At 42.2% G+C, this 144179-nt stretch overlaps 1 protein-coding gene across 1 annotated transcript; it reads right to left on the bottom strand.

Annotated features, from left to right (window-relative positions):
• Positions 1-45784: 45784 nt before the first annotated feature.
• EVA1A (eva-1 homolog A, regulator of programmed cell death) lies at positions 45785-108382 on the bottom strand. Its single transcript, XM_064269068.1, has 5 exons — positions 108172-108382; positions 107778-108056; positions 70940-71059; positions 66436-66585; positions 45785-47852 (listed from the first exon to the last, which is right to left on the bottom strand). Exons 1-5 carry the CDS (start codon positions 108380-108382, stop codon positions 47476-47478), a joined length of 1137 nt encoding a protein of 378 aa, XP_064125138.1. The 3' UTR covers positions 45785-47475.
• Positions 108383-144179: the final 35797 nt, after the last annotated feature.

A 144179-nucleotide genomic window follows, 5' to 3' on the forward strand; every position in this document is an offset into this window, starting at 1 on the left:
GCCAGAAGAACACACAAATCTGTCTTGAAAGCAATACATTCAGAGTGTCCCTTAGAAGCTAGGATGGGGAAACTTCATCTCACATACTTTGGACACGTTATCAGGAGGGGCCAGTCCCTGAAGAAGGACATCATGCTTCGTAAAGTAGAGAAAAAGAGGAAGACCCCAACCAGGTGGATTGACACAGCGACTGCAACAATGTACTCAAACATAACAACGATTGTGAGAATGGCGCAGGACCAGGCAGCGTTTCATTCTGTTGTACGTAGGGTCACTATGAGGTGGAACTGACTTGATGGCAGCTAGCAACAACAGCAAGTCCAAATCTGTAGGTCAGATGACAGGCTGGAGATTATTAAAGTCTTGTGTCCCAAAATCCGTAGGTTAGATGACAGGAAGAGTAAAGAGTAAGGGAGCTCTGGGAAAATGTCTGGAGGCAGAATATCCCGTAGGGAAAACTTCCTTTTTGCTCTTAAGACCTTCAACTTATTAGTTGAGACCCATTCACAATATCGAGGGTAAACTGCTTTACTTAAGGACAACTGATTTAATCATAACACAGTCTAGATTAGTGTTTGACCAAACGATCAGACACCGTAGCCTAGTCAAGTTGACACACAGAATTAACCATCACAACGGACCTGGCCAAGGAGGCTAAGAGTTTACAGGTGCAAGAGGCATTGCTGACAATCTTTTTTTTTTTTGATGTTTAACTGTGTTTTCCTTTTTTCAGATTCCTTTTTTTTTTTCTTGTGTGCTTTAGGTGAAAGTTGATTTCTCATACAAGTTAATTTCTCATACAAAAATTTATACACATATTGTTATGTGACATTAGTTGCAGTCCCCATAATGTGACAGCACACTCTCCTCTTCCACCCCAGGTTTCCCATGTCCATCCAACCAGCTCCTGTCGCTTTCTGCCTTCTCATCCTGCCAAGAAGCACACTCTTCACAAGTATTATTTTAAGTTTTATAGTCCAGTCTAATCTTTCTCTGAAGAGCGGGCTTTGGGAATGACTCTAGTTCTGGGCTAAAAGACTGTCTAGGGGCCATGGCTTCGAGGGTTCCTCCGGTCTCAGTCAGACCATTAATTCTGATCTTTTTACGTAAATTTGAGTTCTACACCACACTTTTCTCCTGCTCCATCAGGGACCCTCTGTTGTGTTCCCTGTCAGGATGGTCATTGGTGGTAGCTGAGTTTTTTGGGGTACCATCTAGTTCTTCTGGTCCCAGACAGATGGAGTCTCTGGTTTATGTGGCCCCATTGCTGATAGTCTTAAAGTAGTGGTCATTCATCTCATGGTTTATTGCCATCACAAACTTGATGACATTCGTAGAATGGGCAGAGATGATAACCCTGTTGGGTCTCCCCTTCAAATGAGCCTCAGCTTTTCATAAAGGAATAAAGGCACCAGTGGACTCCACAGCATGTTCAGCACCAGCATTGCCCCATTTGGTGTTGCAAGATGAAGATGCACTTCCCATTGGTCACAGGCTTCCTGTTCTCACCTTGGACAGTGCCTGAACTTGCCATGGGAGAAATATGTGGATGAGGCCAATAAAGGGGCCAATGGTGGTGACAATATTACTTTGCTAGTGTTGAAAGCAGCCCTGGTGAACAGGCACTCAGTACAGCCAAACCTGTTTACTCTGGCTTTCATCATCATGACTTAGGGATGCAGCTGTCACTGCACAAAAAGGCGCCACTGACTATTGAGTGGATAGGAGCTTTCTCTTAGGGAGGCAAGATAGCAGCATGATTCTATCTACCCAATCTCTTCTCTCTCAAATTTTCAATAAAATGTCCAAAGAGAAAGTCATCTGTATTAACATTGGAAACCAGGGGTGGGTGTCAACAGATCACAGACACCTGGAGGAATTTCTTAGCCATGTTGTGCAGAATGGATCGAAGTGAAAAATCCACTGGGAACTGACTTGAGACTCACAGATCGAAATAAGGGAGAGGGTGAGGACATGGCTAAAGAGGTTCCCAGGGCCAGAACATGTAGCCCCTTGTGGCTCACAGGAAGGCTGTTTTATTTACCCATTGAAGATATTGAAAGGTTTTAAAAAGTGGACTGATGTACTGGATTTCTATTTTTCACAGATTAAATCTGGTTGATGTAAGGAGAACCAAGGCAAGGATACAAAAGTGGGATGAAGAGATCAATCAAGGGGCTTGAACAAGGCTGGTGGCAATGGAAATGGAAGAAAACGAAACAAGCTAGTTGTCATGAAGTCAACTCTGATTCATATGTATCAGAGTATAACTGTTCTACATACAATTTTTGATGACTGATTCTTCAGAAGTAGGTCACCAGGCCTTTCTTCCAAGGTGCCTCTGGGTGGACTCAAACCTCAACCTTTCGGCTATCCGCCAAGCACATTAATCATTTATACCACCCAGGGACTCTGGAAACGGAAGAAAAGGGGTGCATGTGCTGTATATTTTGAAGGTATAATGATTGAATCAGATATCAGGGGTACCTGTCTCTGGGCGGTAGAATTGGGGGATGGATTTTTAGTCATCTCTTTTTTTCTGTTTTATAATTTTTCTACAAAGAACATTAATTGCTTCAATACATTTTTTAAAACTTAAAAACAAAACAAACCAAAAAGTTCTTCATGAATACACCAAAAAAGGGGACAACTTTTTCTGAACCAACTTCCAAATAAGAAAAAAATTTCAAAAGAAAGACAAAACAGGGGTACAACTAGCTGCTGGCATGTGTAAGTGGGCACGAATCTCTGCATCTCTGTATTTGGCTAGGGCACTAGTTCTCAGATTTTTTTTTTTTCCCCAGCACTGGAATTCCTTCTTCAAACAAATCTTTCCAGAGGCCCTACATATGACAGAGATCACAGGGCCACTGCTCTGAATGAATGCATAGGGGATCCTGAGTTCCACTTGCTGTACTTATGGGCCCCAATTCTTCCCCAGGAACAAAGACCAAGGCACCTCTAGGAGTGAGATCAACAATGGTTTTACTTTTTCTTTTCTGTTTTCTTGGCTTTAGGGATTTAAGCCAAGGCAGCGTGGTTTGATGCATGTGATATGTGGGTGACAGACACAGCTGAGTGGAAGCCTGGCTTCAATCCTTAGTCAATCACAGCCATCATTGTGTGCTGGCAGAATAAATGTATTTTGAAGGCAGTAGAGCACTGATTAGAAGATACCATGCTTTACTTAGATGCGAAAATGAGAAAAGGAAGCCTTTTGTCTTTCAAGAAAAGAAAAAACAAGCAAGAAACGAGAACATGATTTGCAATCAAAATGCCTGCCCCAGCTTGGGCTTAAACCAAATATTTCTTTGATTTTCCGCTTGAATCTGGGCAGTTGTTGAGGAAATTTGAGCAAGTCCCAAAGCTGAGGTAGCAGGGCCAGTCTAGCTAAGAAGACTGGGCAATCATTACCCTTGTCTGTTACCACCCAGACGATGGAGTAATGCGATTGCTCCTACCAAGATGAGTTTGCCGCACAGCTCTACCAGTTTATGAATTAAGGTGGGGGACCATACCTTTCAGAGTGCTTTATGTGGGAAGAGGTTCATGGGAGAATAGGTTAAGAGAGCATTGTTTTCCCCCACTGTGGGCCTCCCACCCCATCCTAACGGTTCCCTGGTAGCTGCCTGCCCTGTTCTCACACGACTCTGCACTCCTGGCCACTGATGATATGCCAAGGCTGGCCATGGACCAGGCTGGACCAATCCCCACACCTCCTCCCCACAATTCTAGCTGACTTTCTCAGAGATGGCGATCTAATGCATGTTGGCCCAGTGACTGCCTTACCAAGCTTTTTAGATATGAAACCAAGAACATCAGGTAAACTTTTTCTGGCAAATAAAGAGGTAAGCATTGATATTTTATTTCATGCTTCAGTAGGTGAATGGATAAGCAAATCATGGTACGCCCACGCATTGGAATCCTGTTGTTGTTAGGTGCCTTGGAATCGATTTTGACTCATGGCAACACAATGTGACAGGGTAGAACTACAGAACAGTAAAAAGGAAGGAACTATTAATACACACATCAACTGGGGTTAACCTCAAAGTTACTACACTAAATGAGAGAAGCCAGTCTCTAAAGGCTGTATACTATACGATTCCATTTTATGACATTCTCAAAAAGACAAATCTATATGATGGGGAACATATCAGTGGTTGCCAAGAGATATGGTGGGAATAGGGTGTGACTGTAAAGAGATTTTGTGAGAGTTTTGGGGGCTATTAAACTGTTCTGTATCCTGATTGTGGTGATAGTTATTCAAGTCTATACATGTATTACAATTCATAATTTTTTTAAGATGAAAAAGTTAATTTTTTTGTATGATACTTTTTAAAATAAAAATTCAGAACTATTTAAAAAAAATCTTTCTCACCTACATGGGGTGGTCAAAAGGAAGCAAATATGGCTGATTTATGAAAGACAGAGAATAGAGAAGACTAGAACTGTTGAGAGGTGAGGAAATATGAGATGAACCAGAACCTTGTTGGGTCCAGTTATTCCAGGAGCAGTTGCAGTCTCATTCTTGGCTTCCACGAGGCAAGCTTACAATCTTATAATAAATTTTCTTTTGTGTATAAACTAGTTCAGTCAGGCCATTTCATTAACAAGCCAGAATCCTAACTAATTTAGTAAGGAATTGCTGGTTCAATTTTGCATTAGTTGTTCTAGTGCTGGAGGGTAGCTTTTTCTTCACAAAAGTAATAATGAAAGGATAGCTATTTTGCAGATAATATCATCTCAGTATTTACGGGTTTTACCACATGGATCATAAAACTCACATTCCCAATTCCTGAACCACTAAGTCCTAAACTTTGCTAAGAAGTCTTGCTCCCCAAGGTTCCCTAATAATGCTGTGAGTGCTCATTAAATATAAGAAATGTTTAAGTGACATTTATTATTATATACAGTTTAGCTAGCCTTATGGGGTAGTTTCTACAAAGCATGCCAGGAAAAGTCCCATGTTTCTACCCTGCTAGTAAAGCTTCCTTCTAGAGTGGGGATGGGGGTGAGGGAAGTCCCGTATAGAGACCAGCTATTCTTCGTTTCTGACCCCAAAAGTGACAAACACCTGGGGTATCCAGCAGGCTTATTTTATTGGTCTTCACAGAGATCTGTCTCTTCTCGCATTCCCCTAGGGCCAGATCCTGTGAACATATCCTCTATTCAGGACTGAAATTTTTCTCACTAGTACAAGGGGTGTCTTAGGCTGGGTTCTCTAGAGAAGCAAAACCAGTAAAGCATATAATATATATATATATATGACAAACCTATTGCCGCCAAGTCAATGCTGACTCATAGCAACCCTACAGGACAGAGTAGAACTGCCCCACAGGGTTTCCAGGGAGCACCTCGTAGATTCGAACTACCGACCTTTTGGTTAGCAGCCATAGCACTTAACCACTACACCTTCAGGGTTTCCATAAATATATAGAGAGAGATTTATTTCAAGGAAATAGCTCACATAGTTGTAGAGGCTCTAACGTCCCAAGTCCATGGGTCAGTATAGAGGCTTCTCCTGATTCACGCAGCCACAGGGGCTGGCAAACCCAAGATTGTCAGGTTAGAGAGCAGGGTTGTTGCTCACAGGCTGTGAAGATGGACAAATTTCAAGATTGGCAGCCAAGACCACAGGTAAGCTGCTAGCTCAAGTTGCAAGAACTGGAGGCTAGAAGAACAGGAGCCAGCTCCAGGATCCAAAATGAGCAAAAGCCCCCAGCCTGCCAGAACTCAATGCAGGTCACACGTCCTTCAACCAATTGGCTACTCACAGTAGATCCCATCAAAGGGGTAACCGCACTTCAAATCCCAACAGGGAAGTGACCATAACATCACACGAATGCCAAAACACGGAGAATCATGGCCCAGCCAAGTTGACGCACAATCTTAACTATCACAAGGGGTAAAAGAAGGAACTGCACATTCATTCATATGTTTATTCATTTATACACCAACCATTAATAAATCTCTAGTTTCCTTCAGTGTGGCAGGTAGTTTGCTAGGATACAAACATGAGCGAGACAGTGTTCATGGTCAAGGAGCTCATAGTTTTATAGGAGAAACAGACTTTCCAATAAATCTGTCTATACAGTAGAGGCAGATCAATATTCAGAAATGGCACCAAGGAAGGAGGGAAGAACAAAGGTGGTACAGGGTGGCTGCTTGGAGAAAGCGGCACATGGGTTGTAAAGGATGAGAAGGAGTTTGCCATGCTTCCAAGTGGAGAAAGGGGCACTCAGAATGCAAGAGGATATTAAACTGTGCAATGAATTTGGGAGACTCAAAGGGGTCTGGTGCAGTGCAGAGGGGGCTAAAGAGGTAAGCAAAAGCAAGACAAAATCTTGGATTTTGTCTTGATGGGGTTGAGCAACTGGGCTGGTGTTTTAAACAGACAAGTAACATGCACAAATTTGCATTAAAAAATATCACTTTGGTGGCAATGTGAACAGCTAATTACAGATAGGCCAAATTTAGAGGCAGGGAGATAAATCAGGAACACAAGGTTTTAATCCAGGTGAGAGAATTAAGTGGCAGTGAGGGCAAAAGTGAGAGGATAAATTGAGAAGGGAGAACTGATAATGCTCGGTGACTAACTGGGTGTAGGGCTGAAAGATGAAAGAGACAAGGATGCTGCTCACATTGATAATTCATGATCACAGATAGACAGTGGGATGATGGTGTCAAGGAAGAAGAGGGCAAACAGAAGAAAGAACAAGGTGGGAGTTGAGTCAGGCGGATATGATAAATATTAAATTCAAGAGGGAAGCTGTTCTTTCCACTATAAAGAAGACAAAACAAATCAGCATGGAGCCCTGTCACTGGAACAGGACTTTAATTATGTCAATATAGGAATGCTCTGCATATCTTGTTTTATCTCTTTCTAGTACATTTAGAAGAAACAATGAATGAGGAGCTTGAAGAGGCAGGATGAGGAACCTCGGGAATTTTTAGCAGACTGGGAAGGAATTGGTTGCTAATCACAAAGGTCAGCATTTTGAATCCACCAGCTGCTACTTTGAAGCCCTATAGGGCAGTTCTACTGTGTCCTATAGAGTTGCTATAGTTGGAACCAACTTGTCAGCAAGGGTTTCTGGTTTATCAGGATTGGAGGAAGACTCATTAACAACCTGAGTTATGCTGACAACACAACCTTGCTTGCTGAAAGCAAAGAGAACTTGAAGTACTTACTGATGAAGATCAAAGAATACAGCCTTTAGTATGGATTGCACCTCAGCATAAAAAAAGACAACAAAAATTCTCACACTGGACCAATAAGCAACATCACGATAAACAGAGAAAATATTGAAGTTGCCAAGGGTTTCATTTTAACTGGATCCATAATCAATGCCCACGGAAGCAGCACGCAAGAAATCAAAGGACATATTGCATTGGACAAATCTGCTGCAGAAGACCTCTTTAAAGTGTTAAAAACTGAAGATGTCACTTTGAGGACTAAGGCGGTGAGGCTGACCCAAGACATGGTATTTTCAATTTTCATATGCATGTGAAAGCTGGACAATGAATAAAGAAGACTGAAGGAGAATTGGTGCCTTTGAATTATGGTGTTGGCAAAGAATATTGAATGTATCATTGATTACCAAAAGAATGAACAAATCTGTCTTGGGAGAAGTATAGCCAGTCTGCTTCTTAGAAGTGAGGATGGTGAGACTTGTGTCATGTACTTTGGATATGTTATCAGGAAGGACCATCATGCTCGGTAAAGTAGGGGTTCAGTGAAAAAGAGGAAGATCTTCAATGAGTTGGATTGACACAGTGGCTGCAACAGTGGTCTCAAACATAGCAACGATTGTGGGGATGGCACAGGACTGGGTAGTATTTTGTTTTGTTATACATAGGGTCGCTTTGAGTTGGAACCAACTTGATGGCACCTAACAACAACAGCAATAACAACATCTGAAACACTCATGGCCAGGCAGTGAGTGATAAAGAGGTGAAGCCACTTTGATGATGAGTAGCCCACAACGTTGAACGCAAAGTGATGAAAGATGGTAATGATGCCAAGCTCAACGAAATAATTTAAACTATCAATCTAATCACCATCTGTGCATAAGGTTAGATTTAGGGAAAGCTCAAAACATTTTAGAAACAGTGAGAAAGGCATAGGTCCTTTTAACTATGAAAGTTGCTCTTGGTCACCAAGACTTGGTATAAAATTAAGATCACCATTTTAATATGGAATTCTATTTTTTATTTGAAAACTGAGAAAGATGTGCCCATGCATGTCTTATTACTGCAATAAACAAAAAGACAGCAACGGCAACCCTGTTTCTCTGAGAGATCATGTGTTTGATTTTAAAGGTTGATTTTACAAAACAGAATTGATGATTTCAAAGCAATTATCACTACGTTTATATTCACAAAATTTACAGTATAGTAGAATTTCTCTTAAACAGTCTCAACTAATCAGCAGACGAACGATTATTCCCCGTTCTCCCCTGGCCCATACTCAGGTTGGTTACTGTTAAGAATGCCAGCTCTTGGTATCCACCAGATGAGTTGCGTACTTACCAAGAGTGAGCTGTGTTTGTTCCTCATCTAACTCTATTTGTTATTTTATATACACTGGTGGTGTAGTGGTTAAGAGCTATGGCTGCTAACCAAAAGGTTAGCAGTTCAAATCCACCAGGTGCTCCCTGGAAACTCTATGGGACGGTTCTACTCTGTCCCATAGAGTTGCTATGAGTCAGAATTGACTTGACAGCAACAGGTTTTTTTTTTAATGTGGTGTACTTAAATATCCCATTATCTGATAAAATGCAATTGCAAAAAGAGAGATGAAAGCTTCTGAAAAATTTAACAAAGACAAATTGCTTAAAAAAAAAAAATGCTGTTGAATTCTGTTGGGTGAAACAGCTGTGAATGACCAAAAGTGAAAGTCAATATCCAGAGGAAATATTCAGATTTTTTGGCAAGTGTCTTTTGGTGCTCACTCCAGTTTACAGAACCTGAAGCTGAGTAATAGATTTAGAATCACAAATTAAGTGTGAGCTATGCAAGAAAGACCACATAGAACTCCCACTGCTGTTTCTTCTATTTCAAAGCCATAATATTATATCAAAGATTATCATGGGAATATATTTGCTTTGAGTTAACACCAATTTTTTTTTTATCATTTTACAGGCACACACACAAAAAATGTCATTTTTCCCTCTCACTTTAACCCAAATTTTGATTACCCGTCTGCCTGCAGGTCTCCACAACAGCTAATAAGCGAGCATCTGCTGTACTTTGCCCATCAACTAACAGAACTTCAGTTATCAGCGAAATACTGATGCCTCCCAAATCTCTACAATTTATCACTCTGCTAATTTAAGAACAATTTGTTGTTGTTGTTAGCTGCCCAACTCATGGCAACCCCTTGCACAATAGAAGGTAATGCTGCTCAGTCCCGTACCTTCCCCACGATCAGTTGTGGATCGCCATGCAGACCACTGTGATCCATAGGATTTTCATTGGCTGATTTTTGGAGGTAGATTGCCGACTTCCTTAAGGTTTGTCCCATTCTGGGAGCTCCTCTGACACCTGTTAAGCATCATAGCAACGCACAAGCCTCCACAGACAGATGGATGGTGGTGGCACATGAGGTAAATTGGCAGGAATCAGGCCTGGGTCTCCTGCGTTGAAGGTGAGAATTCTACCACTGAACCACCACTGCCCCAAGGTCCGTTAATCAACTGAGAGTAGGACCCTAGTGGTCACGGTCCCCAGACCTTCTGTTAGCCCAAGACAGGAACCATTCCCAAAGCCGACTCTTCAGACAGGGATTAGACTGGACAGTGGGATAGAAAATGATACCGGTGAAGAATGAGCTTCTTGGATCAAGTAGACACATGAGACTATGTTGACATCTCCTGTCTGGAGGGGAGGTGAGAGGGCAGAGGAGGTCAGAAACTGGCCAGATGGACATGAAAAGAGAGAGTGAAGGGAAGGAGTGTGCTGTCTCATTAGGGGTGAGCAATTAGGAGTATATAGCAAGCCGTGTATAAATTTTTGTATGAGAAACTAACTTGATTTGTAAACTTTCACTTAAAGCACACACACAAAAAAAGATCCGTTAATCAGATGGACAAAAAATATCTAAATTCAACATCTAAAACCATATCCGTCTCATCCTCCCCCCTCCACCGCCCCACCTGAAGCCTGCTGCTCCTCCTGTACTTCTTATCTCACTGGGCCCAAAGCAATCCAAATGCAGTCTTCACAGCTCATTTCTTCTTGGTCCACCACCCCTGCATCTAATAAGTTCCTAAGAGGTGTGTGTGTGAGACAGTGAGTGTGAACTCTTATCTCTTAGACCCCCACACATCTGTGCAGTTCTCTCCAACCACACTGCCACTTTTCTGCTCCAGGCCACCGTTATCCTACTCCTGAATCACTTCAACAAGCTTCTAACTGATCCCTCTGCTTCAAGCTTGTTCCAATTCAACTATTCTCCTTACCACAAAGTGACGTTTCTAAAATATAAGTGTGATCATGTGAGTCCCTTCATGAATTTCTTGATTAAAATTCTATGGTTTCTAGGACATTATGCTGAGTGAAATAAGTCAATCACAAAAGGACAAATGTTGTATGAGGCCACTGTTATAAAGAAATAAGAAAAGGTTTATACACAGAAAAAAAAAAAAAGCTCTTTGATGGTTACCAGGGATAAGAGCGGGAGAGAAGGAAAACTACCGAATAGATAGAACACACACGTTAATATTGGTAAAGGGAAAGGCAATAGACAACATGGGAGAAGTCAACAAAACATGACCAAGGCATGGGAGGATACTGAGAGGAATGTAAGAACAAAGGCCAATAATGGTAATTGCTATAGCATAAACAATCCTGAACAATAGTATTAACAAACACTAATTTACAAAGAGGTACATAGGTAGATAGCTATGCCAAGAGGTGTGGGAGGGTGTAAGGGAACACACCCACCTGCAGATATAGGTTTTGTGGTGTATATTTCTACACACATAACTGTAGGTGCTGCTTACATCTTTTTTTTTTTAATAACTTTTATTAAGCTTCAAGTGAACGTTTACAAATCCAATCAGTCTGTCACATATAAGTTTACATACATCTTACTCCGTACTCCCACTTGCTCTCCCCCTCTTGAGTCAGCCCTTTCAGTCTCTCCTTTCTTGACAATTTTGCCGGCTTCCCTCTCTCTCTATCCTCCCATCCCCCCTCCAGACAAGAGTTGCCAACACAATCTCAAGTGTCCACCTGATATAATTAGCTCACTCTTCATCAGCGTCTCTCTCCCACCCGCTGACCAGTCCCTTTCATGTCTGATGAGTTGTCTTCGGGGATGGTTCCTGTCCGGTGCCAGCAGGAGGTCTGGGGAGCATGGCCACCGGGATTCCTCTAGTCTCAGTCAGACCATTAAGTTTGGTCTTTTTATGAGAATTTGGGGTCTGTATCCCACTGATCTCCTGCTCCCTCAGGGGTCCTCTGCTGTGCTCCCTGTCAGGGCAGTCATCGATTGTGGCCGGGCACCAACTAGTTCTTCTGGTCTCAGGATGATGTAGGTCTCTGGTTCATGTGGCCCTTTCTGTCTCTTGGGCTCTTAGTTGTCGTGTGGCCTTGGTGTTCTTCATTTTCCTTTGCTCCAGGTGGGTTGAGACCAATTGATGCATCTTAGATGGCCGCTTGTTAGCATTTAAGACCCCAGACGCCACATTTCAAAGTGGGATGCAGAATGATTTCATAATAGAATTATTTTGCCAATTGACTTAGAAGTCCCCGCAAACCATCTTCCCCAGACCCCCGCGCTTGCTCCGCTGACCTTTGAAGCATTCATTTTATCCCGGAAACTTCTTTGCTTTTGGTCCAGTCCAATTGAGCTGACCTTCCATGTATTGAGTGTTTTCTTTCCCTTCACCTAAAGCAGTTCTTATCTACTGATTAATCAATAAAAAACCCTCTCCCACCCTCCCTCCCTCCCCCCCTCGTAACCACAAAAGTATGTGTTCTTCTCAGGTTTACTATTTCTCAAGATCTTATAATAGTGGTCTTATACAATATTTGTCCTTTTGCCTCTGACTAATTTCGCTCAGCATAATGCCTTCCAGGTTCCTAGGGTAATTATAGATGAATAAGTTTTTAGTGCTGTCATTTTGATGCCTTTTTATGTGTGTTGTTGACAATTTCATTTTTCCGCATACTTTTTTGTGCTGAGGCGTTTTTCTTAGTAAATTGTGAGATCCTCATTTTCATAGTGTTTGACTTTATGTTAGTTGAGTCGTTACGTTTTTCTTGGCTTTTATCTTGAGTTATAGAGTTGTTATACCTTTTTGTGGTTACCTTATTATTTACCCCTATTTTTATAAGTAAAAACCTAACTTGTATTGTTCTATATCGCCTTGTATCACTCTCCATATGGCAGTTCAAAGCCTCCTATATTTAGTCCCTCTTTTTGATTATTGTGATCTTTTACCTGTTGACTTCCATGATACCCTGTTATGTGTATTTTTTTTAATTAATCTTAATTTGTTTGTTTTTGTGATTTCCCTATTTGAGTTGATATCAGGACGTTCTGTTTTGTGACCTTGTGTTGTGCTGATATCTGATATTATTGGTCCTCTGACCAAACAATATCCGTTAGTATTTCTTGTAGCTTTGGTTTGGTTTTTGCAAATTTTCTAAACTTGTGTTTGTCTGTAAATATCTTAATTTCGCCTTCATATTTCAGAGAGAGTTTTGCTGGATATATGATCCTTGGCTGGCAGTTTTTCTCCTTCAGTGTTCTGTATATGTCGTCCCATTCCCTTCTTGCCTGCATGGTTTCTGCTGAGTAGTCTAAACTTATTCTTATTGATTCTCCCTTGAAGGAAACCTTTCTTTTCTCCCTGGCTGCTTTTAAAATTTTCTGTTTATCTTTGGTTTTGGTGAGTTTGATGCTAATATGTCTTGGTGTTTTTCTTTTTGGATCAATCTTAAATGGGGTTCGATGAGCATCTTGGATAGCTATCCTTTCGTCTTTCATGATGTCAGGGAAGTTTTCTGTCAGGAGTTCTTCAACTATTTTCTCTGTGTTTTCTGTCCCCCCTCCCTGTTCTGGGACTCCAATCACCCGCAGGTTATCCTTCTTGATAGAGTCCCACATAATTCTTAGGGTTTCTTCATTTTTTTAAATTCTTTTATCTGATTTTTTTTTCAGCTATGTTGGTGTTGATTCCCTGGTCCTCCAGATGTCCCAGTCTGCATTCTAATTGCTCGAGTCTGCTCCTCTGACTTCCTAGTGTGTTGTCTAATTCTGTAATTTTATTGTTAATCTTTTGGATTTCTACATGTTGTCTCTCTATGGATTCTTGCAACTTATTAATTTTTCCACTATGTTCTTGAATAATCTTTTTGAGTTCTTCAACAGTTTTATTGGTGTGTTCCTTGGCTTTTTCTGCAGTTATCCTAATTTCATTTGTGATATCTTTAAGCATTCTGTAAATTAGTTTTTTATATTCTGTATCTGATAATTCCAGGATTGTGTCTTCATTTGGGAAAGATTTTGATTCTTTTGTTTGGGGGGTTGGAGAAGCTGTCATGGTCTGCTTCTTTAAGTGGTTTGATATGGATTGTTGTCTCCGAGCCATCACTGGGAAACTAGTTTTTCCAGAAAATCCGCTAAAAAAAAAAATGCAGTCAGACCCCTATCAGAGTTCTCCCTCTGGCTCAGGCTATTCGGATGTTAATGAAGCCGCCTGGGGAGGGTGGGGGAGGGAACAGAGAGATAGGAGAGTAGCACCTCAGAATATAGCCAGAGTTGCTTGTCTTGCTTGGAACGACTACTATATCTGAGATTCCCGCGGACGCGTCGCCTATGTGTGCTGGCTGTGTGGAGACTGCCTGGGGGGTCTGGCCCGCTGGAGTCACGGTCAGATCCTCTGCTTCCAGCCCCACGCCCAGCGTCAAGGCTCCCCTACTGGGATGGTGCACTCTCGACTCCAAAATCAGTCGCTGCCTCCCGGGGACTTCTCGTCCCTCCAGCCGCGTGGCCGTGCCGCCCTCGCGAACCAGGTGGGCCCCCTCCCGGGGTTAGTTCAGATGGGTGGATCAGCTCCCCGTGCTTGTGCCGTGGCCGAGTGTCCCGGCTGGGATGCTGTTCTCCCCGCTCCAATACCAGTCGCTGCCTCCCGGGGACTTCTCCTATCGGCTGCGTCCCATGCCGCCCGCGTGACCCGGCTGGGCCCCTTCCCGGGGTTAGTTCAGGGGGGTGGAGCAGCTCTCCGTGTTTATGCCGTACCTGCGTCCAGTCCAAATCCCGGCGAGACGGTTCCCCGGCTGGGACACTGCTCTTCCTTCTCCAAGACTAGTCACTGCCTCCCGGGGACTTCTCCTACCGGCTGCGTCCCACGCCGCTCACGGAACCGGCTGGTCTCCCTCCCGGGGTTAGTTCAGGGGGGTGGAGCAGCTCTCTGTGCTTGTGCCGTACCTGACTGGTACGCTGGCTCCAGGCTCTGGAAACAATCGCTGCTTCCCCGTATTAGTTCGTTCTCCGTCTCTAAATCTGTGTTTGTTGTTCAGGGTTCGTAGATTGTTATGTATGTGATCGATTCACTTGTTTTTCCGTGTCTTTGTTGTAAGAGGGATCCGAGGTAGCGTCTGCCTAGTCCGCCATCTTGGCTCCGCCCTCTCAGGTGCTGCTTACATCTTAATACAGACGATAGAGCACACAAGGGCCACAGTCAGGGCAAGTTCTTAGACATAACCAAATACCTCGCAGGAGAAGCTCCTAGGCTCGAAGGCAAAGGACAATAGGCTCAGGGAACATTTATGCCAATTGGCACAACATAGTTCATAAAGACAAAGTTCTGCATCCTACTGCATCTGAGGCCTTAAAAGCTTGCGAGCAGAATCTAAAATACAACTATTGGTTTCTTTCCATCTGGAGCAAAGGAGGATGAAGAAAACCAAAGACTCGAGGGGGCAATTAGTCCAAAGGACTAATGGATCGTATGAACCAGAGCCTATGCAACCCCAAGACCATAAGAACTAGATAGTGCCTACATACCATTGCCAACTGCTCTGACTGGGATCACAAAACAGGGTCCCAGACAGAGTGAGAGAAAAATTGTTGTGAGAAAAATTGTAGAACAAAAAACCAAATTCATTAAAAAGGCCAGACTTACCAGTCTGACAGAGACTGGAGGAACCCCTGAGACTATGGCCTTAAGACACCCTTCTGAATTGGAACTGAAGCCATTCCTGGAGCCTTTTCTGGCCAAACCATAGACATGTCCATAAAATAAACAACAATACCAGAGAGGAATGTGCTTCTTAGATCAACCAATTATATGAAATCAGAAGGGCAACATTTGCCTAAAAGCAAAGATAAGAAGGCTGGAAGGGGTAGAAAATCAGGACGAAAGGAAATAGGGGACCTAGGACGGAAATCAGGAGAGTGCTGACATTGTGGGGAATGACACCAATGGCATGGAGCGCTTTATATTCAACTATTGATGGGAAAAGAATTTGCTCTGTAAGCTTCCACTGAATGCACAATGAAAAAAAGTCCACCTTTTTTATTTTTTTAGCCAGAGATAGGCCTATGAAACAAACAATAACACAGGTGAGGAACATGCTTCTTAGTTCAGTCTAAGAAGAGACCAAATGAGCAACACCTGCCCAAAAGCAAAGAAGAGAAGGCAGGAAGGGCCAGGAAAACTGAACAAATGGACACGGGGAACCCAGGCTGGAACGGTAAAGAGAGAGTACTGTCCCATTGCTGGGATGGCAACCAATGTCACAAAAAAAATTGTGTAAACATTTTTGAATGAGAAAATAATTTGCACTGTAAACTTTCACCTAAAGCACAATAAAAGTAAAAAAAAAAAAAATTCTATGTTTTCCCTTTGTTATTATAATAAAGTCCAAATTCCTTAAATTAACAGGGTTTACAAGGCCTTGCAGGAGCTATCCTCCTAATTATGGCTTCAGCCTCAGATATTACCACTCCCCTTTGACATGCTAAACACCAGCTGTAATAAACGTCTTTCCCTTCTGGCATATATTAAGGTCCTCTTGCCTCCCAGGCTTTGAGTGTTCTCTTTCCTCTTCTCGGTACACTCTTCTGCCCACCTCTCCCCACCACCTGCCAATAAAAAAAAAATCTCCTGATTGCTTCCCACTCATTTTATAATCCTTATCACAGGCATCGCTTCCACAAAACACCAACCAGGCTGGTTTAGATGTCTTCCTAAGAGTTTCCAAAGCACCCTGTGCCTTCTCTTCCATAGGCCTTGTCATTCTGTGTTGTCACTGTCTCCTTATAAAGTCCACAGTAGTGTCTTGTGCACGGTTACATGCTCAGAGCCTGATATAGAGGACTTTCTTAATAAAGGCCTGCCGAATGCACAATCCAATGAAAGTGTCCCCACGAAGAGCCCTGTTCTAACAGTGGAACCTCCTTTTCTGGGGGACAGTCTTCCTCGCTTTCAATGGATACTTTACCTTTTTTAGTGTTTACAAAAAACACGCCTTCTCATGATCTGCCTCCTTCTCCCACATACAAATAATAGGTTTCAGTCACTTCTCTTGACATATAATTGAGTCAGCCATGAGCTGGAAATGAGAAATTTTTATTTTATAGCCCCATAATAAAGCCGTCCGTCATCAGCATTGTAAGGCATATAATTTCATTTAATCTAAGGGATTGCATTTTCTGTGATAGGAAGTGAAACTTTCTTGCATTAATTTATTTACTTAGCATGTATTAAGCACTATTCTGTGCCTTGGTGGTGCAATGGTTAAGAGCTACGGCTGCTAACCGCAAGGTGGGCAGTTTGAATTCACCAGTCACTCCATGGAAATCCTATGGGGCAGCTCTACTCTGTTGTATAGGGTCACTATGAGTCAGAATCGACTCAAAGGCAACGGGCTGGTTGGTACTGTGTGCATAATCACCGGTCCACAATCAGGCAAAAAAGAAGTCCATCATAAACTCCAGACTGACTTCTCTGTGTTGTTGTTTGTTGTTCTTAGTTGCCATCAAGTTGGTTCCAAGTCATGGCGACCTATGCATAATAGAACAAAATGTTGCCTGGTCCTGCACCATCATGATCATTGGTAAGTTTGAGTTCATTATTGCCGCTATTGTGCCAATCCACCTCAGTGAGGGTTTCCCTCTGGGTTAGGCATGACACGCTGGGGAGAAACTGAAGTGTGTTCTGCCAGGCCAGGAACTCAGAGCAGCTCTCAATTCTTATCATTCTGAAAATTTGCCTGAAAGAGAACTAACCAGCTAGATGATGACCCCAGAGACAAAGCAGCAGAATAGGTTAGTTTTTATTGACTATAATCTACTCCAGGTCACTTGTTTGTTTATATAAATTACTAACTTGTATCATAAGGTAACCTAAACTAACCCATTGCCTTCGAGTCAATGCAGACTCATAGCGACCCTATAGGACAGAGCAGAACTGCCCCATAGGGTTTCCAAGGAGTGGCTGGTGGATTCTAACTGTTGACCTCTTTGGTTAACAGCCAGGCTCTTAAGCACTGCACCACCAGGGATCTATCCTAAACTGAGGCGGGATGGGGGGTGGGAGTATTTTAATTAATTTCTAATATTTAAAATACAGATTTACAGATTTATTTGAAAAAAAATTCTTTTGCACATTGGCTAGTTAAAATCGTTGCTGCCCCTTTTGAATGGGTCAAATTCTCTCCTGTGCCCACCCAGCTGCTTCACTCACTCCCAGGCCTGCCTGCCCCCTGCGGGCTTTTAAGACTGTGACCCTTTGACTCAGCATAAAGACTAAACTCTTAGGATAAAAGACCCATTCACAGTGCACCCAGCTCACCCCTCCAGCATCATTTCTTCCACGTCCCTGTATTCTATTTACTCTGAGCTAATGGAAAGAAGTCACTTACATAAGGAGCACTGATGATGCAGTGGTTAAAGCACTCAGATGCTAACTGAAGGATTGATGTTCCATATCCACCAGCCACTCCTCAGGAGAAAGATGTGGCAGTCTGCTTCTGTAAAGATTTACAACCTTGGAAACCCTATGGGGCAGTTCTACTCTGTTCTCTAGGGTCACTATGACTTGGAATCGGCTCAGCCACAGTGGGTTTTTGTTCTTATATCTCTATCCAGGAACAAACTGTTCCATTTCCCTGGCTAATGCCTGTTTAATAAGAACGAGAAAAAGAGTCAGGGGTAGGGTGGGGGGCACGTGGTAAGAACTAGTTCTAGAAAGGCTGTGGCATTCCTCCTCAGACAGGGCAGCCAAAGAAATTAGTGCCCTCCGGTGCTGAACGGGTACAGACCTGAGTCTAAGACCATCAAATTGGCTTTAGAATAAATTGTTTCCATTAGCAGACAAGTTAAGGGCACTGTGGCCCTGCCTGCCAGCTCTGCCTGTTTCGCACATCACAAGGCAAATGCTGACAACACCCTGGTGCTGTTTTTGTCATTACCAAGAGGGGTCACGGCAACACCTATCTGGCTGCTTTGGGCAAAAGGACAAAAGAACTCGGAGAAGAAGCAGGAACTTGGTGACAATTCATCTTATGGAAAGATTGTATTATAAAGCCATTTTTTTTACAGAAAAAAAGAAGATGTTTTCTTTTTCAATACATAATATAAAAACTAGGGTTTTTTTTTTTTTTTCAAGTGTGGGCAGCAGTTGTGTATATGCCCAGTAGAGGGAAGTCTCTCACCTGCTTACAAAGGTAATGTTCATTGCATAGTAACATTCAGATTTATAGGGGTAAATAAGAACAATAACTGGAAAATGGCTTGATATAAAAATCAAACTAATTAGGCTTAGTAGTGAGACAGAAAAGAGGAAGAGAGTATAAATAGGTACTAAGGTCCTAGGGGGGAAACCCTGGTGGCACAGTGCTTAAGAGCTACGGCTGCTAACCAAAAGGTCAGCAGTTTGAATGCACCAGGCGCTCTTTGGAAGCCCTATGGGGCAGTTCTACTCTGTCCTATAGGATCACTATGAATCGGAATCGACTTAGCTGCAATGGGTTTGGCTTTTGGTGCTTTAAGGTACTGGAGACATTACAAAGTTTTCTTTGGTCCAGACTTCCTGGGTCATAGAAAGATTTTAAGACCTAGCCTCTTCTGACTGTAGAGTGTATAGCAAAGAGCCCAGGGTCTCCATCCTAAGAAGTCCCAGCTAGTGAGATATAGATTTCCCCAGCTACAGTTGGGGAAATGGAGGCACAAAGTAGTTAAGTAATTTGCCCAAGGTCATTCTGCTGCTAAGTGTTGGAGCCAGGATTCGGACTTAAGGGTCTGGTTTCAAGTCCTTGACCCTTGGCCTCCAGGCTAGGATGTCTCTCTAAGCGATGCATCTTTAATTTCCATATCTATAAAATGTAACATTCTGTCAATAAGGAAACCGCACCCTACTGTTAAAGTAGGAGAGGCTAGATATGTAAGGCATTATAGTGGCTCTGACTTCAGGCTTTCAGAGCCCCAAGAGACTCACTAGAGAACTAGAGAAGAAAGTGGCAGAAAGAGTTATAAGACAGAGCTCATTGCTCAGACTCGGTTTCTGTGAAAGTACTGACTTAGGAGATAAAATCGGAGCCATTATCCCTCTGTTCTTGAGCATAAAAAATGTGACCCGGTTGGAGCTGGACTCACAAGGACACAACTGGGCCCTGAGGCATAAGGACAATAAACAAAATACCCATTGCTGTGGAGTCAATTCCAACTCATAGCAACCCTATAGGACAGAGCAGAGCTGCCCCATAGGGTTTCCAAGGAGCACCTGTTGGATTCACACTGCTGACCTTTCGGTTAGCAGCCGTAGCTCTTCACCACTACACCATCAGGGTTTCCATAAAGACAACAGCTAGGACAATCTTGGAAAACATCTTTTAGGGAACCTTTCACATAAACTAATCAAACAGAGCACAAAATACCTGCACACTTTGAACTCTTACCTTTTTCTATAGGCATTTAGTAAATAGTGAGATTTGCTGGACCCATGAAGACCCTCCTGACTGTTGCCAATGAAACCTGCACCAATGATTATTAAGAAAGACAAGTCCAAATGTAAAATCACAGTGATTTAGCAGTTTTTAGCCAATCTGCGAAAAGATGAAGCTTTCAGTGATTTTACCCATTTGTAATGTTAATATATATACTGATGATTCTCTAACGTTCCTGGGATTAGGACAGACATGGCTCTGGCAGCATGCTTGTCCGTTTCCGATTTTTGCCTCTTTGAACGTATGCCGAATAAAGCTTTTACTATAACTTTGTGGTGATTTTACCTTAGGACAGCACCATTCCATACACCATGGCCAATAACATTCCTGCTCACTGCTCTAGACAAGGCGTTGGCAAACCACTTCTGTAAAAGCCCAGATAGTGGATATTTTAGTCTTTGCAACCCATCTGTCTCTGTTGCTACTACTCAACTCAGTCATTGTAGCAAGACAGCAACTACAGTTAATATGTAAATTAGTGGGAGTAGCTGTGTTCCAATAAGAGTTATTTATGGACACTGCAATTTAAATTTTACATGCTTTCCACGTGCCACAAAATATTCTTCTTTTGATTTGCTTTGACCACTAAAAAATGTAACAAACATTTTCACCTTGCAGGTTATACAAAGACAGGCAGGCAGGATTTAGCCTTAGGGCCCTAGTGTACCTACCCATTCTTCTTGGAAATCAGCTAGAGTGGAGTGGTTGGTGGGGGAGGGGGAAGCCTGATTACCACCTACAAGCCAGCAAAATTCACATCTTCCCTAGAATAAAGAACCATTTTGGTAAGCTAGGAGTCCCTCTTAATGTGCACTGCTGCAAACCTGCTAACCAAAATGTTAGCTGTTTGAGTCCACCCAAAGATACCTCTAAGAAAGACCTGATAATCTAGTTGGGAAAAAATCAGCCATTGAAAGCCTTATGGAGCGCAGTTCTACTCTGACATACATGAGGTCACCATGAATTGGAATCAACTTCATGGCAACTGGTTGTTTTTGTTGCTTTGTTTAGTTTTAGATAAGCAAAACTCACTAGCAGAGTGGCTCCCAAACCTGGTAATACAACAGAATTATCCAGGGTATTTGTTAAACATACAAATAAAAGTTCAATCTTCTGCTCCATGAATTCTCATTCGCTGTTCTGGTGGGACCAGGAATCTATTATTTTAAGAGCAACCAATTGATCTAGGTCAGAGGTCTTCAAAATGGGGTTTTCACTCCCAGAGAATATAAAAGTATCTACTAAGGTGTGAGAAGGAAATAAGAGAACTACTTTCCATGAAGAAGACAATTAAGCTTTACAAATTTGTAACATATGCACTGATGTCAGCCCCCTCACTGGGTCTATATTTTACATTTAACGTGGTCCTCTAGCATGAGCAAAACAAGGAGCTTCCTGAGGGAAAAGTGGACATCCTCCAATATGAAGGAACCAACAGAGGTACCTTCACTCCTGTATCGACTCTCAGCGCGTTGCTTAAAGAGGAGCCCAGGACCAAGAACTACTGAGACAATCTCGAAGAAGAAAAAAAGTAAGGAGATTAATTTACCAAATCTCAAAACTCCTTATAAATCTGTGTTCATTAATTGTGGTAATGCTCCAGGGATGGACAGATATGTTACAGAGATGTCCTGCAGAACAGTGGGAGAGGGGATAGACTATTTAACAAACGACAATGGAGTAATTGGTTATCCCTATGGAAAAAATGAAATTAGATCCCTAACTTTCTTCATCAATAAAAATTAATTTTCAGGAGGGATAAATGCTTAAGTATGAAACAGAACATTTTTTTTTTTTAACTTTTAGAAGAAAATATAAGAGAATAACTTTTTGGTTTCAGAGTAGGGTAGGATTTCTTCCGTAAGACACACAAAAAAATATAAACCATAAATGTAAAGACTGATAAATCCAACTCCACTAAAATAAAAGCTTATGTCTAACAAGAGATGCCGCAAACAGACCAAGAGATTTACAAGGCATATAACCAGCAAAGAAACCCTGGGGGTGTAGTGGATAAGAGCTATGGTCGGCAGTTTGAACCCACCATGTGCTCCCTGGAAACTCTACGGGGCAGTTCTACTCTGTCCTATAGGGTCACTATGAGTTGGAATTGACTGGATCGCAGTTTTTTTTTAATAACCAACAAAGGGTTATATCCAGAGTTTGTAAAGAACCACCACAAATTAGTAAGAGCAAAACAACCCAGTAGTAAAAAGGGGCAAAGAATATGAATGTGTAATTCATAGAGGGGGAAACCCTGGATGCACAATAATATATGGAAAGGTGGTGTAGTAGTTAAGTGCTATGGCTGTTAACCAAGAGATTGGCAGTTTGAATCCGCGAGGTGTTCCTTGGAAGCCCTATGGGGCAGTTCTACTCTGTTCTATAGGGTCGCTATGTGTCGGAATCAACTCCATGGCAGTGGGTTTTTTTTCATACCTGTGGATGTAATCTCATTCAGGAATAGGGTTTTCTTTATTATGCTAATGAGGTCATATTAACATAAGGTGTGTCTTAAACCTAATGATTTTTGCAATACAAAAAGAGCAGATTGGACAGAAGGAAGCACAAATGGGCGAAGAGAGATGCCACGTGAGGATCTCCAATAAATTGAAGAACGCGGGGGCTACAGAGTTCAACAGATAAAGAAAACCTTTCGCTAGAGCCAGCACCATGAATTCAGAATTATAGCTCCTGAACCCTGGTGGCATAGTGGTTTAGTGCTACAGCTGCTAACCAAAAGGTTGGTAGTTCAAAGCCAGCAAGTGTTCCTTGGAAACTCTATGCGGCAGTTCTACTCTGTCCTGTAGAGTCACTAAGAGTTGAAATTAACTCGATGACAATGAGTTTAGTTTGGTTTTTGGTTGTATGTTTTTACACTTTACCACACGTGTATGAATCCCTAAGTAATGTTCAGCATTGTTTTGCCTGTTTTAAAACTGTATGTATTATTGTGCAATTTGCCTTTTCTCACTAATATTGTATATTTAGAATTTTATCCTTGCTAATAACACCACCACCCACTACTGTCAAATTCCAACTCATAGCGACCCTATAGGATGGAATAGAACTGCCCCATAGGGTTTCCAAGGCTATAAATCTTTATCGAAGCAGGCGGCCACATCTTTCTCCCTCGAAAGGCTGGCGGGTTTGAACCACTGACCTTTCAGTCAGCAGCTGAGCACTTAATTACTGTGCTACCGGTGCTCTTTTTATACTTGTTAATAGCAAAAAACCAAAACCAAACCCAGTGCTGTCGATTGGATTCCAACTCGTAGCGACCCTATAGGACAGAGTAGAACTGCCCCATAGAGTGTCCTAGGAGCACCTGGCAGATTCAAACTGCTGACCCTTTGGTTAGCAGCCAAAGAATTTAACCACTACACCACCAGGGTTTCCATACTTGTTAATACATGTAACTGATTCATTCACTTTGAACATTGCATAAAAGACCATTTAATAGACCACAATTTAGTTATCCAATTCTCCCATCCATGCACATTCATGTTTATCCGATGTTTTGCTACCATAAACAATGCAGCTATGACAGTTCTAGTACATACCTTCTCTTGGAACAGACGTGAGAGTTTCTCTAGGGCATATTCAAACTGCCAACCTTTTAGTTAGCAGCCAAGCTCTTTAACCACTATGCCGCTTGGCTCCAAAAACATGCAAAACGAAAAAACCAAACCCGTTGCTGTCAAGTCGATTTCGACTCATAGCAACCTTATAGAACAGAGTAAAACTGCCCCATAGAGTTTCCAAGGAGCTCCTCGTGGATTCGAACTGCTGACTTTTTGGTTAGCAGTCATAGGTCTTAACCACTACACCACCAGGGTTTCCAGAACCACGCAAAGGGTTGCTAAATTCAGGAATGATAATTCGGACGGAGATTCTTTCAGGGAAGACAGTGAGGCTGGGAAGGGGGAAGGGAATACAAAGAGTTCCAACTGTATCTGTAAGGTTTTCTTTCTTTAAAACAGTATGAAATAGTGCAAAACGTTGGGATCCGACAGGGTCTGGTGGTGTTGGTAGTGTAATTCTCTGCACTTTTCTGTATGAGTGAAATATGTCATAGTAAATATGATTTAAAAGAAGAATATAGTTAGACATCAGATCATAAACCAAAATGTACAAACTTCTGTAGTAGATGAGGGAGGAAGAAGTCACAGACAAATTTTGTCACTTATTAACAGTGTCTAAGAACGGGGCTGTTGTGGGGTGGTAAAAGCTTAGAGAGAAATAATAGAATCAACATACATCTCTATTTGCCCTAGACAGGCTTAGTTTATGCCTCTTGCCCTAAGGTGATTATTAAGAGTGCTCCCTTTCGTTTTGAAGGAATTCTGGTGGCTCAGTGGTTAAGTGCTTGGCTGCTAACTTAAAGGTTGGTGGTTCGAACCCACGAGCTGCTCCATGGGAAAAAGATGTGACAATCTTTATCTGTAGAAATGGGGCAGTTCTACTCTGTCCTATAGGGTCATTATGAGTCAGGATGGATTCTATGGCACTGGTTTTTTTTTTTGTCTTTCATTTTCAAAAGTTCCCTAGTTTGGAAGATCAATTATCTGGATACCCTGATTATAAAGCCTGTGTCCGATGATGCAGCCTATGGGAAATGGATACAGGGTTTGCCTGGTAAGACAAGAGGGGCTCATTAAGTGGATAAAGAGCTACAGACATGGGGCAATTTCAAAAGAACAGTAATAGTAGCCAGTATTCAATAGGTCTTTTATCTGAAGACCCCACAGTTCTCATCTTTTCTTTAGAATCATGTCAGTTTAGAACATAGATCTGTGGTCTTCTAATTGTCTCAAAGACATGGCTTTGGGAGTAAAAAGGCCTACAGATTAAGCTCACAGACCTGACCTTGCACAAAAATCACCTGAATGGTGGGGGGTCGGGGGGTGGAGGTTGAAAAATACACATATGTGGGTACCAATCTCACCTCAGATAATTGATTCAAAATCTATAGAGTTGTGGCCATAGAACCCATATTTTTTCTACTCTCCTAGTAACTCTGGTGCATGGTTACACAGAAATTTGTCATGAATACCAGGACTTTGATACCCATTGCCATCAAGTCGATTCTGACTCGTAGCAACGCTATAGGACGGAGCAGAACTGCCTCCATGGGGTTTCCAAGAAGCAACTGGTGGATTCAGACTGCAGGCTTTTGGATCAGCGGCCAAGCTCTTAACTACTACACCAGGGCTCCAGGACTCTAATAGCTGTGCTATTTTAAATAACAACTTATTGTCGATAGCTAAAGTTTTACATGTTAAATTTAGATTTTAGGTTATTTAGCGTACATAGTCTCACCTCTTACCTTAATCTATTGATTTTCTAGTTTCATTATATATAGGTTACAGTCAGGCCCTTCTCATGGATGGGTATCTGCTATTGAGATTAAGAGAAGGTCAGGGTCCGGGATCTGCCATATGCTTACCGTGGCCTGTCCTAGCACCCTTGCCAGTAAGGTGCCCATGTGTTCATGAAAGGCAAAGCCAAGTCAAGGAATACTTGATTAGTGCCCTTAACTCACACGGTCATATGAAGCTCTAACAGTGGTCACTGGCTAAAGCAGAAGCCAAAGGGCTCCTGCTGTGTTGACAAGCCAAGCTACATAGGACTTCCCTTCTCAAGGCCTCAAGCTGGTTCCTGTTGTGTATCTAAGGGGGTGGGCTGATAAAGTAGAGGGTCAGTAAAAATGAGGGAAACCCTCAATAAGGTAGATTGAGACAATAGCTGCAACAAACATACCAATGAGGGGGAGGAGCCAAGACGGCCGCTTAGTCAGACACACCACTCTGACCTAACAATCCGAGAACACTGAGCATCAAATGAAAGGGTAAAGAATTGGATGAAACACTGATTGCGAGAAGACGCTGAATGAAAACAGCAAACAGATGACAGCATCACCCACATACCAATCAAGATAAAGAATTCAAAAAATAAAATAAAGGTACAAGGCTGAAAAAATGAGCCAGAGACATCAATCTGTAAGTGACAACTTCAAAATAAAAAGAGGGAACTAGTAGTGTAGTTACAGAACTTCCATATGGAGTTGAAGTCAAGGTGATATCAAGCTATAACAAATTGTTTTAAACTTAGGAAGATAAAGGTAAATTTCAGGATAACCATAAAGAAAATTAATAAACCTACTCACCAAAATAAAAAAAGAAGAAAACTATAAAGATTCAGTAAACACAAATCAACAAAAATGAAGGAAATGAAAAAAAAAAACTACATAAACAAAGAGTATACAAAAGTAAGCACAACAAAGAAATTGTTAACACCACACACACACACAAAAAAACAAACAAAACACACAACTAAATGACAGCAGTTAATTCACACCTATTGATAATCACACGGAATGTAAATGGGTTAAATGCACCAGTCAAGAAACGGAGAGTAACAGAAAGATAAAAAAAAGAAGAAAAAAAATGTTGTCTAGAACATCAATATGTTGTCTACAAGAGACATATCTTAGAAACAAAGATAAAAATAAGCTAAAAATCAAAGGATGGAAAAAAATATATCAAGCAAACAGTACCCAAAAAAGGGCAGGAGTGGCAATATTAATCTCTAATAAAATAGACTTTAAGGCAAGGTTCACCACAAAAGAGAAGAAATGGCATTGTATAACAATTAAAGGCTCAACTCACCAAGAGGACATAACCATAATAAATATTTATGTACACAATGACAGAGTGCCCAGATAAAAACAAACTCTAACAGCATTACAAAGAGAAATAGGCAGTTCCACAATAATAGGAGGAGACTTTAACATGCTACTTTCAATGAAGGACAGAACAACTAGAAAGAAACTTCAGCAAAGATTCAAAAGATCAAAACATTACAATCACCAACCTGACTGCATAGAAATATACAGAGCACTCCACCCAACAGCAGCACGGTACGCATTCTTCTCCAATGCACATGGATCATTCTCCAGAATAGATAATATTTTAAGCCAGAAAGCCTCAATAAATCCAAAACTATCAAAATAGTACAAAGCATCTTCTCTGATCACAACACTTTAAAACAGAAATCAAAAGAAAGAAGAACAAGGAAAAAAATCCCATACATGAAAACTGAATAACAATTTTTTAAAAAACCACTGAGTAATAGATGAAATTAAAAATGAAATTTAAAAAATTCCTAGAATCAAACAAGAATGAAAGCACAAAGTATCAAAACCTTTGGGGCACAGCAAAAGGGGTACTCAGATGTCAATTTATAACAATAAATACACACATCAAAAAAGAAGAAAGGTCCAAAATCAATACCTTAACCCTACAACATGAAAAAAAGAACAGCAAAAGAAGCCCACGGCCACAGGAAGAAAGGAAATAATAAAGATTAGATCAGAAATAAATGACTCAAAAACAGTAAAAACATCAAAAGAATCAACAAGACTAGAAGTGGGTTCTTTGAAAAGATCAATAAAATCAACAAACCAATGGCTAAAACGACAAAAGAAGGAGAAGATGCAGATAGCCCAAATAAGAAATAAGATCCGTGATGTTGCAACAGAACCAACTGAAATAAAAAGGATCACAACAGAATATTATGAAAAATTATACTGTAATAAATTAGAAAACATAGAAGAAATGGGCAAATTTCTAGAAACACACCACTTACCCAAATTAACACAAACTGAGGTAGAGAATCTGAACAGACCCGTAACAAAAGAGATTGAAGAGGTCATTAAAAAAAAACTCCCAACCAAAAAAAAGCCCTGGCTCAGATGATTTCTCAAGAGAATTCTACCAAACATTCAGAGAAGAGTTGGCACCAATACTACTCAAAATATTCCAGAACATAGAAAAGGAAGGAATACTCCTGAATAAATTCTATGAAGACAGCATAACCATGAAAACAAAGCCAGGCAAAGACACCACTAATAAAACTATAGACAAATATCCCTCATGAATATAGCATAGAAATTCTCAACGAAATTATAGCCAATAGAATTCAACAGCATATCAAAAAATAGTACATCATGACCAACCAGGCTTCATACAAGGTATGCCAGGATAGTTTAACATTAGAAAATCGATCAACCTAATCCACCACATAAATAAAATAAGGAGTAAGAATCACATGATTATCCCAACGCAGAAAAGGCCTTAGATAAAGTCCAACATCCATTCCTGATAAAAACTCTCAGCAAAATAGGCATAGAAGGACAATTCCTCAATGTAGCTGAGGTCATATACACAAAGCTGACAGTCAACATTATTCTCAATGGAGAGAGACTGAATGCATCCTCCTTGAGAAGGGAACCAGACAAGGATACCCTTTATCATCCTTCTTATTCAGCGTTGTACTGGAAGCCCTAGCTAGAGCAATAAGTCAATAAAGAGGAAAAAAAGGCCATGCAAATTAGTAAGGAAGAAGTAAAACTAACCCTATTCATAGATGGCATGATCATATACATAGAAAATTCCAGAGATTCCACAAGAAAATTACTGGAACTAATAGATTCAGAAAAGTGGCAGGGTACAAGATAAACATGAAAAATCAGTTGGATTCCTCTACACCAACAAAGAGAACTCCAAAAAGGAAATCAGGAAAACAATACCTTTTTAAATAGCCCTCAAAAAGATAACATACTTAGGAATAAATCTAACTAGCGACATACAAGACTTATACAAGAAAAAAGGAAAAGTATAAAATGCTACTGCAAGAAACCAAGAGACCTACATATATGGAAAAATATACCATGCTCATGGATAGGAAGACTGTCATGGATTGAATTATGTCCCCCCAGAAATGTGTGTATCAACTTGGTTAGGCCATAATTCCCAGCACTGTGTGGTTGTCTTACATTTTGTGATTGTAATTTTATGGTGAGAGTATTAGGGTGGGATTGTAACACCACCCTTACTCAGGTCACCTCCCTGATCCAAGGTAAAGGGAGTTTCCCTGGGGTGTGGCCTGCATCACCTTTTATCTCTTAAGGGAAAGGGAAACCAGCAGAGTTGGGGACCTCATACCACCAAGAAAGCAGCACCAGTAGCAGAACACATCCTTTGGACCTGGGGTCCTGTGTCTGAGAAGCTCCTCAACCATGGGAAGATTGAGGACAAGGACCTTCCTCCAGAGCCGACAGAGAGAGAAAGCCTTCCCCTGGAGCTGATGCCTTAAATTTGAACTTTTAGCTGACTTTACAGTGAGGAAATAAATTTCTCTTTGTTAAAGCCATCCATCTGCGGTATTTCTGTTATGGCAGCCCTAGACGACTAAGACAAAGACTTAATATTGTGAGAATGTCAATACTACATAAAGTGATCTATAGATATTATGCAATCCCAATCCAAATTCTAACAACATTCTTTAAAGGGATGGAAAAACTAATAATCAACTTTGTATAGAAAGGAAAGAGGCCCTGGAAAAGGAAAGCATTATTGAAGAAGAACAAAGTAAGAGGCCTCACACTCTGGGATCTCAGAACCTACTATACAGCAACAATAGTCAAAACAGCCCGGTGCTGGTATGATGAAAGACACATAGACCAATGGAACAGAATTGAAAACCCAAAAGTAAATGTGTTCACATGTGGACAGCTGGTCTTTGACAAAGGCTTGAAGTCCATTAAATGGGGAAGAGAAAATTTCTTTAACAAAATGGTGCTGGCAAAACTGGATATTCATTTGCAGAAAAATGAAACAAGCTCCATACCACACATCATAAACAAAACCTAACTCAAAATGGATCAAAGACCTAAATGTAAAACCTAAAATTATAGAGATTATGGAAGAAAAAATAGGGACAACACTAAACCAAAAACCAAACCCATTGCCGTTGAGTCCATTGGACTCAAAGCAATCCTATAGGACAGAGTAGAACTAGAACTGTCCCGTAGTGTTTCCAAGGGGCAGCTGGTACATTCAAACTCCGAGTCCGTCTCAGTGGTGACCTCACCTCTTTGGCCCTGGCAGGCCCAGTTCTTCTGCCCCCTGGGTATGGCAGCCCTGCCCGCTCAGCTTTGGATGGTGACTCTATCCTCTTGGCCCATCTTAATGGCAGCCCCACACTTCAGAACCAAATAGGCAAAGATCCAACTCTTTGAAACCTAAGAGGCTGTGGCCCTACCCTTTGAAACCTAGAAGGCAACTCCGCTTCCTGTGTTCTTTTCAACAGTTCTGCTGATCTCCAAGCTGCTCCAGGGATAGTCTTTTTCTTTTCTTGGAGGACAACAGACTTAGCTCCTTTGGTCTGTTTCTTGCCTGTAGAATTCCAAGAGGCAGACAGCATTCTTTCCTTTCATTTTCACTCTGTCCCTTTCAGTCTACGCTGATAGGTTTACTGCTGTGGTAGATGGTTAGATTCATCAGTTATAGGCTTAATCTCTTTAGCAAAGACTGTGTAGTCACATCCTTGGTGAAAATTCTAGGACATGTGTCCTTAGTTTGTAAAACAGAATTTTCCAAATCTTTAAGTTTTGTTTTCATTTTCACACAGTTCGTTTTAAAGTCAATTTCTTTCCTTTCACATTTTACTATAAGTGGCAAGAAGAAACTTCATGGCTCCTTTAAGAACTTGCTTAGAAATCTCCTTAGCCAGATATCCAACTTTGACTCCCAGGTTGGGAGGAGAGAATATATTTCCCCTCTGTAACCAAAATATCATCACTCCCCACTTCTCTGTCAGTGTCCTCACCATTCCTCAGGCTCAAGTCTAGTGTCTCTGTGGATATATCAGAAAGGAATTTTATGTACAGTCATTTAAAATTGTTTTGAACGGATAGAAAACCTGGATCAGATGGGCATTTTCTGCTGATCTAGGATGAGAAGAGTTCTGTATTATAAAATTTACTCATATATTTAAAAAAAAAAAAAAGTCATTGAATTCATTCCAGCTCATAAAAAAAAAAAAAAAACAGCTCATGGCAACCCCATATTTATCAGAGTAGAACTGAGCTCCATAGAGTTTTTAATGGCTGACTTTTCAGAATTAGGTCACCAGGCCCTTCTTCCAAGGCACCTCTGCGTGGACTTGAACCTCCAACTTTTAGGTTAGCAGCCAAGTGTGTTAACCATTTGCACCATTTAGGGACTCCCTCTCATGAACGGGAATTCATTATTTTCCCACAAAGGACTTTGGTCAACAAGAAATAACTTAGTATGCTGGTAAATGAAGCACCTACAACACATGGAGGTAGACAATACTGGTAATAAGAATGTACTGATAAGGCCATGCTCCCTGTGAAAGAAGGCAAATACTACGAGCACATGATGTTCAGCTGGCATAGGAGGTGTTCTCCTTTTGGTTTTTCTTCAGTTGGTTCCTTCAATATGGCTAATTGATGTGCATATACTTTTAACATGCATTTATCTGGGCTTCCTTATGTCATCGAGTTTTCATTCTCCTAAAACCTGAGCACTTCAGGGAAACAAAGGCAGGTCCATGGCTATGTTCCCAGCTACCAGTGTTTTCTCTCTCCTTGGAACTTCCAGCACTTTGCATCTTTCAGTCTTTCTTTTATCACATTATACTTTGCAAAGCAGTTACCATGCACTTCTTTATCTCCTCTGCAGACTGAGGTAGGGGTACAGTGCACCCTCTGCAGAGCCTGGCACAGTGTCTTGAACACTGTGCTCAGTAAATCCTTGTGGAAATGATGCAAGCTGAAACTCCAGAATGTATGCCAAGGAGTCTCTGGGGAAAAAACTGTGTGCTTTAAAAATTTTCTACTCTTGGCGTCTGGGGTCTTAAATGCTAGCATGCGGCCATCTAAGATGCATCAATTTGTCTCACCCACCTGGATCAAAGGAGAATGAAGAACACCAATGACACAAGGTAATTACGAGCTCAAGAGACAGGGCCACATAAACCAGAGACTACATCAGCCTGAGACCAGAAGAGCTAGATGGTGCCTGGCTACAACCAATGACAGCCCTGCCAGGGAGCACAACAGAGAACCCCTGAAGGAGCAGGACAGCAGTGAGATGCAGACCCCAAATTCTCATAAAAAGACCAGACTTAATGGTCTGACTGAGACTGGAAGGACCCTGGTGGTCACGGCCCCCAGACCTTCTGTTGCCCCAGGACAGGAACCATTCCCAAAGCCTACTCTTCAGACAGGGATTGGACTGGACAATGGGTTGGAGAGAGATGCTGGTAAAGAATGAGCTTCTTGGATCAGGTGGACACTTGAGACTATGTTGGCATCTACTCCCTGGAGGGGAGATGAGAAGGTTGAGGGGGTTAGAAGCTGGCAAAATGGACGTGAAAAGAGAGAGTGGAGGGAGGGAGAGGTCTACCTCATTGAGGGGAGAGCAACTGGGAGCACGTAGCAAGGTGTATATAAGCTTTTGTGTGAGAGACTGATCGATTTGTAAACTTTCACTTAAAGCGCAATAAAAATTTAAAAAAAATTTCTACTCTTTCATAGGTTTTTTTTTTATGTTAAATAATAGAATCTTTCAGACATACCCAGAGATTGCTTTATTTGTTCATTTTCACTAAAATATGACATATTTTCTCAATCGACGAGTTCAAACGGCCTGGCAGAAACCAACCTGAAATGTTGATGTTAGGCGCCATTGAGTCAGCTCTGACTCATAGTGACTCTACGTACAATAGTACAAAACACTGCCTGGTCCTGTGCCATCCTCACAATTGCTATTCTTGAGCCCACTATTGCAGCCACTGTGTCAATACATCTTCCTCTTTTTGGATGACCCTCCACTTTACCAAGAATGATGTTGTTTTCTAGTGACTGGTCCCTCCTGATAACATGTCCAAAGTACATGAGATGAAGTCTTGCCACCCTTGCTTCCAGTGAGCATTCTGGCTGTACTTCTTCCAAGGCAGATTTGTTCGTTCTTCTGGCAGTCCATGGTATACTCAATGTTCTTCGCCAAGACCATAATTCAAAACTCGAAATACTGCAATTAATATTACCACTTTGTACATTAAAATTACCTCAATTGCAAAAGGGCTTTTGGATACTAAAACTTAACATTCAATCATTCACTCAGCACATGTTTCCTGAGAACATACTAAGGGCTGAGCATTGTGCTAGGAATACTGAGTAAGACAAATTTACTGATGGCATAGAACTTAGAGTCTAGTTGGGAAGACAAGCAAGAAAGCAAGGAATTACCTACCTAAATAACCTTTAAGCACTGGGTGCATAAGAGCATTTAAACTCAGTTAATACACTGCCCACCTCTCCATTTGCAACTTGTCAAGGTTGACCATCTGGTCTCTGTTTCCCACTGAACCAGGGAACATCAGTGTTTCCAACATCCTTCATACTTTCAGGGTTAGGCACAGGAGCAGAATTGGGCATCCTCAACACAGATGAGGTCCTTAGCAACATCTGCTGCCTTCCTGGCCCCTAGAGAAGTCTTTGCCTTCTGACACCCATCACCTAGAATGAACTGGTGGTGATGGGCTGCTGGTGAGCCATTATACCCACGTGTAAGTTGATTCATAAAGTTCAAAATCTACTCAGGGGATTGGGGAGAACCTCCAAAAGTAGCCTTCGATTTTCATGCCTTTTATATACTCATATCGTTCAGAAATAACTCAGAATTCTAGAGTCGGTTCCACTCTGGACCCAAATTTCTGAGATAGCCTTGGGAATTCCATGTATTGGTATCTCTTCTGAGACCTAGAACACAAGCAGTGCTCGCTTCAAATTTCGATTTTAATCAGTGTTATGCATTCAGCCTAAATGATTTAGGGCGGCTTTTCCCAAACTGTTCTGTGGACCCCTAATTCCAAGGGGTGGTAACTGGTGGTAACTGGCGATCTGCACAATGTAATGGGAGAAATGTTGTCTTAAGAGATACTGGTCTGTTTAGTGAACAGTTTAGTGAACAGTTTTGAATCCTAAGGGTTGTCTGTATCTGCGACAAATAACTGGTTGCCAGGGATACCACTGTGTGCAAATTATCCAAAACATTATTGAGCAGATGGATTATTAGTTGGAGGGGGAAAAATTCATCTGAACTTAAGAGGCAGGTGGAGATAAATATTCTGATTGCAAAGGAAGTCACAGGGTTTATATGGCTGACATAAAAGCACACTCATATAATTTTAAGGGCTCGCTTCCTTCCTGTTCTTCTGCCAACAGGGACGTCATTAGGTTTGAGGTCGACACCTGGCAGAAGCCATTCAGAACCTGTGGCCAACTAATGCAGCCATGCCCTATATCCCAGGCCTTCAGTCATCTGCCTCCCCTTCTCTTTCAGCCACGTTCCACGCTGCAGTTCTTCTGTCCCCTATTGATCTTACAACTGAGCTCTTCCTGGGGTGCCTTTTCCAAGTAATTTCTAAAACCTTTGCTCTGTAAGCAGCAATATCTCCTACACTCTGAACTTTCTCTGACAACTTTCCCTTGACCTCCTACTCAGCTTGCCTATAGGAGCTCACTATAGTTCCTTTCTTTTATTTTTCCTAAATTTTACTTATTTCATTGTTGAGAATATACACACCAAAACATACACCAATTCAGCAGTTTCTATGTGTACAATTTAGTGACATTGATTACATTCCTCACTCTCCTTTTCTGAGTTGTTCCTCCCTCATGAACACAAACTCACTGCCCTTTAAGGTTTCTATCTAATTGTTCGAGTTGCTGTTGTCAATTTGACCCCATAAAAATTTTTTTTTTTTTTTTTAGATAGTCCTTGGAGTCCTGGTGGCTCAGTGGCTTAGACCTTGGCTCGTAACCAAAAGACTGGCAGTCCGAATCTACGAGCCACTCCTTGGAAACTCTACGGGGCAGTTCTACTCTGCCCTTTAGGGCCACTATGAGTTGGAATCAGCTCGACGGCAACGGGTTTGGTTTTTTGTAAATAGCTCCTAAAAGAGCATAACGCTCAAGGCAGGCCTTTTTTACTAGTTGAGTTACGTTATTGTTTAGTTTTAAGATGACTTCAGGGGATATTTTTGGTTTAAAGTTTAAAGATTATTTCAGGGGAATAGTTTCAGAGGTTCATCCACCTTCCATGGCTCCAGGAAGTCTAGGGTCTATGAGAATTTGATATTATGTTCTGCATTTCCCCCATTTTGATCAGGTATCGTCTACGGAATCTTTGATCAAAATATTCAGTAATAGTAGCTGGGCACCATTCAGTTCTTGTCCCACGGCAAAGAAGGCAGTTTACCTCATGGAGACAATTAGCCACACATTCCATATCCTCCTTGCATTCCTGACTTTCCTTCTTCCTCTTTTGCTCCAGGTGAATAGAAATCAATTGTGCCTTAGATGGCTGCTTGTAAGCTTTTAAGACTCCAGGTACTATACAACGAACTAGGAAGTAAAACAGAAGCACTAAATACCTTATCAGGCTATGAAACCATGACCCTAAACCTCCAAACCAAGAAATCAAATCCCATGAGGTGTTTGATTGTACATAAGCAGCCTCAGCAGCTACTCTTTTTTGTTGTTTCAAATATATTTATCACACAACCTTTGTCAATTCAACTGTTTACAAGGGTACAGCATATTGACAGCAATTACAATAATCGGCTGTGCAATATCCTTAATCAGTGCAATTTTCCTTCACCGTTAACCTCTTTATTCCCCTTTCCTCCTATCCCTGGTAACCACTAATAAACTTTGGTCTCTATACATTTGCCTTTTCTTTTCTTTTTTTAAATTGTACTTTAGATTAAGGTTTACAGAGCAAACTAGTTCCTCATTAAACAATACACATACTGTTTTGTGACATTGGTTGCCAACATCGCGGCATGTCAACATTCTCCCCTTCTCAAACTTGGGTTCACCATTACCAGCTTTCCTGTCCCCTCCTGCCCTCTCATCCCTGCCCCTGGGCTGGTGTGCCTACTTAGTCTTATTTTGTTTTATGGGTCTGTATAATCTTTGGCTGAAGGGTGAACCTCAGGAGTGACTTCAGTATTGAACGGCATCCTGGGCCATACTCTTGGGGTTTCTCCAGTCTCTGTCAGGCCAGTAAGTTTGGTCTTTTTTTTTTTTTTTTGTGGGAAGTCTTTTTATTTCCTGAGACCTTCTGGTGAAGCCTATGATTCTTCTACAACCTTAGGAACGTAGGGCTGGTAAAGGTATTAGTTTCTCATTGCTGCTGTAAAAAATTTCCACAAACTTATTAACTAAAACTAACACAAATGTATTATCTTACAGCTCTGGAGGTTGGAAATCTAAAATGGATCTTTTTTGGGTGCAGTAGAAATCTACACAACTCAAGATACAGCAGTTCAACAATTTCTACGTGTACGATTCAGTGACATTGATTACATTCTGCAAGTTGTGCAACCATTCTTGCTATCTTTTTTCCAAATTATCCTACCATCAGGAACCTGTATTCAATTCACCCTAAAAAAAAATTCCCTCTTTTCCCTTTTTATCCCCTACTGATAACCACTAATAATTTTTGGTTTCTATAAACCCCTGGTGTGGTAGTGGTTGAGAGTTATGGCTGCTAACTAAAAGGCCAACAGTTCAAATCCACTAGGTGTTCCCTGGAAACCATATGGAGCAGTTCTACTCTGTCCTACAGGGTTGCTAAGAGTTGTTCAAGTCTCTGCTTCCAGATCATCTGGGTATATACTTAGAATTGCTAGGTCATATGGTAGTTCTATGTTCGACTTTTTGAGGAACAACCAAACTGCTTTCCACAGTGGCTGTACCAATTTACATCCCCACCAGCAATAGATGAGCGTTGCTTTTCCTCCACAACCTCCCGAACACCTAATATTTTTTGGTTTTTTTGTTTATCATTGCCATTCTAGTAGGGATGAGATGGTATCTCATTGTGGTTTTGACTTCCATCTCCCTAATGGCTAATGGGAAACCCTGGTGGTATAGCGGTTAAGAGCTACGGCTGCTAGCCAAAAGGTCAGCAGTTTAAATCCACCAGGCGCTTCTTGGAAACTCTATGGGGCAGTTCTACTCTGTCCTATAGGTAGCTATCAGTCAGCATCGACTTGGTGGCAATGGGCTTTTGTTTTGTTTTGTTTTAATAGCTAATGACTTTCAGCATCTTTTCCTGTGCTTGTTGGCCATTTCAATATCCTCTGGTGAAATTTCTGTTCAAGTCCTTTGCACATTTTCTGATTGAGTTGTTTGTCTTTTTGTTGTTAAATTGTAAAAGTATTTTATAAATTTAGAATATTAGACCCTTATCAAATATATGGTTCCCCAAAATTTCTCCCAATCTGTAGGTTGTAAGAATCATGTAAGACCTGCAGTGCTGGGTTGAACATAGAAGGTGGAGTGAAAGTTCTATCACATTGTCATATCTGGGTATCGTAGATGAAGACAGGAGAGACTGAAAAGTTGAAAGAGACAAAGAAATGGTTCATAGTAGAGAAAAGAATAAATTAAGGCAGACAAAACAGACCACCATCCATGTGTCAGTTTATCATACTGCAGTGGCTTGCATGTTGCTGTGATACTAGAAGCTATACTTCAAACACCAGCAGGGTCACTCATGGCGGACAAGTTTCAGTACAACTCCCAAACAAAGACAGACATGCTGGCAATTATGAGGATGACACAGAACCGGGCAACATTTTGTTCTGTTTTACATAAGGTTGCCATGAGTCAGAGTCAACTTAATGGAAGCTATCTATCTATCTTGAACTTAAGAAATCAACTTTGTCACACAATCAAGCCTTTGGGGCTCTGGAACAGCACACTGCAATAGGACCTTTTGCACAATCTCCAAAATTTCATTCGTTATTTTATTAATTCAAAAAATAAAGAGAAGTTGCTGTGAGACAGGCCCTGCATGCACCCTTAGAATTCACAGGTGAGTGAGATATGGTACAGCTGTTAGGGACTCAGAGATTCGTGGCATAAAGACAGTGCAAAGAGTCATATGGAGTGTGAAAGTGTAAGGAACAGCAAGGACACAAAGAAGGAATTAGACTCTATCTAGAAAAAACAACGAAGATATTCTTACCCCAGGGTAAGAAAGCAACTCATATCTTTGTTGTTGTTGTTAGTTGCCAGTGAAATTGGACCAATTGGTCCATGCCCAGCATGCAAGAAACCGAACTCTCAGATGCTGTGTTTTGAGAGGAAGAGCTTATTTTGCAGGCTAGTAAGTGGGAATTCAGGCTAGCAAGTGGGAATTTGACCTCAGATTGAGTTCCCCGATTTGTGCAAGCACTGTGCAGTTTATAGTTATACCTATTCATTTAGGGGTGGAGGGAACCATAGGCAGGATCAGAGGTGTTAGCTAGTCATAGTTTTTACTGAGTATTTATTACAAGGCAGGGCTAAGGCTCGGCACAGAAGTGGCTGACAGACTAAATGCTTTTGAAATGTGCTCATCGGTTGTCGTTGATGCATTTCCGGTGATTTTGGTTCCTTGGCATGAGTCTTTTTTAGTTCCTTGACATAAGTTCTCTTGTGTTATTGAGCGTGCATGGCAGCCCAGGGCGACCCCGTGTGTGTAGAGTAGAACTGCTTCATGAGATGTTGTTGGCTATCATCTTAACGGAAGCAGATCACCAGGCCTTTTTATCCAAGGTACCACTGGGCGGGTTTGAACCACCAACCATTTTAGGTTAGTTGTTGTTGGGTGCCGTCGACTCAATTTTTGACTCACAGCAACCTCATTTGACAGAGTAGAACTGCCCCCATAGGGTTTTCTAGGCTGTAATCTTTATGGGAGCAGATCACCAGGTCTTTCTCCATTGGAGCTGCTGGGTACGTTCAAACCACCAACCTTTTGGTTAGCAGCCAAGTGCTTAACTTAGTAGTCAATGGCAAACCATTTGCGCCACCTAGGGATCTCATAACTTTAGAACTTAAAAAAAAAAAAAAAATTATGAATTTTCAAATCAACCTTGGTCATGATGCAGATTTTCAAGAAGGTATCAACTGGGAAGAAATTGGAAGTTAAAAGTTTTGGCGCTATTTTTTTAAATGTTAAAGCCAGTACTCAGGAAGAGGGAATAATGTATCATGATCTTTAAAGCCTGATTTGGGCTACCAAACAATTAGATCAACACACCTTGTCTGAGCACATTAAAGGAGTCCATTTTCAGTTTGTGCAACCACAGCGTAGGTTGAGAAGATGAAGAAAGGCATAAGAAACAAGGCTCATGTTGCTCTGCCCAAAGCTGACTAGAAGAGCAAGAGGATGTGAATTTATCAGAACTGCCACTATGAGAAACAGGAGGCTGAAGCTTTTGGGACAACTATGATAATAGGCATGAGCCCTGGTGGCACAGTAGGTAAAGCACTAGGCTGCTAACTGAAATTTCAGTGGTTCAAATCCACCAGCAGCTCCACGGAAGAAAGATGTGGCAGTCTGCTTCCTTAAAGATTTACAGCTTTGGAAACCCTATGGGGCAGTTCCACTCTGCCCTACAGGGTCATTATGAATTGGTATGGACTCAACGGCAGTGGGTTTGTTTTTTTGTTTTTTTAATGGTAATAGGCAGAAAGTATTTACTGACCTACTTTGTTTTGACAAGGCAGAATATAAGAAATACATACGTGTAAGTAAAATATTAGAATAAAAGGGGAACAGTACCATGAGGAACATACAAATGAATTTCAAAATATTTACCATCAAAAGAGGAAAGGCAAGAAACAAGTTAACTTCACCCCTAACATGAAGGTGAATGGATGGATATCTTTGATAAACGTAAAATAACCCTAGCAAAATTTTTTTTTGCTAGGTGAAGGGAAATTGCTTCCAAAGTAGGAGAGTTATTCTGATCTTTAGAACTGCATCTAAAGTTTTGAATAAATTGTATTCATGAAGAATGAGTTGAGAGTAAGCATGTCTAGACATATGAAGTTGGAACCAGAGACTTCAAAAGCTCTTCCACCCCTAAGTGCAAGGATTTATCTTATCAATTTCTATCCTCTCACACAAAGTGCAATGTGGATGCTCCTGTTCAGTGGGTGTTGTCTTAGTTCCTTAGTGCAGCAGTAATAGAAATACCACAAGTGGGTGACTTTAAAAAATAGGATTATTTTCTTACAGATCTGGAGTCTAAAAGTTCAAATCAGGGTCTTCACCATTTCAATTTCTTTCTTGTAGGTCCCTGGTGTTCCTTGGTTCCTTGGCTTGTAGATGATCCTCACATGGCGTCTGTCTTCCCCTGTTTGTGCATACCTGTGTCTAATCTAAGGAGACCTGGTGATGCAGTGGTTAAGTGCTCAGCTGCTACCTGAAAGGTAGGTGGGAGAAAGATATGGAAGTCTGCTGCCATGAAGATTACAGCCTTGGAAAACCTATAAGGCAGGTCTACTCTGTCCTACAGGGTTGCTGAGTTGAAATCTACTCAATGGCAATGGGTTTGATTTTTTTGGTTTTTGTCTAATCTGCTCTTTTTATAACTCAAAAGTGATTAGGTTTAGAATTTACCTTATTTGGGCATGACCTCATTAACATAACATAGACAACTCTATTTCCAAACAGGATTACATCCACAGGTCCAGGGGTTAGAATTCCAACACATATTTTGGGGGAACAGAATTCATTCCATAACAGTGGCCTTTTGTATGGTCACTCAGAAACCCAGGCTCCTTCCATTTTGTGGCTCCACCATTCCCTCAGAATTCTGGGTCTTGTGCTTCCAGCCACCAGACAGGGAGGAGAGTGTAGAGGATCTCATGGGAAGCTTTATGACTCAGGCTTCAAAAGAAACAGCAAAGGTCAAGTAGGTAACCCTGTAACATTCCATGGGGCAGCATTTGGTCACATGACCACATCTAACTACAAGGAAAACTGAGAAATGTAGTCCATCTGCCCAAGAGAAGGAGAATGGAGCCCTGATGGAACAGAGGTTAAGAGCTCAGCTGCTAACCAAAAGGTCAGCAGTTGGAATCCACCAGGCGCTCCTTGGCAAAACCTACGGGGCAGTTCTGCTCTGTCCTATTGGGTTGCTATGAATCAGACAATGGGTTTGGCTTGGTTTTTGGATGAGTTGGAATTGACTCTACGGCACACAACAACAACATAGCTCAACAAATAGTTGCGTAATGCATATGATGTGACAAGTGCTGTGCATCTGCTGGGACCCAAGATAAACAAGGCAGACTCCCTGCCTTTGAGTACAAATGGATAATTTCAAAACAACATGGTAAGAGCAGTGATCATAGCAAGCACAGGATACATGGAAATTTAGAGGACAATTCTTAGTCCAACCTGGGGAAGACTTAGAAGGCTTCCTGGTAGAGGACACATTGATGCTGAGTCAAGAATGATCAGAAGATTGGGAAAAAAAGAATAAGGGAAAGAAGAAGCAACAGCCAGAACAAAGAGTGTGGAAGAGAATTACAAGTAATCCAGTATTACTGGAGTGCAAAGGAATGAGCAAGGATGGGTAGGAGCTGAAACTATAGGGTCCTGCCGTGGGGGACTTGGAGTACTATATAGAGGCATTTAGGAATTTCAATAAGCAATGGGAGGAAATTAGGGGTGCTTAAAAGAGGGATTGATACATAGGCAGCTAAGCATTTATAAGGGATCAGTCTGGTAGTTGTATTCAGGATGTCTTTATGGGAAGTAAGACTTGAAGGCCAGTTTGAAGGCTTTCATAATCATTCAGGCAGGAGATGATCTAAGGCTTGAATTAAGTTGTAGAGAAGGGATAGATGCAAAAAAAAAAAAATGAAGACCTAAAATGTGCTAATTAGTTATATGTGAGGGTTAAAGCAAAAGGAGCCTGCAATTGATCCCAGGCTTCTGATATGGGTAATCCTGTAACTTGTGCTGTCACTCATTGTCTGACATAGAAAATAGAAATAGAGCAGTTGATGAGTGCAGTTTGGGGAGTTTTTCAGTTATTTACTGTGTATCAAACCACCTCAAAATTCAGTGGCATAAAACAACAACCATTCATGAATTTTGTGGGCCAGGAATTTAGGCAGGGCTCAACAGGGATAGGTTATCTCTGTTCCACACGGTCTGGGGCTTTGGCTGTTGTTGTTGCTGTTAGGTGCTGTCGAGTAGGTTCCAACTCATAGCGACCCTATGCACAACAGAACGAACACTGCCCGGTCCTGCGCCACCCTCACAATCGTTGCTATGCTTGAGCTCATTGTTGCAGCCACTGTGTCAATCCACCTTGTTGAGGGTCTTCCTCTTTTCCACTGACCCTGTACTTTGCCAAGCATGATGTCCTTCTCCAGGGACTGATCCCTCCTGACAACATGTCCAACGTATATAAGACGCAGTCTCACTGTCCTTGCTTCTAAGGAGCATTCTCGTTGCACTTCTTCTAAGACATATTTGTTCGTTCTTTTGGCAGTCCATGGTATATTCAATATTCTTCGCCAACACCACAATTCAAAGGCGTCAACTCTTCTTCGGTCTTCCTTATTCATTGTCCAGCTTTCACATGCATATGATGTGATTGAAAATACCATGGCTTGGGTCAGGCGCACCTTAGTTTTCAAGGTGACATCTTTGCTCTTCAACCCCTTAAAGAGGTCCTTCGCAGCAGATTTACCCAATGCAATGCGTCTCTTGATTTCTTGACTGCTGCTTCCGTGGCTGTTGATTGTGGATCCAAGTAAAATTGAAATCCTTGACAACTTCAATCTTTTCTCCATTTATCATGATGTTGCTCATTGGTCCAGTTGTGAGGATTTTTGTTTTCTTTATGTTGAGGTGTAATCCATAGTGAAGGCTGTGGTCTCTGATCTTTATGAGTAAGTGCTTCAAGTCCTCTTCACTTTCAGCAAGCAAGGTTGTGTCATCTGCATAACGCAGGTTGTTAATGAGTCTTCCTCCAATCCTGCTGCCCCGTTCTTCTTCATATAGTCCAGCTTCTGGGATTATTTGCTCAGCATACAGATTGAATAGGTATGGTGAAAGAATACAACCCTGACGCGTATCTTTCCTGACTTTAAACCAATCAGTATCCCCTTGTTCTGTCTGAACAACTGCCTCCTAATCTATGTAAAGGTTCCTCATGAGCACAATTAAGTGTTCTGGAATTCCCATTCTTTGCAATGTTATCCATAATTTGTTATGATCCACACAGTCGAATGCCTTTGCATAGTCAATAGAGCACAGGTAAACAGCCTTCTGGTATTCTCTGCTTTAAGCCAGGATCCATCTGACATCAGCAATGACATCGCTTGTTCCATGTCCTCTTCTGAAACTGGCCTGAATTTCTGGCAGTTCTCTGTTGATACACTGCTGCAGCTGTTTTTGAATGATCTTCAGCAAAATTTTGCTTGCGTGTGATATTAATGATATAGTTGAGAGGAGTCAAATGGCTGAGAGCTGGAATCACATGGAGATTTCTTCACTCACATGTATGGGGTCTTCATGGGGATGGCTGGAAGGATGGGCTCAGCATTGTAGGAGGTTTAGCAGCACATCTGGCCTCTACTCACTACATACCAATAGCAACCCTCCTTCCAATTGTGAGAACCAAAAAATATCGTCCTGATATTGCCAATTGCAGGACAAATGTCTCCTGTGGTTGAGCACCAGTAAGCTATATAGGTATGAAACTTATCCAGGACTGGATAGAAATATGTAAAATCGATAGCATGCCATTAGAGCCAGTGGTTATTAGAGCCATTGCAGCATATGAGATATCTCAGGCTATGTGGAGTGAGAAGACCAGTGGGTTAAGGTTAGAACTATGGATGGATCAATATTAAGAGGTAAGAAAAAGGAAGAAGAGTGAGAAAACTAAAAAAAAAAAAAAAAAAGATAGAAAACCAAGAAAGATAAGAAACATGGGTATAGTAGTTATTGCTAGTGTCTGCCCAGTATCCTATTTCTACTGTCTTCTTGGCCAGGCCTAACCCCCTTGGCCACAGTCATTGGTCCAGGGATGGATACATCACACAAGCAAGACCAAGGAGTCCTTCCCTGTGATTTTATATTCAGAATTTTGGAGCAAGGTGTTTCTTTCCCCTGGGGTCCTTGTATTGGGCTTATATAAATCCAGAAGTGCCTGTGACATGTTCCCTACCACATGGCTGAGGTTCAGCTGAATATGCCATACATTGATAATGACCATCTGTGCCTTGCAGGTAAGGAGGAGGCTCTCAAGAGTAGGTGGTGGGAGCTCCCTTACACCTGAGGAGGATCTCTTGAGTTCCTAAGGCACCTTACCCTTTTGAAAGCCTTGTCAGACTTGTAATTATCAGCTAGTGCTTTTCTGTGGAACCTAGGAAGATCAGGAAGCTGCACCAAAAGTATCTCTTCCCATGCTACCTTGCTGCTGTGTACTGAGCTAGGTAAATAGTGAGACTGTGCTACACGAACACACATACACACAATCTGTAGGCTATGTGGGAACTTGATCCATGGCAAGAAATCCAACTTGTACCAACTCTAACACAAGTGTGTCACAATTTCATATGCAGTAGAAAGAAATGAGGCCAGTAGCAGAAAAAAGCAAATGTGAGACCTAAGAGGAAAGACCAACCTTTTCCTAACATTTGAGCCCCTCAATCCAGTCATTCTTGAGGCCAGATCCAACTCTGCCCTTCCCAGTTATGTGAGTCAATAAATGCTCTTAAGTTGGATATCTTTCTGTTGTAAACCACTGTTGTTGTTGTTAGGGGCTGTCAAGTTGGTTCTGACTCACAGCAACCCTATGTACAACAGAATGAAACACTGCCTGATCCTGTGCCACCCTCACAATCATTGCTATGTTTGAGCTCACTGTTGCAGCCACTATGTCACTCCATCTCGTTAAGGGTTTTCCTGTTTTTCACTGACCCTGTACTTTACCAAGCAAGATGTCCTTCTCCAGGAACTGGTCTCTCCTGACAACATGCCCAAAGTACTGAAATAAAGTCTAGCCACCCTCACTTCTAAGGAGCACTCTGGCTGTACTTCTCCCATGATAGACTTGTTCATTCTCCCGGAAGTTCACGGTATATTCAATATTCTTCAGCAACACTGTAATTCAAATATATCAATTCTTCAGTCTTCCTTATTCTTTGTCCAGCTTTCACATGCATATGAGGTGATTGAAAATATCACGGTTTGGGTCAGGCGTACCTTAGTCATCAAAGTGACATCTTTGATTTTTAACACTTTGAAGAGGTCTTTTGCAGCAGTTTTGCCCAATACACTACATCATTTGATTTCTTGACTGCTGCTTCCATGGTCATTGATTATGGCATAACTTCCAACATCACAGCAAAATGCAAGCCACCACAGTACGACAAATTGACAGATGAGCAGTGGTGTTGCAAACTAAAACGGCCTACTATAGACACTGGAACCAGGAATGGCATGGCAGATCTAAAAGATGGAGTCAAGACTGAATCAGAGCAAGGAAGGCAACAGTGGAGATGCCCTTATCTTAGGCTGAGAAGCAGAAATTTTTGTTATATGCAAATGAAGCAACTCGTTAAACTGTCAACTAGTGTATTTTTTGACTCAGGCTATGCCCCCACCACCCTAAAGACTGGAATTTTATGGACTTGGTAGAAAGGCATCAGGATATTGGAGTAAAAAGTGGAAAAACCAGATGCCCCAGCTCCCACCAAAACATTATCTACCACTGTAGCCCCTACCTAACAAGGGTCATAATCACTGCCTGTAATCAGCCTTGGATGCATCCTGGAAATAAAGTCAGCTCTAAATTGTTTCATTTTTGTCAGAGACACAGATCAAGATTCTGACTCACAGTGACCCTATAGGACAGATTAGAACTGGCCTATAGGGTTTCCCAGGAACAGCTGGTGGAGTCAAACTGCTGACCTTTGGCTAGCAGCCAGGATCTTAACCACTGCACCAGCAGGGCTCCTTAGCAGACCAAAATAGATGATGTTAATTTAAAGCTTAGGATAATGGGATGATTCCCACAGTTGTTGCTAAGGGACTGAAAACACAAGGGTTCAGAGATCCTGATTTAGCAAGATTTTTGGTACTTGTTAGTCGCCACTGAGGCCACCCAAAATGAGGTCAATCACAGATGGTTTTGAACAAACTGTATCGCCCCTTTGGCAAACAGATTCATGACTGCTCAGTTCTAAAGACAGCCCTCCAACCCCTGTAACAGTGAGTGGGTTGCTAAAGAACAGAGGCCCAGCCAGAAGAAGTCTCCTGAGCATCCACATAGGCATGGCTATGAAGTCATTGGATAGGAGGGATCACAGTAGGAAGGTTCTAGCAACCAGATAGGCCAAACAGGAATTCACTCCATGACAAGAGAAGGGAGCCAACAGACAGATCTCACTATCCATGTTTATTAGTCTGCATGACGTCACGCCCTCCTCTGTAACCATTTCTAAATGTGGCGCAGCCTTGCCTCTCTTCCTTCCCTACCAACTTCCTACCTCCATAAATGGGCCACAGTCTTATTCCAGCCTTAGGTAAATCTTCTATTCCTTTATCTGCCTAACAATAACTCAATCATACAACCATACTGCAACCCTAACATACAACATACAGAAAATGAAAAGGTCATAGTCATACTGGAGCTATTTCTCCATTCAGATCCTTGAAGGGCTTGGCAAAAGATCATACTCACCTATATAACAGGGTTGTTATTTAAGGTAAACAAAAAAATCACAGAAACAGACATAAAACAAAGATGATTTTATGTAACATTTATTTTTTTACCCTATCCTAATTTTGGCTTTATTCCTCACCTTCTCCCATTCCCATTCGTCTCTTGGAAAATCAAAGTTATTTGTGTTTTTGCACAAAATGTTTAAAATCATGTACATCTGCAGTTATAACAAAACTGTCTTCTCTTCGGAAGGGGGAGAAAAAAAAAACCCACAACATTTATTTTTATGCAGCATTTTCAAATATACATATTAATATATATATTTTATAAACTATTTAAAATAAAACCCTTCATCCTTTGAGGTTATTGACATTTTATAATTCACTGACACTTCTCCCATAATACAATAATTCTATTCATTTTCATGAATGAGGTGAGGAAATACACTAAAAAATAGGATTTTAATCCCTGAGGTGCCAGTTAAAATGGACAAGGTTACCATTGCAACACAAGATTAAAAAATTAGCTATAAATAATAAGCATGGATCATGCTATCTGGATCAAAATGACCTCCATAGCATGGAGTCACTTAGAAAATTGCATTTATTGGGTTAAGTTCACCCTGCTATTCCTAGCCCTGATGCCACAACAATCTTTGCTTTTGCAAAGGAGTAAGACATCCTAATGAAATCTGTTGAAACTTCAAAGAGCCTCAAAAATCGAGAGAAACCACAGTCCCGTTTCTCTGATTTCTACCCATACATTGCTGGAGACAGTTTTCCAGCACCATTCCAAGACTTGGAAAGGTGGATGAGCCAACTTGGTTTTTCTATTTCTCCACACATTCAGTCAAAAAAAAAGGGGCAGAAATCAGCCTTCCTGGCTAGACTATGGGTTGTCCTGCTTTTCTCTGCCGCCGTAACAAAAATCCAGGCATTCATTCCTCTCCCATCTGCTTGTGTCTATCAGCAGAACTGGGTTCAGTGCCCTGTGCCCACCCACCCTCGTGTAGACCCTGTTTCTTCTAGGCAGCTCCCAGCAGCTCGGGCTTGAAAGGCTGGTGGGGATGCTGCACCGCTGCCCCGCTCTCTAGTAGTAGCGGTTCAGGCTCCTGGTCCCGGGCACCTCAGGCTGGCCATTCATCCAGATCTCCCGGATGATGCGTTCCCGCTCCTCCAGTCGCTGGGCCCGCTCCAGCTCCTCTGCGGAGGTGAAGACGTTCTTGTTCAAAGTCCTCTCGAAGCGGCGGTGTCTGCGGACGGAGAGGTCAGACGCGGTGTCCAAGCTGCCATCCTCACTGTCGCTGCTTTCGCTGCTGCTCTCTTCGTCCTGCAGGAACTTCCTCCTGGGGGGGCGCCGCCGGCAGTCCGTGTGGCAAGAGATTCTCATCACCAAGGCAACCAGGGTGAGGACCAGTCCGACGCACACGCCAGAAACAAAATATAGGGCTGCTCGCTCAGGATTCTCTGAAGGAGAACGAGAAAAAAAAAAAATATTAGAGAGACCAAATATGAATCCAGCCCACATCACAAACCTTATCAGGCTCCCAAGCTCTGATGGTTACAAACTCTGCCCTCCCATATGACAAGTTTCTTAATGCATTAAAAAAAAATTACAGACCAATGCTGAAGCTGGGTCAAGGGCATATGGGGTTCTTTTCCTATTCTTGCAACTTGAAGTCTGAAATTATTTCAAAATGAAAACTTAAAGAAAATATAACTATTTAGCAACTGTACTTAAGAACCATTTGTTTCAAACCATTTTGTGACCCGTGGGACACAGTGTATCCCAAACACTTCTTAAGCCTCTGGAGTTCTTGGGGAAGGAGGTAGCCTGATTTTAATGTGTTTAGCCTCATGGTGAGAGCCTTTTGAAATGCATAAAACTCAAGAACCCTGAGCTGGAGCCTCATTTTTGTGTAAATTGAGCATTGTTTTAGGTGATTCCTCCTGGATGTGTAAATTTTCTAAACTTTTGACAGGCTTGTCTTTATTTCTGTGAGATAAGCCTCCTCACTTTGTTTCCCAGTTACTATGTTCTTGTGAGAACTTATTTATCATGAGAATAATGTATTCTTAGTCTTCATTCATTCAGAGTGGCCATTTTCTCCTTGGCACCATTCATTGTTTCCAGGTGTTACTGGCTCCCTGCTTTTCTAGCTTATGAACAGTCAACAGCGCCTTTGCAATAAGGAATAATGCATTACAGTGGTACTTTTCAAGAGACTCGAACTCCTATAAGTTATTCTTACCCCTCATTAAATCTTAGGGCCCAATCATTGCTTCCATGTGTAGCTGTTAGTACTGCTTTTGTTATAATGAAGAATACACAGTAGTGGTAATTTTCCTGAGATTCAAATGCTTTTAGTTTTATTTATTTGGCCTGTAAGTACTACTTTTGCAGTAATGAAGAATGCATTGTAGTGGTAATTTTCCTAAGATAATAAAATCCTTCGGCTTTATTTGGGCTGTAAGTGCTGATTTTGTAGTATGGAAGAATGTATTGTATCATGTTTTGAAAAGTTTCATGTTTTGAAAATTTTCAAGAACTAAAATTAAAAAAAAAAAAATTTATCCTTGACTCATATCATCAGTATTTACTATGTCCAGGGTCTGCCGGGACAATGTCATTCCACATAATGAGTATCAAAATCCATAACTCATAATAAAATTCTGAATTAGTCCTTTAATTGGCATGCCTTAATTAGTGAAAAAACACAGTATCAAGAAAAAATTCTAGTGCTCTGTAACAGAAATACCACAAGTGGAGGGCTTCAACAAACACAAGTTTATTCTCTCACAGTCTAGTAGGCTAGAAGTCTGAATTCAGGGCATCAGCTCCAGAGGAAGATTTTCTCTCTGTGAACTCTGGAGGAAGGTCCTTGTCACCAATCTTCCCCTGGTCCAGGAGCTTCCCAGCACAGGGACCCCAGGTCCAAAGGATGCATGCTTCCAGCAATTCTTGCTTGGTGGTATAAGGTCCCCCGTCTCTCTGCTTGCTTCTCTCTTTTATATCTCGAAAGAGATTGACTTAAAACAGAACCTAATCTTGTAGATCGAGTCCTCCCTCACTAACATAACTGCCACTAATCCCACCTCATTAAAATCACAGAGGTGGGATTTGAAACACATAGGAAAATCACATCAGGTGACAAAATCTTAGACAATGGCTAAATTTCAAGAAACATTATTTTTTAACTATTTGCAGTCATTCTTCTGAACATCATAATATTCTAGCACAGAAAATATTAGAACCATAGCCTATACCTCTTTAATCTATATTTCTAAGCATAATCATAAAGCTCTAAATAATATTTTTATGGCCAGATCCCTATATCTTCTTTCACTGAACTTATTATCAAGTAAGCCCTGTTAGGCTTTAACAAAGGTGATGGCATTAAAGCTATCTTCCCCATTTAAAAAAAAAAAAAAATGTTACCCATTCGGGTTTTTTTTGTAATTCAAATACAAAAACTTCATCTTGTTAAGGTGGGCCTATTTGGACTCCACAGCACTGGGTTGTTTTTTATTGTTCCAGACTGTTTAGATCTTTTATAATCTTGATTTTGTCATTGAAAATAATCTCTCACTGCCAAGTTACACATGTTAGTTTTGGTCAGTCACTAAAACCAACCTGTATAACTCTACCCAAGACAATGTAAAACCATAGAAGGGGAGAGTTACTTGTAACAAGCTACTAAAGCCCTATTTCCAGGTTAATATTGACCCCACCCCCCTCAATATAAGTGGAAGCCATGTTCTTCAGCAGTCATGAATTTACCTAGTCATCCTATCATGTGGTCTAGGTGTCTCAACCTTATCTTCAAGATACAAGAGAGCTCACAAGACGTCTCACTGATTTCCCTCATGTTCCATGTGCACCTCCATCATATCCAGCATGCTGCTTTATTTACTGTCATTTTTACCTCTGTCTCCCCACTAGACTGTGTGCAGCAGGAACTGAATCTAATTAAGTCTTTGAATTCCCAGGACCTACAAAAGATTTCAACCACAGAGGTCCAAATATGTTTCTACAATTTAACAAAATCCATTGATGTCATCAGCCCCAAGCTTCAGAATCACTCCCTTTTTTTCTTCTCTTCCTCCTTGCAGTCCTCCCTCTATATCTTCTTCCTCCTCCCTTTTCGGTTACCTTTGAGGAAATAAAAAGAAAGGTAGTGCTGTTTCCCTAGGCCACATGACTAGTAGAAGGGCCTGTGCAAACAAACCAAGTCTCCAAGGCTATCTGGTTCTGAGGTCTATACTCTTCTCACTATTCCATTGTGCTTCTGTGGCACTGCTATCAATGCTGAGGTGCTACCACTACACAGGGCTGTTGGGAGAATCAACGTAGACACTACTTGTTCCCATTGAGTTCATTCCAACTCATGGTGACCCCATGTGTTACACAATAGAACTGCTCCATAAGGTTTTCTTGGCTGTAATCTTTACGGAAGCAGTTTGTCAGGTCATTCTTCCACAGAGCTGCTGGGTGGGTTTGAACCACCAACCTTTAGGTGAGCAGCTGATTGCAAACCGCATATTCTACCCAGGGTCCTCTGTTCTCAGAATCCATTTGCTTATTCACTGACAAACTCCTATGCCAAAAGCTGTGGGGCCACAAGACAGGGTACCACCTCTGCCCTTAGGTTTATAATTGCCCTAAGGAAGTAATGACTGGGACAGCCCATGAAATCCACACCAATCTGCACTTATCTATAATTAGCTCATGTTGGCCTGGTCCAAATAAGTTTGTACAAAGCTATCAGGGAATACATTAGTATGTAACAACATGTTATCTGATTACAGGCTGGAATGACCCTGATTTTTATCAAGATGATACAGCAAAGAGAAAAGTCTTAAGCCATCAGATACACTGGCCACATCTCAGGAAAATAAGAGTCCTGGGCTTGGAATCCTATGGTTTGGTTAAATCTGATGATTTGTCTTTCTTTTGTAAAGTAGGGGGAAGGCTCACTCAATGATTAGGCAAATGAACTTGGGCCAATCACAACCTTGCTGAGCCTTGCAGTCTAACTGGATAAATAGACACAAAACAAAAATAATTGGAGTTGAGTGTCACCGAGTAAAATAATGCTAGTGTCTATGGAGTACCATTGGGGTAAACTCAGAGAGCGGCCGAATTGGTGAAAAGTCAGGGTGCTTGGGGGATGAAAACCAAAAAGGCAAGAAAGGTTCAGTCCAGAGTGGTCTCTATAAAGCCTAGCTACAATGATAATCCAAAAGGAAAAAATGCTGTGATAGAGTAAAATGAAAATCCATTTGCTGGAAAATGGGTTCTGTGGTTTATAAAGATAAAACTTCTGCCAAGGGCCATGTCTTGGGCCTGTCTGCTCTGTCAGGGGTTCCCAAGGAGCTCTTTTTCTCTAAAATAGGCTTGATTCTCCCTCCAAAACCACCCTCAATTGCTAACAGAATGGACTTTCTGCTACCAGTTGCATTAGGCAGGAATAAGGTCATTCTGGTTGGGGTGACAGCTGGTCAGGGAGCCCAGGGCAAGCCTCTGTCCACACACCCATGGTCCAATCTGGCCATTGACCCTTCCTAAGTCCCTGTGGATCTGCAAAGGGCCTACAATTTACCTGACGGCTGTGAGCTTTACTCTAGATGAACAGTCTTCATAGTGGGTACACATGCCCCCAGGGATACATAAAGACTGTCCAAAAGGTGAACAGACAAGACAATTTGAAGGGAATCAATTTATAGACCTTCAATAGCCATTTTCATTGTTCTTTCCTATACCGAATCTGCCTTAGAAGGTGTTTTTGTGATGGAGGGGTGAGCTCTCCCCCAGCACCCACTTCCACAGGTGGCCTTCCTCCATTTCAGGAAGATAGAACTCCTCCCACATCCCAAATCTTACCATGGAGCACTGCCACTGGGGGCAAAAATGGCCACCAAGCGAAATAACAACTGAAAATATCCATATCAATGTCAAGGAGGTGAATGCCTCAAATGGCTGAGTAACATGTCTTTTTCCAAGTCGGTTTCCAGTTCTTCGTTTTCAACAGAGCTGAAGGGGAGCCTAATCAAGTTGTGAGCTGATAGATCATGAAAAATAATTTTTGATGACAGATCACTGTGATTTTTGGCATATAGCTGAAATTTAATTCAAAGACTTGAGTGACTTCACTACAACAAAACCTCTTTCGTTCCCATCTACTTATTTATGTGAACAAGTTTTCTCAATCCTCACATCTATAAAAATGAAAAATAGGAATTGAATGTTCATTGTCTCATTCTTATAATAAATGACATTTATCCATGAATATATAAACTAATTGGGGAAAAAAAAATCTATCCATCTCTTTAAGACCTATGTCATGGACTGAATTGTGTCCCAAAATACCTCTCAGCTTGGTTAGGTTATGATTCCCACTGTTGTGTGGTTGTCCTCCATTTTGTGATTTTCCTTTGTGTTATAAATCATAGAAAACCCTGGTGGCATAGTAATTAAGTGCTATGGTTGCTAACCAAAAGGTCAGCAGTTCAAATCCATCAGGTGCTCTTTGGAAACCCTATCAGTTCTACTCTGTCCTATAGGGTTGCTATGAGTCAAAATCAACTCAATGGCAATTTTTTTTTTTTTTAAATAAATCGTAATGTCTGCCTGTGGTTAAAGAGGATTAGGGTGGGATGTAATATCCTCGCTCAGGTCACATCCCTGATCCAATATAAAGGGAGTTTCCCAGGGGTGTGGCCTGCACCATCTTTCATCTTATAAGAGATAAAAGGAAAGGGAAGCAAACAGAGAGTGGGGGACCTCATACCACCAAGAAAGAAGCACCAGAAGCAGAGAGCCTCCTTTAGACCCAGTGTTCCTGCAAGGAGAAGCTCCTAGTACGGGGAAAGACTGATGAGAAGGACTTTCCTTCAGAGCTGACAGAGACAGAAAGCCTTCCCCTGGAGCTGAAGCCCTGAATTTGGACTTCTAGCCTACTAGACTGTGAGAAAATAAATTTCTCTTTGTTAAAGCCATCCACTTGTGGTATTTCTGTTATAGCAGCACTAGATAACTAAGACAACCCGCAGTTCCTAAAAATTATCATTTTTATGTTTAAAACCTGTTCCTGTAGTATCCAACCTCACACAAAACAAATCTCACACCAAACTCATCTTCTTTTACCTCAAATCAACAAGTTTTCTCTCCATTTCCCCTCCCACCTCTCTCCTTCCTTTTTTTTCTCTCGACTGCTTCCCTTCTGACCAAGTCTTCCCCATTCTCCCAGCCACCTATTCCCCAAGCCCCCAGGGTCACTGGGTCACCTTTGACTCACTTTGGTGTCTACCTCATGAATTAATCATTCTTAATAATTTGTTTTCATGTCTCTTCCATCCCTTCCATTCTCACTGCCATTTTTCCACACCTGGATTGTCACTCCAGCTTCCTAGGTGGACAATCTGACTCCAGTCCCTCTCACCTCCAATTCATTTTGCACACTGATACCAATGTAACATTTTTAAATGTGACTCCTATTATGTGACCTGTTATTTTTTCCAAAATTAAAAAAAAAAAAATAAGACTCTCAAAGCCCTCAATAATCTGGTTTCGATCTCCCTCCCTAAACTCCTCCACAGAAGCCCCTTATCCAGACAAGCCAAACACATCATTCTCTACCCCTGATCCACAAACAGAGCACAGTTATGTGCTCGGCTGCTAACTGAAAGGTTGGAGCTTCAAGTCCATCCAGAGGTGTCTCAGAAGGAAGACCTGACTGTCTACTTCTGACAGTCACTTTCAGCCACCGAAAAGCTTATGGAGCACAGTTCTGCTCTGACACACATGGGGCCACCATGAGTCAGAATTGACTTGACAGCAACTGGCTTTTGGACCCACAAACACACCCTCTTCGTGCCCATTCCTGACTCCTGAGCTGGAATGCCAGAACGTGGGCTCCTTAGCAGATATATTTCCTTGGATAATTAACTTTTAATAAAACTGAGTCTTTCTCGCTTGCATTGACGTAGTGCTCACAGTGTCAAGACTTGAACTTCATGCAAATATTTAAGCCCCACTTTGGGCAGTAGGAAGAATTATATAGTTTTTTTTTTTTTTTTTTTTGAGTTCTGTTAAGAATCACTTCATTACGAGTGTAAACAAAAATTCTAAATATGAGGACTTTCCTCCAGAACATTATTGTGAAAATTCACCTCGGGAAAAGGAGACATTAAAAGCATTCTGCATGTGGTTTAAAATGTATGATTTTGAGTAAATAAACTACCCAACAGTACACAACACAACAAAGTTAGTACTGCTCAGTATGACTGGCAAAAAATAAAAGGGTTTTGATTCCTGCATTGATTAAGCTTTGCCCCCTTAAGCAAATTAAAGGAATGGAACCATTTATAATTAGCTGGGACAGTGGTGGTTCAGTGGTAGGATCCTTGCCTTCCGTGTAGGAGGTCCAGGTTTGATGCTAGGCCAATGTACCTCACGCACAACCATCACCCATCTGTCAATGGTGAATTGTGGCTATGATGCTGAACAGGTGTCACCAGGGCTTCCAGAATAACAAGGACCAGGAAGAAAGGGCTGATGATTTACTTAAAAAAATCAGCCAGTGGAAATTATTGTGGACCACAATGGTCTGAGCAACAACTTACCATGGGGTTGGCACAGGACCAGGCAGCATTTTGTTCTGCTGTACATGGGGTAGCCATGAGTCGGGGGCCGACTCTACAATAGCTAACAATAAAAATAATTAAGCCACAGCTTTTTGAAGAATGAACTCAGCCAACAAGAGGAGTAAAGCCTCATTTCTGACATAACATCTTGGAAGAAGAGGCACCAACCAGAAACTGACTCTGCTCTGATGGGCAGGAGAATGGACTCCGTAGGAGTGAATGGTCAGATCCACATCCTTTATTGCCCAACTCAGCCAATAATTCAATCTCTTTTCCCTTAGTATAAGTGCCAAGCATTAAAAGAACTTAATTCAATCAATCCATGTTGGTAGGTTAGAAATCAATTTGGAAGAGGCTGCCTTTTAAGACCTCTAAATAGCTGAAGTATTCACCAAGGCAGCAAACATAGTCCTCCATTGTGGCATGACTACTGAGCTCTAGAATTCTGTCTCCATTTCTTGAAGGTTCACCTAAATTCCCTATAAGGATTTTCAGATCATGAGGGCTTCCAGCATAATCTTCCTGGACACTCTCTTCAATGAAATTAAAGTCAACAGAAACATACAAAGGCAGAATGGATGCAGCAGCAGAGCTACTCCCTTTCTGTCACAGCCCCTTCACAAGAGGAATCCTTTTATGAACCCTTTTCCAATATCTCAGTCTAAGAATATTTAAAAATGCATATAGATATGTTCTTGTTGTTGTTGTTAGGTGCCGTCGAGTCGGTCTGACTCATAGCAACCCTATGCACAACAGAACGAAGTACTGCCCGGTCCTGCGCCATCCACACAATTGTTCTATGCTTGAGTTCATTGTTGCAGCCACTGTGTCAATTCACCTCGTTGAGGGTCTTCCTCTTTTCCGCTGACCCTGTACTCTGCCAAGCATGATATCCTTCTCCAGGGGCTCATCCCTCCTGACAACATGTCCAAAGTATGTAAGATGCAGTCTCACCATCCTTGCTTCTAAGGAGCATTCTGGCTGCACTTTTTCCAAGACAGCCTTGTTCATTCTTTTGGCAGTCCATGGTATATTCAATATTCTTCATCAACACCACAATTCGAAGCGTTGACTCTTCTTCGGCCTTCCTTAGTCATTGTCCAGCTTTCACATGCATATGATGTGATCGGAAATACCATGGCTTGGGTCAGGTGCACCTTAGTCTTCAGGGTGAAATCTTTGCTCTTCAACAGTTTGAAGAGGTCCTTTGCAGCAGGTTTACCCAATGCGATGCGTCTTTTGATTTCTTGACTGCTGCTTCCGTGGCTGTTGATTGTGGATCCAAGTAAAATGAAATCCTTGACAACTTCACTCTTTTCTCCATTTATCATGATGTTGCTCATTGGTCCAGTTGTGAGGATTTTTGTTTTCTTTATGTTGAGGTGTAATCCATACTGAAGGCTGTGGTCTTTGATCTTCATTAGTAAGGGCTTCTAGTCCTCTTCACTTTCAGCAAGCAAGGTTGTGTCATCTGCATAATGCAGGTTGTTAAGGAGTCTTCCTCCAATCCTGATGCCCCGTTCTCCTTCACAAAGTCCAGCTTCTCGTATTATTTATTTGTTCAGCATACAGATTAAATAGGTATGGTGAAAGAATACAACCTTGACTCACAACTTTCCTGACTTTAAACCAATCAGTATCCCCTTGTTCTGTCTGAACAAATGCCTCTTGATATATGTAAAGGTTCCTCATGAGCACAATTAGGTGTTCTGAAATTCCCATTCTTCACAATATTACCCATAGTTTGTTATGATCCACACAGTCAAATGCCTTTGCATAGTCAATAAAACACAGGTAAACAGCCTTCTGGTATTCTCTGCTTTCAGCCAGGATCCATCTGACATCAGCAATGATATCCCTGGTTCCACGTCCTCTTCTGAAACTAGCCTGAATTTCTGACAGTTCCCTGTAGATATACTGCTGCACCGTTTCTGAATGATCTTCAGCAAAATTTTGCTTGTGTGTGATATTAATGATATTGTTCTATAATTTCCACATTCAGTTGGATCACCTTTCTTGGAAATAGGCATAAATATGCATCTCTTCCAGTAAGTTGGCCAGGAAGCTCTCTTCCATATTTCTTGGCATAGACAAGTGAGCACCTCTAGCACTGCATCTGTTTGTTGAAACATCTCAATTGATATTCCATCAATTCCTGGAGCCTTGTTTTTTGCCAATGCCTTCAGAGCAGCTTGGACTTCTTCCTTCAGTACCATCGGTTCCTGATCATATGCCACCTCTTGAAATGGTTGAATATCGACTAATTCTTTTTGGTATAATGACTCTGTGTATTCCTTCCATCTCCTTTTGATGCTTCTTGCGTTGTTTAATATTTTCCCCATGGAATCCTTCACTAATGCAACTCTAGGCTTGAATTTTTTCTTCAGTTCTTTCAGCTTGAGAAACAGACATACATACTACGTATGGATTGAATTGTGTCCCCCAAAAGGTATGCTGAAGTCATAACCCCTGTACCTGTGAATGTGACCCTGTTTAGAAAATAGATTCTTTGAAGATATTATTTAGGTTAACATAAAGTCATACTGGGGTAGGATGAGTCCTAATGCTATATGGCTGTTGTCCCTATAAAAGAGGGAAAGATACACAGATATAGAGGAAGAGACCCCATGTGATGTTGCAGCTCCAAGCCAAGGGATCCCTGGAGCTACCCAAAGCTAGGAAAGAGGGGTTGAACAGATTCTTCCTCAAAGCCTCAGAAGGAATCAATACGCTGACACTGATCTTGGACCGCCAGCCTCCAGAACTGTGAGAAGGTAAATTTCTGTTATTACATAGGGTGGCACAGTGGTTAAGAGCTAGGACTGCTAACCAAAAGGTCAGCAGTTTGAATCCACAAGGCACTCTTTGGAAACCCTATAGGACAGTTCTACCCTGTACTATAGGGTCCCTGTGAATCAGAATCGACTCAACGGCAGTGGGTTTGGTTTTGGTTTATTACATAGGGCAAGGATGGAGGGAGGGATAAGAAAAGAAAGGAAGGTTTAGGTAGATAGGTAGGGAGATGGATGGATGGATAGACAGACGGATGAGTGGGTGGGTGGGTGGGTAGATGGAATGAGCAAGCTATCATTTATTGAATGTTTCTATTAGCCAGGATCTGTATACCTTTAACCGTTACCACAGTTCAGCAGAGCAGGTTAAGTCATGTTACCTTTGTTTTAAAGATAAGACTCGTCATATGAGGCTTCAAAAGCAGGTCTACCTGTTTCACAAGTCTATGCTATAACCAGCATGATACTTGATACTCAAGGTAGAAATATAAATTGTTCTGGTGTTCATACTCTCCTCTCAGCCCACCTATTACACAGGCCTGAATGAAGATAGTTTTGAACTGTGTCTGGGAAACCACTGCTCTCCCCCTAGTTTAACTAGTCCATCCCCTCCTGCTTCCCAGATCAGAAAATATCCTCTTTTGCCTACAACAGCCCTGAATGGATTCTCAGAGTGGCCAAGTGAAAGCAAGCCAAGAGGGCAAATGTGCCTCATCGGGTTCCATGCAGGTGACGCGGGCTGACTTTCACGGCTGATATAACTTGAGCTATTTCTTTTCATCATCCTGCAAAAATCAAAAGTGGAGCTCTCCAGTGGTTGTTTTTTCTCTTCTCTAATAGCTTCTGCTCCAGCTCACTTCCTCTTGGCCAATGATCCACCCTGGTCTTGACCAGATCCAGACAGCTGTTAATTACCCAGGAAACTGAGTGGGGAGGGCTACTGTGGGTTGTTTTCCCTTAATAAATAAAAATAAATGTATTGCTATATCTTGTTTCCTGCAGGGTCATTGTTTTCATGGACAGGAAGAGGCCCTATGAGGAGGTCCTGGGCTAATTTCATTTGCACCCTGTGAGGTCAGATCAGGCCTAGCAGACTCTGTGGGAGAGGACGGCACCACAGGACTGGTGGAGCCAGAACAGCAGTCTCCATGCAAGATGTAACCTTTCCCTGCCTGGGCCCTCTTGTTGGTCCCAGAGCTCCTGATCTCTTAAATGAAAAGGAAGAAGTTTTAAAAATAGGCTTTAAAGAGAACAACAGGATTGTGTGGAATCAGAGACCACTCAGGGTAATCTCTCTTTTCTCAGAACTCCTGATGTATTATAAGAATGTCTCTGTAAGAGATTCTGCCCTGCCCCATAGGGAAGGGAAGACTAAGACATTTGCCTTCTCTGAAACTCGAGAGGAAGCTTCCTTACTTCTCCCTTCCAGCACTGACTTCTTTGCTCTCAGGAAGGAGTATTGGAGAATCCCTGGTCCCACTGGGCTGGCTCTGGTGTGTGCTCTTCACCTTCACTTCTTCCTTACCCCTGTCATCAGCTCTCCCCATCCTAGGCAGCAAGCACCCCAGAAGAGGGCTTCCAGTTCCCTACCTCTCATCCTACTCCACCTTGTCCATTTTCTTCACCTGCAATGAGAAAGACCTGCAGTTCTACAGCTGCCCTGGGACCCATGCGGAGTTGGGAGAAGGCCTGACTCATTCTCTAGTTCACTGTACCCCAGCTGAACAGACTGTATCTGATGCTTTTCTGGCTTCTGGAGTCAGGAAGAGAGGAAGGGTGTGATTGAACAGCCCCTCCAATCTAGGCAGCACTTTATGTAGTTGTATTATAATTAGCTATGTAACCATTGTCTTTCCCAGATGGCAGTGAGGAATTTGAGGGCAGAATCCATTTGATTCACTTTGGATTCCAAGAGCATCCAGCACAGGGCCTTGCTCATTAAGTGTCTCACAAGCATTCACTGAATTAAATCATGGATACTCAAGTCCTAAAAGTTTAGTTAATAACATTTTATATGCGAATATATACATATATTTACAGGTATTCCCCAGCTTACAACTGGGTTCCATTCCTACAACTCTGTCATAAGTCAGTTCTGATGTAAGTCAAATACCTAATTTTTTTTTTTTTTAGTTTTCATTATTATCACCTTTTATGAACAGTATCTTTATAAATCTGATCTTTAACCAAAAAAAAAAAAACAAAAAAAACCACTGCCATTGAGTTGATTCCGACTCATAGCGACCCTATAGGACAGAGTAGAATTGCCTCATAGGGTTTCCAAGGAGCAGCTAGTGGATTCTAACTGCTAACCTTTTTGTTAGTAGCCAAGATCTTAACCACTGCACCACCAGGGCTCCCTCCGATCTTTATTTATACTTAAATCAGCATCTTCATAAATCTGAACTTTCAATGGCATGACTTCTCTTGCTAGACACATTGTTGGGGGTATAAGCAGTGCAGGTGTTACAGTTAAAGAAACTTGAACAACTCAGCTTCAAATTAACAACTAATGTTTCTTCTGGTACAAAACGCTGAATAAGATCACGCTACAGGCCTGGTCTACAATAAAGTTGGCATCAGTGTCAACAATGAAGTCAGAGTCATAACGGCTGCTGAGCGCCTGTGCAGTTCAATTGTTGTATGTCATTAGAGGTGAACATTGCCCAACTTTCTGTCTGTTATGACTCCCAACACTGATACCAAGTCCATTCCAGATCAAGCCATAGCCTGCTATATGGCAGTGTTTTAAACGGTAAGTCATAAAATTGAACATCTGAGAATGATAATATCAGAAAATTACTCATTGCAATGCTGTACGTAGTACATATTACTAATGGTAAGATGTAAAAAAAAAAAGATTGGTTGTAACTGTAGTTCCTTTTAATCCTAATACATCATAAGTTGGGGACTACATGCGTATATGTATGCAGAGAGAGGGAAAGAGAGAGAATTAGCACACCTTGGTGGTGCAAATAGTTAATGAACTTGGCTGCTAACTGAAAGGTTGGAGGTTTGAATTCACCCAGAGGTGCCTTGGAACAAAGGCCTGGCTATTTACTTCTGAAAAGCCAGCCATTGAAACCCTATGGAGCACAGATCTTCTCTGACACACATGGGGTCACCAAGAGTCAGAGTCGACTTGAAAGCAACTCTTTTTTCTTTTTTGCATATATATGTGTGTCTGTGTATGTCTGGGTGTAGGTATATATACATATACATACATACATAAAGACTTATATACATATATATAAACATACACACACAGTAAAACCTGTGAAAGCTGGAACATGTGTAAGGCGGAAACCTGTCAGAGAAAGAAAACACAAATATTTTCCACTAATAGAGAATGATAGGGAAGTGGTAAGACTGCACCCTTTCAAAGGCAGAAAGCTTGCGAGACCCAGAAAAACAAGGCAATTTTGTCGAGTTCCAGCTCTTACAGGTTTCACTAACATATAAACATTAAAAGAGTAGAGAATAGAAAAAACCTGAATGTAACTACACACTAATAGTCAAGTGACTTTTTTTTTCTATTGCTCGTACTCTCTCTAATATAAATATTTTGTTCACACTGTCTCTCATATAAATATTTATTTATTTATTTATATTTACTTAGTTATAATCAGGGTAGATAAAAAATCTACATATTTTTCAGCAGACATATATTTCATACAATATAGAACATTTAACATTTTTCTTCATTGCTACACAGTCTTCCTGACAATCACACCTGATAATGGCTACATAATATTCTATTCAGTGAAGGTACCACAGTTTAGAAAAACAGTTTCCTATCTTTGGATACTTAGGGTGTTGCAGTTTTTCTTGTTACTATACAAAATAATGCTAGGAAGATTATCTTTGTACTTCACACTCTTTCCTTTGTGTGTGTGTTTTTCGGTTTGTGTGTTGCCCTCTAATGGATTCTCAGAAAAGGATTCCCTGTGTCAAGGAGGGTATACGTTTTTACAGCTCTGATATACACTGACAACTAACTTTGTAGAAGTGTTACATCAATCACCCTGCCATCAGCAGTGTATGAAAATACCACTTTCACCAAACTCTTCTTCAGCAAGAGATAATCCAACTGTTTAAATGCTTACGAATTTTATAAGTTGATAAATGGTTATTTCATTTATTCCACAAAAAATTTACTGAGAGGCTGCCACATCTTCAGTTAGAAACAACCCACAGTTTAAAAGGGGGAATAATAAATAACAGAAAACAGCAATACTTTCTCAAATCCCCAAATTCGTGACTATTACCAATTGATTGTGGTGGGCGAAGGTCACTACTGAGAGATCACCTCCCTCATACCAAGCTCAGAGGAAAAATGATTCAAATTCCTGTTAAATACTATACAGTAAACACAGGTATACTTGGTATACAGTTAGGCACTCAAAGAGAATTGTTTAAATGTAATCCTGGCACACAGATATCATCTGAAGTAAAATATGATTACATATACAACCAAAAACCCGCTGCCATCGAGTCGATTCCAACACATAGAGACCCTACAGGGCAGAGTAGAACTGCCCCATAGAGTTTCCAAGGAGCGCCTGGCGGATTCGAACTGCTGGCTTTTTGGTTAGCAGCTATAGCACTTAACCACTATGCCACCAGGGTTTCCATGATTACATATACATCTGAACATATACACATAAATGGGATTGTACTGCATATGCTGTGTGAAAACAGGCTTCATTTACTTCACAGCACATCATATACATTAACAACGTAGCTTAACTATTAACATCAGAAACCCTGGTGGCGTAGTGGTTAAGAGCTACGTCTGCTAACCAAATTTTGCTGGCAGTTTGAATCCACCAGGCGCTCCTTAGAAACCCTATGGGGCAGGTCTCCTGGGTCCTATGGGGTCACTAGGAGTCAGAATTGACTCAACGGCCATGTTTTTTTTTTTTTAAACTATTAACATTAATATAATTATTTCAGTTAATATTCATCTAAGTTTTTACTATCATCAACAATTCTGAGATGAATCACCCTCAGAATAAAACTTTTGCCCACATCTCTAATTATTTCCCTCAGATAAATTCCTACCAGTGGAGTTGCTGGCTAAGTAGTATAGACGTTTTTAAAGCTTTCGATGGGTATTGCAAGCCATTCGTATTTACAATCCCATCAGCACTAGGTGTGAGTACTTATCTCCCCCTACTTTCTCCAAAGCTGCTTACATAATCACTCAATCTTTGAGGATTTTCTAAAGTAAAAAAAGTTTAAGCCTCATGGTTGTTTCCATTTTGTATTGGTTTGAGATCGCCAGAACTGACCCCATTTATGCTCTATTGATGAGTTGTATTTCTTCTTTTACAACTTGTTGATTCTTGTCCTTTGTCTACTTTTCTTTTGGGACACTTATCTTTCACTGATTTGCAAGAGCTATGTTATAAACCTCAATCCTTCCTCATAAACACCACAATTTTTTTTCTGAATTTGTCATTTACTTTCAGGGTGCGTTTTGATTAAAAGATATTTAAATTTTTTGGAATGGCCAAGGTTTGAAATGACTGTTTTGAAGAATACAGAAGCAAATAAAAAAAGAGACAAGCAAATAAAAAAGACTAGAGCACTGTGTTAAAGGCTCAGTTGGAGGCCAGGAATTTCTTGTGGTTTCAATCTGCAAATCTGTAGCAGCAGTTGGTAGCTTGGTGCAGAGGGAAAGAAGGGAGAAGTAGGATTCCCTCAGTCAGGGTTTCACCTGATGAGTTAATCAGAAGCAGGGCACCGGAATAAGGAAGCTGTGGGCATTAGCAAAGAGTCTCTGGGTGGTGCAAACCAGCTAACTGTGCTTGCTGCTAACTGTAAGGTCCACTCAGAGGGACCTTGGAAGAAAGGCCTGGTGATCTACTTCCAAAAAAATCAGCCATCAAAAGCCCTATGGAGTGCAATTCTACTTTGACACACATGGAGTCACCAAGAATCAAAAATGACTCAACAGCACCTGGTTTTTTTTGGTATGTATTAGCACGTGTATATATAATATTAGCACGTGTGTTGCTGAAATGATGGACCACATGGACAGGACAAGAGGCAACTGATACAGTGGAAGAAAATAGGAGGGTTTGGGTCCCCTATGTAGTTGAAGACCAGATACAACAGAATGAGAACATGAGAGAGCTAGATGATCAAGAAAGTTTCCACAACTTTCTTCTATAATACTTTCTATCATCAATTCTGATCCATTTATTCTCTTTTCTTCTTTTAAAACAAGGCTTATTTGTACGTACAGTGAAACCCATGAGATCCAGAATTTGACAGGACTGCCTTGTTTTTCCCGGTCTTGGAAGTTTTCCGCCTTTGACTGGGTGCAGTCTTAGTGCTTTTCTACCGCTCATTTTAGTGGAAAGTACTTCAGTGTTCCTTCTCTGACATGTTTCCACCTTACACAGGTCCCAGCTTTTGCAGGTTTTACTGTGTTGTATTTAGCCTCATATTTTTCAGTTTCTTTACTCATTAACTTTTTAACCAGAAAGAGTTCCACATTTCAGAATCTATTTCCAGCTGTCAACTCCATTTACTGGATCAAACACATCTTAGTTTGGCCATTCTACTTTCCGGTTTCCTTGCATTCTCTTCTTATCTCAGGCTGCACTTAAAAGAAGCATTTCTTTCTGTATCCCAAGAGGTATTTTAATTGCAGATGATGAAATAGGAGGGAGGGAGGTTGGAGGAGAGAGACAAGCAGGGCCACGTACCCTTTAGGCCTTGACAAGATCACAAGACACACAGTAAACACCAGACTTTTCAATGAGTTACCACGTTCAAGGGCCACAGCTGAGGGTCATGCTGGTTGGAATGGAAAACTGCCAGGTACTTCTTGTGCCTAGCAGAGCACCAAAGTCCGGTACCGTGTTTGCCCTCCCCCGAGAACATTTTCTTGCAACACTTAATTTGTAGGTGTCCTTTAAGGCTTTGAAAACTAGTGACCACCTTTGCCCCCCACTTAATTTTGTTGTTGCTAGCTGCCAATGACTGGGTCCCTTACTCATGGTGGCTCCGTTCACAACAGAACAAAATGGTGCACGGTCCTGCGCCATTTCCATTATCTGTTGTGGACCAGATTATTGTGATCCATAGGGTTTTCATTCGCTGCTTTCAGAAGTAGATTGCCAGACCTTTCTTCCTAGTCCATCTTAGTCTGGAAGCTCTGCTGAAGCCTGTTCAGCATCATAGCAATGGACAAGCCTCCATTGACAGATGGATGGTGGCTGCTCATGAGGTCCATTGGCTGGGAATCCAGCCAGGTCTCCTGCGTGGAAGGCGAGAATCCTACCACTGGACCACCGCTGTCCTTGACCTCATTTTAGGGATATCTTTATTACAGAGTTAAAGGAGTCATTATTCAGTAGCTTGTAAAAATGAGACGCCAGAGTTTCAAACATGGTTTTGGCAGTTCCAGTGCCCCTTCCCCTTGCTTCAAAGAAAAAGCAAAGCTAAAATTCCTCTGGCTCATGGGCGGCTGGTTAAGGAGCCCCGTGGCACTAGAGTTCTTTAAGGTGGGTGAGGAGCTGATGGATGGCCTGGGCCTTCACTGATTTGAGAAGGCAGAAGCTTGGACTTGAGGCAATGCAGACCACCTGCAGCATCTGCCAAACCACAAAGGAGCCCATCCAGGTAAGCCCTGAGAAGCGCCCTTTCCTGAAATCTTGTTGCACGTCATCCAAGGTCCTCTCACAAAGAGAAGCCGTGAGTTTCCTTTGCCCTCGGTCTTGGAGTAGAGCTGCCATTGGAGACAGAAATGCCATCTTTGCATCTGAACTCTTAGGTCACCTCCTAGCAAACCTAGCTAGAGATTTAGAAAGTAAAACCAGTCCTTTCCGGAGGGAAATCTAATCAGAACCTCAGTCCTTTCCTTCTTACACAACATCCAGAGACATCGGACCAAACAAAACAATATCAAACTATATAAAAAAAAAAAAACAATCACGCAGCAGAAATGCAGTTTAGTCATTCAAACTATGGAGCATTTTCATGTACTTTAAAAAGGTTCCTTTTATCTGAACAGCAACTGTTCTCAAGAAATGATCTTTGGGGGGAAAGTCAGTCATCTTCCTACAACAGTATAACTTTGAACCAGGGAAGAGGCAAAAATAACAAGACTCACTCAGGGAATTTTCTCAAGTTACACACACCTTCTGTCTCCATTTCTCCCAAAAGGTTATCAAACACCTCACATCAAGCACACGCATGCACCCACACACACACACGCACTTGCAACCTGGGTTGAGGCTGAGAACACCTGTCCAGAAATGATGGTGCAGAGGACCCTTCCTCATCCCCCTTCTGTATCAGAGTTAAATGCATGACTGAAGCCCACAGTAGCCCCGGGCTACTTCATTCTCTCACTTGACCTGTAAGGAAACCAAACATTTCATAAGACAAAACTCTTAGGACCCCTCATTTGCGAAATGAGAGAATGCTCACCCTGACTCCCAAACAAGGCTTTCCGCCTGAAAACTCAGCGCAGCAGAGCCCCACTGCTGTGATTACGTAGCATCTCTCTTCTAAGGTCAGGGATGGCCACCCAGAGACAGACGTGGACCCAGTCCCAGGCCTCAGCCCGGGCTCAGTGAAGACTGGACACCTACCTGAGACAAAGGAATAGGCTGCTAGGATGTTGCTGAGTAAAGCCATCTCCACGCGCTGTGGCTGAAGGACAGCCTCAGTGTCACTTCCAGAGGAGGCCTCCAGGGGATGTTTCTGCTGGATCAAGGTGGCCACCCTCCCTCTCTTCTCTTCTGTTTGAGAACAGAAAGGGAGTGATGAGAACACATTCTGCTTTCTTGAGGCTCTGTTCCAGGCAGCCTGGGCTCAAGAACAAAGAGCCAACTTCCTAAATGCCAGCTAGTTTTCCCAGCTGGGGGCCACAAAGACCTCAGGTCTTATCCTCTTTGCTCAAGTGAGCTTTCTGGCTTTCAAGAAGGAGCAACTTACATCTGTTTTTCTTAGTCTTTATCCTTTCTTTTCCCCATCCCCTCCCAACTGCACATTTTAGCATTTCCCCCTTACTCTTCTCTGTTTTCTTTACATCATCTTCCCCGGTTCACTGTTGAAGCGCAGCCTATTGAGTTCAAACCATAGTCATCTTAATCACTGCATTTTAACCACAAGCCACAGCCCACTCCTCTCCTGGCTCTGCTTTCCCCTGAGCCTGCACTGATGGCACTTCTGTACCTTGATCAGTTTGCCTCACCCCACAGATCACCAAAGGCAAGTCTTGGCACTGGGTTGGTGCTGGTTATTGTAGAACTGCCAAATCAGTTTCAGTTCCCAAATGCCACAGGCATTTGGGAACTCAAGCCTGCTTCCTGCCCCTCCCTCAGGTCTATGACCCCACTGGTGGCTGTGATAGGCAACCAAGCACACACTGCCCACAGACTGCCCACTGGCAGAGCTGTCCACCAGGGTTCAGAGCAGGGAACTGCAGGATCTCAGTGTTTAGCAGCTTGGCCTGTGGCTGGGAGAACCCGTCCTCTCCCCAGCTGCTGCTGCTGCAGCTCAGACAAGCATTATTATTACCGAGTTCACTCAGTGAAGCCTCCACAGAGAGTTCCTGAGGATGTGTGCGGAGGGCAATGGCAAAGACCATGATGACTCCTGTTCAATGCTGCTCTGAGTGATGGTGAACTGAGTCAGAGTGTGGAGGGATGTCAGGCTCAGGGAAGTTTGGAGAAGCAGAAGGCTCGAGTCCTTGGGGAGGCAACTTGGGTTCCCAGGTGGGTCATAGATGTCGGCAACATAGGCCACATTTAGAGGGCTGGGAGAGCTGTGATTCCACAAGTGGATGGAATGGATTATAACATACAATTCTTACTCTGCTGAGTCAAAGCACATGGCCTTCTTCAGCAGTCACTTGAGTCCCTCAAAGGCGACAACTGATGATACAGGCCTATACCTGGAACCACCACCCTGAGTTCAGAGACTGTTCTGGAGGTCTGAGGACTTCTGGACCCAAGAAGAAAATGAAGGCCTGGAGTATATCTGAGTACGTAGTGACAGTAGGCACTTCAGACCTATTTCCTCCAGTTTAACTGATGAGAATGCAAGTCTCATCAATTCATATCTGGAAGTTTTGCAACCCTGTCCTACCTGTCCTCCTGCCAATACTTTCTTCTTGCTAAAACTAACACCTATTCTCACCAATGGGCTATTTTTTTTTAAGTACAAATCTGATTGCCTCATTCCACAGACCAACCCTTTAACTAATGTCTACTAAACTTTTTAACATAATGCACATCTACGTCCACAATATCCGACCCCTGCCTTCACTTGTAATTCATCTCCTACCCTTGTCTACACTCACACACACAGAAACAAGCTTGCCTAATGCTCCAAGAACAACAGATGACCTTTAGTTCTCCAAATACATCAAGCTCTTTTATCTCTCCATGCTTTGCATGTGTTCTCCCCTTTGCCAAAATGCCCCTCCTCCACCCCTTATCTGTCCAGCAAAAGTTTCTTGTAAGAGAGTGGTCAAAAGTTCTACCACAGTGAAGCTCCCCTTGAATCCTCCAGACTCCTTTCTTTGGCTTTCAAAGTATCTAGATAGTCTTCTACTATTGCACCTATGTTATTATATCATGAATTATCTCATATGTCTGTCTCCTAGACTTGGAGAGGTGTCTTATAAATTCTTGTTATTCAAGCCTGATGAAAGAAGGTTCTCAATAAACATTGGATGGCTTAGTGGCTGGATGAAAAAAAAAAAGAGCAAGTAGGCACGAGCTTTGTATTTATAAGTCTCTGAGAGTATTTCTGAGCATGGGGAGGGTGAGCCACCTTGGAGGCACAAAGGATACCAGAGCTGACTGTGGCTCTGGATGAGGAGCCAAGGACAGCATTCCTCAGCACTGCTTTATAAGGACTGTGAGGGGCCACGAGCAAAATGGAAGCTTTACTGTGTTTCAGACTTTTCCTGCAAGGCTCTTCATGCCCCAGGCTCTAATAGACAGCATTTCAGCAGCCAAGGCAAGAAGAAGACACAGAAGGGTGGCAGGGCAAGACTACGGAAAAACAATCTCTGGATGGCCCATCCTAGATAATGACCTGGATCAACCAGGAAGAAGCTCCACAGTCCACATGGCAGAAGTCAGCCTAGGTCAGCAGTCAGGACACTTTTCTGTAAAGGGCTAGAACATATTTTAGGCTTCGTGGGATATATAGTCTCCGTCTCAACTACTCAACTTTGCTATTATAGTGTGAAAGCAACCATAAAATGAAGAAGTATGACTGTGTTCTAATAAAAATGTATTTAAAAAACAGGTGGTGGGCTGAATTTGGCCCGTGGGCCACAGTTTGCAGATCCCTGGCCTGGTCCTTACTACTCAAAGTATGGTTGAAGGACCAGTAGCATCAATGTTAAGTGGAAGCGTGTTAGACACACATAATCTTGAGCACCTAATGAGTCAAAGTCCACATTTTACAAGATCCCCAAGAGAGTTTGAGAAGTGGTGCTCTATATGACCTTGGTAAGCCCCTTCAGCCTGGCACTGTGATGTCTACGCAACAGCCCAGGCCTTCGAGGAGTTTCGCTAGTGCCATCTTTATAAGTCTGATCTTGCAGAACCCTGCCGTACAGCTCATTCTCCAGGTGGTTGCAGAGTACCTCGAAAGTGAGGAAACTAAGCCAGGTGGCAGGACTGGGCAGAGGAGATTCTGTTTAGGGCAGCTGTCAGTGATACAAGACCTAAAGAATTTAGAGAAGTGATGAACCCCAGAGTCAAATCCTACTCTCAACTTCCACTCCTGGAGTCCTTCTTTAACAAAGGGTGGACAGCTCAAGGTAGCTCTGGACACTCTTCATTGGTGGTTTACCCTGTAATTAAAACTTTTCAGCATCTTCTACCAACATAAAGGTAAGGGGCATGAAGTACTCATCCACCTCCAAGTGTAATTTTGGGTTTTCTTCGAGGAAGCCCCTCATCACTGGCTAGGTCCTAGAAGAGCGGTTCTCAACTGGAGTGATCCCCTCCCCCAGAGGACATTTGCCAATGCCTGTAGACATTTTTGGTTGTTACGACTGCAGTGGGGGCTGTTGCATGTACTGAGTAGGGGTCAGGGTTGCCGTTAAACATCCTACAATCAAAGGACAGCACCCCGCAGCAAAGAATTATCTGGTCCAAAATTTAACAGGACTGAGGTTGAAAAAACCCTGTTCTAGAACAAACATCACTACTTCATTGACCAGCCTAGCAATTTCAGTGTTTATGCATCTCATGTACATCGTCAACACAGTCAGAAAGGTATCAAAGAGAAGGGCTGCTTGGAGTTCCCAACAGCCTTGATCGAAGTGTCAGAGGTCCAAGTCCTGGGTCAACAGCTCAGTATTCCCATGACCAGAAGTGACAAGGCTCTTGGGCAATGAATCACATTAACCAATCCCTCCAAAACCAAACACCCATTGCCGTTGAGTCAATTCTGACTCATAGCAACCCTGTAGGACAGAATAGAACTGTCCCATAGGGTTTCAAAGGAGTGGCTGGTGGATTCAAATTACCAGCCTTTGGGTTAGCAGCCAAGCTCTTAACCACTGTGCCAACAGGGCTCCAAACCAAACCCGTCACCATCAAGTCAATTCTGACTCATAGCAACCCTATAGCAACCCCAAACAACCCCTCAGGAGAACTCAATTCTTAAAAAATTTTACTGTCAAACACCATTCTCTCATGGGTGACCCAAAGTTCCTTCACCTAATTACTAACAAGCTACAGCACAACTGAGAGGAGAGAACGTTTTTCCATCACTTGCATCCAGAATCTTATCTTTATGAACACACGTTAGTCTCCTGATGAAGACGACAAAAAAACCCAGCTTCATGAGTGCCATCGCTTGGGCTGAATGACTAATTGCATACACTGTATGTTGTTTTCACTAGCTTCCATCTTAGAGGTAACCTCCTTCCCAGTGCTGCCCATTCATATGCTTGGGAGCCACTGAATGGCAAAGTTCAGGTGAAATGTACCTGGTGCTAGTACATTTCATCTTAATTTCAGTAGCAACAGTGAGCATCTCCTGGTATGTAAGCTCCCATGCAGGTGACTATCTCATTATATACTGATCAGGAGGTGATAATCGAATTTTCATTTTAGCTACCTGGTGAAAGATGTGCTGTCAGGAGCAGAGAAACATCTGGAAAGACTTCATCCTTGATGATACTGGTATCAAGCAGTAGGGCGTCTGAAACTTGGTTGGTCCTAGTTGGTGTCTCAGGATCTGAAAGAAAAGACAATGGCACACAAAGAATAACCACATGCCTGGAGATGACATCATGCCTTGGACCTGATGTCATCCAGAAGCCAGCAGAAATGCCTCAGGTGTGTCTGTCTGGATCTGTGGAGAGATGAAGCAGCACCTCCTGAAAGGATGAAGTCCACTGCCAGAGTTTCATCTGCAATTTGGACCAGACAGGCAGAGAAGCCAGCCTCCAAAGGTCACAGCAGAAAGGCAACAAGAGGTAAAAGATCAAAGACATTTGCTTCCTCTTCCCTCCCATCAGCCAAAACCCACAGTACAGCTAAAGCGGATGTATCCATCTGGTCCCCTGTCAGTGAAGTGCGCAGGCCAGCCTCGCTGGGACAGGAAGGGGGAGAATTCTATTTCTGATAGCAATGCCCAGATAGGCCATGAATTGAAGTCTCACACAGCTCTGCGTGGACATTAAAAACATGGAAATGCTGATACATGGATTCGCCCAGCCAGTGCCTTCCACCCAGAAGTCGTAAGCCCAGCTAAAAAGTCAGTGGGGGCCTCTGAAAGGCCTGGACCTCACATGGCTCTTTTATGCTGCCAGCTTCGTTTAGGAGCATGTAGGAAAAAGGAAATCAGTCACAGAGCTCTGGCAACACTGAGCGGTCTCTCAGTTCCATGCAGACACACTCATTCATCTGCCGTCACGGCATCCTGTAAACTGCAGAATCCCAACTTCTGCTTGTTTATTTATGTTTTCATAGCTACTATCCTCTGCCTCTGGCCCACACAGGATTTGTGTCATTTTCCTATCTCCATTTTGCTGGTGAAGAAATTAAGCACAAGAAAGAAAAAGAAACTTACCAAGCGGGATTGGTGTATACTAGAGCACAGAACCAGGTCTTTGCAGCCTGCCCACCCTCCACTCTCCACTAATGAAAACCACAACCAGGCTGACCCTAGGTGGTCACACAGAGTCTGAGGTACAAAGGCGCAAATGACGAAGTAGCTCCTACATCATGGGCTGGGAGAGGATACTCACGGCCCTAGAGAAATGAATGAGCAGAGAGGAGCCCCCCTTTCTCTAGCGGGCTGAAGGGAACCTGTGGATGACACATCCAGCGTGCTAGCCCGCTAGCTGCTTGGCTGCCTGTGCTCCAACGACCTTCACTGCCAACCCACTGCAGCAAACCACTTCCAGGGCCATATCCTGGACCTTGTCGTCACCTAAAAAGGCTCCACCTCTGAAATGTGGGCTGTGACTCCTTAAGATCAGAGACCAGGTCTTTGGTTCCCAGAGCCTCCCACAGTAACTGCACAGAGCCAATGCTCAGTGACTGTGGAATGAATGACTTAAACTCAGAAATCCCACACTCCAATCGAGACCTTCTATGCTTCTACTTCTCTCACTCCTGTACTTAAAGCAAATGTGCTTCCCAACCTCTGAGCCTTCTGGCTTCTAATCATCTCCAGGCTTACCCAGTCTCAGTCCTATCCTAACCAAAAAAACCCAAACCTGCTGCCTTCGACTCGATTCCTACTCATAGTGACTCTGTAAGACAGAGTAGAACTGCCCCATAGGGTTTCCAAGGAGCACCTGGTGGATCCTTGAGTCTGCTTTTTCTCTACACAGTCTGGACACCAAAAGCCAATTGCTCTAAGTCTGTTCTCAACAGGACACTTCTACAGCCCTCCTTCCACCCTCTGGCCTTACGCCAACTCTCACCTGCCTATCTCCTGCCCACAGGCTAAGTACTCCCTCCTGTCTCTAAGAGAGTTTTCATCTTAGCTTTTGATCAAACCATCTCCTCCTTATTCCTATAAGACCTCTTTCCATTAATGATTCATCCTTCTTTTGTCTTCCTTTTTTGGACTGATCTCAATATAGGCAGGTAGGTAGGAAGGTAGATGTTGTTGTTGTTAGGTCCCATGGAGTCAGTTCCGACCCATAGCGAACCTATGCACAATAGAATGAAACACTGCCCAGTCCTGCGCCATCCTCGCAATCGTTGCTATGTTTGAGCCCATTGTTGCAGTCACTGTGTCAATCCATCTTGTTGAGAGTCTTCCTCTTTTTTGCTGACTCTCCACTTTACCAAGCATAATGTCCTTCTCCAGGGACTGGTCCCTCCGAATAACATGTCCAAAGTACATGAGATGAAGTCTTACCATCCTTGCTTCTAAGGAGCATTCTGGCTGTACTTCTTCCAAGACAAGATTCATTCATTCTCCTGGCAGTCCATGGTATAGTCAATATTCTTAGCCAATGCCACAATTCAAAGGCATCAATTCCTCATTCTTCTTTGGTCTTCCTTATTCATTGTCCAGCTTTCACATGCATATGAGGTGACTGAAAATAACATGGTTTATGTGAGGTGCACCTTAGTCCTCAAGGTGACATATTTGCTTTTTAACACTTTAAAGAGGTCTTTTGTAGCAGATTTGCCCAATGCAATACATCATTTGATTTCTTGACTGCTGCTTCCATGAGCATTGATTACAGATCCAAGTAAAATGAAACCCTTGGCAACTTCAATATTTTCTCCATTTACCATGATGTTGCTTATTGGTCCAGTTGTGAGGATTTTTCTTTTCTTTGTGTTGAGGTGCAATCCATACTGAAGGTTGTATGTGGTCTTTGATCTTCATTAGTAAGTGCTTCAAGTCCTCTTCACTGGCAGCAACCAAGGTTGTATCATCTGCAAATTGCAGGTTGTTAATAAGTTTTCCTCCAATCCTGATGCCCCGTTCTTCTTCATATAGTGCAGTTTCTCAGATTATTTGCTCAACATACAGCTGAATAAGTATTGTGAAAGAATACAACCCTGATGTACACATTTCTTGATTTTAAACCACTCAGTATCCCCTTGTTCTGTTTGAACAACTGCCTCTTTGGTCTGTGTACAGGTTCCTTGTGAGCACAATAAAGTGTTCTGGAATTCCCATTCTTCCCAATGTTATTCATAATTTGTTATGATCCACACAGTAGAATATCTTTGCATAGTCAATAAAACACAGGTAAACATCTTTCTGGTATTCTCTGCTTTCAGCCAAGGTCCATCTGATATCAGCAATGATATCCCTTGTTCCATGTCCTCTTCTGAATTTCTGGCAGTTCCCTGTCAATGTACTGCTGCAACCCTTTGTGAGTTATCTTCAGTAAAACTTTACTTGTGTGTGATGGTAACGATATTGTTTGATAATTTCTGCATTCTGTTGGATCACCTTTCTTTGGCATGGGCACAAGTATGGATCTCTTCCAGTCAGTTGGCCAGAGATTATATATATGTATAAAGAAATTATGTATGTGTGTAACTCTAAATCTCTCTCAAACTCATTCCCTTAGTCTCTCAGTCTTTCTGTCTCTCTCTATATTTATACACACACACACATGCACATACATATATATCCACATATATGTCAGTATATGTACAAAATCTTTCTCAAACATGTCTTCTACTTTTCCAATTATTCCCTCTCTTTCAATCTACTGGTCTTATCTACTTATCCTATAAACTTTCTCAATTGTCCCCCACCTTAAATGACTTCTCTTTACTCAGCCTCCCCTCTAGTTCCTTGTCACTCACTCTCCTCCTCTCCCCAGTCAAACATCTTCATATAAACTTACATTTCCTCTCTCCATTTCTTCTCCATCATTCAATCCTTGACCCATACAAAGTTGGCTTCATATCCAGCCTGTTTACCAAAGCATCCTTTAGTCAGGTAGACATGATAAAACAATCAGGCCTGTGCTTCTTAACAACAGCCTCACGGTGAAGACTATGAATCTTGGCTGTCGGGGCTCTCACGTCACATCCTTCTCCACTCCTACTGCCTAGTACAGTGCCTGACACATTACTGTTTTAAAACTAATTCCGTCACAGAGATGGGAGCCAAGGGCTAAAGTGTGGGGGGCTAAGATGGACAGATACAGACTTTAAAACAGAATGAACAGTTTCTGAACCATCAGTGACATTTATGTAACTCCTGAGATTCTAACAAGGAGCTCTGTAATGAGTTATACCTAAGGGCTGAGTTACCGAACCAGGGCTTGGATCTGGTGTGGCCACAGACAGGACTCACACAATGGCCACAGATCATGAGAGTTCCCAGTGATGCTGTTACAGCAGGGATCTGATACGAAGTCTGTCTAGGGACTTCATTTAGGATTAGGCAGGTCAGTAGTATAGATGACTCACCAGAAGTTTCTAACTAACACACTCTGATGCCTTTTTGCCTCGAGGCAGATGACCTTCCTATCTCAAGGCAGCACCTGCTGTCCTATTTCAACAAATATTGAATTTGTTCACTATTAAGCCCACTGGAACCATTTATTTACCAAAGCAGCCTGTTGTCACTGAGGGACTAAGAACTCTCTGAAGGCAGATCCATGTCTTAGTTACCTCTGTGCCCCAATGCTTCACTCATACTAAGTGCTTCCTTTTGAATGGATGAATGCAGAAATAAGCAAGACATGGTGAGTGAGAGAGGTTTGCAATCTAGCTACCTACAATGCAAGCTGAATGAAGTATAAAATCATTGTACACTACGGGGGCAGGTAGGAAAGAGTAAGTAATTCTCATAATGGGATAGCAGTGAGGAGGGCCCAGAAAGACTCTATAGAAAGGTAACATCTCAACTGAACCTTCGACTACTGCGTATTAATTTAATGATATCATACCAATAGCTCACATCTATTGGGAACTTCCTCTGCAGTCAGGCAATGTGCCAAGTGCTTTACATAGAATATTTAAGCTTCATACAACCTTGTGAGATAGATGCTACTATTATCTTCATCTTTCAGATGGAAAAACTGAGGCATGGAAAGGTAAGGTTGCCCAAGATTGCCCAGTTAGAAAATGGTAACACACTACCAAACAAAAACAGAATACACATTTGTGTTCAGGGAGCATATACCAAGATAGGTGGTAACCTGCTTATTATCAGACATGAGGAAAGTCTCACATTAAAAATCTAAGCTCCCATCTCAAGAAACTGGAAAAAGAAGAGCAAAATAAACCCAAACCTAGCAGAAGGAAAAAAAAAATAATAAAGATAAAAGCATATATTGAAACAAAATTGAAACAGAAAAACAATAGATAAAATCAATGAAACAAAGAGCTGGTAATTTGAAAAGATCAATAAAATTAACAAAACTCTAGTAAGACTGATAGAGATGAACAAAGAGGAGGCACAAATCACCAATATCAGGAATGAAAGAGGGGATGAATACAGACCTTGTAAACACCAAAAGGATAATAAGGGAATACGAGAAACAACTCTACACACACAAATGTGACAACTTAGATGAAATGGACCAATTCCTCAAAAAATACAAACTACCACAACTCACCCAATATGAAGTAGATAATTTGAATAGCCCCATAGCTATTAAGGAAATGTATCCATAATTTAAGAAACCCCCCAAAAATAATCTTCAGGCCATAATGGTTTTGCTGAAGAATCCTACCATTTAAAGAATTCACACCAATTCTACACAATCTCTTCCAAAAAATACAAAAGGAGGGAGTACTTCCCAATTTGTTTTATCAAGTTAGCATTACCCTGATATCAAAAACAAAGAGAGACCAAAAAAAAAAAGCAAGAAAACTACAGACTAATATCCCTCATGAATAAACATCACAAATGCATGGGATTTATTTCAAGGATGCAAGGCTTGTTCAATATTCAAAAAAAATCTTTCAATGTAATTCAGCATATTAACCATTTCAAGGCCAATTATTTTCTGCTTTGAATTTTTGTTAATAACGTGTTTTCAGTAGCGGAACACATGCTGAGACATTGAGTCTGTTTAAATTTTTGGCTGGTGATATAGATTTTGAGAAATACTACATGAAAACACATGATTCGTGGGAGCCCCATCTGGCCCCCTGGTCTTGGGTTGCAGGCTTAATTGTGGGGCACCTTCTATTTGGGTACAAAGGGCACCTCTGGTTTTGCATAATATTCCAGTTATTTTGCTTCAATGAACGTTTCTTTCACCTTTCACTGTTAGTCCCCAGTGGAGGGAAGGAAATACTTTCAGTGGGAAAAGTATACTCCCAAAGAACTCCAGAGGACAAAAAGTGGATGGGATAAAGTATGTTCCATGAATCACAAAAGGGTTAACCAGCTAAAGGAGAAAAATCATATCGATTGATGTAGAAATAGCATTTGACAAAATTCAAAACCCAGTCACAATAAAAGGAATCCCTGGCAACGGTTATGCAAATCATTCATGGTGGTGCAAATGGTTAATGCACTCAGTCACTAATCGGAACCCTGGATGTTCAAGTCCACCCAGAGGCCCCTTAAAAGAAAGGCCGGGCAATCAACTTCCAAAGAAACACCCATTGAAAACCCTAAGGAACACAGTTCTACGTTGACACACATGAGGTCACCATGAGACTGAACCGACTCAATGGCAACTGGGGCTGGTTTCATGATAAAAGCTCTCAGAAAAATAGAAATGGAGGTAACTTCCTCAACTTGATAAAAAACATTTACGAAAAGCCTACAAGTAACATTATACTTAATGATGAAAGACTGAATGTTTTCCCTTTAAGACTGAGAACTAGGCAAAGATCTCCACTCTCACCATTTCTATTCAACATAGTGCTAGACATTCTAATTACTACAGTAAAGCAAGAAAAAGAAATTAAAAGCATACACATCAGAAAGAAATAATTGTTTATGTAGACAACATAATTTACTACCTGGACAGATGACCATGTAGAACTTTCCAAGGAATCTAAAAAAATTAACCTAAAACTAATCAGGGAGTTTAGCAAGGTTGTGAGATACAAGATAAACATACAAAAATCAATCATATTTCTATATACTAATAATAAACATCTGGACACTAAAATTAATACTGCAAAATCATTTTCAACTTCTCAAAAAAATGAAATACTTAGGTATTTATAGGCATATATATAACGAAACATGTACCAGACATGTATGCTAAAAACCACACACACTGATGAAAGAACACAAAAAAGATCTAAAGAAATGGAGGGGCATACCACAGTCACGGCTAAGAAGACTCAACATAGTAAAGATGTTAATTCTATCCCAAATTGGTACACGGGTTTAATGCAATTCTGATCCAGATATCAGTAAGATTTTTTTATAGATATAGACAAGATTATTCTAAGATTTATGTGAAAGGCAAAGAAACCAGAATGACTAAAACAAGCTTGAAAAAGACTAAAGAGGGAGGAATCAATCTACCTGACTTCTAGACTTAATAAACAAGACTATGTGGTATTGGTGGACAGAGAGACACATACATCAATGAAACAGAATAACAAACCCAGAAACAGGCCCACACAAGTATGTTCAACAGATTTTTGACAAAGATGCAAAAAAGCACTTCAATGGGAGATAGCCCTTTCAACAAATGGTGCTAGAGCAATTGGACAACCATATGCAAATAAATAAACCCCAACCTAAGCCTCAAATTTTATATAAAAATTAACTGAAAAGTGATCACAGCCTTAAATGTAAAATATAAAACTTTTAGAAAAACTAAAAGGAGAAAATCCTCAGAATTTAGGGTTAGGCAAAGAGTTCTTACGCTTGATACCAGAAGCACAATCCATAACAGGAAAAACTGACAAATCGAACTGTATCAAAATTTAAAACGTTTACTCTGTGAAAAGACTGTTAATTGGATGAAAAGAGAAGTCCCAGAGTGGGAGAAAATATCACAAACCACATATCCAACAAAGGACTAGTACCTAGGATATAACAAGAACTCTCAAAGCTCAACTGTAATAAAGCAAACCATCTCATTAGAACATAGGAAAAAGATATCGGCAGACATTTCACTGCTAACAAACACACGAAAAGATATTCAATATCATTAGCCAATAAGGAAATTAAAATTAAAACCACAGACAGCTACCACTACACATCTATCAGAAAGGTGAAAATAAAATAAACTGGCAAACATAAAACAAACTAGCCAACATGTGAAGAAACTAGATCACTCATTGCTGATGGCAACCTAAAATGGCGCAGACACTTTGGAAAACCGTTTGGCAGCTTCTCAAAAAACTGAACGTGCAGCTACCATATAACCCAGCCATTGCACTCCTGGACATTTATCCCAGAGAAATGAAGACTTATATTCCCACAAAAACCTGTATACAAATATTTATAGCAGCTTTATTTTTAATATCCAAAAACCAGAAACAACTAGGTGTACTTCAACAGGGAAATCCTTAAATAAACTGTGGAATATCCATACTGAGAAATATTACTCAACAATAAAAAGGCGTATATTCTCAATAACGAAATAAAAAAAATAAAGACTGAGTTTAGTCTTTAGTTAGTTAGTTTTTACACACAACAAGCTGGATGAAACTCCAGAGAATTATGCTGAGCAAAAAAAAAAAAAAAAAAGCCAGTCCCAGAAGGTTGCATACAGTATGATTCCATTTACGTAAGTCTTAAAACGACAAAATTACAGAAATGTGAAACAAATTAGTAGTTGCAAGGGGTTAAGGAAGAAGTGGGAGGTGGGAGGGAGGTGGGTATGGCTATAAAACAGGAACATGAGGGATCCTTATCATGATGGATATGTTCTGTATCTTGACTGTATCATTGTCAACATTCTGGTAGTGATGTACTAGAATTTGGCAAGATGTTACCATTAGGTAAAACTGGGTAAAGGGTACACAAGATCTCTCTGTATTATTTCTTACAACTGCATGCAATCTACAATTATCTCAAAAAAATTCAGTAAATATTTTTTAATGCAAAAAATACAACAAACCAAACCCGTTGCCCTCTAGTCAATTCCGACTCATATTGACCCTAAAAGACAGAGCAGAACTGCTCTGTAGGGTTTCCAAGGAGCAGCTGCTGCATTCAAACTGCTGACTTTTGGTTGGCAGCCACTTAATCGCTGTGCCACCAAACCAAAAAAAAAAAACCAAACTCTTTGCCATCGAGTCAATGCTGACTCATAGCAACCCTACAGAACAGAGAAGAGCTGCCCCATAAAGTTTCCAAGGAGCACCTGGTGGATTTGAACTGCCAACCTTTTGGTTAGCAGTCGTAGCTCTTAACCACTGTGCCACCAGAGCTCCATAAATCATAATCTGCACATTAGTTTGAGAAGCACTAATTTTGAAGACCCAACCAAGATATTAGGGGAAAAACAAAACTTTCTCATGAGGAACAGCTGAAGTGACAAAGAATGTTTCGCCTAGAAACCCTGGAGGAGGAAACTATGGGTGTTTTCTTTATCCAGAATATGAAGGGGTTATACACTGAAGAGAAATTACGCTGGGTTCGTATAGTGTTGGTAAACAGAACACAGACTGATATAGGGCAAGGGGCACAAGCTTTATTGATCAGGGGTGGTGTGGTGTAGTGAATGTGCTTTTATATGGCCTTTCTAGCCATGGTGTTATAACTCCCCCAAAATGAATGGTTGGGCCACAATCTTGCAAGGGATTGGTCAATTTTACTATGCAAATTGAGTGATTTGCAACCCACCAAGGGTATTGGGCAGTTACTATGGAAACTGAGTTATTTGTGGCCTATTGATCGAAGTGATTGGCCAGTTTGTGGTACTGGTGGGAGGAGCATGCCTTAAAATTGGCAAGAAGTACTAGCCACTCTGCAGCAAAAAGATGCGGCAGTCTGCTTCTGTAAAGATTAAAAAATTACAGCCTTGTAAATCTCATAAGGCAGTTCTACTCTGTCCTATAGGGTTGCTATGAGTCATAATTGACTCGATAGCAACATATTTGATTTGGGTTTTTTTTTTTAAGCTTATATAAGAGCCAATCCCACAGAGGTTCAGGGGGCCTCATTACCATCAAGAAGAGTCTGGAGTGGACCAAGGACCTGGGTTCCCTGTGTTGAGAACCTCTTAGACCCAGAGGAGACAGAAGACTGAGTGTGCTTCATGCAGGGGGTGTACACCCCACCAACCCTGGGCAGTGTGGGCCCGGGTAGTGTGGCAGCAAGAGCCCTGCAGGCAGGGTAGCGTGGGAAGGGCTGGTAACAAAGGCTTAGAAGGAACCAAGGGCAGAGGCTTAGGAGATCCTGTGAAATGGTCTTCTTGCAGGTGATGCAAGGGCCAGCAGCAGAGCAGAGGCCTCCAGAGCCATGCAAGCCCCCCAGTATGGTGGTGGCCAGAGGTAGCAATGACGTAAAAATAGCATCTGACCTGAACCACGGCATGCCTGCCCAGAGACATAAGAATGGACGTGAGTTATCTGGGGAAGGGTAAGCATTTCCCCTTTGAGAATCTGTTGTTATTGTTCACTATTTGCTTTCTATAAATAGTAATAATGGCTTTTACTTTGCCAACACTGTGTAAGTGTGTCACATGCCTGGCTCGATCACAGATGAATGTAGCACCAATAGAATGGTTGATGCCAGTGGGTGTATGTTCCTCATTCCTGGCAGTCTTATGGCTGGCTGGAAGTCTGAGGCACAGCCTGTCTGCATGTGCAATGCAGATGGACAGATAGACATATGCATATAAAAAAAATATATATATATACCTAGGTTTAAACTCGAGCTCCAACCCTTCCTATCTTTAAGACTGGGCCAGTTAGTTAACCTCTCTGACTCCTTATTTCCTCGTCTTTGAAATGATTCTTACCTCAGTCCATCAATTAGAATTTAAGGGGAAAAATAAAAACCCCATCAAGTATTTATAATAGAGAGAATTTAAAGCAGGGAACTGGTGACTGGTGATGTAACAGAAATACTGGTAGCAGGTCACAGAGGAGCTGAGAGTTGAAAACTGCTGGGATACATGACAAAATCAAGAGTTTAAAGATGTTTTCCAGTTAGCATGACTTTAAAACAATGAAATTAAACAGCAAATGTTGGCAAGGATGTGGAAAAACTGCAACCCTCATCCATTGCCGGTGGGAATGTAAAATGGTGCAGCTGCTGTGGAAAACAGTTGACGATTCTTCAAGAAGTTAAACATTGAATTACCACACGACCCAACAATTCTACTCCGAGGCGTATACTCAAAAGAAATGAAAGCAGGAACCCAAACAAATGCTTGTACACCAATGCTCATTGCAGCATTATTCCTAATGGCCAAAAGGTGGAAACCACCTAAAGATCCATCAACGGCGGAGTGGATAAATAAAATGTGGTACATACATACAATGGAATTCTACTCAGCCATAAAGTGGACTGAAGTTCTGAAACATGCTATAGCATGAACGAACCTCAAAAAGCATTATGCTAAGTGAAATAAGTCAGTCGTAAAAGGACAACTATTGTATGATCCCACTTAAACGAAATACGTAGAATTGGCACATGGAAAGAGAACAAAGTTAAGTAGTGGTTACCAGAGTCAAGGGGGTGAGGGAAAGGGGAATTCATTGCCTAGAGGGCACTGAATTTCTGTTAAAGGTGATGGAAAAACCTGGAAACAGAGAGTTGTACAACGTGATGGACACAATTAATGTTACTGAATTACACATGTAAAAAAATGTTCAATTAGCAAATGCTTTGTTACATATATTTGACCACAATAAAAAAGTAGATATAAAAAAGCGTGAGTATACATCACAATATACTCTAAATTAAAAAAAAAAAAAAAACACAGTTTTCAAAACAATATGAATAGCATGATTCATTTTTTGTTAATGTTACAGTAGCTACATCTGGGGAATAAGAAAATAGGTACTTTTTTTTAAAATTTTGCTTTATATTCATTGCAGTAAGAAGAGAGACAAAGAGGGGGAAAATAGTTCTCAGGTAATAAAAAGGAAGGAAAAACAAAACAAACAAACAAAAAAATTAGTTGGAGCAAGTTCCTATGAGAGCGGACCTGAAATGACCTAGAGATTAGCAGCAAAAGGCGACAGGCATTTAAAGCCTTAAAGGGACAAAGAGATGAAGCAGTATTACCAAAGTCAGGAGCCAGGGTCATCAGAAAGAACCTAGAACCATGGAAGACCCATAAAGTAGAAGCTAGAGCCACCGTGGAAAGCCAGCCATGACTGGAGAAGTGCCTGGAGACAGAAGGGAAGGCAGATCCAACTTCCTCCTTTCCCTACCCTCAAACCTCCCATTGGTACCTCCCTTGGCCAAACCTAGCAAGAAGCCAGAGAACCTTTGAGCCTGGGAAAGGCAGCCACAGGGGTAGGCCCTGCTACCCGTGGCAAAGCAGGGATCAGGCAGCAAACTCACAGGGTTTTTGTGAGGGTGCAGAACATGTAAGATGCCTAGCACATAGTAGGCACTCAAGAAATGCTAAATGTAACTTTTACATGGCAATGTTATACAATGGCATTCAGAACCACATTTTCTCATTATTTTATATCTGAATAGATAGAAACCCAAGCTGGGGCTACCAGGCTCATGGCACATGGACTTTGCCAAGAGTGCTTTTCTTTTCCCCCAAATGAGCAGCATATCTGAGAAATGTGAAAAGCAGCACTGTCCTGAAGTTTCATTGTATAAAGAAAATGTTGAGTTTCCACAGCTGTTGACTTCAGCCTACCCAGAGGAATAGTTTTAGTGAAATATTAACCTCTGAGAAAGCCACACTGGGGTAAGATTGCACAGTAATTCAAACAGCATGTACAAAATTTTAATCATGTGAAGTTCTTAGAACAAGAAGAAAGTGACTGAAGATGTCTGACTAAGTCAGTCATGGAGGCTCTGGGCACTCCCAGATCTCTCCCCAGTTTCAGTTTAATTCTACTGTCACCAAACCAGGAACACAAACGAAGCTCCCATGGAACTGGATAATGATGCCATCCGAACCAAGATGCACGCAGCAGCAAAAACAGCCAAGACGAGAGATGCGAGCACCAGTCATCCAACAGACCTCCAGTGTAGCATGAAAAGTCTGGCATCCAGTCGTGAGGGGACAACCAGATCATGAAAAGAGGGGTGAGAATCCACAGGAAGTTTCAAAATCTGGGAGGAAGAATGCAAGATGCCTTCACCTGGAATCAAAACGAGTGTGAGGTCCCAAGTGTGGACATCCCAACTTCCTGAGAGCCACTGTCTGGGTGTGCTGATTGTCTTGAAGAAGCACCAAGGTGGGGAGAGGGCCAGAACCCATCCATGAGGATGGCACGGGCCCCAGGGACTAGGTCTTACTAACAGAAGGTTGAGCCAGTTCTATGGAACTTAAAAAAATGGTCAACAACCAGAAGCCACAAGGTGTCGAACAGACTAGTAGAACAGACAGAAAACCCAGAAAGTTATCCTTAAATACCAGCTTTCAGCCCCTGGGGTCTGTACATGATATCAGGACCCTGGTACCAGACTGAAAACAAAGGTTTCTGTCCCAAGAGGGCCCATATGATTCAAAATCTCAGAAAGGGGATAGCTCTTTGAAAAGGAGACAAACAAAGGCCAGCCCTGTGAGGTACAGCGCATGGGTTGAGGGTGGGCAGCAAGGTTCTCAAGACAAGCCGTAGGTCAGCCCAGCAGAAATGATGCCCTAATACCCACCATGTGGGGATTGGCTTAGCTGTGTACTGCCTCAAGTCAGACAAGCTTGGGCATCAAGGCAGGGCTAGTCCTAGCTGGCAGGAGTGGGGAAAGGGACAGACTGTGATGACTTAAAAGGGTTCAGAGTACTTGGAGGGCTGGGTTCAGATGAGAATCTCCATCATTTGCTAGAGGTTCATACAGCTAAACACACCTTAATTTCAGTCCCCCAGCCTGCCTCTAATGTCCATACTATCCTGAGCCTCCTAGTCACTCAGGCTCAAACCTGAGGGTCATCACGGACCCTTCCTCTCCCTTGCCCTGAAAATTCTACCTCGTATCTCTTTTAATTTCCCATCCCCACTGCTGCTTCCCTAACTCAGGAATTCTACCCTTTTCACAGTCTGAGCATTCTGAATCAGCCTACTAATAACTCTACTTCTCCGTTCTAAAATCGTCAATGAGCTGCACCACCTACAGAGGAAAGTTCAACTGCGAGCCTGTCAATCAAAGCCCTTCATGAGGTCTTCCCAACCTACCTTTCCAATACAGCCCAATGTCCAGCCAGATGGAACCACTCTCTTCTCCATACACTTCCCATCCAGTTCTGCCTCTAGGATTTGTTCTGCTTAGAATGCACTTCGCTGCATTTCTGAGTCCTACGCATCCTTCAAGGTCCATATCACATCACCTTCTGCAAGAACATTCTATGATCCTCCCCTGCATGCATAATTACTCTCTCTTTTAGACTCCTGTCACCCTGTGTGCCAGTCTTTTGCATGTAGGAAAGTATGTGCTTTTTGTATTTTTAATATTAGGCTGTAAGCTCTTTGAAATATCACATGTCAGATTCTCCCTCACGGAAGGGATGTGTAGAGACTCAAGAACACTGAGTTTGGTTAGCTTGTAATAAGTGCAAAAAGAAGTTTGAGGGAATAACTTTAGAAAAGTAGACTGTGGCCACCTTGTGACCCCAGAAGTGACAGTTAAAGATATTTGGGAGTCATCAGCTGAAGGTATGACAATAGATGAGATAACTCTGAGAGAAAACACCAAGTGTGAAAGGAGAAGGCTATGGCTGGAACCCTGGGGAAAACAGCCTGCAAGCGTTGACTGGAGAAAGAAGAAACCATCATGGGAGACTTAGGAGGAAAGAGAATGGAAGATAATCCCAATAGCCATACTACACTGGGGATGAAAAGAATTTCAGCACTATTGATCAGTCACACCAACATGTACTTTAATAATTCTGTCTGAATTCTGTGTGGCTTTTCTCTCTAGAATTGCTGACAAACCTGTGGATCCTTAATTCACACCATTAAAAAAGGCAACCCACTTCCACCATTTTATTCCTAATCAGCATTTCTCAAGCAAAGGCTTCAGTCTACTGCCAGTGGGATCTCCCACGCCCAGTAAATCTGATGAGTCTGCAAAAGAGGAGAACTTGCAGAAATAATGCCCCACCAAAAAACACACAAATGGAAACAAGAAACATCCCTCATCATCTAAGCCTTTTCTGTTTTGGCCTTCCAATCCCAAAGATGACTTCTAAATCCATCACAGGACCTTACGGAAGTCAGCAGAGTGGGTCAAAATCCTGACTACTTGGGGTCTGGAAGCCCAGAGCAACCTCTTAGGGAGCTGGATGAAGGAACAGAAATTCTAGCTAAGTGGAATGTGCCAACTTCCCTCAGCAGGACTGCGGGGAGTCCCCCATGGTGCATGGGGGATTCTTGGGGAAGCAGGTAGCTTCTGCCTGAGACCTTCCTGGTCACTCCTCACCAGGGGGTGCTAGTCCCACATCCACATGGAATCTGCCAACTCAATTCAACACAAACTGCCAAACACCTCGGGGGTGAAAGCCATGACTGGGGCAGACATTTACCTGTCACAACAGGCAGGCTCTCCCTAGGAAGCCTCGCTAAACAACCCAATCCTGGGTTCTCTGAATCTACAATTTGCCTTACTTACGCCTTACTCTAATATAATGGAGTTGAACCTATCTTTTCCAAGGGTTCCATTCAAATTACATTAAAAAAAATTGTTTTTACACTGTGAACAATTGCAGACCCCAGGTGTTTACATGAGCTGTAGGTTAATATACTTGTGCCCATTTCAAAATAAAGGTTCTCCTGCCAAAACCATGAATACGTTTGAACACATGTAGATATGTCATTAATTAGGAAAGCTGTAGCTCCAAAAAAAACTTTTAACAATTCAGATCCATGGAAGTCTTCTCATGTTGCAAAACTGCACAAGCAAATACAGTACCCCCACCCTGGCTCATGCGCACTGGGCTCAATTAAATGGCAGGCAAGGCACACGGACACCCATGCAGTGTCTGCTTTTGTAAAGATGAAATATTCTATCTCTCTGAAGATAGCATAGTAAACTGTCCAATCATAAGTGATTGTCATGGATTGAATTGTGTCTCCCAAAATATCTGTCAACTTGGATGGGCCATGAGTCCCAGTATTGTGTGATTGTCCACCATTTTATGTGATTTCCCTATGTGTTGTAAATCCTATCACTATAATGAAATGAGATGGATTAGTGGCAGTTATATTCATGAGATATATAAGATTAGATAGTGTTTTAAGCCAATCTCTTTGATATATAAAAGAGAGAAGTGACTGGAGAGACGGGGGACCTCATACCACCAAGAAAGCAGCGCTGGCAGCAGAGCGCGTCATTTAGACCTGAGGTTCCTGTGCTGAGATGCTCCCAGACCAAGGGAAAATGGATAACAAGGACCTTCCTCCAGAGCCGACAGAGACAGAAAGCCTTCCCCTGGAGCTGGTGGCCTGAATTTGGACTTCTAGCCTATTGGACTCTGAGAGAATAATTTTTTTTTGTTAAAGCCATCCACTTGTGGTATTTCTGTTACAGCAGCACTAGATGACTAAGACAATGACCACATAACATGTTGCATCATGGTAAGTATTACTGGTAGGTTTAGTGCTTGTTTTAAGCTTGGAGTGCTCGGCCATGCTCTTACCTCCTCCTGTGGCAGAGAAAGTGTCAGTGATGAAAATGACAACTGAAGTTTGGGCTTCACAGGCCAATTTAAATATTTTTGATGTGTCCAAGGCTTTAAGTGATTACTGGCGAGAAACAGGCATTATTATTTTTAATAGCATAATGAACATTTCATAACGGCACAGGATAGCTTTGCAAAGTATTTTCTGCCAAAAATGTAAATTGGTAGAAGACCCTGTTTATCTGTTCTTTTCTACTAGATTCCTTATAATTAAGGAATGCAAAAAATTGTTACAGAGTCTTAGTAAGTCAACATTAAAATAAAATTTCCCTTTATTTTTCTTTCAAGTTTCTGGGTTCTCTTAAAAGAATAACCTAAATCTGCATGGTATCCTGTTTAAAAGGGCTATCATTTCCAAAGTCTAGGTCTCACAATTTTCTCAAGGCTGTACAGCCAATATAAAACACAGGGATGCATTTGATAGTGAGTATGCTACGAGGCTGCAACTCTCAGCCAGACCTTCAATTTCAAATTCATCATAAAGTCTCATCAATTAACTGTATATTATAAACTTGACTTATCAAATAAAACGATAATATATAACAAAATTTCATTTTCTTTTGTTTTGCTCATTGATGAAAAAATTTCTTGAAAATCATTGTTACTACATTGTTTCTCCTTTAAAAAAATTTTTTTTTGGATGCCGTGTTTTCGGTATTGTAATACATGTTTACTAATGGAGTGTGTTTAAATTTTGGGTCGGTAATATGGATTTTGAGAAATATGATCTGGTAATACAAGCCATCAATGAGACGAGTGGCACTGTGGCACCACTGATCTGTGGTATGACAATATACCAATGAGAGCTAGAGAAATAATTCATTGTGGCGCTTAAAAAAAAAAAAAAATTTTTTTTTTTTTCCCGTTAGGTTACATGGAGAACCTCTGATTTTCCAAATATGACACAGAAAAACAAAATAAACCCAGCAGGGCTCCCTACCTATCACAGAAGAAAGCCATAATTATGCTTGAAAGCCTTATTTACAGAAATTAAGGGAAAAAAGGCAAAAGTTTACAAAACTAACACATCTGGGAAGCATCGCCTAATAGAATGCTCAACCTACACAACAATGAGGCTCCAGATTCCAGTCTGCTGAGCTTCACGCATTTCAAAAGAGACCCACCTTGACACTAAATGTGTTAGAACCAGAATAACACTTTACTTCTGATGGCCAAAGGCATAAAAAGTGGCTGGTATACCATTAACCCAATGGTAATGAAAGAGTTTTAATACATAGGGGAAACCCAATATACTAAGCAGAATGGAAGTAAAAGAAACAGATCTTTTTGGTTAGAAAGGCAGGGGCAGAACGAGAGTTAGCATAGCCCCTGGTATAAAGTTGGCACTCAAAAAAAAGATTTTTTTTGCTGTTGAATTAACTAGTGCAGCAGAAAGAGCGTGTCCCTTGCTCCTGGAATTGTGACAGGGCGAAACTTTGGAAATGGAGAAATGGAGACCATGGCGGAGGCTGTGCTTTTCCTATGAGAACCATCTTTCCCAGGGCTGAGGATGTGGCAGGGGGAATGCATTCCAACAGACAGAACATTCCTGCAGAAAGAAGATCCAGGAGAGAGAATTCTGTAGTTGGGGAACTACAAGCAGATCAAAATGACTGAAAACAATAGATGCCTAATCCATAACTTAACACCGTGCTGTCTTCTCTATATTGTAACATGTATAAATCATCAGGATAAAAATGTAAATCCAGTTTTGCTGGATGTCTTTATCAAACACAGGAGAATAACCTCATGCCCAACCTGACTAAAAAAGCCCAGGCTCCACAGTTTTTCAGGTAAGCCAGTCCTTGCTACACCAGAGGCTCACTGAGAGCCTTAAAGGGCCGGGAGGGTCTAAGAATGGACAGAAGGGAAAAGGGGCAGGGGGAGGGGGAGCTGCACAGGCTTAAGGGATGGGCATTCGTGTCACATTCTGGGAAGAAGGAGAAGACTCTGCATTTTAGGAATGACTTGGGCGCTAGACCTTCATTCAATCTCAGTGCCTCCATTTACAGCTACATGACTGGGCAAATGACTTACCTTTTCTAAATATCAGTTTGTAAAATGGGAAATACAACTTAAATTGTATTGTATTCTTAATAAGTCTTAAGAATGAGGTAATCTATACAATGTACCAAGCACACTGTCTGGTGACCAGCAGGTGACCTCCCAGGACATGTGCATGGTCTGAGCCATATACCCAGAATGTCAGTGACTTTTGTTTTCTTCACTGGAAGAATCAGTGCATTAGGCATCCACTAAGCATGCCCCTATCAAATTGGTCACATTGTCCTGTCATTTTTACCTTGTAGCATGTCACAAACCATCTTCTCTATCCCCACTGCCCCTGAATTGGTGCAATCGTCCCTCACTGACGTCCCTACCTCCATTCTCTCCCCACCCACAAACCCAACCTCCACAGAGCCACTAGAATTATCATTCCAGAGCTGGGGTTGGCAAACTACAGCTCATGGGTAAATCCAATCCACTGACTGTTTTGTAAATAAAGTTTACCTAGAGCAGTGCCATACTCATCCATTTACATACTGTCTATGGATTCTTTTATAAAACAGACTGTATAACCCACAAAACTAAAGTATTTACTATCTGACCTTTTATAGGAAACCCTGGCGGCATAGTGGTTAAGTACTACAGCTGTTAACCAAGAGGTTGGCAGTTCGAATTCACTAGGGACTCCTAGAAAACTCTATCGGGCAGTTCTGCTCTGTCGTATAGGGTTGCTATGAGTCAGGACCGACTCGACAGCAGTGGGTGTTGGTTTGGACCTTTTATAGAAAAAGTTTGCCAACCCATCCTAGAACAGTCTCCTTGGAAACTCGTCACTCCCTCCAACAACTTGCCACTAATATAAAGACTAATAAGCTGTGTTAGTCAGCCCTGGTTTACCTTTCCCACCTCATCTCTCACTACTCCCCTGAATGTAGCCCAAACTTGATCCTCGATGAATAAGAGTACCTAAAACACATCATATTCCCGCCGCCGAGATTACACTCCTCCCTTTACACATAGAAAACTTCTATTCTTCAAAATTCTTCTTAAATGTCACTTCTTCTATGAAGCCTTCCAGAAGTAACTCCTCAGCCCTATCCAAGGAGTCCTATCAAAGGCTCCTTCCTTGCAGCTTCCTTAGCACCACGCTGGTCTACATGTCTATCTCCACAGTTGTTGTTAGTGGCTGTCAAGTCGATTCTGACCTATGATGACTCCATGTGTATAGAGTAGAACTGTGCTCCATAGGGTTTTCAAGGCTGTGATCTTTCAGAAGCAGATCACCAGGCCTGTCTTCTGAGGTATCTCTGGGGGATTCAAACCATCAATCTTTTGGCTAGTTAGACATCCTCAATCTAAGCTTTTCTCTCTCTCTCTCCTATAGCACCTTGTTCTTTTCCAGCATAGCACTTAACATAGTTTGTAGTCGTATAATTATTTGTATGTTTATTTCTCTAACATCTGTCACCTAATGACATGCTCTAAGAAACAGGAACTAAAGCTGTTTGGTTCACCACTCCATTATACCACCTAGCCTGGAGCCAGCCACATAGAAGTTGCTCAGTTTTTTTTTATTGAAAGAATGATTAGATGCCCAACAAAAATATTTCCAAGACCAGATGCTTCACTGGTGAATTCTAATAAACATTTAAAGGAGAATTAACAGCAATATTTCTCAAACTCTTCTAAAAAGTATAAGAGGAGGGAACACTTCCTAATTCATTGTATGAGGCCAGTATTACTCTGATACCAAAGTCAGATGAAGAGACCACAAGCAAAGAAAACTATAGACTAATAGCTCTTGTGAATATAGATGCAAAAATCACCAACAAAATATTAGCAAACCAGATCCAAAAGCATATTAAAGGGTTTATACACCATGACCAAATAAGATCTATCCCAGGAATGCAAGGGTGGCTCAACTTTAGAAAATCAATCAATGCAATGCACTACATTAATAGAACAAAGGAAAAGAATACATGATCATCTTAAATGATACAGAAAAACCATTTGTCAAAATCCAACACCCTTTAATGACAAAAACACTCAGTAATCTAGGAATAGAAGGGAAATTCCTCAACATGAAAAACGGCATTTACGAAAAACCTACAACTAACACAATGGAGAAAGACTGAGAGTTTTCCCCTTATGATCAGGAACAAGACAAGGGTGCCCACTTTTACCACTGGTATTTAGTATTGGACTAGAAGTCCTAGTCAGAGCATTTCGGCAAGAAAAAGATATCAAAATTAGAAAGGAAAAAATAAAACTATTCTTATTTGCAGATGACATGATCCTGTATAAAGAAAATCCCAGAGAATCCACAAGAAAGCTAATAAATGAATTCAGCAAAGTTGCAGGGCACAAGATTAACATACAAGAGTCAGTTATGTTTCTATGCACCAGAAATGAACAGTCTAAAAAGGAGATTAAGAAAACTATTCCATTTACAATAACATCTAAAAGAATAAAATTTAACCAAGGAGATGGAAGATTTGTACACTGGAAACTACAGAAAGAGTGCTGAAAGAAATTTAAAAAGACCTAAATAAATAGAAAGACATTCCATGTTCATGGATTAGAAAACTTAGCATTAAGATGTCAATACTACCCAAAGCAATCTACAAAGAAAAAAAAAAAAAATTTTTTTTTTTTTAGATTTAATAAAATCCTTAGCAGCCTTCTTCACAGAAATAGAAAAGCACAAGCAACAAAAGATAAAATAGATAAACTGGACTTCATCAAAATTAAAGATGTTTGTGCATCAAAGGACTTTATCAAGAAAATAAAGAGACAACCTACAGAATGGGAGAAATTTGGGGGGAACCATATATGTGATAAGGGTTTAATATCCAAAATACATAAAGAACTCCTACAACTTCAATAACAAAAAGACAAAGAAACCAATTTAAAAATAGGCAAAGGTCTTGAATAGACATTTCTCCAAAGAAGATATACAAATGGCCAATAAGCACATAAAAAGATGCTCAATGTCATTAGTCATCAGGGAAATGCAAATCAAAATGATAATGAGATACCAGTTCACACACACACAAGAATGACTATTATTAGAAAAATGGAAAATAAAAAGTATTGGCAAGGATGTAGAGATACTGGAATCCTCCTACATTGCTGGTGGGAATGTAAAATGGTAAAACTGCTGAGGAAAACCATTTGACAGGTCCTCAAAAAAGTTAAAAATAAAATTACCACGTTGTTGTTGTTGGGTGCCATTGAGTCACTTCTGACTCACAGAGACCCTATGTACAGCAGAACAAAACACTGCCCGGTCCTGTATCATCCTCACAATCCCGTGATCTTTGAGCTCACTGTTGCAGCCACTGTGTCAACCCATCTCGTGTGGGTCTTCTTCTTTTTCACTTACCCTCTACATTACCAAGTATGACGTCCTTCTCCAGGGACTGGGCCCTACTGATAACATGTCCAAAGTATGTGAAACAAAGTCTCGCCATCCTTGCTTCTAAGGAGCATTTTGGCTGTACTTCCTTCCTCCAAGGCAGATGTGTTCATTCTTCTGGCAGGTATATTCAATACTCTTCTCCAACACCATAATCCAAAGGCATTAATTCTTCTTAGGTCTTCCTTATTCATTGTTCAGATTTCACATACACATGAGGCGACTGAAAATACCATGGCTTTAGTCAGGTGCACTTTCATCCTCAAAGTGACATCTTTGCTTTTTAACACCTTAAAGAGGTCTTTTGCAGCAGATTTGCCCAATGCAATATGTCATTTGATTTCTTGACTGCTGCTTCCATGGGCACTGACTGTGAATCCAAGTAAAATGAAATCCCTGACAACTTCAATATTTTCTCCATTTATCATGATGTTGCTTATTAGTCCAGTTGTGAGGATTTTTCTTTTCTTTATGTTGAGGCGCAATCCATACTGAAGGCTGTAGGCTTTGATCTTCATCAGTAAGCACTTTAAGTCCTCTTCACTTTCAGCAGGCAAAGTTGTGTTATCTGCATATCATAAGTTGTTAATGAGTCTTCCTCCAATCTTGATGCCCCCTTCTTCTTCATATAGTCCAGCTTCTTGGATTATTTGCTCAGCATACAAACCTAATAAGTATGGTGAAAGGATATAACCCTGACGCACACCTTTCCTGACTTTAAATCTCACAGTATACCCTTGTTCTGTTTGAATGGCTGCCTCTTGGAAAATTACCATATGATCCAGCAATTCCACTCCTTGGTGGAGGCCCACGTCCAAAAGACTTGAAAGCAGAAACTCAAACAGATATTTGTACATCAATGTTTATTGCAGCATTATGCACAATACTGAAAAGGTGGAAAAGACCCTAGCGCCCGTCAACATATGAATAAACAAAACATGGAATATCCATACAACGGAATATTATTCAGCTATAAAGATAAAGATAAAGTTCTGATACAGACTATGGCATGAAGGAATCTTGAAAACATTACACTGAGTGAAACGAGACACAAAAGGACAAATATAGTATGATCCCAGTTATATGAAATATCTAGAATAGGCAAATGCATACAGACAATGAAGTTTATTAGTGGTTACCAGGGACTGTGGGATGGGGAATGGGGAGCTATTGCTTAAGGGGTACTGAGCTTCTGTTAAGGGTGATGAGAAATTTTTGGAAATGGATAGTGGTGGTGGTTGTACAACATGGTGAATGTAATTAATGTCACTGAATTGTACACTTAAAAATGGCCAAGATGGCAAATATACATACATGTATACATATCTCCACAATTAAATTGAAGAAGTAAAGCATTTCAATAAAATATTTCTGAAAAAAATTAGATGAATAAAAAATTATTTTAATGATGAGTCAAGTAAGTGAAAGAATCGAAAACGTCATAGCTGTTGCCTTCTGAGCACACCAATACTGCTTCTTAGGCCCTTCTGGCACCCCCAGGATCCAGGAGGTTGGGTCAGCATAAGTATCACTGAGAGCTTTGACTTGGATATTTGGGGCACATATAGAGCCCTGTGCACTTATTCTTGGACCCCACGTGGAACATGTATATAGACTTTTCCCATGAGAGCAAATTCAGACCCTGTGAAATCCAAATAAAGCCACATGCAGGATTATGCAACTTCACTGGGTACATGTTTGCACTGAGCCATACAGTATTCGTGTCATGCTGTCCTGGAGAAGGACATCCTCCACTCCTGCCTACTGCAGAAAGGTGAGGCAAGATTCAGTGTCCTTCATCTGTTGCCAAGGACAGTGTCTGTCAGTCCATCACACTCACAGCCAGCCAAATGCACTGTCACCCACATATCACAACCACACTCAGCCAATGCACTCTGCATCTTGCCCACATTTAGGCAAAAAGACCCAGGTGGGCAGGCTGGCGAGAGGGCTATGCAGGGAGGGATCCTTCCTTGCCTTGAAGTGGCCTCCAGTACTGAGGCAACCATTCACTTCTCCTGATATCCGAAGGCTCAAGATTAAGCAAATAATTCATCCAAGTTGCTGCTTCATGTGGAAAAAAATATCCCGAGGCCATTTCCTGTGTGGCCTTTCCAGTTCTGGACAGTGTGTCTTTGGAGAGCTTAGAACACAGCCCCATCCATAAAGGCCCTCTGTGAAGGTGTGTGCATTTCACTGAGATGTTTCCAAGAAGAGTAAACACGCCAATTCAACCAAGGCAAATTTATGAGTTTGGCAGCCAAACCCTAATCCTAGCCCTGAGCCTTGGTGCTTAGGGTCCAGCACAATGAACCAAGGTGAATCTGAATTTCTCCTTTATGCAAGCTTTTAACCCTCTATGGTATCTCCCTCTGGTCTGAACAACAAAGGAATCCTATGTATTAAGACAAAGAGATGTCTTTGGCCCTAGATAAATACAGCCTCTCAAAGCCTGTTGGACCTGTGTCCTCTAAACCAGGTAACAAAGCACTTGTAGGGAAATGCCAGCCCTTTCCTTTATTAAGAACTTAAACAGCAGCAGCCAAACCATCTAGGTTCCTTCCAAGCAGAGGGTTGCCTGTAGCAAACCTCCTTGTAACATGCTTAACATTTCCTACAAGATTCAAGCAACTCTCTCTCCTCTCACAAATTTGCCTTCATCCCCAACCATCTTTCTCACTGTTTAGAGGACCAGATGTGTCTTGTCCAATCCAAAGTTGGTGCTTCCTTCACTCCCACCCACACTGCGCTCTATGTTCTACTTCTTCTTCTTCTTCAAGGCTTTGCTCCATCCATCATTCTCACCTCCCCGGTGTCTGTAGAGGAAACCCTGGTGGCATAGTGGTTAAGTGCTACAGCTGCAAACCAAAGGGTCGGCAGTTCGAATCCGCTAGGCGCTTCTTGGAAACTCTAGGGGGCAGTTCTACTCTGGCCTACAGGGTAGTTATGAGTCGGAATCGACTCGACGGCACTGGGTTTGGTTTTTTGGTTGGTGTCTGTAGAGGAATCTCTGGGTGGTGCAAATGGTCAACATACTTAGCTGCTAACTGAAAGGTTGGTGGTTCAAGTCCACCCAGCGGTGCCTCAGAAAGAAGTCCTGGCAATCTACTTCTGAAAAATCAGCCATTGAACACCCTGTGGAGCACTGTTCTATTCTAACACACATGGAGCTACCACGAGCCAAAGTAGACTTCATGGCAACTAGTTTGGTTTTGGTTTGGTGTCTACAAAGCTGTCACCAATTTCCTATGCATGACATGGAGCCCCATGACATTGTGTTCTCTCAGAGAATATTTCAAAGATAAATTCAGGGGATGATGTATTGTAGATTTAACAATACGCGATGATTCATGTCAGGCATTGGGAAGGAAATTTATCTATTCCTCTTAAAAGCTGAAGATCTGAAACACTGATTAGGGACATCTTTAATGATTTCTAACTATCCACACAAAAGAAGTCCAGAACATGGGGAGAAATACTAGAAATCTACATGGAAAAGGAAAAGCATAGAGATAACGTCTCCCAGCATGCATAGTCTGTTTGTGGCCAGGTCTTTTCCATCTCTAAAACATCCTCTCTACTGAATATCTCTAGCTACCATCTTCTCTCTCTCTTGATACTCTCCTGGTCAAGCTACTGGAAAGAGTTGACTACATTTACCGTCTTCACTTCCCCACATCTTATTTGTTTTTCAACTCAGCTCATCTCTTAAACTCCTCTCACCAAGTCAGTCACCAATAGCTTTCCACCACATCTATGTTAGTTCCATTCTTCCCTTACTGCATGACTTCTACAACATTTGGTACTGCTGATCCCTCCCTCCTGGAAACTCTCCCCTTCCACGCCCCAATCTCCCGTTTCCTCCTGTCTCCCCAGCATCCCTTCCCCATGATGCCTTCACTGGACCCTCCCTTTCCTCTCCCCTAGAGGTCAGTGTGGAACCCTAAGCCCTTCACTCAAAGGCAATCTGGTACAGACCTTAATAGCATGATCCCAGATGCTGACTATATGGGCTAAAATTCTAGGTCTATCGCTTATACCTGTGTGATCTTTAGCAAGTTACTTACATCTTTGTGCCTCTGTTACTCACCTGTAAAATAGGTACAATAACGGCCCTCCCTGGCAATGACTGTTGAGAAGACTAATACATATAAACTGTTTAGAGCACATACTGAATAAGCATTAGACATTATGATTATGCTTCCCAACCTCTTTAAGTAACTGGTCTACACCATGGCTTAACCTCTTGGTAAAACTTTGCTCTTGAATCTTCTTTCAGACTTCTCTCCCGAAGGTCAAACCTACAAAACCATCTGTCCACTGAACATTTCTCCCTGGCCATCCCTGAGATGCTTCAAACTCAGCATGTCTGAAACCGAGCTCCTCCTTTCCAGTAAATGCTGCTCCTTCCTCCTCCTCCCCTGCTTCCTCCTCCATTCCGCCTCCTGATGAATAGCCCCACTATCCTTCCTGCTGGTTGCCCAGGCAAAAATCCAGAATCATCCTAGACTCCTGCCCCTCCCTTACACCTCCATTCAATCAGTCATCACATCTTGTCCACTTTATTGCCAAAGTATTTCTTGAGCCCGTGTCCAATTCTCCACCCCATCCATCTTACCAGTGTCTTAGAACCTCGTTATTTCTCACATGGATAATGATAAAGAGCAACAAAACAATTAATCACATTTGCCACTATTACTGAATGCCAATTATTGATGAATCACTGTAGAAGACAATTCACATACTTTGTCATACATAATCCTCTCTACCATCCTATGAGGGAGGAATTACTGTCTTGTTTTCAGATAAGAAGACAGAGGCTCAGGGACATTTAATAAATACCCTCAAGTTACACAGAGATGCTGTGGGGCTGGGATATAGACGGAGGGCAGTCTGTCTGACTCCAAAGCCCAGGTTTTTCCACCTTTTAAATTGCAATGGCTTCCTAACTGGTCTCCCTGCCAACCGTCTAATTCCTCTTGGATATCAACTCTCATTTCCAGAGAGGTCTATTTTCACCATGAAACTCTGCTGCAGTCTCTCCTCTGTGTGAAATCCTTCAGTAGCTCCCCAGTGCCTTCAGAATAAAGTTCAAATTCTTTAGGAAGGCCCTTCCTGGTGTGATTTCTTCGCTCCTTTACAGATTCACCTCCCTTGCCTCTAGCCACACTGCCTACCTTCCTTTCTTGGAGTACAGCATGCCTGCTCAGCCAGCCATGCTCTAATTGCTCGCTGTCCCTCTGCCCACGATCTCCTTAGCTCATCAGCTGAGGTACCCTTTTCAGCCTCCTTTTGGATCCATCTGCTGTCCCCACTAAGCTGACTATAGGCAACCCTCCTCTGGACACCCACAGCACTCTGTGGCGGCCTCTAGCATAACATTTTAGGGCAGGGCTACACACATTGATTGAGCACCTACTGTATGCAAAGGTTTATGGTAGACTCTGGTGATTCAGGAATCGACAAGACATTTTGCCTGCTTTCAGAGAATTTACCACAATGAGAAAGGAACAGTTAGACACTGCGTTACGCTCTCTGATTCCCTTGTTCATCTCAGCACTGCCTCTCGAGCTCCTTGGGCAGGAAGAATATCTTGTTCATCTCCACATCCCCAGGGCCTAGAACTGTGCCTTGCACACATGGGTGTCAGTAAATGTGACAGCTTGAGTTCAGCAGACACACAAAGGCCACCAAGCCACCTCTGAGCACATGAGCTCATCCAGCAGAGGCACTGTTCACCCTCACATGTGTCTTTCACAGGCTCTGAGCATCCAAGTCATCGTTTGCTGTATTTTCAGGAAGGTGCTCACCCTGTTCAGACCTGCAGAGGGTCTAACGCTGGAGAATTTCCAGGCCAATGCTTCTTTCCCCCAAGTGACTGACGCACTAAGAAATTAAGGGACTGAGTCTTCACAGCAGGCAAGTGGTAGTGCTGGCTCCGCTCCTAGTGCTCGTCCTGCCCAGCCAGGTCCAAGCTCTGTCTCACAGCTGCAAACAGGGGGGCAGGGTCAGAGGTTGCTTGGCCGAGTGCACACAGGATAGGGAGCTTCAGGACAGTAATATGCCAGAAGGCAGCTCCAGGCAGCCCTGTTGAACAGGTCCCCCTGCAGAAACAAACTCCTCTGCAGTCCCTTCACACAGCCACCACCTGTCTGAGTGACACAGACTAGAGGATACAGGGCCAAAGGGCAGAGGCTTAAGTTACAGCAGGTGTTTCGTGAAAAGCCTTCTTTTCCTCTCAAGTTTATAGTTACTTTTCTGCTAAGCAGCATTTCCGCCTTCTCTCACCATGGAGGACAAAGTACAGGCTGCCTCAGTGATCAAAGAGGGGACGTCAGGATGAAGAGAGAAGCTCTAAGCCATACAGCAGAGATGTTCTCCTGCTCCAAGGCACGCCTCAGACATCAGGCAGGAGAGAGGGGAAGGGGAAAAACAGGGAGAAAATGGTCACTCCCGCCTCAGCCATGGCAGCTCACACCCTTGTACTTTCTCTTTTTAAAAGCAGATTTTCTAAAAGCAGCTTTGATGATAATGTGACCCTTGAGAGCTGTCTGTGTAGTGGGTAAGAGCAGAGTCCGGTGGCCTGGATCTGGCCCTGGGTCTGCCTTTCAGCTGTGGGTGGAACCCCATTTCTTCCTCTAATACCAACCTCAGGGGGGGTTGTCAGAATCAATGTAATCAACGCATGCAAAGTCCTTAACACAGGGCCTGGCACACACCGTGGATACTCAGTGCTAGCTACGATCATTATCAGCCACTAGGAGTCAGCTGTGGGACACTTGCCCTGCAGGGAGGATGGTCCATTCCCTGGCCCCTGGCTGGATTCAGTCTTCCTCTGTGCCTGCATCCTCTCTGTCGTGGCACCAGTCCCCTGTGTTGGGCTTCTTTTCTTGTCTGTCTCCCCAGTCGAGCAGTGAGCATCTTGAGGGTTGGGAATGTGCCTTTCATGCTAAGGCATTCATTCACTCATTTATCACCCACTAATTGCCTCTGAACCCTGGCGGTACAGCGGTTGAGAGCTCGGCTGCTAACCATAAAGGTCGGCAGTACAAAGCCACCAGCTGCTCCTTGGAAACCCTACGGGGGCAGTTCTACTATGTCTTACAGGGCCGCTATCAACTCAATGGCAACGGGTTTTTTTGTTTTTTTTTTAAGTGCCTCTGAAGAACTCTGGTGGTGCAGTGGTTAAAGTGCTCAGCTGCTAACGAAAAGGCAGGCATTTCAAACTCAACAGCTGCTCCATGGGAGAAAGATACTTCTGTAAACGTTACAGCCTTGGAGACCCTATGGGGCAGTTCTACTCTGTCTTATAGGGTCACTATGAGTTGGCATCAACTCGATGGCAGTCAGGTTTTTTTTTTTTTAAGTGTTTCTGAGGAGTTAGCACTGAGCTGCTAACTGAAAGGTTGGAGGTTCAAACCCACCAGCTGCTCATGGGAGAAAGTTGTGGCAGTCTGCTTCCATAGAGGTTTACAGCCTTGGAAACCCTATGGAGCAGTTCTACTCTGTCCTATAGTGTCACTATGAGTCAGAATCGACTCGATGGCAATGGGTTTGGTTTGGTTTTTGGTTAAGTGTCTCTGATGTGCCAAGGGGTCAATAATCAGTGAGTGAATAAATGAATGAAGCCTGGAGATCGGTGAGTGAATAAATGAAACCTACAGAAGCACCTACATCCATCATCCAGTCAACAAGTAGGTGTACACATCATCTGGGTCGGCCCTATGCAATCAGTGCACTCAAAAGGCTCTGGACTCAAGGAGAAGGACTGCAAATGTGAACATGATTCCCTGGAAATGCGTCAGTCCTGACAGCTCGATCTGCCAGGTCACCGGCTAGATTTTATATACGATAGATCTCAGCCTTGAGGATCTCTGGGTCTGTCTCTCTCTCTCTAGGTCCTGGGAAACTCAGCAATTCATACAGACTTTTGGACGCTCTAAAGGTAAAATGCCAGCAAAAAAAAAAAAAAAAAGCACTGCCTTGGAGTCAATGAGAAAGAGAGAAAGAGAAAGGGAGGGAAGGAGAGAGGAAAAGAGAATTTTTCAAAAGCCCAGACTCTGGAGGGGGCATCCACGTAGTTCCTCAGCCACGGCTTAGAAAACAAAACAAAACATCACCCACAAGCACTGAACCCAGCTTTGTTTCTAACTGTGGTTTCTCTGCTTACTGGAGACAGTGTTCCTACCCTGGCCACCAGGGACTGGTCTTACTGACCCAGAAGGCAACAGGCCAGCAGAGACGTTCAAAGAACTCGGCACACCTGAGCTGTAAATCCCCACTCCATTATCTCCAACAGTAAAGGAACAGACTCCTGGGCTGTCGAAAAGTCACGGTCACCTCCTCAGGCCCATCCCCAGCCCTCCAATCCCTTACCATATTCCTACACATCTGCCAGGCCCCTTCTTGACTCTGTACCACGTACGTGCTGTGTTCTGTCTGTAATGCCCCTTGATCACCAGTCTGCCACTCCCACCCCAAGCCCAGCAAGCTCCTACTCATCCATCAAGACCCAACTCAGACATCCTCTTCCCTCTGCAGCCTTTCCTGACTCTTCTAAGCAGAGATAGCGGCTGGTTCCTTTGAACTCCCAGTTCTCAGTTCAGATCTCTCTCCTTCAAGTTAGCACATTCTGATGGTCTGTTTGCATGTCCATCACACGAAGCAGACTGTGACCCCCTTAACTATACAGACCGTGTCTTCTAGCACCCAGCACAGAGCTGCTAATTACACCTGGATTCCAAGCCCACCCCAACACCTCACATCAGCACTCAGATCTCAAGATCACATCACTACTCAGACCCTTGTCCGAGACCAGAATGCCCCTTACAGCACCAGACAGGTTTTCACAGAGTTAAACAGCAGATGTATATTTCACAGCAACACAGTCTAAGACCTAAATAGGGTGAGCTGTGTCTCCCTAGAACCAGCCACACATAACAGGAACCAGTCATCTTAGGAATCTGTTTGCTGTTCAGTTAAGAGGTGCTACCCAAGATGGCAACCAACAGGGTGTGATATCAGAGGTCTGCAGACCTGGCCCCAAGCCTGACATTTCACCCTGGGCTAGTTTATCTCCTGGAGCCAGGCTAAAAAAGCATCAGTGAAAAAACGAGCAGTGCCCAAGGATCTTGGTCTTTTACTTCAGTCATTAAGCCCTTGGGAAATCTGTTTCTCAGATCAGATAGCTGGTGACCCAGGAGGAGAAAATGCCCGAAGATGCTAAGAGTTTGGCAGTAAGAAGGGAGAGGGCAGTATTACTAGGGACCTGAAGGGTCTGTGGTGTATCAGTGGGCAGGAAAGTGTCCACCTGTCCCCATGCTCAAAGGCAGCCTTTAGTGTTTTTCTGGACCCTAACAAAATCTCAGGGCCTGACACACCCCAGGTGACCTCATCCCATTGAAGTTCAGGGGACAATCTGCCAAAACAAGCAAACCGAGGGGGGATTACAGCTGTACGGGGCAGCTGCAGAGGAAGCCAGAGTACACACACGTGCAGGTATTTTGCAAGGCAGTCTGGCCTACAGAGCAAGTGGCCAAGGGACAGTGGGAAGGGGGGTGGCGGGGGCTCAGCTTTCAAAGCCAGGGCTGCTGCATTCGGGGAAACGGAAGACTTCAAGTTGGTGAAAAGATCACCTGTCACCTAGTATCTGATGTCTGTCGCACGGTTCACATAGGGGATCAGTGACTGGCTCTAAATTGGGTCCTCCAACACCCCATATGGGTCATTAAGCACCCTTAACAAGTTTTACCCTTAATACAGAAACGTTCCTCATAACACTGGGGAGAAGGAATGCCCTGCATCTGATCAAGTACAAAGTGGGAGGCCCCGCTGGCGACAGCCATCCATCCCCCCCACCACTATTCATTGATTTCACCGACATGTATGCACTAGTTCCATAATGTAAAGGGCACGCGCTTGGGAAGGACAAAGCTGGGGTCAGGCAGTCTCTGACCCATGTCTGCACCTTCCTCTCTAGGCAGGGGTGGTAATCTACTCCCAGACCCCACACAATGAGTTAATGCTGTTCTCAGTGTGGCCAGGAACATTTAGGGCCTATGGCAACAAGGCTCCATTTAGCAGCAAGACAATTGGTGCTGATCTAGCGCTGTGACTACAGGCTGACCCTGAGGTCCTACCCGTTTGTGACTGCGCGGCAGGGCAAGGAGGGCAGGACAAGAACAGAGGTTGTGAAAGTAATGGCATAGTGTTAGGTCACAAGTATGGTGCAGACTAAAAGCCCAATGGACTTTGGCTCTCATTAATGTACTCAGCAAACCTCAGCTCACATTTACTGAGTACATACTGTCTGACGAGCACTGAGCTGAGCTTTTTACCTGTGAGGTATGAAAGGCATGAGCTCTGCAGTACAACCGTTTGTGCCAATCTGCTCCACCACTCATTAGCTGTGCGACTTTGGGCAAATTGCTTGGCCTTTCTGTGCCTCCATTTCTTTATTTGGAAAAAAGGGCAATAGCAGCACTACCTCTAAAGGGTTGTTATGAGGATTAAATGACTGAAACATAAAATGCAAAATGTGAACCACGAACTGGCACAGAGGTAACATAACCAGCTGCTGTTGAGCTGACTTCGATTCACAGTGACCCCATGTGTGTCAAAGTAGAACTGTGCTCCATGGAGTTTTCAGCGGCTGAGTTTTCTGAAGTAGATCTCCAGGCTTTTCTTCTGAGGCTCCTTTGGCTGGACTCAAACCTCTGACCTTTTGATTAGTGGCTGAGCGCTTAACCATCTGCACCACCCAGGGACTCTAGCACAGAGCAGGCACTCAGTATTAAGATGAACAATTACCGTCCCATTACTTAGTCATGTGAATCTGTAGGAAAGGCGCCGTGTTCTATTTTACCAATGAGGCTCTGAGACACTGAGTCAACTTGCTCAAGGTCACAGAGTTAATAAGTGGCAGAGCTGGGATTTGAATGCAGGCAGCATGACTCCAAAGCCCTCAAGTTGAACCACCACATGAGCACAGCACTGCACTAGGTTCAAGCAACACAGAGACCAGCAGGGAGACAAACACGGACTCTCTATACAATGCACTATATACCACAAAAGAGATAAAAAACAAAACAAAACAAAACAAAAACTAGTGCCAATATACTACAAAAGAGATACACAGAAAAAAGTGCTGGGGCTGGTGTAGCAGGGAGCAATAGAACTCTCTCTGCAGGAACTAAAAAATGTTTCACCCAGAAGGGGACTTAAGGTCTACTGCCAAAGAATGATGAGGAATTTGCCAGCCAAGGAGAAGGAAGAACATTCCAAAAAGACAGGACCTGGAATGGCAAGTGTATCTAAGTCCTGAGTTTGAGCAGGAACATAGAGGGAGGGGCATAAGGTGAGGCTGGGAAGGAAGGATAAGGGTGGTCAGGAAGAGCTTTTGTGTCAAGGTCAGAGGTTAGATTTTATTATGCAAGACAGTGATTCTAAACCTTTCAAGACCCAGTTATTTTCTCCTTTAATTTTTTTCTTGATACTATGTGTTTTCACTAATGAAGGCATGCTCATTAAAGGACCAATTCAGAATTTTTGTTATAAGTTATGGATTTCAATACCCATAATCTGGGATCCCATGTGTCCCAACGGACCCTGGATGATGTAAATGCTGTCGATATGAGTCAATGATAAAATCAAGTTTTTTAAATTTTTTTTTCTTGAAAATGTGCAGAGCATGAGGTAAAACATGAGGGCACCTGGCAATGACTGCATACACATTTTATTCTAGTCTCCTTCTTTTTAGTCTTTTAATCTTTTTTCTCATGAAAGTTTTCAAAACATGGTACAGTGCATTATTCCTTACTGCAAAGGCAGTACTTACAGCCCAAATAAATAAAATCAATGGATTTTTTATCTCAGGAAAATTACCAGTACAGTGCATTCTTCATTACTACAAAAGCAGTACTTACAGGCCAAATAAATAAAACCAAAGGAATTTGAAACTCAGAAAAATTATGACTATTACGTATTCTTCGTTATAACAAAAGCAGTACTAACAGCTAAGAAGCAGAAACAGCTGCCCTGGAATACTGCAGAACTGCTCACACTGGTGCATTCCACTTGCTACACATGGAAGCAATGACTGGACCCTAAGATTGAATGCAGGGTAAGAATAACTTATAGGAGTTCCAATCTCTTGAAAAGTGCCACCATAGCACCTTATTTCTTATTGCAAAGGCATTATTTAACACCTAGAAACAATAGCATCAAGGAGCAAATGGCCACTATGACTGCATGAGGAGTCCTGGTGGCGCAGTGGTTAAAAGTTCAGCTGTTAACCAAGAGGTCAGCAGTTCAAATCCACTAGCCACTCCTTGGAAACTATGGAACAGTTCTGTTCTGCCCTATAGGGTCACTATGAGTCAGAATCGACTCAATGCCAATGGGCTGGGTTTGGTTTGGTATGACTGAATGAGTACTGGCAATGGCTTATTCTCAAGATAAGTGCATCCTCACAAGAACATAGTAACTGGGAAACACAGTGAAGAGGCTTATCTCACAGAAATAAAGGCAAATCTGTCAAAAATTTAGAAAATGCACGCATCCAGGAGGCTTCAGCTAAGACAATGCTCATACTACGCAAAAATGAGGCTCCAACTCAGGGTTCTCGAGTTTCATGTTTCTTCAAAAGGTACCTCCCTTGTGGCTAAAGGCATTAAAATCAGGCTACCTCCTTCCCAAAGAACTCCAGAGGCATAAAAAGTGGGTGGGACACCATGTGTCCCATGCGTTTTGAAAGTTAACTTTAATACGCAGAGGAATTGTCTTTGGTGCTTGTAAAACATGTGCAGGTTCCTGCCCCTGCTGTCAACAATGGGGGGAACAACAAGGGCATTAAGGCAGTACTGTAGCATGAACTGCTGTGGTTTTATCAACAGATTTCTGGCACTGGGATGAGGGGAGAGATGGGGATAGAGACTGGTGTAATTGGCCAAACTGGAGAAGGTAAGAGGACGAGAGCTGCAAATAATGCCAACCTTCGTCAACTGATATATTAAACCAGGGTTTCTCAACCTTGACATTATTAACATTCTGGGCTGGATAATTGAGGTAATTCTTTCTTGGTGCTGTCCCGTGCGTAGAAGGACGTCAAGCAGCATTGCTGGCCTCTACTCACCAGACGCAATAGCACTCTTTTTCCATTCCCCCTCATGTGTTGACAATCAAAAAGGTCTCCAGATATTGCTAAATGTCCCTGGGGGCAAAATCACAAACACGCCCCACATTGAGAACCATGCTAAACCCTTTAAACCCTCATCTAAACATCTGTATTTTACAGATGAGGAAATCCAGCCACTGAGAGGTGAATTCACCTGCCCCACCCAGGAGAGAAATGCCAGTAGTCTAACGCCAGGGCCTGGGCTCTTGGTCATCGTGCTCAATTGTCTTGCAGGGAAAAGAGAGACTGAAGCCAGACTTCTGAGGAAGAATTAATTATAGATTTGGTGACAGACTGGATCACAGGGAGGGGATGAAAGGGTGGGTTCAAAGGAGAGACCTCAGTGCTTAGCACTAAACTGGGAGCATAAAAAACCAGTTGCCAATTGAGTGGACGGACTCATGGTGACCCCATGTGTGTCAGAGTAGAACTGTGCTCCCCAGGGTTTTCAACGGCTGATTTTTCAGAAGTAGTTTGCCAGGCCTTTCTTCTGAGACACCTCCAGATGGACTGAACTTCCAACATTTGGCTTAGCAGCCATGCACCAACAGTGTTAACCATTTGCACCACTCAGGGACTCTGAACTGGAAGCGTAGGCGGTGTTAAATAGTTTGGATTTGAACAGAATCAAGATGTAGTTGCTCAAAAAAAAAAAAAAAAGAAAGAAAAGCTGATCTCTGTGGTATGAGCAAGCAGGCTCCTGTTCAAACTGGGCAGAGGAACCCTTTGTAGGCCCAGATGTGGGGTGTGTGATAGAACCAGCTGGACTCAACTCCTGGCTGGGCCCCTTCCCTTCTGTGTGGCCCTGGGCTTGTTTCTCAACCTCTCTGGATCTCTTTTGCCCATTTGTAAACTAGGGATACAAGTCCTTACTCACAGGCTTGATGTGAAAGCGCAGCAGTTAATAATACGTTAATAATAATGTCAAGCGAAGGCGTTGTGGTTTGCTCTCCTCCAGAGTCACATTACCTGCACGCCCATCCAGAATCAAGTGCCCCCCTACCCCTCCACTCCCCACTCCAGTAGAAACCCTAGATGGAGCGGCATGGAGTTGACTGTCCCTCTCACCACCAGCTGAGGGGCCCAAAGAGGCTTTAGGGGTTGCCTGCCTTTGCACTCCCCAATCCATTCTGACTTGAAGTTCCTGGGGGTTGCCAAACGCGCGGCGCGAGCCGGGCACTTTCTAAACAAGCCAGGTACTGAGTTCAACGTGCTCCGCGAGAATTCCAGGAAGGTCCGCGCCCGGCAGGCCTGGGGTCAAAGCCAGTCAATGCGGTGCGCCAGCCCTACGCAGCCCCTGCTCCCGGAGGCGTAGAACGAGAGAGGCGCCGGGATTTGGAAAGGACCCACTCTCCGAAGCCGGACTGCAGATGTAGGAGTTGAGAGTTATTTCATCCAGAAAAAAGGAGCGCGGAGCGGGGAAGTAACAGGAAAGTAGGAGGAAGAGGAGGCAAAAAGAAAGCACTAGGAAGCAGAGTCCTCTGCGGGGGTGAGGGAGGGGAGACCCAGCCTACTACACCTGGGCAGGGGGTCAGGAACAACGCAGCCGCTTCAGGTCAGAAGTGCTCGGGGAGCTTCGGAGGAGGGGCACTCTGGGGAGATCCGGGCCCGCCGGGGATGGGAGCACCCTTGCGCCCTGGGCGCGCTCCCGGGCGCCGCTTACCTTCCCCGGGGCCGCCGGTGCGCACTTCCGGGGGCTGCGTTCGGGGCGCGCCGGGCCAAGCTGCCGAGAGACCCGGAGCAGATCGCGGAGGGTAGGACGAGACAAAGCGCTGCCGGGGGACTGAGCCAGCGCCGGCGCCTCGGAGAGAAATCGCAGTGGAGTGGACGCGAGACTGGAGCTGGGCTGGGGACACGGGGTCCCGGCCTCGGCACTCACGGGCAGCCACGCCGAGCCCCGCAGACGCTGCAGGAGCCCGAGTCAGTGGGAGGAAAAGGTTGTCTCATTTCCTTCAGTCTCCCCCCTCCTCCGCCCCCTCTGCTCCGGACCTGCCCTCCCTCTCCCCCGCCCCCTTTCCAAGCCAACAGCCCTCGTGGGCGCTCGGAAGACTGGAAACCTGAAAGGCTGAGGCTTGTGCGCCTCCCTCGGTGCCAAGTTACTTCACGCTCTCGAACTCCCGCCTGCCTCCCCGTGCTGTCGACACTCTCCCGGGCCGGGGTGAGGCTCCCCAGAGGCCGTCCCCACCCTATCCCGGAGCCCCAGTCTTTCCCGCTGCTGAGGCGAGCCCGGATTTGAAAGCAGACCTCGAAATCACTGCCAGCATCCATCCTCTCATTCCTGTCCGTCGCCTGCTTTGAGCCTGTATTAAACCACCCACTCCAGACAGGAAATAAGCACTTACTTTGTTAAATCTGATCAACTTTTTCCTCCAGTGGGACGTTTAAAGCCCCGTGCATAATCTCTGAGGAATGTTTGTTTTGATCGAGTGGAAGGAGAGCAGCTGAGGCCTTTGTTTCGCCTTGCACATTCTACGTTGGAATTTATTTGTTAAATTCAGCACGTATTTATTGAGAGCCTAATGGGTGCCGATCTGGGTGCTGGAGTCAGTGCATCTTGTTCCTAGACATAAGGTCACTAATGCAGAGGCAGGAAGTCCACTGGGGTGCAGGGGTCTTCTGGGCTCTTGTCAAGAAGAGGGAGAGCTTGCTATGTAGTAAAAGCAGCAGAAATAAGAAGGAATGAGAAACCCCCATTAGGAGGCAGTCTAGCAAAGAAGCTAGGACAGGTGGTGAGTGATGGCTGGGGCAGCAGGGAAGAGAATGTTATACCGGTCCCACCAAGAGATGATAGGAGCTGCGGGAAGCTGTAGGATGGAATTGACAAATACTGGCATGGAGGAATTGACAAGATCTGCTGACCAATGGCAGGATAGCCTGGAGATGAGCAGATGATGAAGGGGAGAGAGAACTCCCAGGCCTCTGGCTGGAGTTAACCAGTGACCACCTGGATGACTGGAATCCAAGAGCAACTTCTAGAGCTACTACTGCAAGTGTGGTCCAGGAGCTGGTAGCATACACATCAAATGGGAGCCTTCTAGAAAGGCAGGTCTTGTTAGAAAGGCAGAATCTTGTTAGAAATGCAGAATCTCAGCCCTCCCTTGCCCTACAAACTCAGAATCTACCTTTTTATAAGATCCTCACGGGATTCAAATATACATTACAGTTTCAAAATCACTGCTTTCTAGACCACTAGTTCTCAACCCTGACTATGTATTTATTAGAAAAATTTGGAGAGCTTAAAAAAAAAAAAAAAACGAATACGAAGCCCCAGCTTCGCCCCCACAAATGCTTATTTAATTGGTCTGGGGTGGGGCTCCGGCAGTATTTTTGAATGCCCTCCAGAGGATCTAATACAGCCCGAGGAGAGAGCCACTGTTCTAGACTTCTTCAAGAGCTACTTCATTGGACCTTGAAAGTTTGCTCTTCAGAAAGAAAAAGAACACCTATGCGTGGGTAAAAACGTCAAGACAAGTTATCTTGTACAGAGGCAGCTGTTCTGGTGAAAATAGCCCTTGTTTCCTAAACTAGTCAGGGAGCCCGGTTCTAGGCTCAGAGGCCATTACATTACTATCCGAACTTGGGGAAGCATTCCCTCCCTGGCCTCAGCTTCCTTACCTGTAAAATAGAAAACACACCTGGCTGACTCCAAATTCCACACCCTGGCATGCAAGGTGCCATCATCGGTGCTCCCCTAACTCTCCAGGTTTATCAGCAGGTGGATGGGGAGGTGGTGCTGAGAAGTGGATTTTTCTGGTGTGATGCTGTGTAGGCCAGCCCAGAGCACAGCCATGCATAAATACCAGAGATCAGAAGATTGTACACCCAGCACAGGGCCACACATATGGTGCTCAATAAATGTGTTGAATAAATGAGGCACAAATGCCAGTAGGTGGGCATAGAGTTTCCATAAACTGTTTGGCCCCAATCCAGAACCTATTCATTTGCCCACCAGGCTGGATGAAGAACATTAGAAGCATTCTGACCTATGAGTCTACTTTGGATTTAAGTTGCTACCCCTAAGAACTGTTAATGTCTGTTGAATGCTTAGTACAAACCAGGCATTGGGCTAAGTGCTTGCCTGATTTTGTTATCAGGGGGAAGATACTGCTGAACCCCTCCACTGCTTCAAGGAATCACAGACATGCAGGGACTAGATCTGCTGTCTAGGGCAACCCCTACCTCTGGTTGTGCAGCAGGACATAGGCGCATCACCCATTGCTTGTCAGAGGGCCCCCTTGGAGGTCCTTCAGGTCACTTTCCAAAGTATATATATATTCTTGTGTGGAGACAAACGTGAAGGAAGAACTTGGGAGTGACTGGGTCCCACGGAAACAGATGCTCCCAGGTGTCACCTCAGGGAACCTGTGGGCTATGGCTTAGCCCTGGAAAGGAACTCCTGGAAGTTATCAGCTCCATGGTTACATGTGTTGATTGGATGTGTGAATGTGTGCACACATGTGTGCATGCACTACCTTTTAATGAGAGCCCCTTAGGTGCAATCCCTGTGTATCCTCCTTTTAATTCTTATGGCACCCTGATGGGTTAGGTTCTACTATTTTATAGCTGAGAAAACAGAGACATCATGAAGTGAAGATCAGTTGGTCTCTGAAGTCTAAGTTTCCTGAGTAGTACGCTTTACTGCCACCATTATCCATGTCCTCCACTGCCCAGGACCCCTGCCCCTGCCTTGGAAAGGAGAGTCTTCACTTCAAGTCCCACTCATGTGTTGTGTTAGAAGACATCAAAACTCCCTGTGCCTCCAACTAGACGGTGCCCGGCTACTACCACCGACTGCTCTGACAGGAATCACAGGAGAGGATCCCAGACAGAGCTGGAGAAAAATGTAGAACAAAACTCAAACTTACAAAAAAAGACCAGACTTACTGGTCTGACAGAGACTGGAGAAACTCCAAGGGTATGGCCCCTGGACATCCTTTTAACTCAGTACTGAAGTCACTCCTGAGGTTCACCCTTCAGGCAAAGATTAGACAGGCCCATAAGACAAACAATTATACATGTAGCTCAACTACATATATGAGACTAAATGGCCACAGCAGCCTAGGGGCAAGGACAAGAAGGCAGGAGGGGACAGGAAAGCAGGACGAATGGAAATGGGGAACCCAAGGTCAAGAAGGGGAGAGTGTTGACACATTGCAGCGTTGGCAACCAGTGTCACAAAACAATATGTGTATTGTTTAATGAGAAACTAATTTGATCTGTAAGCCTTTGCCTAAAGCACAGAAAAACAAACAAAAACAAACTGTGCCTCATTTTTCCCACCTATAAAATAGGTTGTCCTTGATTGACTTTTTACTAAGGTACTGTGTGTGGCTTGACATGCCATAGCCTGAGAGGAAATAAGGGGGGCAGCCCATAGGCTGTGGAGAGAAACTGAGAATGTTGGGGTGATTTATCCCAGAGATGAGAGTGTCCAGCACTTCACTAATAGCACGGCTATCATAACCAGTTGCTGTCGAGTCGATTACAACTCATGGCAGTGCCATGTGTGCAGAGTAGAACTGCTCTGTGGGGTTTTCAAGGTTGTGACCTTTCAGAAGCAAATCACCAGGCCTTTCTTCTGAGGTGCCTCGGGATGGGTTCAAACACCAATTTTTTTGGTTAGTAGTGGAGCACTTAACCATATGTGCCACCCAGAGACTCCTATTTCCATCTCTGTTGCTGTTAGTTTCCATCTCTAGGGGGTCATATTTAAAGAATAACACGAAATATCAAGTAAGATTTTAGATCAGATGTGAAGAAGGGGTATCAAGCCACTGAGTGAGCACCATAGGGCTCAGTGGTGCCTTGTGAAGCTGTTCCAGCTTGTCTCAGAAATGGTCCCTAACCAGAGTTGAGTAGGCTGGCTGCAAATTGGGTGGCTGGGGAACAAAAGCCAGGGGTGGAATCCACAGGGTGGACAGAGGCAGAGGCAGGGAGGGTGTCATGGATTGAATTATGTCCCCCCAAGAATGTGTGTATCAACTTGGTTAGGCCATGATTCCCAGTATTCTGTGGTTGTCCTCCATTTTGTGATTATAATTTTATGTTAAGAGGCTTAGGGTGGGATTGTAACACCACCCTTACTCAGGTCACCTCCCTGATCCAAGGTAGAGGGCATTTCCCTGGGGTGTGACCTGTACCACCTTTTATCTCTCAAGAGATAAAAGGAAAGGGAAGCAAGCAGAGAGTTGGGAACCTCATACTATCAAGAAAGCAGCATCGGGAGCAGAGCGCGTCCTTTGGGCACGGGGTCCCTGCACCTGAGAAGCTCCTCAACCAGGAAAAGATTGAGGACAAGGACGTTCCTCTAGAGCCAACAGAGAGAGAAAGCCTTCCCCTGGAGCTGACGCCCTGAATTTAGACTTGTCATGTACTAGACTGTGAGAAAATAAATTTCTCTTTGTTAAAGCCATCCACTTGTGGTATTTCTGTTATGGCAGCACTAGATGACTAACACAGGGGGTCGTGAGCAGGTATGGGGTGCAGCACCAGTTCTAGCCAGGTGTGGGGGATTAGAAGAGGAAAAGGCTTCACCCCAGGAAGCCAGAATGTGAACTAACCACTCCATGCCTGGGTCCAGGCTCAGAGTTGAGGCCCAGGGCTCTCTGTGTGAACACCCTGCTGATGTGGACAGGTGACACCAGCAGGCCTGGGCTTCCCTGCAGAGTATGGCAGGGCTTCCCGGTGCTTGTCCCCCATGCTGATGTCTGGGCCAACAGTAAGTCCTACTCCCGGAAGACGTCTAGACCCTCAGACCCCTTCAGTCAGTGCACAGAAGACATGGTGGTTCTAATCCCCAATGACGGGAGCTGTGGCGTTTATTCTACAGCACAAACATCCCAATGCCAGAAGGTGACAGAGGATCCCTGCCTCCACGTGACTGCAGACTCCCTGCTGTCAGCTACAGTTTGATGAGAACTCTGGCCACGTTCCTGCTGCTTCCGCTTCTGAAAACTTCATCTGTGCTCACCTGACAGCAGCTTGACGATTTTACACAAAGCTCACTGTGGCAAATTTTACTGGGTTTTGCCTCAAAAATTCGACCTTCCACTTGGATTATCCCCATTTTACTGATGTGGAAATGAAGGCACAGAACCCAAATGGAGGCAACAAAACCAAGCTACCAGCTGAACCAAGGTGAGAACTTTAGGTCCCTATGGTTTTACCTCTCATGGAGACCCCATGTGTGTCACAGTAGAACTAAGCTCCATAGGGTTTTCAAGGCTGTGATCTTTTCAGAAGCAGATTGCCCAGGCTTTCTTACAAGGTGCCTCTGGGTGAGTATGACCCAGGGCTTTGAACTGGCTCATTCAGGTTAGAACCCCTGCTAAGAATCTGCATTTCTAACAAGTTCCCAGTTGATGCTAATACTGCTGGTTAAGGACCAATTCTGAGAACCATTAGCCAACCAAAAAACCTGTTGCTGTTGTGTCCATCTCACAGCGACCCTAGAGTATAGAGTAGCACTGCCCCATAGGGTTTCCAAGGAGCAGCTGGTGGACTCGAACTACTGACCTTTTGGTTAGCAGCTGAGCTCTTAACCACTGCATCACCAGGGCTCCAGTAGTTCTCAAAATGTATTATACGTGAGAATCACCTGGGGATCTTGTTAAACTATAGATTCTGACCCAGTATACCCAGGGTGGAAATGTAAATTATCAGCAGTGGTTTGAACCCCCAAACTTTCAGTTAGTAGACAAGTGTTTAACCATTTACACCGCAGTCGAAATTGACTTGATGGCCACTTGTTTGGTTTTTTTTATTTTACCTCTAAATGATGAGCTGCGAAAGGCACCACAAGAGGTCTGCAGTGAGATATCTTGTTCTGTTTTCACCCAAACGCTCTGGCACTCTGTAGTCCGCTTACCTATCAATGAAGTCCATTTAACTGTCACTTCCTGGAGGTTGCCCTTGACAGGGACTTGTCCTGGACACCGCAGGCAACCTTGCTGCACATTACACTCACCTGGCAAGTTTTTTTAAATCACAAGCTGGGCCCCCGGCTGGCCTGTCGAATCAGAATCTCTGGGGATGGGCCTGGACATTTTTTTTTTTAACCCACCCCAAGGAAATTAAATTTGCATCCAGGGTTGAGAACCATTTCTGCAGGAAATGCAGAGACAAAACCTAGATCCTTGCAGTTAAGGAGTTTACAAAACAGTAAGGAGCTCAGTCTAGTGCATGATCTCCGAATGTCATCAGGAACAGAAGAACGTGGAAATCGCTCCACCAGTGGAGGTGTGTTAAGACAATGCCAAACTGACAAAAGCCCCTGGTCTTCTTTCTGACTTGGGTAAGTGAAGGCATCTCCACCATGTGGTCAAGGGGTAGGAGGTCTGGTTCCCTCCCAAGAAAGTACAAATGATTGAAACCAGAATCCTTGTCCTCTTCTACCATGGCAGTGCTATTTACAAGAAGCTCTTAAACCTCCAGCCCTGATTAATTCCAGAAGTGGTAAATGGTCTCCTGGAGAGTTGGAGCAAGGCAGTCATGGAAGCCGAATAATGACAAAGGAAATTGCCTTGTGGCCAGATGAGAGGCTAATGGATGTGCAGACGGAGACACCAATGTGTCACCATTAATGATGTCACTTTAGGAAAATCAGGAGGCAGAGAATTGTTTTTTGAATGCTTTGCCCTACGGTGGTTTCATATCTATTCATCTTAGCAAAAGTGAGCTTGAGAAGAAAACCTGGACTTGTCTGAATTGTTAGTTTTGTGAAAAGCAGGACAATTTCTTTCTTCTTTTTCTTTTTTTTTAACCCACTGTCTCACTTTTAGCATTACATTCCTTAGCAGAATAATGGGGTTTCTGTTAAGGCCCATGGATAGTCAATAACTACAGGGCATTTAAATTCATTCATTCCACCAGAGCCTGCTGAAATAAAACTAGTCATTTGATAGCATTAGCTACTAACACCTCCTAGACACCAAAGGTCTAAGACTTTCATACCACGTATTTACGCTCCAACCTTTCAGCAGGTTTTACAAGGGATAATAGATGCCTTTAATCTCCAAATAAATCAATGTTGACAGTCATGCCCCCTCTGAAGTTCTAGTTTCCAGATGTAGATCACCAAATTGTAACACTCATGCTCTCCAGGCCTTCTTTTTCTTTTTGGAAAGAGAAATTCTACCTATACAGAGGAAGGTGAGGGTATGCTGGGACACCATTCTGTGTATAACAGAAGCTTTAATAGAACTGAAAACCCCAGGGAATATAAATGGCATAGCTGAGTCCACCTTGTATTCTAATTACTTGCCCCACCTTCCTTAAAATTCCATGTGCCAAAAATGGATGTAGTTATGAGGAAAACCATCAATTATCTTCTTTGTTTGTTCTGTTGTGACTTGGAGGCTTATCTCTCATTGAATTATTTCTTCATAGCCCTAGTCAGAAGAGTAGAGATTTAAACACTCTTGGCTCAACCTCTTTATCTTGCTTGAGTAATAGAGAAGAAATCAAAATATTTTTATAGCCTGTTGCTGCTGCCCAATACAACATTACCTCTGATTGATGATAGGTTTTTAATCAAAACATATTCATCAGTTAAAGCATAAACATAGTTTAGTATAAATTTGGCTTCTTTTCTTCTCTCCGCCCCACCCCCTGACATACATTTTTTTATAGAGAAATTTTTATGTCAAGGCTGAAGTTTCCTTTACATTTTTCATCCTGGCTCCCAAGGTTAGATAAGCACAAACATAACTTTGATAAATCTTCCCTACAAATACTCTCTTTTTAACCAACAGGAAGCCACTGTAAAACTGAGAGGATTCAGTTGTAAAAAATGACAACAGAACCATGAAAAAAACCTAGTGAAATTGCTAATACTGTAGTTGTCTGTTAAGGAAATGCGAGTTAGATCCCTCTGCTGTCAAGTCAACTCTGACTCATGGTGGCCCTGTGTGTGTCAGAGTAGGGTTTTCGATAGTTTATTTTTCAGTAGATCACCAGGCCTTTCTTCCAACGCACCTCTGGGTGGACTCAAACCTCCAATCTTTCAGTCAGCAGGCAGTCACATTAACCATTTGTACCACCCAGGGACTCCATAATATATATGGTCCTGAAAAATTATCTAGGAGATATATATCTATGTCAATTTTTAAAATGAAAATACCACTGACCGTCAATACAAAATTGAGGCACCTCTCTATAAGTAGTTTTGTACCATGACCAGAAACCCTGGTGGTGTAGTGGTTAAGTGCTACAGCTACTAACTAAAAGGTCAGTATTTCAAATCCACCAGGTGCTCTTAGGAAACTCTATGGGGCAGTTCTACTCTGTCCTATAGGGTTGCTATGAGTAGGAATTGACTTGACAGCAACTGGTTTGATTGGTTTTGGTCCCATGACCTATTAAAAAATCACACTTCATATTTAGGAAACTATTGAAAGTAGTATTTTTTAGAGGAGAAAGACACTAGGGTTCAAAATAAAGTATAAAATTACATTTAATAGCTCAGCTCTAATAGCATAATTGAACCAAACACCCTATTTCATTCAGTGTTCCATTACGAGATTGCCTACAACTCTTCCAAATTCCTCACAGACCTGTTTCCTATAAGTGTGTGAAAGGTGCAAGTTTTGAGAAGTTCATAGGGTGATTTGATCTGAGAGATAAGTGGGGACAAATATGGGACAGATGACAAATCATACCAAACTATTAATTGCCATGAAGAATGTACACTCACCAGATAGATGAGGGGTCCTGGACTTCTGAACTGCCCCCTCAGTGCAGGCATTTCATTGGTTCTCTGATTCATAACTTCATTGTAGCAAGTTTTGGAACACAACATCCTGAGTGCAGGTGTGCTAGATCTAATCAAACCAAGTGGATGGCAATCTGTTCATTACCCTTGTTCCCAAAACTGAAGTGATTTCCATTTCTGAATTGGTGGCTGTAACCAGCAACCAAATAGTTTCCTCTGTGTGTACATATCTGATAGAGCTTGGTCTCTACTTTGGACGTAAATAAATGTTCTAAGATAATAGCCCTAACAGAAGTATAGATAATAAATGGAAGTCTGATTCATTTACATCACCAAAGTGTCCACACTCGAAATCCTTTTGATAGTAAGTTTCACTAATTTATTAACAATATGATCTGTTTGATTTAATTAATAAGGAAAACCTAAGAAGAATTGATGCCTTTGAATTATGGTGTTGGCAAGGAATATTATGCTGTGGGCTGCCAGAAGAGCAAGCAAATCTGTCTTGGAAGAAGTACAGCCATATTACTCCTTAGAACCAAGGTTGGTGATACTTTGTCTCACGTACCTTGGACATGTTATCAGGAGGGACCAGTCCCTGGGGAAAGACATCATGCTTGGTAGAGGGTCACCGAAAAAGAGGGAGACCCTCAAGGAGTTGGATTGACACAGTGGCTGCAACAATGGGCTCAAACATAGCAAAGATTGTTGAGAACTGTGCAGTACTGGGCAGTGTTTGGGCAGTGTTTCGTTCTGTTGTACACAGGGTCACTACCCAGACACTATGAGTCAGAAATGACTTGACGGCACCTAACAACAACAACATACTTCTCAGCCTCATAAGGTTTTCTTGCAATGAGATGAGCAGGGAAACAGAGCTTCCACACAGGTGTGTGATTTAAAACTCCACGGACAGGTGGGAGGGTCTTTTCTGGGCTGTAAGCTTCTATTTGCCAGATCTTCCCTCCTCAGCTCGACTTCCTTTTTCCTTTTGTCTATAATCTTCCCTTACCTCTCTTTCCCCTCAGCGTTGAACATGTCTGAACCCCCTCCATCGTGTAAAAAAATATCACTACATTATTAGTAAATAATCATCTTGTACATTTTGTATCTCTTTCTAGAGATTTCCCTATATCTTTGTTTCTTTTGATAGCTGAACTTCTCAAAGGAGTGGATGTATTCCCTCTCTTCCCTTTTTTAACCAACATTCAATCTTCAGCTCAGTGTAGCCTGGTTTCTGTCTGTAACACCCCACTAAAACTTCCCTCATTAAAGTCACCAAGAGCCTCCAAATTTCAAAGCCCAGTGGACTCGTCTGTGTTTGTCTTCATGACTTTTGTGCTGGATTTGACACCAGTGGTTACTTCCTCTTCACACACTGGCTCCCTCCTTCATTCTGCACTTCTCCATTGTCCTAGTTCCCCTCCTACCTTTGTGATCATTCCTACTCGTGACCTTCCTTAACTGTCTTTGCTTCATAACAGTCACATCTGTTCATGGCACTCCTCTGCCTGAGGTCCCCACCTTGTTCAGGGGAAAATCTGAGCTCCTTAGCATGGATGCAAAGCTCACCCAGTGGCAACCCATCTTATACTTCAGCCACACCAACCTCATTACAGTTTCCCAAACATGTCATGCTATTTCACGCTTCTATACAGAATGTAATGTTCTCAAACCCCACCCCGTCTTCCCCTGAGGAATTCTAGCTCATCTTGTAAGACTTAGAATGAAGGCGAGACATTCTCAGAAGGTTCCCTGCTCCTAATAGAGGCGACACTGTCTCCTGCGTCCCTACCATCTGATGTGTCTTCATTGTAGAACTCTGTACAGCTCCCCGCCTGGACTCTGAGTCCCAGGGGGACCATAACATGCATGGCCGTCTCTCCATCTCCAGAGATCGATAGTGTCTAGCATCTAGGAGGTGCTATTACGTGATTAGGGTGCAAGAAACATCACACCAATTTTATTTCTCTACACTGAATTTAATTTATCCATAGCACTCCATTCCCTTTCAAGGGAAATTCAATGTCAGTCATTACTGGGTGTGTCCCTTCCCCAGGGTCAGGTGGAGGTCCTTGGTGACTTGTATGATAACAGAGCCCTCCAGATTCTGTCTACACTGGTCTCCACCCCCATGCTCATTGTCCAAGCCTACGTGAAGCCTGGAAGCGGGTTCTGCAGAGGCTTGGGCCTAGGGAATTTTTTTTATGGGATTCCCAAAATTTTGTCATTCCCACCCCAACCCCACCGCTCATGCCCCTTAGCACCTCTCAGCAGCCCCTATCTTGGTTGCTGTCCATCAGCCGGAGCCAGGGGTTGACACTTCATAGGTGCCCCCTATTTTCCAGTACTTTCTTCCATTTTCAGGGGCTCCCTTAGCCTCCAGTTGGACTGCATACCAAACCCCTCCCCCTTGCCCCAGCACAGAGCAGCACCATTCCCCTTTACGAGTTAAGCAACTAAAACAAAAAGAGGAACAGGGATGGCTTCTCCTTACTAGAAAATCTGCATTCCACCCTGCAACAAGAAAGCTGCCAAACACGAGGGCATGCAAGGGTCTTGCTACCTTCTTGGGATAGAGGAGAGAAAAGTACATACAGCGAAGAGAACAAGACACAGAAGAATATCTCAATAAATTATTCTGCCACATAGCCATCTATGCTTCTGCTTACTTATTTAATCAAAGCTGAACTGCCCAAGAAAAACATGACTGAAATTGCTTTCCCAAGGAAAGAGACCTCCACAAAGAAGCCGTCCTCACTGAGCCTGTTCTTCCTTCTCCTTCCTCTCCGAGGGAGGCCAAGAGCTTCTGGTACCCTCTTGTCTGTGCCAGGAAGGCCGCTCACATGGCCGAGTTCATTTGCACTGCTGACTGGGCTGCTGACGCTGGAGATTTGCAGCAGCCGCACTAACCCACTTTCTCTCATGGATGGTTTTAATCTCTTTAATTTTTGCCCAGCCTGTGAGAAAACTGAAAGGATGGTGGAAGGGGAGGGGAAAGAATAGAAGTTGCAGGTCATGAGCTGAGTGGTGGCTAAATCCTTTGGGAGGAAGCAAGCGCGTGTGTAATCCTTTCAGGAAAACAAGTATTACTGGAGAGGAGAAAGCTGCCAATGTAACTTTGTTCCAAGAATAAATAGCACATTTTTCCTCAGTGTTTGCTTTTCTCTCTTTGATCCCCTTCAAATACCCTGGAAATGCCTGGCCAGCAATTTTTCTTCCCTCCCAGGCTGGAGAGAAGGAGCCAGAAGCACTTGCTAGAGAGTCCTCCAAGGCAGGCCTAAGCGGGGGCTTCCAGGCCAGGCTGGAGCCACGAGGCCTGTGGAAGCCGGAGCTCCAGACATTCTAAGGACATTTAATCACCACAAATATGCCACGTGTTTCCAAACATGCTCTCAGGATGCCCAGACACACTGTTTAAAAGGGAATAATAATGGATGGGGTCTTTTTGACCAAAGCCACTGGGAGCCATGGGAGTTGGAAAAGGGGAAAGAAAAGGGAGAGCTCGAGTGGGTTAATGTTTAGCTTTGGTCCCAAGTGGCAGCGCATAACTGTGCAAAGAGAAGCCAATTAGAGTATGTCCTTGCCATGAGGAGTTCATAGTTCAAATGCTCTAGAAACCACAGTCCTTACTTATGTCATTTTCCCCCTTTTTTTCCCCAGATAGCTTCATTTCAAGAGAGTTTTAGGCAGGGCAATGTCAGTGAAAGATAAGGGCCTGACGTCAAACAGATCAACGTTCATTTCTGGTTCTCTCACTTGTTAGTTGTGTCAAGTCAGGTAAGTTAAGAACTTGATTTCCTCATCTGTCAGATGGGAATAGTGAGAATTCTTACAAGATAGTCAGTCATGAAGAATAAATGAGATGATGATTGTCATGGATTGGATTGTGTCCCCCCAAAACACCTGTCAACTTGGTTAGGCCATGATTCCCAGCATTGTGTGGTTGTCCTCCATTTTGTGATTTTCCTATGTGTTATAATCTCTGCCTGTGGTCAAAGAGGATTCGGGTTGGATGTAACACCCTTGCTCAGGTCGCCTCCCTGATACAATGTAAAGGGAGTTTCCCTGGGGTGTGGCCTGCACCACCTTTTATCTCATAAGAGATGAAAGGGAAGCAAGCAGACAGTTGGGGACCTCATACCACCAAGAAAGCAGCACCAGGAGCAAAGTATGACCTTTGGACCTGGAGTTCCTGCATGGAGTAGCTCCTAGTCCAGAGGAAGATTGATGACAAGGACCTTCCTCCAGAGCCAACAGAGAGAGAAATCCTTCTGCTGGAGCTGATGCCCTGAATTTGGACTTCTAGCCTACTTTACAGTGAGAAAATAAATTTCTTTTTGTTAAAGCCATCCACTTGTGGTATTTCTGTTGTAGCAGTGCTAGATGATTAAGACAATGACATAAACATGTAGCATTGTGCTTGATACTAAGTGTTCAATGTATGTATATCCCACCACTGCCTCTCCACAGCATGTCATTCACATCAGGAAATACCTAACTTCTTGTTGTTGGCAGTCATCAAGTTGCCCCCTGATTCCTGGCTACCCCATGCACAATGGAATGAAGCACTGCCCAGTGTCCCACTGTCCCATGATTCATTGTGGATCAGACCTTTATGATCCATAGGGTTTTCAATGACTGATTTTCAGAAGTAGATTGCCAAGGCTTTCTTCCTAGTCCACCTTAGTCTGGAAGCTCTACTGAAGCCTATTCAGCATCATAGTAACAAGCAAGCCTCCACTGACAGACTAGTGGTAGCTGCACATGAGGTGTGTTGGCTGGGAATTAAACCCAGGTCTCCTGCACTGAAGATAATAATTCTACCACTGACCCACTAGTACTCATAAAAATGCTTACTAATTTCTGATTAATGGAAAGACCTGCACAAGGTTTTATGCAGGAAGTTAAGGAGTAAAATATCCACTCAGTGAGAAACTACTTTCAAAATGAGCACTCAAGCCTGGAAAGTGTCAAATAGCAGGTACAGGTGATATCATAAAACTTCACAGGAGGCACTGATACTGGCCAGATCTGATGATCCCAGGTGTGCCAGAGGGTAAAGGTATCTGAGGGAAGGCTTTATGGAGAGGGGAGGGCTGGCTCTGGACAGAGGTGAGAAATAACTAGGCATATTTTAGAAAAGCCAATAGATTTACCTGGCTTAAGCAGGATTCCCTTAGGATCGTTTTGGAAGCTGTCTAGAAAGAAAATGAGGAAATGTGGTAGATTAAAGATGGTGGCAAATTCCATGTCACTCTGCTCTTTGGGTTAGTTTCTTTCTCCTCTCCCTGAATCCGGGCTGGCTCAGTGACTGCCTAACAAATATAATGTAGCAAAACTGATGCTGTGCCAGCTTCAGGCCTTGCTTTTAAGAGAATCAGCAGCTTTCGCTTCCTGTTTCTTGAACTTTTTCTCTAGAGATGCTGCCTCTTGGAAGCCAGCCACCATGCTGTAAGAAGCCAAAGCCACATGGAGAACCATGTGTAGGCTCTTAGATCAACAGCCCCAAGTGAGTTTCCAGCCAACAGACATGTGAGTGAGCCATTTTGCATATTCCAGTCCAATCAAGCCCTGGGATGACTGCAGCCCCAGGTGGTACTACATGGAGCAGAAGAACCACCCAACCAACCCCAGTCAACCCAGAGAATTGTGAAAGATAATAAAGCAGTCTGTGTGTTATACTACAGATTTTGGGGGTGATGGTACAGTGGTTAAGAGCTCAGCTGCTAACCAAAAGGTTAGTGGTTTGAACTCACCAGCTGCTCCAAAGGAGAAAGATGTGGCAGTGCACTTCATAAAGATTATGGCCTTGGAATCCCTATGGGGCAGTCCTACTCTCTCCTTTAGAGTCAGTATAAGTCAGAATTAACTCAATGGCAAAGGGTTTATGTCATGCAACAGTAGATAACTAAAACAGCAAGGGGTTGTGGGAGGCCTTGAACACCAAACAACAACGTCTACTCTTCATCACCATTATCATCATCATAGGAACCATCAAAAATGAGCACAACTTTTCAGACATTATGTCTTAAGTGTTTAAACACTTTTTTATTTAACCCGTTTATAAATGTGTAGAATAGGTACTATATTATTCATATTTAAAAGTCAAGAAAACTAAAATTTAGACATTTGCTCAAGATTACACAGCCAGAAAATATTAGAGACAGGATACAAACTGGGTACATTCTAACCACTCTCTAACCTGCAACTTCTTTCTGCAAAGAGAATAAATAATGGGCATGCTGATAATATTGGGAGACAGAAACAACTCTTCTAACTGGAAATTGACAATGAGTTTGAAAGAGACAAGCTGCCTGGGCGTGTCAAATAATTCCAGGCAAGAAAGTGGCAATGGGTCCAACTTTCATTTTTTAGTGACTGTGTAGGTACATGAGGCAACTTAGAAATTTAAGAATGAAAAGTTTATTACCCAGGGTTTAGTCAGGAAACTAGAAGCCACTTGTATTAGTTATCTCTTTTGAGTAATAAACCCCCAAACTTAGTGGCTTATAACAATAATCCTTTAATATCTGTCATGGTTTTTATGGGCAAGAATTTGATAGTGGCTTGACTTGGAAGTTTTAGTTTAGACTCCCTCTAAATTATGGCAGAATTATGGCGTTGCTGAAAAATATTGAATATACCATGGACTGTCAAAAGAACGAACAAATCTGTCTTGGTGGAAGTACAGCCAGAATGCTCCTTAGAAGCAAGGATGGCAAGACTTTGTCTCACATACTTTGGACATGTTATCAGGAAGGATCAGTCCCTGAAGAAGGACCTCATGTTTGGTAAATCAGAGGGTCAGCGAAAAAGAGGAAGTACCTCAAGGAGATGGATTGACACAGTGGCTGCAACAATGGGCTTAAGTAGTGATTGTGAAGATGGCACAGGACTGGGCAGTGTTTTGTTCTGTTGTACATAGGGTTGCTATGAGTCAGAACTGACTCGACAGTGCTTAACAACAACAACAACTAGAGGTTGAAGTCAGTCTTTGACTGCGGCTTAAGTCTCCTGAAGACTTGGCTGAAGTTGGAGGGTCCATTCCAAGGCAGCTCACTCATGTGGTTGGCAAGTTGGTGCTGCTCCTTCGTGGGAGGCCTCTGTTTCTTACTGTGTGGGTCTCTTCATGGTGCTGTTTGAGTGTCCTCATGGCAGAGCAGCTGGCTTTTTAAGTCTCCTAAGAGGCCAAGGAAGTAGTCACAATGTCTTTTATGATCTAGTCTCAGAAATCACATGCTGTCCCTTCTACCTTATTCTGGTCTATTGGTCACACAGGGCCATCCTTGATTCAGTGAGAGAAGGAACTCCACAAAGTCATGAATACCAGGAAATAGCCATTATTGGAGGCCATCTTGGAAGCTGGCTACCCCACTCCTGAATCTACTGAAAGCACTAAAGACTTTGAAAAAAAAAAACAAAATCAAACCCTTTGCCATTGAGTCGATTCCAACTCAAAGCAACCCTATAGCACTGAGTAGAACTGCCCCATAGGGTTTCCAAGGAGTAGCTGCTGGATTGAAACTGCTGACCTTTTGGTTAGCAGCCAAGCTCTTAACCACTGTACCACCAGCTCTCCTTTAAAGCAGGACATTTGAAACCTTCAAGTCTATTTGTAGGGGTAAGGAGAGAAGGTCAGGGAAGATGATGTGGGATGATCACAGCCTGCAAGACTGACATGAGAGGCTCTGAAGACCTAACTACTTCAAATATCAGGAAACTTCTACTGTCTATCTCAGCGAGCAGCTCTGAAGTGAGAAATTCCGAGAAGCCACCACTGGCCATTTCAACTGCCTATAGCCCCGGTGCTGTAGTGGTAAAGCTACATCTGCTAACCAAAAGGTCGGCAGCTTGAATCCACTAGCTGTTCCCTGAAAACCCTATTGGGCAGTTCTACTCTGTCCTATAGGGTCGCTATGAGTTGGAATCAACTCGACAGCAATGGGGTTGGTATTTTGGGTTTTTTATAGCACCAAAGCAGGTCATTCACAAGAGAGACCCTGAAGCTGCCAAGAACTTCATTGCCTCTGCCTGCAACTACTTCCAGAGGTTGTGACCTCTCCCACCCCTCTGCCTTCCCAATCGCATGCCAGTGGCTCTCACTGGCTGACACTTACCTGTGACCATGAAGGGAAGGGATTCTGGGAAATGCCATTCCTATCCCTTCCTCAGTGATGCGGAGGAGCCTGTGGAATGGGTGGTGCTGTTGCTGAGCTGACCACAGATCATTCGGCCCAGGCTGGGGGAGGGGGGCGGGGGGGAGCAGTCAAGAGGGCACAATGCATTTTGCCTTGGAACTTTTCCTTTTGTTCCACAGATGATCATAAACAGTAAAAAACAAACAAAACATTTAATGAGGCTATGATGTGCTCACAAACATTTTCACGAATGAGATAATAATGATCAGGGGTGGAAGCCATAAAACTATAGATCTAGAAATGGGCAGAGGGGCCAGAATTCTACCCCTGAGGTGTTTCAGCTCCTGAAGGGTAACGGGACTCAAAAGCACCCTATACCTGACAGGAGACCAGAGCTGGGCTCGCTCCATGAAAGAAGGTTACAAAAGCTGAGACTACCACTTTGACTGGGGCTTGTTAAAGTGGTGTACCTACAGGCCTATTCCAAGTGGTCCATTCACATATCTCTGCCACAACCCTCCTTGTCAACCATTCCCCATTCTGAATAAGAAAAGGGCCTTAGGTGGATTACCTATCCATTGAATATTAGTTTTATCTTTTTAAACCTCTAAATTAATTCATTGATTAGATTTGCCAACATATTTTAGGAATAGTTTGGCTCCTTGTTGTTTCTTACCTCCCAAGTCTTCTGTATGAGCGAGTTTATATCTTCTTACTAAACTACATCCTTTAGTAACTGGTATGGATTGAATTGTGCCTTCCAAAAGATATGTTGAAGTCCTAACCCCTGCACAGGTGAATGTGACCTTGTTTGGGGAAATTGTTTTTTTCTTTACAGATGTTTTGTTTAACAAAATCATACCAGAGTAGGGTGGATCCTAATCCTAATCCCTCCTGCATGGCATCTTATAAAAGAGAAGGACTGGCACAAAAAAGAGCCTTGGTGGTGCAGTCGTTAAGAGCTACAGTGAGTTATGGCTGCTAACCAAAATGTCAGCAGTTCAAATCCAGTCACTCTTTGGAAACCCTGTGGTGCAATTCTACTCTGTCCTATAGGGTCACTGTGATTTGGAAACGACTCAATAGCAACTGGTTTTTTTTTTTTTTTTTGGCATGAAATAGACTCAAACATAGGGGAAGACACCATGTGTAGATCCAGGTATAAGCCAAAGAACTCCAAGAAATGCGCAGGGCCACCAGAAGCTGAAAGAGACTAGAAAAGATCTTCCCCTAGAGCTAACAGAGAGAGCATAGCCTTGCCAAATCCTTGAATTTAGAGTTCTAGCTTCCAAAACTGTGAGAAAATAAATTTCTATTCTGTAAAGCCACCCCCTTTGTGGTATTTTGTTATGGCAACCCTAGCAAACTAAGACAGTAACTCTTCAAGTATGGACATAAAAGGTAAATTCTCATATTTCTAATGTTTCTAAAAATGTCTTCATCTTTCATCACTTATGTGTGTTTAGTTGGGTATAGGATTCTAAGTTAACAATTCATAACTTTGAAGATATTATTCTATGTCTTCTGGCATTTATTGTTACTAATGAAATTTTTTTGCCAGTCTAATTGTCCTTCCTTTTTTTCTGTGAAATTTTAAGAATATTTTTTTAATGAAATTTTTTTGCCAGTCTAATTGTCCTTCCTTTTTTTCTGTTAAATTTTAAGAATATTTTTGTATCATTGATGTTCTACAGCTCCCAATAATATGTCTAGTTGTGAGTTTATTTTTTTCATCTTGCTCAGCACCCTCTACATTCTCATAATTTTAAAACTCATGCTTTCCTTTACTTTTGGAAAATTCTAATGTTGAGTGAGGGAGCCATGGTGGTGCAATGGGTTGGTGGTTCGAACCGACTCAGAAGCTCTGTGAAAGAAAGATCTGGTGATCTACTTCTGAAAAGGGTACACCCAAGAAAACCCTATGGGGCAGTTCTACTCTGTCACATGGGGCCACTATGAATAGGAATCAACTTGATAGCACCCTACAACAACAATAACAAAGTTGATTTTCTGCTGCAATGTAATGTCTTTTATTTCCTGATTCTTTATTTCTTATTTATGTTGGAAACTTTGTGTCTCCCTTTCATGTCATGTCATTCATCATTTTATCTGTTTAGCTCTCTACAACTTTCTTTATGATTTCTGCAATAAAAAACCCAAAACCAGTGTCCGTCGAGTAGATTCAGATTCATAGTGACCCTATAGGACATAGAACTGCCCCCATAGGGTTTCCAAGGCTGTAAATCTTTGCAAAGCAGTTTGCCACATCTTTCTCTCATGAAGCAGCTGGTGGGTTTGAGCTAGCCGACTTTTCAGTTAGCTGCCAAGCACTTTTAACCACTGCACCATCAAAGTTCGCGGATTTCCGCAGTTCTATACCCCAATATATTAATTATCTTACCCCAATATATTAATTATCTCTAAAGAGTTTCCAATCTAGAATATTTCCCATGTAACAACTTGTGTTTTAAATTTCAGAGCTTATATTGACATTTCCAAGATCTCTGATTCTTTTTTCTTCTGTCAGCAATTTTTCATGTTCAGGACTCAGATCTAGCTTGATTTTACTTCACAATTCTTTGTTCTTTTTCATGGATATTAATCTGTCCCTTAACTTTTTAAATAGTTTATTCATTTATTTAATAGCCTATTATATAGGGCTTACTATGTACCAGGTATATTAATCCCTTATAACAATATCATAAAGGAACTCTCATTATCCCCATTTTACAGATCAGGAAACTGAGGTGTGCAAAGAGGGGTGAGTAGAGCCAGCTTTTGGAAGAGAGTAAGATAGAGAAGGGGACACCTAAAGGGGAAATGGAAGATCTCTAACACAATATTCTCATCAAATTTAACTTATAAATTCTATGCAATGCTAATCATAATCTTAATAGGCTTTTTCACTGAAATGAACAAATTGATTCTAAGTTTATATGGAAGAACAAAAGACCAAAATCTAGCCAAGACAATTCTGAAAAAGAATAACAGAACCAAAGAACTTGCCCCATGAGATACAAAGACTTACTATAAAGTACAGTAATAAGTAAAATAGCAAGAGAGTAAGCAAGTGAGACAGTAATATCCCAGGGATGGGCAAATAAATCAATGAGGTAGAATAAAGACCCCACAAAGAGACCCAAGTATAAATGAGTCCTTGGTATAAAACAGATACTAAAAACCAACTAAATTCATTGCTGTAGAGTCGATTCCAACTCATAGCAATGGCATACGGTATACGGCAGAGTAGAACTGCCCCAGAGGGTTTCCGAGGAGTAGCTGGTGGATTCAAACTGCCAACCTTCTGGTTAGCAGCCAATTTCTTAAGCACTGCACCACCAAAAAAAAAAAAAAAAAACATTTCCAGGGCCCATAAAATAGATGAGGTGCTGTAAACCATTTGGGAGAGACAGGCTATTTAATAAGAGCATCTGGGACAACTGGATTTCCACATGCAAATTTCCATATCAGAGAAAGACCATTGGGTCCCCACCTCACACCATTCAAAAAATAAGTTCCAAATTGATTAAAGGTCTAAATGTAAAATTCAAACAATTAAAAATACTGGGAAAAAAAAATAGTTTCTATATTACCTAGGAGAGGAAAGGAATTCCTAAAGAAGACACAAAAAGCACAAATCATAAAGGCTAAATTAATTTGCCTATATCAAAACTAAATCTTCTGTACAGTAAAGACTATTTTTTTTTAAAAGTCTTTTTTTTTTTTTAAGAGACACAGTGTGAGAAGACATTTTTAACAAACTTAATAAAGGTTTAGTATCAAGAGAAGACACACTTCTAGAAAAAGAGAAAAAAAATAACACAATAAGAAAGGAAGGGGCAAAAGTTACAAACAAGGAGGTTCCAAAAGGAGAGTGTGATTTGCATATGAAGATACTAGTTAGAGGCAAATCCAACTTTAAGCAACACTGAGCTTCCATTTAACATTCCTCAATATGACAAAACTTGAAAAGTCTGACATATTTCTATTCATCAGGATAAAAGAAAACAGGAATTAATTTGAACTCTGCTAATAGTAGTACAGTTTGGTTCAACTGCTTTGGAGACCTGTTTCTTAATAACTGGAATGCAGAAGTTGACGACCCGGCAATGCCAAGTATCGATTAGGACCTCAGATGAAGACCAACTGTGGAAGACAGAGTAAGTTTCATTTCAGCTTTGTTTGTCATCACGAAATATTGGAAACTTTGCAAATGTCCATCAGGAGGTACAAACGAGCAAATCTGTCCTGGAGAAAGTACTGTCAGAATCCTCCTTAGAAGCGAGGATGGAGAGACTTTTCTCTCTTACTTTGGACACGTCATCAAGAGGGACCAATCACTAAAGAAGGACATTATGTTTGGTGAGAAAGAGAGAGGCTGTCAATGAGCTGGTTTGACACAGTGGCTGAAACAATGGGCTCAAATACAGTAACAATTATAAGGATGGCACAGGAGCAGGCAAACTTTTGTCTTGTTGTACGTAAGATCTCTAAGACTCAGAGATGACTTGATGGCACCTAACAACAACAACGTCAGAAGGAAAACAGATAAGTATTGGTATATTTAGCAGTGGAATACCATAATAGAGTTTAAATGACTAAACTAGATTTTTTATATATCAACAAAAATAAATTTGAACAATAATGTTGAGTGGAAAAAGTTGCATTAATATTATGTACAAAATGGTATTGTCTTTGTTATCTAGTATGCTATAACAGAGATACCACAAGTGGATGGCTTTAACAAACAGAAATTTATTCTCTCATAGTCTTGGAGGCTAGAAATTCAAATTTAGGGTGCCAGCTCCAGAGGAAGTCTTTCTGTCTCTGCTAGCTCTGAGGAAAGGTCCTTGTCATCAATCTTCCCCTGGTCTAGGAGCTTCTGAGCGCAGGGACCCCGGGTTCAAAGGAAGTGCTCCCCTCCTCATTCTTCGTTCTTGGTGGTAGGAGGTTCCCCGTCTCTCCACTTGCTTCTCTCTTTTATATCTAAAATTGACTCAAGATACAACCTAGTATTATAGATTGGGTCCTGCCTCATTAACGTAACTGCCTTTAATCCCGCCTCATTAACATCACAGAGGTAGGATTTACAACACAAAGGAAAATCACATCAGATGACAAGATGGTAGACAATCACACAATACTGGAAATCATGGCTTAGCCAAGCTGATACACATTTTTTGGGGGACACAATTCAATCCATAACAGATACCATTTATGTACAAATTACAAATATATATTACCTATGAATATAATGCATTTATACTTCTACCTGACAAATTCATGGTGGTCCTTCTGGAGAAGGAAGGAGATCGATGTAATTGGGAAGGTGAGCAAAGACAAACTCATATTTATTATAAAGTTGTATTTCTTTAAAAAAAAAAAAGTAAAGAAAATATGATAAAAATGTTGGCATTTATTTATATTGAGGTTTGGGTATACTGGCACTTTTTCTCTGTAGTTATTCTGTATCTGTCATGAATTAAAACCAAAGAATTATTGCCCTTTCCATCAGGGAATGTGAATCCATCAAAATGAAGTTTTATCTAACATTTTTTCATGTTTTAAGATCATTAAAAGGAACCAAGCTCGGTGGTTAAGTGCTTGGCTGCTAACCACAAGATCGTCGGTTCAAATCCACCACCTGCTTTGAGGAAGATAGATGCAGCAATCTAACTTCGTAAAGTTTACAGCCTAGAAACCCTATGGGGAAGTTCTCCTCTGTCCTGTAGTGTTGCTATGAGTCAGAATCAACTCAACGGCAATAGATATGGTTTGGTTTTTGGTTTCAGATGCACTAAAATCTAATGGAGACCATGAGTGGTACAAATAGTTAATACATTCAGTTGCTAACCAAAAGTTTGGAGGTTCAAGTCTACCCAAAAGCACCTTGGAAGAAAGGCCTGGAGATCTACTTCCAAAAAATCAGCCATTTAAAACCCTGTGGAGCACAGTTCTATGCTGATACATACAGGGTCGCCATGAGTCAAAGTCAACTCAGTGGCAACTGGACTGGTATATGTCTTATAGAAGAGCACCAAACAGTGAGACTAGGTTCACCTCAAAGCCCCCAAGGTTCTAAGAAAAAACAGCCATGATGGAGTTGGTGGCCCTGAGCTGGTCAGAGGGCCCAATATCCTATAAAAGCTTTGCTGAATGCTGCCAACCTGCCTTCCTCAGCTGCCTTAAGGAGTCTTCTTGGCCCCAGAACCTCCAAGTTCATCTGCTAACCATGGCTGGGTCAACTCATCGGCAAAACTTAGGAAAACGTAACCAGGGCAGCACAGGAAAGAGTCAAATGATTCATAAAATTTGCAGCCTTACTAACTCTCGAACGAAAGCATACATTCACTTGGCAGAATTCTGAGAGCTGGAATCAGTCAGGAGGGTGTTTTTCTCCAGCAAATGCCCAGCCCCAAGGGATTTCATTACCTACCCTGGATGGTGCCCAAAATCTTTCTATCCTAAAGTTTGCCTGTAATTGTGCTGGCAATGATAAGGGGGTACCAATTAAGTGAAGATAATTCTCCAAGCTCAGATCTCTACCATGCCAGCTTACTGGGCTCTCTTTTTTTTCCTCAATCACATCTGTGAAACAGAACACACAGATGTGACTGAGGAAGCGATCAGAACTCCTCAGGAATAAGAAAGCGTAGAGATTGATGAAATGATATCCAAATGTTTAAACAGAGGGAAAAGTGGAATGCTGGACGTATGTGCCAGTCAGATGGAGTATTTTAGTTTCCTGCCATAACAAAATACCACAAAGTAGGCGGCTTTAAAAACAGAAATTATTGTCTCCCAGTTCCAGAGGCTAGAAGTCCAAATTCAGGACTTCAGCTGTGTGGATTCCTTCTGAGGGCTTTGAGAAAGCAACTGTTCCATGCCTCTCTCCCAGCTCTAGTGGCTGCTGGCAATCCTCGGCATTCCTCTGCTGCTTATAAATGCATCTTCATGTGGCCTCTGTCTTTTGTCTGTGTGTGGCCCTATTTCCACGTCTGTTCTCTTTTATAAAACACCACTAAGAAAGCATTAGGAATAGGACCCACCTTGCTCTAGTACCACCTCATTTAATTTAACTGACAACAAAAGAAAACCCTTAATTTCCCCAAATGAGATTATAGTCACATGTACAGGAGTCAGGGTTTCAACATATTTTTCTTAGGTACACAATTCAATCCATAACATGGAGTATTAAATTAAAAAAAAAAAAAATCAAACCCATTGCTGTTGAGTCAATTCCAACTCATAGCGACTCTATAAAACAGAGTAGAACCGTCCCATAGGGTTTCCAAGAAGCACCTGGTGGATTTGAACTGCTGACCTTTTGGTTAGCAGCTGCAGCTCTTAACCACTATGCAACCAGAGTTTCCAACATGGAATATAGAACATATTAATGAAGATAGAAATATGAATGAGAGTCAGTGTTCACTATGGTAAAGCACATGAGCTTTGAAATCAGGCAGATCTTAAAGGCTAGCTCCACCCTTTGAGAGAAATATGGCCTTGAAAATTTACTTAACTTCCCTGAGCCTCAGTTTCCTTTTCTCCAAAAATGCAGATATGAATATTTACTTCATAGGATTTTCACAAAGATTAAAAGTGGTATGGCACAAACAGATTGACTACTAGCTGAATGGTTGGTGGTTTGAACCCACCCAGAGGCACCTCGGAAGACAGGCCTGGAAATGGGCTTCTGAAAAGTCACAGCCTTGAAAACCTTATGGAGCAGTTCTACCCTATACACATGGGGTCGCCATGATTTGAAATCAACTCAACGGCTACTAACAACAACAATTAGCCGCATAGAACTGGTTTCAACATAAAATAAGCTACCTGAAAAATGATAATAAATGTGAGGCATTTAGCATTGAACCTGTACATACCAGTTGTTCAATAAAAGGTAGTGATAATGATGATGGTGACGAAGGTGGTGGTGATTTATAAGCATTGAGAGAGAATGCAATGATCATTAGGGACTGGGAAAGATTTATTAATAGTTGTTCCAGGCTGATTTTGTTTACCATTTCATTTAGGTTATTAAACTGGTAAAATCAAGAAAATACCATCAGCCCTAATCTGTCTTCATTTCTTAAAGCATTTAATTGAGGTTTTTTTTTTTTTATTATTATATCATAGTTTTTTATAAACAAAATGGTGTTGTGCTCTCTAAGAGGAGGAATCTTTAGGTTTTGAATAATTGTACCAAACCACTAACTCTGGTTCAAACTTTAGGGCAGCCAAAGTGTTATGGCCAAGGGGCTTCAATGTTTAATATGTTTGTTGATGGTTAAGATCAATTCATAGTAAAGGTATACATTTAAGCCTCTATAACCAAAACCAAATCCGTTGCCATCGAGTCAATTCTGACTCATGGCGACCCTCTAGGATAGAGTAGAACTGCTCCATACGGTTTCCAAGGAACACCTGGTGGATTCCAACTGCTAACCTTTTGGTTTGCAGCCATAGCTCTTAACCACTGCACTACCAGGGATCCTCGGCTTCCATATGATCAAAATTATTATGTCGTATTGGGACAACCTGTATTTTATTAAAGATAATAACTGCATAACTTTCATTATTGCCCCCACAAGGGAAAATTTGGTTTAATTTCTCCCTAATGAGAGAAATTAATACAGGGAATGCGATCTTATTATTTTGGGTTGTGCTTTACAGAGCTTCAGACCCCCGTAATGTCTAAGATTTTTTCACTCTTCTTCCCCTTGGGGCAATATCATCCCCCATTGAGAACTCATCAGTTAAGATAAGATAGGCTAGGTTAAGGTAATAAAGACCTGGGGATTTTATTTGAATAGATATTCACTGTGAGTCAACAAAGAGATAAAGCTGCTAAAGGAGGTAACATCATCATGGGTTGTATCAACTAAAGCCAAGTATTGAAGATGGAAGTACTGGAAGTTCTAATGTACTTTGTGCTGGTGAGACTTTTGGAGTTTTAGGCAGCAAACTACCAGTGAGGTTCTGACAAGCTGCAAGCAATTCAGACTGTGAAAGTTTAAATAAGCTACTTCTCACCATGTTCTAAAAATTGAATCTTAAACGCAATGTTGTGTCCTGGATTGCATCCTGAAATAGAAAAAGGACCTTAGTGAAAAACTAGGGAAATCTAAACAAAAGTCTATACTTTAGCAAAGGCACCTATGTCAATTTCTTAGTTTTTGATAAATGAACCATAGTTAGTAAGATATTTATTCAGATTTTTCTGTTTTACTTCCTTTGAGTATTTGAACTTTGTGTTGGTGAGACTTCTCCTGAGTTTTGGGTTCAGTACCAAACTACCAGCCTAGCAAAATATTAATATATTAAAATATTTTTAAATACATTTTTAAAAGCCATGTGCACAAAGGTGTTCATTACAGCATTATGCATGACAGTAAAAATTTAGAAACAAATTAAAATATTCAACAATATTGTTGCTGTTGTTAAGTGCCATTGAGTCGGTTCTGACTCATAGTGGCCCTATGCACAACAGAATGAAACACTGCCCAGTCCTGCGCCATCCTTACAATCCTTGCTATGCTTGAGCTCATTGTTGCAATCCACCTCGTTGAGGGTCTTCCTCTTTTCCGCTGACCCTGTACTTTGCCAAGCATGATGTCCTTCTCCAGGGACTGTTAAACTATGGTACATCTCTGTGATTAAACATCTTGACACCATTAAAAATGTTTACGTTGTTTGTAGTAACACAATGAAATGCTGATGACATAAAATGAAATTAAAAACTGGATACAAACCTGAGTTGTAACTTTAACTGCTATGCTATTTAAATGAATAAAAAGAAAAAAAAAACACTCAAAAGTTAATGTACATTTTCTCTGGATACTGTTTTTTTTTTTTTCCTCTTTTCACTCTTCTCTGTTTTCTAGTTTTCTTGAATAAGCATATGTTACTTTTATGATCTGAAAAAAATCCATAAAAAAGATTTGAGCTAGTTTCATTATGTAAACAGTTTAGGAGCCACCATAAACCCCTTTTCTTCACTCTCTGAGTGACTATAGAATGTTAAAAGACTGAAATAAATGTCTAAAAATTGGACAGCATAAAATAACTCAAAAGAATTTTTTTTTTTTTTTGTAAAGAACATGGACTATGGCTGAATCCATTAGCACTGGAAAGAAACTGTCTACGTGCTTCTAAACAGTCACAAATGGCTTCGAGGCAAGGGGGCCAGTAAGACAGTCAAGTATGCCAAACATATCTCAGCTGGAGATGAGCTAATGTACACAAAGGCTGAAAACAAAACCAGAGGCGGAGGGATTAGAATCTGTTACAGAGCCTGGACGATAAACCAAAATTACAGCTTAGTGCAGATAAAAGTTCGCAAAATAAGTGTGGCAATAACCCAAGCTTACAAGCATATACTTAAGGATGGCATTCATCCAGAGCAAAGATTTAAGTCTCATTACCAAGAATGTTTCATGTAACCATCAAACACATAGCAGAGAAAATCCTAGTCTGGGGGCTGAGATGCTGCAAGCAAAACACAGAACAGGAGGCACGCACGGATTGCATGGCACTGTGAAAAGTCTGTGCTTGAACGAACCAGTCATTCTTGCCTCATTCCTTACAGAACGCTGATGGAAACAGAACCCTACACGCAGAGATGAAAGAGAGCATCGGGCCACGCAGATGGGAAAAAAGTAGGCTGGCCAAAGGATACCTGCACCTGGGCATGCCCTGAACAACCCCCCTCGAGTATTTAGGTCCCTGGGTGGCACAAACGGTTTGTGCTTATCTTGGTGGTCTGCTTCGGTAAAGTTTACAGCCAAAAAGAAAAAACCTACGAGGCAGTTCTACTCCACAACCCAGGATCAACTTGATTTTTTTTTTTTTTAACCAGATACTGTTACAGAGACCGGCCATGAGTCAGAAATACTCCAAGGAAGCCCATCCAGCTGGACATTCCGATTTTCCAACAATGGGCCATATACACGTGTGGAATATATGCAACTTTTACTGAGAGTCTGTTCGCTAGCCAGAAATATGGATCTATCTACCTATCTATCTGTCTGTCTGACTGTCTGTCCATCTGTCTGTCTGTCTGCCCGTCTGTCCGTCCGTCTGTCCATCCGTCCATCATCTATCCATCCATCATCTATGTATCTATTTATGTATCTATGTATCTATCATCTATGAATCTATCATCTATCCATCCATCCATCATCCATCCATCCATCCATCCATCCATCCATCCATCCATCCATCCATCCATCCATCCACCCACCCATCCATCTATGTATCTATTTATTTTAGCACAGTGCCAAAGCAGACCAAAACACACTTTTATAAATCTTTCTTCTACAACGTTATAGGCCTCTACCAGCTTCAGTTCAACTTTGGTCCTGTTAATTACAGAAGTGGTATCAACAGGCTAAATTGTTACTAAAACAACGGCATGTATTCACGATTTAGTCTAGTACGCATATCCCTGTCTCCAAAACGTCAGGGCTATGGCTTATTCTTGGTGGAGACAACACACTTTTAATCCAAACAGTTCTTCTTGAAAGAGACACACACCGTTAGAGTAAATGTTAGGCAAATCTGAGTATCCTGAATTTTCCAATCCAAGGGCAGCTGCAGAAATTCAAAGTATGATTTATATGCATTAAACAATATGAGACTTTTTTTCTGATACTGTGACTTCATTTACATCAAATATCTACAGTTTCCACAAATCTGTATCCCCAATTAACTCACGGAAGTTTCATAAAGAAAATCCACCAGTGTGAAACCATATACCTTCACTTCCTTACGTAAATTAGAAGTACACTTGACTTTTCCCCCCTGCAATTTCAAGGTCAATTTGTTCAAATTTGTTACATCACTAAGGATGTAAAATTTTCTAAGCCACTGGGCGCCTGATAAATGGGGTCTCTGAGGGTACATTTATTCAGTTCCCAAATCCTTGATCTGGGGACACAGTTCAATAAACCTCCTCTGGCTACATTAATAAAACAAACTTTCATTCTCTGCTTCAACTTGTTCGAATATCCCTCAAACCGGTAATGGTTAAGGTCATTCGGCCTTGCACACTCTCTCTGTCCCATCATGTGATGAACTTGACACAACATCCACAGGAGAAAATGCACTGATAGAAGATTAATGGAAGCTGGGGTCATCTATTATCTCTGTTAATGTCAATGTAGACAATAGTTCTACTTTTAACCGTAGTGTCCCATATGTAGGTGTGAACTGTTTTTCCATGGCATCGTGTCTATTGGTAGGGAGGGGCAAAATCTCAATAGATGTTACCCAGGATCAAATAATACATTGAGTAGAACTCACTGGCTGAGACATGAAGAATTAATTCTTGTGATCTTTCCCCATTCTCATAGGTGGTAGCAGGTAATAGAGAGCCTGGGTCCCTTAATGTGCAGAAGAGAGAAAAAGTGGATGAGGGACTACACTTCAAGGCTATGGTTCATGAGCAGGGTTTCCCCTGTCTACTTGTAGCAAGGCCTAGTCAAGGAGAAATTGCAAGGGCACGTATTTGTCATAGGCATGACTTACAAAAATATTGCTCCTAAGCCACAAGCCACAAGTCAAGGTTGTTCTGTGTGATTTATGGGCTGTTTGTTTCCACTGAGCTCAGCCAGGTTTGTTAAAGGACAGCTTTGTTCCCAGAGGACTCATTAGTGAGTGAAGGCTGTAGAAGTTTTGCAAGTGTTGAAAATTGACTGGGATATGAATATGTAAATATATTCAAATACAATTGACACATGCAGCTCACAAATCAGGATGAGGCTTTTGGGGGAAAATCCAGTAGACAATACTATCAGAGATATATCTGGAGATAAATGTTTTACCTTGTCTAGGTTCCTTCCTTTTATTTATCCTCTTTAGCTTAAATAAATAATCAGTCAAGCACAGTTATGCCTAGTTGAGAATATTTACACCACTAAGGTAAACCTCCTAATTTTCCTCTGTTCTCTCTTGCCTAAAAGAAGCATTTAATATTTCAGAAGCATCATAATGAATTTCTGTTGTTATTTGCCTTGGTGGCAATTCTGACTCATGGCAACCCCACGTAGGCAAAGTAGAACTGCTCCGTAGGATATTCAAAGCTGTGATCTTTCACAGAAGCAGGTCGCCAGGCCTGTCTTCTACTGAGCCTTTGGGTGTGGGTGGGTTAGAACCGCCAACCTTTTAGCTAGTAGTTGAGTGTTTAACTGTGCCACCCAAGGACTCCTTCAGACTGAAGAATGCAATGTAAATCAGGTATGATGACTTCTGATTCAAGATAATTAACAAATCACTCATGGCCGCCTCTCCCTTCTGGTGCAAATTCTCAGGAAGGATAACTTACTCTGGAAAACAACGTACACCCTTAGTTGAACAGAAATCAGGAAGGATCACTTTAAAAATGGAATACTGATAGGATTGAATTGAAGACGAAAACCGCAACCTTAATTCATGCAGGAGAGGCAGCTTCAACAGGTGGAGTGATGGCAGGGCACACCGTACTCAAAGGGAACAATTATCTAGAGGAGTAGAGAGCCCTGGGATCACCAGTAGGGTCACTATTTAGGGTTTTATATTCCATATAACTGAGATACATAGAAGTATGAATCTAGAAAAATTGGAAGTTCTGAAAAATGAAATGGGATGCTTGAAGATAGATATCCTAGGCATTAGTGAGCTGAAGTGGACTGGTACTGGCCATTATGGATCAAACAATCATATGGTCTACTAGGCCAAGAATAACAAATTGAAGCACAACGACCTCACACTCATTAGCAAAAAGAACATTTCAAGATCTATCCTAAAGTACAACACTGTCAGTGATAGGATAATACTCATACTCATATGCCTACAAGGAAGACCAGATAATACAACTATTATTCAAATTTATGCATCAACCACTGATGCCAAAGAGGAAGAAACTGAAGATTTCTACCATCTCCTGCAGTCTGAAATTGATCAAACATGCAATCAAGATACATTGATAATTACTGGTAATTGGAATGCAAAAGTTGGAAACAAAGAAGAAGGATCAGTAGTTGGAAATTATGGCCTTGGTATCAATGATTGTGGATCAGCAATGATGCTGAAGATTGTGTGATAGAATTTTACAAGACCAACAACCTATTCATTAGAAATGCTTTTTTTCAACCTGGACTTCAGCAGATGGAATAAACAACAATCAAATCAACTGCATTTGTGGAAAGATACAATGGAAAAGCTTGATATCATCAGTTGGGACAAGGCCAAGGACCAACTCCAGAACAGACCGTCAATTACTCCTGTGCAAGTTCAAATTGAAGCTGAAATAAATTAAAACAAGTCCATGAGAGCCAAAGTATGATCTTAGATATGTCCCACCTGAATTTAGAGACCAACTCAGGAATAGACTTGATGCATTGAACACTAATGATTGAAGACCAGATGAGTTGAGGGATGACATCAAGGATATTATACATGAAGAGAGTGAAAGGTCATTAAAAAGACAGGAAAGAAATAAAAGACCAAAATGTATGTCAGAAGAGACTCTGAAACTTGCCCTTGAACATACAGTAGCTAAAACCAATGGGAGAAATGATGAAATAAATGAATTGAACAGTAGATTTCAAAGGGCAGCAGACAAGTAAAGTATTATAATGAAATGTGCAAAGACCTAGAGTTAGAAAACCAAAAGGGAAGAACACGCTCAGCATTTCTCAAGCTGAAAGAACTGAAGAAAAAAATCAAGCTTTGAGTTGCAATATTGAAGGATTCTACGGGCAAAATATTGAACGATGCAGGAAGCATCAAAAGAAGATGAAAGGAATACAGAGTCAAAGTACAAAAGAGAGCTGGTCAATGTTCAACCACTTCAGAAGGTAGCATATGATCAAGAACCAATGGTATTGAAGGAAGAAGGTTAAGCTGCACTGAAGGCACTGACGGAAAAACAAGGCACCAGGAATTAACGGAATACCAATTGAGATGTTTCAACAAATGGATGCAGCACTGGAATTTAGTATTCTATTGGAAGACAGCTACCTGGCCAGCTGAATGTAAGAGATCCATACACATGCCCATCCAAAGAAGGATGATCCAACAGGATCCAGAAATTATTAATCAATATCATTAATATCACATGCAAGTAAAATTTTGCTGAACATAATTCAAAAACAGTTGCAGCAGTGCATCTATAGGAAACTGCCAGAAATTCAACCCGGATTCAGAAGTGGATGTGGAATGAAGGATAACACTGCTGATGTCAGATGTATCTTGGCTGAAACCGGTGACTATCGGAAAGATGTTTACCTGTGTTTTCTTGACTACACAAAGGTATTCGACTGTGTGGATCAAAACAAATTATGGATAACATTGCAAAAAACGGAAATTGCAGAACACTCAATTGTGCTAATGAGGAAACTGTATTTAGACCAGGAGGCAGTCGTTCAAACAGAACAAGGGGATACTGCATGGTTTAAAATCAAGAAAGGTGTGCATCAGGGTTGTATGTTTTCACCATACTTATTCAAGTTGTATGCTGAGAAAATAATCCGAGAAGCTGGACTATATGAAGAAGAACAGGGCATCAGGATTGGAGGAAGACTCATTAGCAGCCTGCAATATGCAGATGATACAATCCTCTTGATGAAAGTGAAGAGGACTTGAAGCACTCAGTGATGAAGAGCAAAGACTACAACCTTCAGTATGGATTGCACCTCGACATAAAGATAACAAAAATCCTCACAATTGTACTAAGAAACCCTGGTGATGCAGTGGTAAAGGGCTACAGGTGCAGACCAAAAGGTCAACAGTTTGCACCCACCAGCCTTTCCTGGGAAACCCTATGGGGCAGTTCTACTCTGTCCTATAGGGTTACTATAAGTTGGAACCGACCTGACAGCAGCTTTTTTTGTTGTTGTTATTGGGCCAGTAAGTGACACCATGATAAATGGAGAAAAGACTGAAGTTGTCAAGGATTTCATTTTACTTGGATCCACAATCAATGCCCGTGGGAACAGCAGCCCAGAAATCAAACGACATATTACATTCGACAAGTCTGCAAAGGATCTCTTAAAAGTGTTAAAAAAACAAAAAGCAAAGATGTCACTTTGAGGGTGCCTGACCCAAGCCACGGTATTTTTAATCCCCTCATGTGTGTCTGAAAGCTGGACAATGAATGAGGAAGACCAAAGAAGAACTGATGTCTTTGAATTATGGTGTTGGCAAAGAATGTTGAATATACTATGGACTGCCAGAAGAATTAACAAATCTGTCTTGGAAAAAGTACAGCCAGAAAGTGCCTTGGAAGCCATGCTGGCGAGACTTTATCTTAGGTAATTTAGACATGTTATCAGGAGGGACCAGTCCCTAGAAAAAGACATCACACTTGGCAAAGTAGAGGGTCAGTAAAAAAGAGGAAGACCCTCAAGGAGATGAGTGACACAGTGGCTGCAACAATGGACTCAAACATAGCAACAATTGTGAGGATGGACAGTACTGGGCAGTGTTTCGTTCTGTTGTCCATAGGGTTGCTATGAGTTGGAACTGACTCCATGGCACTTAACAACATAACATTTCATGTAAGAGCCACCAGGTGTGTGGAACTCTCCATCTCTATGTTCTCAGTTTCCACCCTTCCTGCTACCCACACCACTTGGTTAAGGCAGCAAGCAACAGAGTTGTCTACACTTAGTGATGAGCAATGAGCATGTGTGCTTGGACAGAGAAACAGTCAATTGCCTAGGGTAACTGGCAATCACCTACAGTTATGAGAAGTTCTCATTCCTAAGAGCCTAGCTATTGAAGCTGTACACTTGGAAACAATTTGCCCCTCCCTGCACTCACTTCGTACACACTGTAAAGCAGGTACAGCTGCATGGAACGGCTTGCTCACCTACCACTCACCCTATCCTATGTGGGCTTGCAAGCCGGTAATGTGTTCATAGCACTTACCAGGAGAAAACAAATACAAAGAATCACTCACAATCATTAAATTATTGAGCACTTGAGGGAAACTAATTTCATTAAAAATAGGCATTAAAATCAACAATAGAAGAATTTGACTAATGAAAAACAGAAATAACGAGAAAATGAAAAAAAAAAAAAAAACTAGCCACAACGTTTGAGAGACCTACTAAGACAAAATATTTGCAATGGATATGACAAGACAAGGGAATAGTATGCAGAATATATAAAGTATTCCTATAACCAATAAGGAGAATTAAGGAGTATCCATTAAAATCAAAGCTCCAGATCCTTGGACTCAGCCATTTCATTCCTCTGTATCAACTCTACAGAAACATTCATATATGTGCACAAAGTCACATGTACGAAGATGCTTGTGGCCACATTATTTGTAATAACAAAGTCTTGGAAATAACATTAAAGTCCATAAGTATGAAAATTATTAAATATACTATTGTACATTCCTATTATACAATACAATGAAACAGAAAACAGTAAGGTTTCTCTATTTATACTGGCATGGAAAGCTCTCTATGATATATTACTAAGTGAAGAAAGCCATTTGCAGAACAGTATGTACAATAGATCCACGTGTGGAAAAAACCTAAAACACACAAAAATACCATGTAATTTTACAGGTGCTTATATATATATAGATAAAAGCCTGGAAGGATACACAGATAGTTGATAATTAACTCACACTGGGGAAGAAAATGGGCAGAAGGAGGTGTTCAAGAGTGATTTCATTATTATTTGCAATATTTCAATTATTAACCAACAGAATATACACACCTATCACTTTCATAAAAGGTAAAATATTTTAAATTCAGAAACCTAATTAAAATATCGACCTAGTAGAGAGATACTGTGCCTGGGTGGTGCCAAAGGTTTGCAATTGACTACTAACCTAAAGCTTAGTGGTTTGAACCCACCCACCAGCATCACAGAAGGAAGGCCTGGTGATCTGTTTCTGTAAAGATGACAGCCAAGAAAATCCCATGGAGCAATTCTACTCTGTAACACAGGGGTTGCTATGAGTCATAATTGACGAGTTTGGTTCAATTTTTCTTAGTTATTGTTGCTCTTAGGAGCCCTCAACTCAGCTCTGACTCATAGAGACCCTATGTATAACAGAACAAAACGTTGCCAGTCCTGCACTATCCCCACAATCATTGCTGTTTGAGCCCATTGTTGCAACCACTGTGTCAGCCTCATGAAAGGTCTCCCTCTTTTTCTCTGACCAAACGTGATGTTCTTCTCCAATGATATTGGTCCTTCTTAATGATGGGTCCAAAGTAAGCAAGATAAAGTCTCACTATCCACACTTCTACGGAGCATTCTGGCTATACTTCCTGAAAGACACATTTGTTCGTTCTTCTGGGAATTCGCGGTATATTCAATATTCTTCACCCACACCACCATTCAAATGTGTCAATTCTTCTTCGGTCTTCCTTTTTCAATGTACAGCTTTCATATGCATATAAAGCAATTAAAATACCATGGCTTGGGTCAGGTGCACTTATCCTTAAAGTAACATCTTTGTTTTTTTGACATTTTAAAGAGATCTTTTGCAGCAGATTTGTCCAATGCAGTATGTCATTTGATTTCTTGACTGCTGCTTCCATGGGCATTGATTATTGATAGAAGAAGAATGAAATCCGTGGCAACTTAAATATTTCCTCCATTTATCATGATGTGGTTTATTTGTCCAGTTGTTAAGGGTTTTTATTTTCTTTATGCTGAGGTGTAACCCACAATGGAGGCTGCAGTTTTTTCACCTTCATTAGTAAGTGCTTCAAGTTCTTTTCACTTTCAGCAAGTAAGGTTGTGTCATCTGTATATTGCAAGCTGTTAATGAGTCTTCCTCCAATCCTGATGCTGGGTTCTTCTTCATATAGTCTAGCTTCTCAGGTTATTTGCTTAGCACACAGATTGAATAAGTATGGTGAAACAATACAACCCTGACACACACCTTTCCTAATTTTAAACACTGTAGTATCCCTTGTTCTGTTCAAACAGCTGCTTCTTAGCCTATGTACAGGTTCTACCTGAACACAATTAAGTGTCCTAGAAATCCCATTCTTCTCAATATTATCCACAATTTGTTATGATCCACAATCGAATGCCTCTGCATAGTCAATAAAACACAGGTAAACATCTTTCTGGTATTCTCTGCTTTCAGCCAAGGTCCATCAAACATCAGCAATGACATCTCTTGTTCCACATCCTCTTCTTAATCCAGATTGAACTTCTGGCAGTTCCCTGTCAATGTACCGCTGTGGCTGTT

This window comes from Loxodonta africana, chromosome 15 (genome assembly GCF_030014295.1).
Source record: "Loxodonta africana isolate mLoxAfr1 chromosome 15, mLoxAfr1.hap2, whole genome shotgun sequence".
Taxonomy (NCBI): Eukaryota; Metazoa; Chordata; class Mammalia; order Proboscidea; family Elephantidae; genus Loxodonta; species Loxodonta africana.

What these genes read in the sequence shown, in the direction of transcription:
- EVA1A (XM_064269068.1), bottom strand. Translation starts at nt 108,382, where the DNA reads ATGGATGCTGGCAGTGATTTCGAGGTCTGCTTTCAAATCCGGGCTCGC. An exon ending in GACAGCACATCTTTCACCAG is followed by an intron (nt 66,586 to 70,939) that starts GTAGCTAAAATG and finishes GTTCTCAAACAG; the next exon opens with AAGAGAAGAGAGGGAGGGTG. An exon ending in AGCCTATTCCTTTGTCTCAG is followed by an intron (nt 47,853 to 66,435) that starts GTAGGTGTCCAG and finishes GTTCTCCTTCAG; the next exon opens with AGAATCCTGAGCGAGCAGCC.